We start from the raw sequence: 144179 nt of genomic DNA on the forward strand, positions 1-144179 counted from the left end.
AGGTGAGTGTTGAGAACGCCATTGATTATTCTCATGGACTTTAGAATCAGAACTACCAGAGTTTGAATCCTGATTCTAGAACTACGGGTTTTATAACCATAGGCACATTGGCATTCCCCCCTCCACCTGCCCAAATCTCAATTTTAGAGTTATAATGTCGGGATGAAAATGCACCCCAGAGGTATGATCACATAAAGTTAAATGAGATAAATTGAGTGCAATGCACAGCACATAAGAGGTGCTTTGTAAATGTGTGATGGGTAACTCCAATCAACGAAAGAAAGTTGCCAGGGAAAACATCATCGGGCCCACTCTTGCTGAATCAGGACCCGTAAGGATCTTAAACAGTAAATGCTTCCTACAAGGTGTCAGAAGAGATTTCCAATCAGAGGCATGGAAGTCTGGAAGTTCATGTTACGATACTAAATACTTAAATTAGGGAATATACAGAAAATAAATATAATGCAGTCCAGGTGCTATAGGAGGGTGTGTGGTTAGGGATGGGATGGGAGGCTGGGAAGGCAGGTTTAGTGGCTTTGAGATGGGCCTTCTACATGATGGGGGAATTTGGGCTTCATGATGTGAGCAGCTGGGAACCAGCAAGAGGGCACTTGGCCAACACCGATGCTCCTCCATGTTCTTGAGTCCCGGGTTCCCGTGGACGGTCTGTACATAAATGGTAGAAGGAAGGAAGGTTTCTCTGTCTTCATGGTTGCCTTCAATGTTCTTATTATAATGATTGTAACGTAGGGTGGATCCTTTGGTCTTTTTCTTCAATGAGCCCAGTTTGTCTTTTCCATTTGAGAAGAGTGTAACAGTAACATCTCTGAGGGAATATGCTCCAGCCCGGGGTATGAAGAGTCTGGAGCAGGAGGTATAACCTGGGGCCTCTGTAGATTCAGCCAATCACTGTCTTTCAATATCTCCTGGTGGTTGGGAACTTTGAATTCAGACATGTTTGGATTTGAATCTTTTCAGCATCACACCCTGCTGTGTGACCTTGCGCAGGTCACTTAACCACTCTGAGCCTATCTCCTTTTAGGAAAAAACTGTCATAATAATGCCAACGTTATAGGACTACTGTCTAATTAAATCAAGTTGTACACGTTCTGGATATATAACAGGAGGTCAAGAAAGGGGTTTATTATGAAAGCACCTTACATTTTGATTGGAGACAATCTGCTGGGCATTGCGTCCACAATGGGTCTCTTGGTAGAAAACAAATGCGCTCATGATGAGAGACATCAAGACATTTTCCATCACTGATAACCTTAATAGCTGGATAACTGCCTGCTACTTTGCAACACAGGAGACTAGTTTTCAGGGACTAGAACTCAGGTCAGGTAACATATTAGAGTGGGATGTGTAGATGTTGGTGTGGAGATTGGAGGACATCAGAACCTAGAGGAAGCATAGAGTCCTGGAGGAATTTTCAAGGGGATGAAGGAGACAATGGAAGAAGAGGTGAGCCTGTGGGGGGTTAGCATAGGGGGGGCCATGAAAAGATAAGTCCCCATCACTTAAGGGATGGGGTGGCACTCAATGCCCTGGGTCATAGCCCATTTCTGGGACAGTTAGATAAGCACAGTCTGTGGGCCACAAAGACGAAAAAGTAGAAATGAACACCTGTCTGCCCCAAATCCATTCATCCTGGCCACTGGACAGCCACTCTCCAAACCACCCCCTCCTGTTCTTTTCATCTTGTTGGAGGAATCAGCCCCATTGTTATTAGAAACTTCTTTTTGTGCTGACAAGTATTATATGCTCATGCACTTAAAATATTGATGGGGGAGACAGGATATATCATAGTTGAGTGACGTTGCGATACTTATCCAAGTATGGAAGGTGCTAAGCTATGATATTATAAAGTAAGGGCTGAATTATTGGCTATTCTTCAGGACAGAAGGAAGTCATAAAATAATTTGCTATGTAAAAGAAAATTTATTTTCAAGAATGAATAGTGTTTTCAGACTTCCAAAAAGGCTAATGATAAAGCCAGGAATTTGCTGATATATGCACTTTTTTGGTAACTTATGCTATATCTCAATAGAAGCTTCCCATTAAAAATTATTTAGATATCACATCACCTTGGATTGAACCATCAGCCCTTTCTGTTACGAGTAAATTCTTGCCGAGGCACAAGCAGCTCACAGCTGGAACTATTCTGGGGAACCCCCTAATACAGACATGAAGCTGAGGCATACATAAAAATAACCTCGGCGAATATAATTTTACTAAATGGTTTCTGTACCAGAAGATTTACCTGCTCCTTTCAAGTTGCCCGTCCACAAGAAGGCATGCAAGTAAATCTTAGGATGCTCTTGAAATAGCGCATCCTGCTGAGAACAGGTGAGGTGTGGGGGAACACTCTCTCAGCGTGAAGCTGGTGTCCTACTTAATCAGATGTGATTAAAAAGAAATCCAAGTTTAGTTGCTGCTATGCTTAGCTAAGAAAAAAGGCTCAAGAAAGTGCCGAGGTCCTTTTAAGAACGCACAGATGCAATCCTACGCCCGAATGCTCAAAGCCTGGGGGTGTGGGTTCCTACTGCTCTTCAGAGAAGTCGATCGTGGAGATTAAAGCCTGCTTGTGGAGCTAACCTCAGTGTGCACACACTGCATGTGCACACGCACACGCACGCACACATGCACACACGTGTGCATGCACACATGGGGGGGCAGCAAGTATCCACAAGGGGATTGCATGATGCCAGGACTAGAAGGACATCAGCTACTCACCACCAGGAGCAGCATTGTGATCCTCAGGACACATAAGCCCAAGGCAAACTAGGTCAGCCGTGGTTCTTAAGGGATTAACACTGGATCTTCCTACAAACTCTCCAGGATGAAAATGATGCAATATTAAAGACCTTCAGGCTTCCGTCTCTTCGGTTATTTTATTTGCTTCAACTTAACCACTTCTTATGGGTAATTTATAGTTTTCTACATGTACCTATTTTTAATTTTATTATATATCATACATTTAACTACTAAAGGACCCAAATTCAATGGACATAAATCTCACCTTGTGGTTTAAATAAAAATAAATAAAGAGGACACAGTTCAAACTTTTCACTAGCTTATTTTTCCCTAAATTTTGCAAACTAGCCTTTCTCCATTTTGTTGTATTCAAATCTACCTACCCCTAAATGATGTCATTACACACACACACACACACACACACACAAATTCTTTCCTTCCCATATTGACAACTGTGATAAATATATATTTGGTCTCTGTGCCCAGTTCCTGGCATGATGATCCTAAAACTCTCAGCAGCTCTTGGGGTGATGTACATCTTTGGCATATTAATGAGATGACCAATAGCTGCGGTCCCCTTGATAATTTCAGAGGAGGGCTGGTTGCCAAAAAGGCCAAATTATGACTATAAGATTGGAACTTTCCACTGAGGAGAGGAGAGGGACTGAAGAGTTCAATCTCCAATAAGCCATGATTTAATCAATCATGCGTGTGCAATGAAATCTCCATAAAAACTCCCAAAGACGAAATTCAGAAAGCTTCCGGTTGGTGAACGCCGCGAGGTGCTGGGAGGGTTAGGGTCTTGTCCCCCCGTACTTCGACCTAGGCATTACCTCCATTTGGCTCTTCCTGAGTTCTATCCATTTGTAATAAACAAGCAATAGTAAGTAAAAGTGCTTTTTGGAGTTCTGAGAGCCTTTCTGGCCAATTCAGGAACCTGAAAGAGGGGATGTTTGGGGAATGCCAGATTGGCAGCCATGTTGTACAGAAGCATACGGGCCCCCAATACTTGACGACTGGACTGTGAAGTGATGGGCAGTCTTGTGGGGCTGAGTCCTTACCCTGTGGGGTCTGAGCTAACTCCTGGTGATTAATGTCAGCATTGGACAGAATTATACGACACCCCGTTGGTGTCCAGACAGGTGGAGAATTACTTGGTGTGGAAAACCCACACATTTGGGGTCAGAAGTGTTGTGAAGCATAAAAACACTTTCAATTCCTTCTCCAATCCCCAGGGGGCCCTCACCCCAGCAGACACCCCCCAGCTCCTCAGCATCAGCAGTCATTTCTTCTGCTCCCTTTTATACAGTATTATAGTTTTTTTTTTAACTCACTGTTAATTTTAGTCATAATTAACAATAATGAAAATAGAAAAAGCCCCAGAAAACTAATAAAAATAGAAATAGAAATTTATAACTTACTACGTACTGGGCACTTTATTATGTGTTTTATAAAAACTATCTTTAGTTAAGTTTTTCAAAACTCCTTCAAAGTGGATATAATTACCCCGATTTATAAATGAAAAATTCAACTTTATTGTCAGTCTCCTGCCCAGAGTATCCCTTCACTCCAGCCTGTTTTGAAGAGGGGAGCTGGGTCTGCTTGCCTGCTCTCCTCACCTGCCACTCACCCCTCAGTCCCTCCCTTTCCACTTCATCTTCTTTCACAAAAGGTTGCCATCGATGTCCCAATCGTCAGTTCAACACCTTCTCTTTGGTTGTCATCCTCTACAATTTTTTATTCTATTTTAAATTGCAACCCCCTTCCACCTCTCTTGAAACCCTTGTGCCCTTTGTCTTTGAGCCTCCACTTTCTGATTCCCCCCTGGCCTCTCTGATCTTTCTTCAGACTTCCATGTTGCCTTCTATCTCCCCCTTAAAGTCATGCCTTCCTTAAGGTCCTGCCTTCCCTTTCTCTTTTTCAACCTTTCCTGAACATTCTCAACAACTTCTAAGGCACTGAGAATCATCGGTATTGCTAGGACTAATGGCTCTCTTGAAATCCACACCATATTTTCATCTGCCCACAAGATATGGCCCAATGGATATTCCACATGTGCCAATTTTCCTTTCCAGGCTGTTTTAACAATGTACCAACCACCGAGTTACCAAGATAGACATCTCCGTGTGATCATTGACTTCTTCTTTTTGACAAACATCCTAATACAGCACACCATCAATCCCATGGATTGTCCACCACCTCATTCTGCCATTGCTATCCCCATGGCCATTTTTCCAAGTCAAGCCTCCAACATCTCTTCCCAAAATAACTATTTGAATGCCCCAAAACTTTCAGTCTGCCATTTTAGTAAACCCTTACATCACCACCACTAAAGATTTATCTCATTTCTCCTATTTTAAAACTCATGTATATTACCCTTACTTATAGAATAAAATTGATGTGTCCCAATGTGGCATTCAAGATTCCCTTCATTTACCTCAAAGTCAAGATTTTCACCAATGTTTTTGTGTCCCCTGCCTTATTTACCCTATCGTGTAGCTAAAATAGACTTAGGTGCTATTGATCCCTCTTATTAGACTTCCTTGCCTAGAATTCACTCAGCTGACTATAGATATATCTCTGAGATAAGAGTACCTCAAAATAATAATTTAGCTTCAAAGCTACTTAAGTGACTTGTGAATATCAGCATCATTTATTTCTTACTACAGCCTGGAAGAAACTAAAAGGAAGTCTTTTTAAGACATAGAGGTACATTCTACCCGTATGATCCACTACACTTGTTATCAGACACTATTTTGGTAAAGCAGTCTTTGTGGTAATTCAGGTAACTTACCTGAAGAACTGACTCCTTGTTTCTAAGGGAATAGGAGCTCAGCTGGTTCTTACAAGGTATCCCCCAGATGGTGAACGGCGGCATTAGAATGGGTTAACGAGGATGAACCTCATTTTATGAACTTAATGATATCTTTATAAATATTTTTAAATTGCGATAGAAAAAAGTGCTTCATGCCAATAATTCCATGTGGTTAGAATGGTGTCCCCACCACCAAAATACTGAGTTTCCTTGTGAGAAAATAGAAATAAAAATGGAAAGGAAATATTATATATATATTATAAAAGTATAAATATATGTTATATAATTACATGATATATAATACATTGTTATAATTTTATACACACACACACATACACACAGATTTATTATAGGAATTTGCTAATATAATTATGGAGGCCAGGAGGGCTCATGATCTTCCTCTGCAAGTTGGATAGTTGAAAGCCAGGGGTGTAATTCAATCTGAGTCCAAAGGCCTAAGCACTAAGAACACTGATATCTAAGGGCAAGAGAAGACAGATGTCCAAGTTCAGCTTGAGCAAAAAAACAAATTTGCCTTTCCTTTGCCTTTCTGTTCTATTCATGCCCTCAACTAATCGGATGAGGCCCAGTTTTGTGTTTTCTGCCTCCCCAGCCCCGGCTACCTGCTCATCATACTCTATTTTGCTGAACTTCCCTTTCACAGACTGAGATATTGAAGGAGTTATTGATCACGAAATACTGAGCAATCAGTCCTTCCTACTCACGGTGTGAAAATACATCTTTTCACAGAATAACCTAATCACAGCCATTTGGTCAGAGCAAATTTATGATTGTTTTCTTAGTAACATGAAAGAAATAACACTGGTAAATTTTCTAGGTGAAAGAAAGAAATTCAGTAAGTCAATTTTTTGTTTATTTGGTTGTACTTTTAGTTAAGTTTTACAGATTCTTATTTCTTCTGAAATGGATCCTTTGTTACTCCCACAATGGTTAATTTTATGTGTCAACTTGACTGGGCTAAGGATGCTCAGATAGTTGGTAAAACATTCTGTTTAGATGCGTCTGTGAGGGAATTTCTGAAAGAGATGAGCATTTGAATCAATAGACTAGTAAAGAAGATAGCCCTCCCCAGTGTGGGAAAACACAAAACTCCTCCAAAACAGACATTTACATTTTAATTTAATATGAGCGTGCCACTTGTTCAAGAAGTTATTTGAGAATTACCAAAGGATGCAGAAGACAGGAGGAATTTCCTGTAGGCCGGCTCTTATCAAACTCCCTCTGGCTCTCCATGTTGGCCATAGAAGGCATTGTATATAAATTAAGCAAGCCAGTTGACCTAACCAGGATCTGATGGGCATCACATTGAGCAGACTGGGGTGAACGAGACCTGGAGGCATTTGGGGAGGGAACTCAGGCAAGCACAATGTGACTCCTTGCTGAGAGGAGACTGGCGGAGGGAATGCAAGGTGAGTCACTGCAACGCACCCCCCCCACACTAGAACAGAGTTGCCAAGGCCCAAGAAAGACTCCAGGTGAGGGGGAGACAAACAGAACCTCAACTGTGGGTATCCTTGGGACAGAGTCGAAGTGGGCACAACACACGTAGATAGGCACACCGAAGGACCGGAGATGCTTTCCCTTGTAAGACAGGTGTGTGCTCAGAGTCCAGAGGTGCGCTCTGAGTCTACTAGTTTAATCTACCCCGAGAAAGACAAGGGCAGGAAGTCAAGCAGGTAGATGTAACACCACTGTTCTTAACCAATATAGGAAATATAATTAAGGGCTTTGATTTAAAACCTCTTTCCTTTTATGTTCCACGAGCCTGAAAGCTACGTATGAATAAACCTAAATGGTGACCATGTCCACGAAAAAATAACTTCACAAAAAGGAATAGATAACATCACCTGGAAGGCTAAAATGAGATTCACTACAATCAACTGCACTCCAGGTGGCTTTTGGAACTATTACAGGGCTGTCCCCAGTCACCATCCAATTATCGATGGGGGAGGGGAAAGAGTGGCAGATGCTTTACGTTTTCCTCTAAAATATGACTTCACTACTACAATGCTGTTTGCAGGGAAATTTGAAAAGAGATCTCTTATCTTTTGTTTTCTAATTAGAATTTATTTCCAATTCTAACTTCAAAGTTTCCGAGTGAAGCATTTGTTAAGAATAGTATTTTGCCATAAAGACTAACCGCTGGGGCGCCTGGGTGGCTCAGTTGGTTAAGCGACTGCCTTCAGCTCAGGTCATGATCCTGGAGTCCTGGGATCGAGCTCCCACATCAGGCTCCCTGCTCAGTGGGGAGTCTGCTTCTCCTTCTGACCCTCCCCCCTCTCATGCTCTCTCTCTCTCTCTCATTCTCTCTCTCTCAAATAAATAAATAAAAATCTTAAAAAAAAAAAAAAAAGACTAACCCCTGAATCAAAATGGGAATTTAAGGAAATGGAATACAATGTTTTCCACCTTTTGTTAATTTTTACTTACTCATCCAGCCCTTCTCTCTGCAATGGAAGAAATGACATTTAACTTCTGGCATAAGGATCCTGCAATGTAAGAGCCCTGACTCTAATTGTGATAGTTGTTTGTTGGATTTCTTTGTTAGACTATTGATCATTACTTTTATATTTTTTCTGCTGCCCTTATCATGGTGAAATACTCCACTCTAGAATTCTCTCCCCCATATCTTTGCAACATGTATTATGTTTGGATTATTTCCCTTTGCCACTAATATTGCCAAATTCTTAGATGCCATCTACATGTTTTGGCAGTGTAAGAAGGGGTTGAAACTGCCATTGGTTTTGCCCTAACTGGCCTGAGTCAGGCGATGGGAATTCTGATTATATGCTTTTAGGCCAAGATGTGAGGCTGATTTGGAAAACTTTTGGAAATATCAATCCAAGAACATTTCTTTCCTATTTATGTATATCAGTCATTTTATTTCCTACTGAGAATTATTTATTTCATTCAGAATTTCCAACTACAGAACTTGACTTTGAAATCCCATGGTTTCCAGAAATCTCTCAGAAAGAAAAAGGAGCTAAAATAAACCAGTAATCAGGCAGATGAATTTCATTCTCTGCTCTTTGAAAAGCAAGCATTTTCTTTTTTTCTTCTTTCTTACAACCATTCCTTCTCCCCTCTAACCTGTTCATATTTCCTATTTTATGATTCTTAGAAGTTTACACATGATCAGGATATTGATTGAAAGATGGTCTTACCACACACACAATACAGCACAGGAAGTTATCACAAACACACACATATGTGTGTGCATACACATAAAGACAGGAATAGATATGATAAATATGATTAAGCTAGGGATTGTCTCTTTGACAAAAGCTGACCATGAGTGAAGATTGTCCTTCTTTCCTACATTTAAGCCAACTTCAAATTCCACTTAAACTGAAAAGTCATTAATATATCCACTCCTCTACACATGGATTGAGCCCCTAATAAGTATCAGACACTGTTCTAGACTCTAGGGATGCCACGATGAATATGCAGACAAGTCTGTCTCATGGAGCTTCCGTTACAAGGGAGAAAGTTGGACCATACACAAATGAAACCTTAATATCAGACAGAGAGGGTTGGCATTATTACAAAAACCAGGGCAATGCAATGATGAAGATTCAGCAGGCTATATAAGATTGTGTCCTCAGAAAGCACCTCTCTGAGAAGTGACATTTATGCTAAGTCCCAAAGGACAAGAATAAGTGCATGCGGAGATATGTAAAAAAAAAAATAAAAAGCAAAAAACAAAAAAACAACAACAAAAAAATCAGTTGAAGAAGAGGAGGTAACTCATTTGAGGGCCCTAAGGCAGGAACAAGCTTGAGTTGTTTGAGAAACATCAGGAAGTCCGGTGTGATGGGGTGGGATGAACAGTAAAGTAGCAGGGAGTGGCAGGAGAGCACAGATGGATGATGGGGGCCACCATATGGGACCTTAAGGTCAGGCAAGTAGATGCCATTGCAGGTATGAGAAGGGACTGATACCATGTGTGTTCGAGAAGAATGCATATTCTGTTGTTTTAGGGTGGAATGTTCTGTATATATCTATGAGGTCCATCTGGTCCAGTGTGTCATTCAAAGCTCTTGTTTCTTTGTTGATCTTCTGCTTAGATGATCTGTCTATTGCTGAGAGTGGAGTGTTGAGGTCTCCTACTATTAAAGTATTATTATCAATATGTTCTTTTTATTTTGGTTAACAGTTGGCTTATGTAATTGGCTGCTCCCATGTTGGGGGCATAGATATTTACAATTATTAGATCTTCTTGTTGGAAAGACCCTTTAAGAATGATATAGTGTCCTTCTGTATCTCTTACTACAGTTTTTACCTTAAAATCTAATTTGTCTGACACGAGAATTGCTACCCCAGCTTTCTTCTGAGGTCCGTTGGCATGCTGGGAAAATTGGACAGCTATATACAGAAGAATGAAACTGGACCATCCTCTTACACCATACACGGAGATAAACTCTAAATGGATGAAAGACCTCAATGTGAGACAGGAATCCATCAAAATCCTAGAGGAAAATATAGGCAGTAACCTCTTTGACATCAGCCACAGCAACTTCTTTCAAGACATGTCTCCAAAGGCAAGGGAAACAAAAGCAAAAATTAATTTTTGGGACTTCATCAAGATAAAAAGCTTCTGCACAGCAAAGGGAACAGTCAACAAAACAAAGAAGCAACCCAAGGAATGGGATAAGATATTTGCAAATGACATTACAGATAAAGGGCTGGTATCCAAGATCTATAAAGAACTTCTCAAACTCAACACCCAAAAAACAAATAATCAAGTCAAAAAATGGGCAGAAGACATGAACAGACACTTCCCAAAGAAGACATATGAATGGCTAACAGACACATGAAAAATGTTCAACATGATTGGCCATCAGGGAAATTCAAATCAAAACCACATTGAAATGCCACCTTACAGCAGTTAGAATGGCAAAAATTAACAAAACAGGAAACAACAAATGTTGGCGAGGATGTGGAGAAAGGGGAACCCTCTTACACTGTTGGTGGGAATGCAAGTTAGTACAGCCACTCTGGAAAACAATATGGAGGTTCCTCAAAAAGTTAAAAATAGAGCTACCCTATGACTCAGCAATTGCACTACTGGGTATTTACCCCAAAGATACAGATGTAGTGAAAAGAAGGGGCACATGTACCCCAATGTTCATAGCAGCAATGTCCACAATAGCCAAACTGTGGAAGGAGCCAAGATGCCCTTCAACAGACGAATGGATAAAGAAGACGTGTTCCATATATACAATGGAATATTACTCAGCTATTAAAGGATGAATACCCACCATTTGCATCGACATGGATGGACCTGGAGGGGATTATGCTAAGTGAAATAAGTCAAGCAGAGAATGTCAATTATCATATGGTTTCAATCATATGTGGAACAAAAGGAATAGCATGGAGGACATTAGGGGAAGGAAGGGAAAAGTGAAGGGGGGGAAATCAGAGGGGGAGATGAACCATGAAAGACTATGGACTCCAAGAAAAAATCTGAGGGTTTTAGAGGGTTGGGGGGTAGGAGGATGGGTTAGCCCGGTGATGGGTATTAAGGAGAGCATGTATTGCAATGAGCACTGGGTGTTATACACAAACAATGAATCATGGAACACTACATCAAAAAAAAAAAAAAAAGAGAGAGAGAGAGAAGGGACTGATACCATCTGATTATAATTTTCCATAGCCCACCCTCACTGCTGTGTGGAGAATAACACAGAAGGCATAAGACTGGAGAAGGAAGACCAGATAGGAAGCTAATGTGACGGGCCAGGCAGAGGATGGTGTGAGAGCAGAACAGGCGGCAGGGGTAATTAAGATCTGAGACATGCTTTGGAAGTAGGCTGCTTCCGATGGGGTTTTCAGCCTCAGGAGCTACAGATACTGATGCATTTTCTGGGATGGGACAATTGAGAGAGGCAATAGCATTGTTACATTTGGATTGGCCAAATAGGCACCTGGATAAAAGTGTTTGGAGAAAAAGTAGGAGTAGAAATAGAAATCTGAGAATCACAAACTTTTGGAGTATTTAAAAGTACAGAATTAGATGCAATTTTAAGTGGTGCACGGAGATAAATGGGGGTCCCAGATCCATGACCTGTTTTGCTCCAACATATCCAGTCAGTGGGGGGGCAGGTGGGGGAGGGGCATGCAGTTGTGTTCAGTGTTTCAGAGATTAAGGAAAATGAGGCTGGAAAAGTGACCTTAGTGACAATCTGGTGCTCATTGGACCTGCCCCAGGAGGCGGTGGAAGGAAGGAGCAGGAATGACATGGGTGAAGAGATGTTCAGAAACCTCATGGGAAGACGGCACGAGGCGGAGGAGGAATTGGAGGTCCCCCAGGGATCCAAGATAGGGTTTGTTTCGCTTTGTAAATGGTGTGGTATTAAGGCATGTTTATTTATATGCCTCACCTGTCAACCTTTTTCGTATCATGTTTGGGTCTCTTTTTGCAAATCCTCATAGCTTAAACTACATTGGTGGTGATAAATATTGGTTTTAATGTGTATTTCAAACAGAAAGCAGAGACTGTTGCAGCCCATTCAAGAAGGAAATCGTAGTACCAAACATACTATTATTTTTTTCAAAACTTTCAGAAGTGATTGAAATCAATTCAAAATTAATCCCCCGCTCTTTTTTGGGGTGGGGGGCCTGGGTGGAGATCATGTGTGTGTGTGTTTAATTTTTCAGGAAGGGAATACAGGCAGAAACATTCATCTAATTTAGGTAGCTGGATAATACTTACAAAGTATTGATAGAGTTACCTCCCCACACTTTGTAGTGAACTGGCACTTTTTCTTGTACTGAAGTCTGAAGAGGTCTTGCCAGGAAAGGAACAATGGTGAATCCAGCCCCACGGAGGTAGAGGTGAGGAACGGTGTGGCGATGACCAAACAGGTCATCAGCTGGAGTTTAATTTACCCTTCTCTTATTTCCTACTTAAATCCAAAGAACAAATGAAAAATAGAGTAGAAATTTAGACAACAGGGAGTGGAAAACTTTAATTTTATGGTAGTCAATGGGAACAAGTCTCCTTCTCTAAGAAAGAAATCGGCCTCGGGCCAATGAACTACAATTTAAACACGGTCCTGAGCTACGTAGGTGCTTGCATACAGAGTCGCCTGTTAATTTAATTGCAGAATGCTAATTTGGTTTAAAGAAAAATCTATAAAAACCATTTCTTGGCCGACTTAGGCTCATGCCTGCCTTAGTCCAGAAGGTCATGCTGGTTGAGGATGAAAGTCAGATTTGGGAAGGCGCTAAGACCCAGAATCTCAAAGCCTGGCCTCCACAAAGGTCTGGGATTTCTGTATTGAAGACATTTTTTGAGATCCATGTGTTCCATTCTTAGATCTAAACCTCTCGACTGATTAATTTCTTAAGGAGAATTTTGAGTCTCTGTCGATAGCTTGTAAAATGCGAAGATGTCATGCCTCTTTAGTAGTAATATGTAATAATCTTACAATAATGGAATAAAATGTATATGTGATAATCTGGGACAACTTCAAACTGCTCCATGTTCCCTGTCAGCAGTTTTTCTGCAATAATACACATTTGCGATTTACGCCAGTTGATGAGTTCCTCGGTCTTTACTTGGTGTAAATATTGGGTGAACAGAACTGTGCACATGGCCTTGAGCTATGGCCTGGGTACTAGTGTTTAACAACCAGCTCTGAGGGCACCTGGGGGGCTCAGTCGGTTAAGCGTCTGCCTTCAGCTCAGGTCATGATCTCGGGGTCCTGGGATCGAGCCCCGTGTCAGGCTCCCAGCTCAGCCGGGATCCTGCTTCTCCCTCTGCCCCTCCCCCTGCTTGTGTGCGCTCTCTCTCAAATAAATAAAATCTTAAAACAAAACAAAACCCAGCTCTGGGGGTGGTGAGAGATCCCTCATTGTAGTGTTTGCCAATTTCTACAACGTAACACTCCCACCATGTCCAGTTTCAGGCTCCCAAGTCCACACTATCCATGTGAACATAAATTTGCTCATCATGCCCATAGTGGGACCTCCAGAGTCCAGGGGGAGTCAGTTCAGCTGTTGGTTGAGGCCAGAGGCTGGGTGGACAGGAGTGGTCACCAAAGAAACCAGACCTGGCCTCACGTGCCAACAAAGTCAAGAATATCTTACTGAGCAAGATTGTTCAAACGGTGCCTTGTTTTCTTTTAAAAACAGGGTTTTTATAATGACTGGTGTGCACACAGAAGTCCATTAAGAGAACGGAGGGAAAAAAACGTGAGCTCACACTGACTGGATTGCATTTTTAGATGTAAAAGAAAGCTCTGTGTGTGTGTGTGATTAAGCAATTTTAGCCTAAAAGCAATTGGTAATCTCTGGAATATTAATTTTAGTCATTCCATTTAGATATGAACTTCTGCTATACCCCTTCTCCAGCAGTAGATCATTTCAATACGACCCCACTCTTCCTCTCTTCAGAAAATGATTGTAATAAAATCACAAACCCAGGGCATCTTAGCCCGCACAGGGTCCGTATGAGATTTTCCATTTTGTGCCTCCAGGACACAAAAATCGACAAGGGCCAGACACACGTAAATCTGACTTATTTGCAAAAATATCCGCTGACCGTGACCAACCTTTCTGTGCAGTTCTGAATGTGAATCATAGAGAGTTAACCCTTTCTCAGACCTAACCTCTGTGTCTCATTTTCTTGTGTTTGATTAATTCCCTTGGTCTTGCCTTACATGAGGTAATTACCCTGCCACCTTTACATATAATTAAAGATCCTGAAAGACCTGATTACTTCAGACTCCAGTAATTCACAAACTGTGATCGATCCAACAAGGCCCGGATGGCAAAAATAATTAGAAAAGCCAATGTAAGGTAAACCGGATTATGGGTGCATTACTGAGCCTGTGTAGGGAAATTGTGTCTGAGCACCTGGGAAGCCTTCATTTTAAACCTGCCAGAAGTAAAGAGCCTTCTACCAAACAGGCCCGTGGCAGACATCTGACCGGGCTTCAGGCCCTTGATGGAATGGAGAGGCCCTTTGAGGAGCTCTGGAGAACATCGCTCAGGAATCTGGCGGACGGCTGGGGAGCTGGGGGCTAGGAGACACTGAAGGTCATCACAGTGCATTTGCCAAAATATGTCTTTCTAAGTCAGACCTTTTATGACTCATGCAATGACTTCCATGTCTTATTGTTTCAACCCATATTTTGTTGGGTTCTTTCCTTCCCTTAGCCATTATTCACTGGCTGCCCACCCTGGGCTAAGCTCTGAGAATAAGGTAAAAATGACAAACTCTATGCAGTTCTTTTCACTTAATTTTTCAACAATTAAATCATAGTTGCCCTAGCAGGCACCGTTTTAAGCACATTACAAATAGTGACTCATCTGAATTTACATTCCCAGTGAACTCACAGTTTGGTGCAGAAGAAGGCAGTTTATCATAAAGGAGACTCGAGGCAACGCCTCCAAGGGGAGCCTCACAGCAGCTTGGAGAGTCTGGGCTCATACCTGAAAGTCCCCTACAGGATAAGGGGGAGTTCTTCAGTGAAGATCTGAGGCCATTTACAAAGCAAAGGGTGGGCAGGGGTGGGTGAGGCCAGAGACCCAGGCAGGGGCAGCTCTGTGTCCTGAAACTCATCTGTATGCACAAAGGAAGACGGAAGGCCTTGTTGGGTTTCAAGCACTCATTTCGTGGCTGGGACAAAGCTGGACTGAAGGGCAGAATCAGCAAGCACTCAGTTTGCCGTCCCTGATGGAAACCCAGGAGAGAGGAGATGGGTGTGCTAAGACTTGAAACACTTACTCCAATGACATGTGGAGGGGAGTATGTTCCAGGTTCAGAGGTTAACTCTTTGCAAGTATGAAAGCATCTGTCAGTTCCAAAGACTACCCAAGAAATGACTGGATCATACCAAAGGATTTTGTTTTTTACACAAGAGCAACATATAACTTATAAAGCTAAGTACTTTATAGAATGTATTCAATAACTAGTGATTCAGCTAAGTACTTTATAGAATGTATTCAATAACTAGTGATTCAGCAGCTACTTTGTGCCAGGCCCTGCTCCGGCACTGAGGCTCTCCCAGCAAACACAAAGGAAAAGACACGTCTGCTGCCGTGACCTGACCTTCTAGCTGAAGGGGAGCCGACCTCTGCTGCAATGAGCGGCTGAGACATATCGAGTGCTGGAAGATGATGGAGCTGACCGGGACATGTTGGGCAGCGTGCTGTCCCTTACACAGGATGCTCAGCAAGGGCCTGCAGAGGAGGAGGCCTTGGGGCTCAGAGCAGCGGGAGGTAGGAGGCTCTGAGCAGAAGGAGATGTGGGAGACCAGGGAGGAGGGGAGCCAGCCCAGGAGGGAGAGGTAGGGCCTGGGGTGGGATGCAGGGGCTTTTGCTATTTCTATAAGGATTTTAAGTCCGAATGGAAGTCACTGGAAGGTTTGGACAGGGAGTGGCTTGATCTACTTCTGATTTGCATCTTATAGCATCTGTCTGCCTGCTATTCTGAGCGTTGGCTCAAGGGGCAAGAGCAGAGCGAGACACAGTCCAGAAGCAACCACGGCCATCCAGGTGGGGGACGGCAGACTTGGACCAGAGCAGGTGGGAGCATGGTCAGGTTGCACACACAGTCCCGAAGTAGTATCAGCCGATTTGGGCTTGATGTGGGATCGAAGTGCAGGAGAAGGCTCAGCATTTCGACTGGAGTAACGGTAAGGGTCAAGCTTCCAGTGGCTGAGGTAGGAAAAGGATATTGTGTTTTTCGGGTGTCATGGCAGACTCTAGGGTGGCCCCATGATCGCCACTTCCCGGTGTTCACACCGTGTGCTGTTCAACCCCTGCAGTGTGGACAGGACCGGTAAGTTCCTTCTGACCGACAGAATATGGCCACACTGTCATGTGGGCAATGACATGCACATGATGACGTCACAGAAGGACTGGAAGCCGTCCTGTTAGAAGATGCCCTCTCTTGTTGGCCCTGAAGAAGCTGGGTGCTATGAGCTGCCACATGGCAAGCCCCTGAGGGCAGCCACCAGCTGACAGCTGGCGAGAAAAGGAGACCTCAGTGCAGAAGTCCGCAAAGAGCCGATGCTGCCAAGCACCAGGTAAGACGGGAGCCTCAGGTGAGCCAACAGGTGGATGAGAACCCAGCCAATCTGCCCCCAGACTTCTGATCCACACATGCTGAGATCATGGATGTGTGTTGTTTGAAACCACTAAATTGGTGGGATAGACAGAAAAACTTTCAAAAAATAATAAATTGGGCAGTAATATTGTGACGTGAGAAATAGACCACAGACACATCAGGAGAAAGACTGATTTTGTCTTGAGCATATCTGGCTTGAAATACATGAGATTCAAGTGGAAACGAGAGTAAGTGAATTGGTGTAAGAGCCTGGATTCAGGAGAGGGGGTCAGGCTGATGTGTTCCAGGTAGCCTTCATCAGCTCCAGACTGCACTGAACGCTCACCGTCTCCCTGGGTCCTCACACGGGCTTCTCTGTGCAAGCCTGTCTCCTAACCCGTTCTAAACACAGCAGTCAGACTGGACTAGGGTCCACCCATAGGACCTCACGTTAACTTACCTTCCTCTTCAAAGACCCAATCGCCAAATATAGTCACATTCTGAGATCTAAGGGTTAGGGCTTCAAGATGAGAATCTGAAGGGAACATGGTTCAACCCCCAACAGCCCCCGACAGCCCAGCCAGATGACCCTGGCGTGGCATTGGGCCACCACTCCCAGACCCCCACACTGAGGACCAGAGAGGAGCTGGCCGCTCAGTGCTATGTCAAGCCCTGACCCACAGGATGCATGGGCACAGGACACGTGCTTTACCCACTGGGTTCTGGGGTCCCCAGTGGCTTGTTCCTGAGTGGTAAGAACTGAAATACACTTGGGTCATGCATCATCTAATCTGTGGGTCTATCAGGTGCACATTGTATGGTTTGTAAATGGAGGCATGCCAGATCTCTAGCTGCTAAGTGGTGACAGGGAATTTGAGCCCAGGCTGGCTGACTCCCCAGCCTCTGTGGGGGGTAGGTTTGGGATGATGCACAGACACTCAGTACCAGTGGTAGATCTTCTTTCCCCAGGCCAGTCCTGGGTTTTCCTGGATTCGATGTAGAGTGAGTGTCCCTGCCCTGCCCGCCTGGCCAGCTCACAGGATGCGGACAGGCTCAGGACTCCCAGCGGGGTCATGGCCCATGGCTGATCGGCGCACACAGGGCACACACATTGGTGGCAGCCAGAGCCCAGAGCCCTTAGAACAGCAACACCTTGGCATCTGCAAGGCTTCCTGATACGCCGGCTGGCTCTCCATAGGTGCGTGCAGTTTTGGAGAGGCCTGGGGAGCCCTGAGTGCAGGGGGCCATGGGTGTGTTCGGGACACACGCGCAGCTGGGTGCAGGCAGGTGTCCACCCTGTACAGCCCTCAGAGAGCCCAGCTGTGGTCTCGGGACCTTATTTCCCAACCAGATGGGCTACGTCCAGGGCTTACCAGTTAAAAGGAACACCACCACTCCCCAGGCTTTTTATTCCAAGGGTTGGTTTCTACTGAAGTGAGTGGCAGCAAGACGCAAGGGGGAACCCAACTGAAGCTTATTTTTAACCATGCTAGCCTGCTGGCCTGTTTTTTGTTTTTGTTTTTGTTTTTAAGAAAAATGGATCCAGCATCCTTCCCCTTTCCTCTCTCCCTCTCAAAAACACCTGAAGGATATGCAACTTCTATTCTGGTGCTCCTTCTTGAGGAAAAAGTCTTCTTTGTCACCTATTGCAGTGGCAAACCCGAGTTAGACACATGGAGCCCTGTCTCCCTGTCCCTCGCTGGCGGGCACCTCCCCGGCGGGAACAGCAGCAGGGCAGATCCTCCGTACGGTCACTACCTGATGCTTCACTAACCCCAGTTTCCAGTCCACCTAGCTTGGTCCTCAGCTCCCTCCTCGGCGGCCCCTCCCACTGCTACTCTTCCCTGGGTCCCATATTTGGAACCCTTACCGTGCAGGCACAGAAGACCTTCAATCGTATAGTCCTATATTCTGCCCCGTGTTTCTGGTTTAGAGCATCCAATCTGGTTTGACCTACATGACAGAGTGAAGCAGCCGCCAGCACACATGGGACCGAGACAAATTGATTTTTCTGGCTTTGTTGATGTCAAGAGGGATATATTGCAATGATTAATAATTTATCTGATAAAAGCTTTTGTTGTTGTCTTTGTTACGCTGGAGATTCCAAGATTTTACTGTTCCAGGTTTGAGCACTAACTGGGGAGGAGTTCACACTGAGAACTTGGACAAAAACCCACAATAGAAGATCATGGTCCTCTTTCTACGCATTCCCAAAGAAGAGCATCAGAGGCCGGGACTGAGGCACATGACAAATCAGATATTTTAAACTATTTTTCTCTTTATTTTTCTTCTCTTGTTTCCCCACTGATTCACTACCTCCGCCACCTGTCTTATCTGGTTTCCATTAAATGAGTAGGCAGATTAGACCTTGAGCTGTTTCTCCAGGATGCGGGGAATTGGAGAATCACATAAAAGTAAACACCAGCTTCCGGAGGAGAGGGCTGGAATTTAGCTGGAAAGTTTGTCATCTTCTTCCCAGTTCTTGAATGGGCTTTGGTTCAGGAAGACAAATATGGCAGAATCAGATGACAGCGCCCCATGTGTCCACTCCAAGAGAAACTCAAACAGATCAAGAATATTACAGAAAAAAAAGGTACCTCTAAAAATCTCACGTGCACCCTCTGAACTTGTTGAAGGTCTGTGGGTAAGCTGTACAGCACATGGAGGAATTCACTGTTTGGCGTTGAGATGACGTGTAGGCTCCCGTGTGCTTTGCAAACCTGCATCCCTGACTGTGTCTTATATTCTAAAAATGCAGTGCCAGGACAGGCCTTCTGAAAGCACAGAGGTCAAGGAATTGAGGTGCCCTCCACAGCCATATGAGCATGCGCAGAGGTGAAGCATGGGCCAGCAAGGATGCCACGACTGGTTTTAGGTGAGCTCATTTTCAAGTCACAGATTGTGGTCAAACCATAGCCTAGAAACTAGTAAGTTGATTTTGAGTCAAAATAAAGTTATGTCACTATAGAATTAAATGGTCACATACTTGTAACATCTCCAAAGATGGAAATAATACCACTGTAAGTGTATCAGATGTACATGTGGTCTCCTTTTCAGGTGCTCCTTCCCGTTCTTACCTCTATCAGAGAAACATATCTCGTATTGCTAAATCACAGCTTGAGAAACTACCGTGTAAATAACCCATGGTGTATCAGCACAGACGGTCAAAACTTAAAGGCGCTTGTGTTCTTTATTAACTGTTCACAGCATCTGTACTAGGTCGAGTCCAAGTCCTGGCTTAATCATGTCCTAATTATGTGACTTTGGGCAAATAACTTCATCTCTGGGCTCCAGTGTCTTCATCTCTAAACTGAGAAAGCAGTAGGATGTGCCTCAAAACATGAAAGTGAGGAATACATTATATAACATGTGCCTAAGCTGGGGACCGTATTGAGCACTCGGGTAGTCTTGTATCCATACTACTTGCCATTGTCATCATTATTCAACAGGTGGAGACACTGAGGGTAGCTCCAAAGTCCATTTCAATTCTTCAAACTTGACCTCAGTGGCAGAGAGGCTCTGTGATCTTGTTGGGTTTACACGGCCAGGGAGTGACAGAGGCTGTTCTAGAGCACAATGATCTTATCCCCACAGTCCTGCTTTCTTTACATCGTTTCCAAGTTGGAGGACTTGCCCTGACTGAGTTTAAGACTTACTATAAAGCTGCAGTAATCAAGACAGTGTGATGAGGACGTGAAGATGGAAATGTGGATAACGGAACAGAACAGAGAAGTTAGAAATAGACATATATACATATATAGCCATTTGATTTTTGACAAAAGTTCTAAATTAATTCAATGGAGAAAGATGGTATTTTCAACGAGTTGTGCTGGAATAGCTATAGAATCCAATGGAAAAGAAAACTCAACTCACTTCACATTACACACAAATGAGCCATGAGACCAAACATAAAATCTGAAGTTATTGAACTCCAAAAAGCAAACATAGGAGGAAACCTTTGTTCTCATGCAATCCTAGGCAAAGATCTTATGGGTAGGATATAAGAAAATAAACTATAAAATTAAAAAATTGGTGAGTTGGACTTCACCAAAATTTTATAACTCTGCATTAGTAAGACAAAGAAAGCACAAGAACAGATTGGGGGAATAAAATACTTAAATACAGATATCTGATGTTTAGAAAAGAGAGTTGATCAAACCCTTCAGCCCAAGAAGGATGGTCCATAAGGTGTGTGAAGATGCTCAACACCATCAGCCATCAGACAAACACAGATTGAAACCACATTGGGATTCCATTCACCTACTAGAGCATCTGTCAAACCAACAAATGAGCAACAACCTAAGTGTATAAGTGCAGTGGGAAATGTGGGGCAACTGGAACCCTCCCACATTTGAAGGCAAACGGCACAGCCACTTTGGAAAATAGTTTGGAAGTTTCTTATAAAACTAAACATAACACTTGTCATTTAAGTTAAACATAGACTTTCTCAAGCATAACAGCCCCAAACTGGAAACAACTGAAATATCCATTGAATTGTGAACGCGTGAACAAATTGTGATTTATCTCTATAGTGGGATATCACTCGTTAATTGAAATAAACAACAAACAAACTATTGGTAACACCCAACATCATGGGTGGATCCCAAAACATTTAACCCAGTGAAAGAAGCCATATGCAGAAGACCACACACAAGGTAGGATTTATTTTCGTGACATTTTAGCTGAGGCCGGATTCATCTGACATGACAGACAGCGGGTGGGTGGTTGCCAGGATCTACGTAGGGAAGAGGACTGCAAAGAATTACAGGGCACCTTGACATGTAATGAAAATGTTCTAGATCTTGACCAGACTGATGAGCTGAAATGGATGCATTTTATGGTATATAAATGACACATCAATAAAATTGACTTTTAAAGTTGGGGGCTGAGTCTGAGAGATCTTAGGAGCAGAGAGTTCTCATTCTTAGGGCAGACACTCCCTTGGGTGTTTTATGTGTGTTAAACTGCCGGTGGTGGCAAGACAAATCAGTAGGTATTACCACATTTATAACTACAGAGAAGTAAACTGAGGCCCACGGAGTACAGAGCTTGTCCAGGGCCAATAGGCCAGGATGCAGTAGCACAGAGATTTTTAATTTTCTTAGTTCTGACTCCAAAGCTCCCCAGAGCTGAGCAGGGTGATTTTCTGCTGGTGTTTACAAAAGCACAGAGGTAGAAGCTCAGGGAGGAAGTTACCTGCACGTCAGATATCAGTCCCAGTTTTCTGTAAGGATGTGAATATGTGTGTGTGTATATACATGTACTGATACCTATATATTATATAAATCGATACGCTGTTATTCCATTATCGTCAAGCCACCAATAATCGAGCCAAGTAGAGAATTCTGTGAAGCAATGAAGGCCTCCAACCATGCAATTTCCAAGGTGGACTTTTGGAATCCCTTTAATTCAAGGCCTACTTCTAGCTGCATCTCCAGTACTCTCCACCCGGACAGACAGTACTTCAATCATACAGAATCTCAGAGCCGAAATACTCCTTAGGGATATAGTATTTAGAAAATCATAATATGAATGACTAAGAAAATGTTGAACACACAGCATAAGCCACTGTAGTAACATGGGCCTATGACCCAGACTGGCCACTTCCCAGAATGTGCCACACTGGTTTAAACTCCCTCTTACTTTCTTTTATTTTCTTTTCTGATGTGTTTTAGAGCAAATCACAGACATCAGCATTTAATTCCCTACAGGCTTCAATACACATGTCTTAAAAGGAGGGCTTTTTAATGTGGATGCAATGCTATTTTTATATCTAATAAAATTAGCAATGATTCCTTGGTGAGAGCTAACAGAGAATCCATATTCCAGGTTCAAGGGTGGCCTGGACGATGTTTTATTAGAGCTTCCCCGTGCACCCCACGTGTTCTCTGGTCGCTGTGGTTCTCTGGTTCCTTCCACCTTACGCCAGCCCCCCTTTCTTTTTCTCCGGGGCACTGACACATTCAGGAAACCAGGTGAACTGTCCTGGAGAAGCCCATACTCCACATTGGTCTGTTTGTTTCCTCGAGGTGGATATTAATTGTCCCTTGACCCCAATATTCCTATAAACTCAAGTCACTCCAAGGCCTTTATCAGATTCAGGTTCATTGTCTTGGTCAGAACGTGTCATACCTGGTGCCACACGTTGTGTCTTGACTTCATCAGGAGTTACAGGGTCTGTCCTTTAAATACTGAGTTAGTTAGAAACCTTCTTCGCCAGTTGCTCCTACTCAGAGTGAGGTGCCAGGCTATGGAGAGTTTGGGTCTTAAGTGTCTGCTCAGCTCTCGGGCAAGTGGAGCTGCCAGCATTGGGAGCCGAGAATTCCCCACCATGCGGAAACACAAGGTCCTGTCCTTTACCAAGATGCACATTACATGCTGCCTTTCATGCTTTTGACACTGAGCTGTCCACTCCGAAGGGCAGCCACTTCTCCTAATGAGCAGGCGAAAAGACAAGCTGGGTAATAATCATTTCTAATTGGAGACAGATCCAACAGATTGATTCATTATTTCCGAGCATGGCTATCCATGTTCTGCATGGTGCTCCTATTAAACTAATATCCTAAATGTCTGTACTGCTGTAGCTGTCAGATTAGCTTAGTCCCAAATTAGCAGCCTCGGTCTCCTCCCCACAAAATCAGCTGGGGTGGGGGGGACACGTTATAAGTTAATGTGTAGATAACACTACCCATCCTCTACTCCATTTGGGTATCCCTGACCAAGGCCTCCTTGTACCCACACCCTAAGTTTGCAACAGAAGAAATCCCCCCATCTCTCTGACCCTATAAAGGCCATGTTTTCAGGATAGCCTCCTCCATGCTACTGTTAGTAGACGGTGCTCTGCCCTAATCATTCAGACTAAAGTGTTAGAGACTGACTGTGCTGTTTCCTTAACAGGGAAAGAGAGAAGGCACAAATGAATGATACTAAGTAGCTGATTTTCAGTCATTTATAGGAAACATATTGCTGGAGGTGGGCATTGTGGTAGAACTGCCTGTCACCCAACCAATGACCATTTTTCCTCCCCCTTTACTCATAAAGGACGTGGTTTATTTGGGGCAGCAAAGCACTCAACTCAAAGCCTATATACTCCCCCTTCCTAGGGGTGATGTTAACTACAGTTTCAGGTTTGCTTGCAATAGTATCTTTTTCAGTCTGATAAGCTGACACAATTATCAGTAATGTTGCACATGGCACTTTTGAAAGTGCCTCAGTTTGGACGATGAAAATATATGGCCACCCTAAGTCATAGTGACCAAGGGATGCAAGAGTTAGTCTTAGGAGCAGCTTCTGGAAAACTGGTCACAGATGTCCGATTCTCATTGGAGGTCCACTTTTGTGTACTCCCAACCCTCTTCCTCCTACATTCTGCAGGGACATAGACAGGAAGGTTTGTGCTCCAGTAGCCTTTTCAGACCATGGAGTGGCCTTGAGGATAGAGCAGAAAGCCCAGAGCTGGGTCCTAATGAACCTGATGCTGCCAGTCAGCTCTAGGATAATTATTCCCTTTTCTTCGCTCTGCTGCCAACCCATGCTCCCCTTCTTCATTAATGAGTAGACCAAGGTCAACTCTAGGTGATTCTCTTCTTTTTTATTTTATTTTTTGTAGTTTTGTGGTTTTATTAACACAAATATGACGTGTACCTAAGCTGTCTATTCATTTTCTTCACTACACAGCCTGGCATTGGGATTGGCGACTCTGACGGCAAGCTGGACAGCTTTTTCCACAAGGGCTTTGCAGTTCTTGGAGGAGACCTTGGGAGTATTCTCTGCACAGTGATATTTGTTGCACACTGGCAACACTTCCAGCTCCTTGACCTTGTGGACTAGGAACTTCCAGAAGCCACCAGGCAACACGTGCTTGGCTTCTTATTTCCCCATAACTAATGTTGGGCATCAAGATGTGGTCCTTGAATCTTCTGCCTGCCTTATTGTAAATGCTTCTGGGTTTCTGCCGGTTGAGCTTAATTTTGACATATGGGTCTGACTGGTGCAGGATGAACTTCTTGGTCCTCTCGCTAATGATCTTGGGCTTCACCAGAGGTCTGAGGGTGGCTGTGATAGCTGCCACGTTTGCAGCCAGCACCAAGGAAGAGAGGTCTGGTATCTTTCTAAGGTGTCCACTAGTCCAGGCTGAGCTACACAACACACAGTCCCATTCCCTGCCTGTTTCTGGTTAGGATGGACCACCAGGGATATTCCTGTGTGTGATCTGAAGGAGAGGGAAGCAGAATATGAGAATATTGGGGCAAAGGAACAATTAAAGTCCACAAACAGAGAAATCTAGAGTGTGGAGCTTCTCCAGGACAACTCATGTGGTTTCTCCAACCTGTCAGTGCCATGAAAAGAAAAAAAGGAGGACGAAGTGGTGAATCATCTACATTAAAAGAGACCAGGAGGACATGTCATCAGATGATGTGGAGAGGTCATTTTGGTAGCGGGATGGAGAATGGCCTCAGGGAGGCTAAGACTAGAGGCAGAGAGACCTCTCCTGCATCCCTTCTGGCAATCCACAGAGAAAGGATGAGGTTAGAACAAGAGCTAGGAAGCCTAGGATGTCTGGTGACCTTCTGGAAGTGAGGATGCCTTCCTACTCCACCCAAGTCTCTGGACCTCAGGTCAGCAGAGAGGGTCTCAAGCTGATTTGATGGACCTGCCTTTCTTGAGAGATTCGAGCCTAAATTTCCCCAAACACAATCTATCTGAAACTAAACTATCATAGCCCTATGCCACCCTGGTCCACTGCTTGGCAACCCCATTTGTGTGAATGCAGCCAATATCCTCCAGGTTCTCCAGGCTCTGTGACAAACCCATGGCAGGATTGGTTAGGCAGGAACAAGAGAGGATTTCACCAAAACCAGGACAGTTTCACTGGCTGAGACTTTACCCTTCCCCCTGGATTAGGGCTTAATTATCTCACCTCTTAACCATTCAAAACATCTCCTAAAAACCCCCTCTTCCCTTCCCAATTTAGCCTCCTATGTACCACGGACAGACTGAGTGCCCATCACGTGCCTAGCACTCTGTAGCAAGACCAGCACAGCCCAGGACACCCGGCTGGCTCAGTCAGCACAGCACATGATTCTTGATCTTGGGGTTGTGAGTTCACATCCCACGATGGGTGTAGAGATTACTTAAAAATAAAATCTTAAAAAAATAAATAAATAAACAGCCCTACCCACACCAATCCACCTGTTGTCTACATGTGCATTTGGAGGCCAGTTTGATATTGACAAAAATAATCCCCACAGGTGAGCCCTGGTAGGTTTCAGAAGTCTCATTTAGAGATGAAGGAACCAAGATTCGGAAATGCTAGCAAAAGCCCCAGCCACAGAGTATCATAGCACAGAATGTAAATCCAGATGCTTTATGACTTCATACGTGCTTCCTCCATACCCTAATTACCAGTGTTGCTGATGTAACACTTACTCATGACACTCAGCAGTCAAAGCCTTCCAGAACTCCCTGATGACCAACAATAGGTCCCAAACATCTCACTCCCATTCCCTCTCCTCTCAGATACGCAGGTGTGCATGGACCGGTCGCCTTTCCTGAGTGTGACTCCCCATCTCTGCACTTTTGCAGAGGCCCCTTTCTCTGCCTGGGATGCACTCTGAGTCCACTCTTCTGCTTGTCCAATCTTACTCTTCCTTCACAGGTCAGGGAGATCCTGCCTCCTTCATGAAGCATCCACTCCTGGTCTCCCAACCTGGCCCGAGTAATGCCTCATCTGCCCCAGCGACTGGACTATCCCAAGCTCCCGCTTACCTCCTGCCTTGTCTGGTCCTTATTTAATGTGGTGGACACAGAGTTGCCACACCCGGATGCCCTTTCCAGGAAAGGGTGGTACCAGCAGGCAGTTGCCCACTCACCATTTCATCCCAGTCCTGGACGCATGGTAGTCTCACCCCTGGCCCCCACTCCTTTCCTTCGCAGATATTGACACCTCATACACACTCTGCACTCCAAATGCTGTCTCAGTGCTGGCTTCCAGAGAGCCCAACCTGGGACAGTCCCGAGCGGTGCAGGTGTGAGCCTGCTTGTTCAAGCACGCAATGCTTGAACCACACCTCACCCACAGCTCATCACCGCATGTGCTCCAAACTAGATTCTGAATGATGAATTTCTTTGAATAAGGTTCAATATAGACCAACCTTCTACTAAATTCTAGTCGTTGGTGAATGTGTTAGTGTTATGGACTCATGTTTGTGTCCCTGCCAAAATCCACGTTGAAACCTAGTGTGATGGTCTTAGGAGATGGGACTTTTCAGGGATGACAAGGTCTGGAGGGTGGAGCCCCCATGATGGGATTAGTGTCCTTGTGAAACAGACCCCAGGGATCTCCCTCACCTCTTCCCCCATGTGAGGACACAGCAAGAAGACAGCGGTATTTGAGCTCTCAGCAGACATGAAATCTGCAGGTGCCTGGACTGTGGACCTCCAGCCTCCAGAGCAGCGAGACATCAGTGACTGTTGCGTGTAACCCCCCAGTGTCTGGTACTTTGTCATGGCATCCTGAATGGCGCAGGACAATAAGTAACTCAAGATGAACAGAGATTTATGACGATCCCTGCAATGCCACACCTTACAGATTCAGCTCTATGTGAGTGGTCACAAATGTGAAAACATCATAAAATATCTTCAATCATCCACCATATGTGCATGCTTAGGAATAAATTAAAGTAATACTGAATGCCCTACTTTTCACACCCAGCAGCTGTGCTCTGTGTTCTGTCTGCACCAGCCAACTCTGCAGGTTCTGGGGTCAAAGCAATGAGGCATTTTTATATTTTCACTTCCCTTCTTCGCAAAAAAAAAAAAAAAAAGTCAGGGAAACACAAAAGGAAAAACGTATCTCGAAGCTTCAAGTTCTGTCACACAAAATAAGGAACGAAGAAGCCCACATGGCCACACAGCAGGTGGGGACTGCAGATTTCCTCTGGGGTGTGCAGGGCCGACAGGCACAAAGACATATCGATCCTCGGTGGCCTGTCTCATCGGCAAAGTGGTAACGGTCTGCATATTAATACCCAGCCCAAGACACGGCCGCCAACAGAACGGCCAGTGCTGAGAGCAAGTGTTAGTGCCCAGGGCAGATGGAGAATGCAAAACGGTACGGCTCCTCTGGAAGACAGTTGGGTGGTTTATCACTAAACTAAACATTTTTGCCATGCAATCCAGCAATCGTACTCCTTGGTATTTACCCCAAAAAGCTGAACACTTATGTCCACACAAAAAGCACATGGATAATTATAGCAGGTTTATTTGTTAATTTCCAAATCATGGAAGCAGCAAGATGTCCTTCAGCAGGTGGATAGATAAATGAACTATGATATCTCCATATAACGGAGTATTATTCAGCACTAAAAGAAATGAGCTATCAAGCCAAAAAGACATGGAGGAATCGTAAATGCATATTACTAAGGGGAAGAAGCCAATCTAAAAAGGCTGCACACTGTGTGATCCCAAGTCTATGACATTCTAGGAAAAGGTAGAACTATAAAGACAGTAAAAAGACGGGTAGTTACCAGGGTTTGGAGGAAGGAGGGAGGGACAGGTGGAGCACAAAGGATTTTTAGGGTAGTGAAACTACGCTGATATTATGATACTATATGTATAGACATGCCTTATACATTTTGTCCAAACCCAAAGAATGTCCAATGTCAAGAGTGAATGCTAATGTCAAGTATGGACTTTGGGTGATGATAATGATGAGTCAATGTACATTCATTGACTGTATCAAAGGTACCACTCTGGTGGGCGTGTGGATAATGAGGGAGGCTGTGCCTATGTGGGGGTAGGGGGTATAAGGGGAATTTCTGTACCTTTCCCTTAATTTTCCTGTGAACCTACAATTACTCTAAAAGATTCAAGTCTTCAAGAAAAAAAAAGCTACGTTGGACCCAAATGTACCCAGCAAAGATTATAGAGGCCAAGTTACCAACGTTTAATTCCGCCTATGCTTAAGGGACTGAAGTACATTACAAGTGAAACCAAAATCTGTAAATAGACTGGTTTTTACTGGTTAACAAGAATGTTCCAATATATTAGCAAAATTAAAGAAAATCTTTTTTTGCATTTCTTTTTGAGAAAACACCTTGCTATATTAAAATCCTATTGTGATTATACCTTCACATATTTTAAAGACCCAAAAAGAAGAGAAGGTGTTAATTAAGCAGATCTTTCTAATTTAGAGAGATGTTCACTCACAGCTCACATAGTTATGTTTTCCTGGAAAATATGATTTGTGTGCAGCCGTTTCTAGCTTTAGATATAACTGGTCATGGTTAACGCTCCAATTATATGTTTCAACAGAACTTCAATGACTCAAAATGATTCATTAGGCATGTACCAAATGTTGACCTTATAGACCACATCACCCTCCCCTGGACGTTAGTTGGCCTTTCTTCAGTCTGTGTGGAACAGCTACATAGACATCAGGAACAATGACTCTCTCTGCAGGAACCTGAGGTATTCTTAGCATGGGATGATTTGACAACAGCGAACTGGCAGGATTTTAACCAGTTTTTCTTTGGACAACTGTTGGATTGGCATTTCATATTTGTAACCGAAAATAAAAGCAAATTCCTTAAGGTAAGTTTGTGTAAATTCAATCCAACCTACTAGTTTATGGGAAAGAATACTGTACCCTCCCTCCAAGGAATTGGTATGTAGGAGTACAACTGAGCAGGGTTAGAATGGTGACAGAGAACACCCTCCTATTAGAGTTCTCACGTATGTGTAGGTCGCAGCAGGCTGAGACTGACGGCATGTGTGGGACTGGCGCTCGGTAGAGATATGACTGTGTCCGTGTTTGTGTCTCTGTGCGTTTGTATGTCAGGGTGAGTGGTGCATCAAGGACAATATCACTAAAATACCTGAAAAGAGAAAAAGAACCTAAGGAGCCAAAGATGCTGTCCTTAGTGAAAGAAGTCACTCAGAGGACCATTGAGAAGAAACTTTAGACCAGTGTTTCTCTTAAAATGCAGTGTTTTTTTTTTAAGATTTTATTTATTTATTTGACAGAGAGAGACACAGCAAGAGAGGGAACACAAGCAGGGGGAGGGGGAGAGGGAGAAGCAGGCTTCCCGCCGAGCAGGGAGCCCGATGTGGGGATCGATCCCAGGACCCTGGGACCATGACCTGAGCCAAAGGCAGACGCTTAACCAACTGAGCCACCCAGGCGCCCCTTAAAATGCAGTGTTGATAGCACCTGCCCAGCAGCAGTGCAAGGACTTATGATAGATAGTGCAGCTTCCAAGGCTCTAGAACGTAGCAAACCACAGCCTTAGGAATTGGGCCCCAGAGGTGCATTGTCCACTAGAAGCCACAGTGAGCTTTTCATGCATTTTCTAAGTGAAGGACCTCTGCTTTGGTCTATCCTGTGAATGACATGAAGGCAAAGCCTGGTGTCAGGTGGCATTTTCCAGCTTCATCGTGCTTCACCTCAAACCAACTAACTCTTCACCAATTCTTCTGCAGGGCTCTCTGGCTTCCCAAGATGATGCCTCTGGGATTATATGGGGACTTGCAGGGATGGAGGAAGAGCCAGTTGGGTCCTGCCCGCATCCCCCTCCCTCACCGACCCTGCTTTAATCCACATGACTCCTCTCCTGTGTACTTGATATACTATGCTGCTAGGTAATATTTCTTTGAAAGAGTTTCGTAGCCTTGAAAAAATATTTGAAAACTGTTATAATCCTTAGCAACTGTTTTGTCTCACACCTGGTCTCCATCCATCACTGGGATAGGATTCTGTGCCATTTTGGTTTACTTTGGAGAAGATTTTAATAATCTGATCAAGTTTATTCTGCTTTTTCCATTGAACTGATCATACTAATGGAGGTGAATATGGAAGAAGTCCAGCCTGAGTTTATTTGAGGCCTGATTGGTAGGTTATTTAAAGAAATTCAGGCTACTATTTTCAGACACATACAGTAAATGTAACCAGTCTAAGTGATAAATGTTGGTGATTTTAAAGAACTGGCTCAGCCTGAAAATCACCAACCCACAGGAGAAAAATTAACGAAGATGCAAACACACGCAGTTTTTCTGAACTGTACTTAATATTAAATTAAACTGAAGTTTAAAATCAAAGCACGTAATGTAAAATGTATTTGACCCATATATGGATTTTTATATTCACTTTTGTTCCATATTATTGTGCTTAAAAGCCATTTAGGAGGAAATGGCAGAACAAAGAAATTGAGGACAGAAATGTGTAAGAAGGAGAGGATTGATAGAAAGAGAAGTGAAGGAAAATCAAGGCTCTGGAAGTCTGGAGATGGAAGTGATTTTCAATAGCCTTCTGTTTCCCTGGGTATCGGTGCTGGAGTAACCGGTCACCTGTGACCTGGACCTTTACCAGGCTCATTCATCATCATCTAACAAGGCTCCCTGACTTCCTGTAGAAGCTGTGGGAGGTTCTGCTCCAAGTGGTATGCTTGGAAAAGCCCATGAGTAGAATTATATTCTCAGAAGCTACTTGGAAGACCTGTCACATCATACGCCAGGTAAGAAGGAACAGAGGATGAAGTCTGTTATCTGGGGACAAAGAGACCCGTTATTCATGTGTTAAGAAAAGACAGAGCTTAGTCCTATGGAGCCTTTCAATTATTTCTAAACGGGTCGTCGATAGCACTGTGTACTGGAGAACCGTTTGCTCTCTGAATAGTTGAAATATCTTCCTGGCTTTGATTTATTTTTAACTCATTTAGGAAATGCTCTGGTTGCAGGTAATAGACAGGTAAACTCAATTTAGCCACAATTTCTGTTGCTGTAAATTCTTAATTAATGTACCGAGAATCTTCCAACTTGTAAAGTGTGGTCAATGGTCTCCTCTGCCTCCCCATCTCTGAGGTTGCCTGCAGTATCCGTATGCACAGAACTCATCCTCTGCCCTTGGATTTTTCTCTTGGTTGATATTTGGGTACCTTTCATTTACCTTTTTGTGTTCATGGCCACTCTACCTGGAAATAAAATAAAAAATGATGTCCATAGGCTGAAAATTAACTTTTCCATAATATCTTGCATGGAGAAGAACCATTGGAAATAACCATGTTATCCAAGGTAAAGGGGAAAAAAGCTCGAGAAACCCTCACAGGGTCCAGGAAAGAAGAGAAACATTTAAAAAATTAAACAGATAAGATATAATTAAATATGATTATCAGTTTTAGTTAAATCTGGAAGTTAATGATGGAATTCTGATTTCAAGTATTAAGATGTTTTTAAATAAAATGTGGTTAAAGATTGGAAGGGACTATGGGGCGCCTGGGTGGCTCAGTTGGTTAAGCGACTGCCTTCGGCTCGGGTCATGATCCCAGGGTCCTGGGATCGAGCCCCGCATCGGGCTCCCAGCTCAGCGGGGAGCCTGCTTCTCCCTCTGACCCTCTCCTCTCTCATGCTGTTTCTCTCTCGCTCGCTCTCTAATAAATAAATAAATAAATAAATCTTTAAAAAAAAAAAAGATTGGAAGGGACTGTTGAATGCCAGGACCAATAGAAAATAAAGCTCATTCCTTCAAAACCTTTAAGTTAGGATTAAAAACATCACACATGACAGCTGCTTCTTTAATTCCCTCCATTTTTTTTTAAAGATTTTATTTATTTACTTGAGAGAGAGAAAGTGAGAGACAGAGCACGAGTGGAGGGGGAGGGGCAGAGGCAGAGGGAGAAGCAGACTCCCCGCTGAGCAGGGAGCCCGATGCCGGGCTCGATCCCAGGACCTTGGGATCATGACCTGAGCTGAAGGAGGATGCTTACCCAACTGAGCCACCCAGGTGTCCCACTTCCCTCCCATTTCTGCCATGTTTATTACTCATCAGTTGTGTACAATTCTTTCCAAAGGGATAAGAGAAGTCAGTTCTTTGCCAAGGTAGTGATTTTGATAACTACAAAGCAAGTGGGATTAGTGGAATTCAAATGCTGGAAGAGTTGCTACCATCTTGAGTGTCATTAATGCTTCTCTGTGGCACATTTGTTGGTGTGAGTTCCCAGAGATGAGGTCAAGACCTGCAGTGCTTTATGTGGTGGACAGGCGTTGCTTCTGCCCTTATGAGCATTCATCTCCCTTCTCCCAGCAATCAAAACTACTCCCTCTGAACTTTCAATCCATGTGCTTTAGAATTCATTCCAACTCATTTCCAAGAGTAGCCTCATTTTCTTGGGTAAATGACCCAATCCATTGCAATTCAACTCAGTCCCAAGGCCTTTGCTGAAACTCGTACAAAACAGGTGTTCTCTCTGGGGATTGCCAAATACCGGTCTCGACCTCATGGAAGCCATCTTTTTACTTCTTGGAGATAGCCTACCTGAGAATCAATCTACACAAGAAATACAAAGTGATCAATTCCTGATGACATCCTTAGAGCACCTGGATTTACTCATGGCCGTAGACTGCTCCACTTTTGGATTCTGTAGCTTCATGAATCAGTGTATCCCCCCCCCTGGTTTTTGTTTGGCTTTTGTTTACTTTTATCAATTTGAATTGGGTTTCCATTGTTTACATCTGATATTCTTAATTAAAGACTGCATTTTAAGAGAACTATTAGCAAGTTTAGAAGAACATATTGGGGACCACGTGATGCTTGATCTCAGGGTCGTGAGTTCGAACCCCACTTTGGCTGTAGAGATTACTTAAATAAATAAATAAACTTTTAAAAAATGACAAAAAAAAAGGACATATTAAAAAATACTATGATGGGGGTGCCTGGATGGCTCAGTCATTAAGCGTCTGCCTTCGGCTCAGGTCATGATCCCAGGGTCCTGGGATGGAGCCCCACTTCGGGCTCCCTGCTCCATGGGAAGCCTGCTTCTCCCTCTCCCACTCCCCCTGCTTGTGTTCCCTCTCTCGCTGTGTCTCGCTCTGTCAAATAAATAAATAAAATCTTAAAAAAGAAATACTGTGATGGCTAAAGAGAACGTAAATCAAGTCATTAGACAAGTAAGTTGAAGAAACTGGGGATTTTTGGTTTGGGGAAGAAAAGCTTAGAGTAGACCTATTGTCCTCAATACTTTGTTGGATGTTATTTAGAAGAGAGAGTGGATGCTCTGTGGGGTCCTGTGAGGCATATAATGTCCTCACCAGTTACTCAGAACTTGTGGTGAGTAGTGTTGCTACAAAGGAGATTCCTTCTCAGGGCAACACTGAGGTCTAAATAACTCTATTCTGAAATCAGAGTCTATGACTCAATCATCTGAAATGGGGATTCCTTGTTATTCCTCAGTGCACCCTACAATCAAATAGGCACACCAAGAAAATTCAAAACTCACTCCACAGAGGTCTAGGTGGGGTGGGAGGAGAGGAAGCAGCCAATGAGAAGAGACTGCATTTTTTGTCTTTTTTTTTTTTTAAATTTTTACTTCAATTACAGTTAGTTAATATATAGTCTTATAGTCTCAGGTGTACAATATAGTGATTCAAACTTCCATACATCACCCAATGCCCCTCACGTAACAGAGTGTATTTTGAATAGTTTTCTGAAATGCTGCCACAGAGCTTTAAGATATATCTGGTGGTCACTAACACCCAATTTCATTTCCCCTCGGCTTGAAATCATTCATGCAGGTCCACATATCTGCTCACAAGCAGTTCCTGCTAAAGTCAGAGAGGATGTTTGTTGAGAATTCCCCAGTTACGTCGGCAGCTCTGTAACACGAGGTTGCATCATTGTCTGTGTGCGTTGGAGAGTTTATTTTTTAAGACAAATTTTTATCAGGATTCAGGAGCACGGGGGTACCTGGGTGGCTCAGTTGGTTAAGCGTCTGCCTTTAGCTCAGGTCATGATCCCAGTGTCCTGGGATTGAGTCCCATGTCAGGCTCCCTGCTCAGCAGAGAGTCTGCTTCTCCCTCTCTCTCTACTCCTCCCTCTCCACTTGTGCCCTGTCTCTCGCTTTCTCTCTCTCAAATAAATAAAATATTTAAATAAAAAAGACTCGAGAGCATGAGCAACGCTGTCCTCACTGTTCCCACACACACCCCTCTCTCCACACCCTAATTGTAATGTCTGCTGCATGGTGTCATTCTTGCTTGTTTATATGTTATTCATCCACTCTTCCCCAGGAGACAGAGTTTTCCTGGAAGGCAAAGGCTGTGTGGATGTTATTTTTGAATCTCTAGGTCCTAAATTCAGTCTGGAATATACCCAACAGCCAATATTTGTTGAATAAATGGTCACTCAAGTATTATGGTTTGTGTACAAGGCTTTTTTTTGTAGCTAACCTGAAAGCCCACTGGAATTCAATTTTGTTGACACCTTCCTATTAGCCAGAAGTGGGAATAGATGTCATCGATACTGAGGCCCTTGAGTGGAATAGAGATCACTCCTTCTTGGCATGTCATTAGGATATCACTGGATAGACCTAAATAGAACTCTAGTAAAGAATTTGCACATTTAAAAAAAAATTGAGAATAGTTGCTCTGTTGTTCCAGAAATACTTTATTAATGGTGCCTTTGGAATATACTTGTTCTGTCAATTATCTCATAACAAATTAAATGTCTGGAATAAAGACACTACAGGTTTATAACACAGTTTCATAGCTGGAATACAAAACTCAATTGCAGGGCCACATTCACTTCTGGAAACCGAACTCTGTACCTATGGCATGCAACTGGTGAATCTCCCCTCTGCAGTGAATTTTGTTTGCAAATGAAGATTTATAACTAGGCAGTTCCTCACAGTTTTCAAAGCATTCACACATTTTTTTTATTTGGTTCCCAAAAAATTATGGGTAGGAGGGTAATTTTTCTTAGAAGGGATAGGATAAGCATTGGGTCCAGGGCAGAAATCCAGACTTCGAGCCCCAGTGCATTTTCATTTCTTATTCCCAAAGCTGCTCTTAAAGAACTTTGAAGCACAGGATAAAAGTGCCCTTGCTTTAGAAGTAGGTTAAGCTCGTGAAGATAAAATTTATATACAGAAAATATATGTTTGGGATGACCAAAACACAAGTGTCTTCATTGTTAACGCTGTGAAGCAGAGAAAGTCCCTTACTCAGAAAATAGACACCTAAAAATTAGTTCTTATTAAATAAAGTCATGGGTGAAAATAAGAATTCTGAACTCTGATTTATCGTCATTTAAAGAGGAACTAAAATGTTGATCAACAATGCCTTCGGTTATTCATTCAGCCAGCTGGAATCAATGAAGGGCACTGCACACCTGTGAAGATGCTCCTGTTACAAGTATTTCAATATCTGCCTCTGTACCAAAGTACAACGATACAATGTGAGTAGTATCCGAGGCAAAATAAAGAGGAATAGGCCATATAATTTGCAAATAAGGCCAGACTTGCTTCTCCTGCCTGATTTAAATGATTTCTAAGGAAAGAAAACAGTTCTCAGGCAGAAGATAAAGTGAATGTGTCATCAGGTGGAATGCTGGGTGTCAACCCCTTTCTTTGCCCATTTGCACTTCCTGTTGCCTAAGTACCCTCCCCCCTCCACTGCTGGACCAGTAACCTCAGAAGCAGAGTAAATAGCGCAATCTCTGCACACATAAGGGCACATGATTATGTAGCTTAGCTAAATCCCATACCTTACAACTGAAATGCATAGGACAACAAAAATCCACAATTCGTGTGCATCTTAGAAGGACAAAGACGATAGCTCTCTGCATGTCAGAAGGGCTACCAAAAATGCTTTGTACATGCTGCTTCATTTCATCTCAAAAACTCCATGAGGACAGGATGAAGAGAGGAATGGATGGAGATCAGAACTCATGTACCCCATCATCCTATTCTACCAAAAAAAAAAAAAAAAGTGGGTGAGCTGTATAGGGTGATTTGTTAGGGGCACCCAGCAGATTGCGGCAGAGTCCATACTCGAACACAAGGCTCCTCTTTCCAACGTCATGCAGCTCCCCCTGATAGAATACACACGCTTCTGTGCAGGTTAGCGTGGAGACCACAGAGACAAGTGACTCAGGCCCATAGGAGAACAGATGGTCTACCCTGCGGGTACTGCAGGCAGCTGTGGTACGTGGTTTCATCAGAGTAGAAAGAAGTAGTGGTAACACACTTAGGGCAACTTGGTACTTGACCATTCTGGTCACCAAAGACGAAAATGTAGTGACCTTCAGCAGTAACATTTATCAGCAATACTTTACTTTCCCTCCAAACTCAAGTAACTTGCCTACAATGAAAAAATAGAGTCAGGTTAATTTTCTAGACCATCAAGAACAACAGCCCAAAAGCTCTCCCTTCCTCAGTCTCCATTCCTCAGACAAATGCGTGGACGCTTCGCTGCCCTGGGTAGACGCGGCCTAATGGATGCTTGAAGGCCACTTGCTCTAGCTGATGTCCACTCCCCATTCTTCTCAGTCAGACTTTGGGTCCAAGTTGCCTGTGTATTTATACCCGAGGGTAATGTTCTACGTAATTAATAAAGCTCACTTTCAGCCGAGAAGACAGAAAACAAACGAAGGGCGTGGAAATGAAAGGTGGCCAACCCTCAGTCGTGATTCAAGCCTCTGCTTCGAAAGGCGTGGTGAGGTCAGAATATTCTGCAGGGAGGTTTCGATGTTTCTTAAAACCGAAGATAAATATTCACAAGGGGCGGGGGTGATAAGAAATGTCATAGCAACTTTTGTGCTCAAGGGAGTTGCAAAACAAGCCAAGGAGACCGATAATTCCCTCAAATGATGAATAAAAAGGCTTTGTCTCACTTAGAAAGCAGCCTCCTGAACAGAAATTGTAGCTTGGAGGAAGTGCTGAAAGATCAGAATACTTTCGGTTTCTCCACAAGTGATGGGAACTGTAGAAGGTGACTAAGGCTTAAGAGATAAATCTCTCTCAAGATTTCATTATTACCTCAAACCACTGACTTTCCTTTTCGTGATTTTCATTCTTAAAATAGTCAAGTAAAGACAGCCTCCACATTTTTAGTGATCAGGAATCTGATGATCTTTGTGACCTCTAGCACACAGTTAATAAGTTAATCACATTTCTCGGGTACTTATTGTATTATTTAAGCCATAATGTCGAACCCAGTGTTTCTGTGATTTTAGTTCGAGGAATCAGGAGACAAATTCTTTGCTTTACGATTATGTTCCCATGTAACAGACTTACCGAAATAGGAAGTACATTAAATATGAAGCACTGGGGCTTTGCACAATTATTCAAATGGTTCAAATCACATGCAACATTCTACATGTCTTTTATACAGTTATAACAATTCTGACCATTTCCAACAGATAAGGACTCGTGGGGCTAAACAAATTCAGAGTCTAAAATCCCCCAGATCTATTGTTTACAAAGTCTGTCTCTGGCTCGCTGGGGATTTATACCTTTGCTCTGGGAATCACCCACATTTTCATCCCGTGCCTGCTTTGTGCCGGGGGCTGTGTCCTGGCATGCCTGTTTCCTGACTCCCCGTTCGCAGACACAGTCCAGAGCTGTGCCTACTACTTCATCCAACCTGCCTGACGAATGGGGGTCCCTCCGAGGGCAGCTGGGACTAGCCACTCATTTCCTTCCCTGGCGATTGCAAATATTCTGGAGTGCTCACCGGCAAATGGACTTCGCGATTCCCTACAACCAGCATGCTCTACCTAGATGCAGAATGGTATTGGCAGATCCACTCCTGATCACAGACACACTTGCTTTGGGTCAGATATCCTCACCCAGAATTCATTTAACATTTTGCCCCGTGGTCCCTGAAGCTTTCTACATCAGAAAACTCCATCATGAAACATCTGGTTGATAGGTTACGTAGTGCAATGACATCCTGTCCTGTCTACACACAGAGCCCAGGAAATGAAGACGAGGAGGCAGCTGCCAGGATAAAAACCCAACTCGACCCATCTGCTTTGTTGGGTTTGTTCTTTAAACAGGACAGGATGGGGATCAGAGCCTTTCAAATGCATTCTTAATTTACTCTTCCTTGTCCTCTTGTCTTCATTTTCACAAATGGACATATGGAAAAGACTGGCCTGGTTTCTCAGACATTTCTCAGAAACCAGAACTACCTTTAAGCATGACAAGCAGACCCGTACACTCCAGCCAACGCCCAGGACCCACCATTCAGTCTGCCTCGACACTCCCCACGAGATGACGCTAGTTCTTCCAGAGTTTACATCAGTGATGCCCAAAGTTAATGGCTAGTCACAATTCCTGTGGAACTTTTTAATAATATAGATTACTGGCTGTCACTACAATACATTCCAATCCAAAAGAGAATCTGTATTTTTATTATTGCTTAGAGAGAGGGTATATCTTTGTAATGCTGTTCATTTGGTAACTCCTTCTCAGAAAGACAGTGATTTACTTCATTCGAAGAAACTCCTTCCTCCCTCCTTCTCTCCCTCCATTCTTCTTTCCCTCCTTCCTTCCTTCCTTCCTTTCCTTTCCTTTATTTTTTTCTTTATAAATAACAACAAGTGATAAGAAGAAGAAGAAAAGAGAGAACATCTAGCTGCAGGTGATTTACAAACATTTTTCTCATCTATCCGCTCAATAGGTTTTTGAGATAAATAAGATAAAGATAAGGAAGCAGATAAGAACATAGAAGTTCAGAGAAGCTCAATAACTTCCGACATCATAGAGCTAAGTGGGGATTCAAGTTCAGGACTGCGTGATTTCCAAACCTTTGCTCTTTCTGCTCCATTAAGTTGCCTCAAATATGAAGAAATTGTGAAATACTTGTTCTTCAAAAATGCAATGGTTATTAACATTTTTTTCTTTCCACCCTTTCTTCTATGTGTGGCCTCTTATGTATTATGTATACAATTTATAACCTGTTCCCCTTAATGGTGTACTTTTCAGTGGATCTCAGGTTATTATATAGTCATTACAATCATCTTTGAGTTGTATAAAGTCTGTGACTATTATACATAGGTTAATAGATTATTTAAATACTCCTAGATTGATGGAAATTAGGTAACTTTCAGCTACCCACTTTCCAAAAGCCAGTATATCTGATGGGCTTGGCTACAATGGGCTCAACGTGCCCCCAGGCTGTAGGGTGGTTTTGGGTCTTCTTCTTTCACGGAGCTCTTATTCTATAGCCCTCCGGGGCTGGTTCCTCTCATTAGATGGCAGAAGTGAATTTGACCAGATCGAATCATAGGAGCGCATTTAGCATCTCCTCAAGCGTTCCAGCCTATAGCTTTCCACTGGTCAGAGCAAAGCCGATGAGGTGGGACACATACTCTGCACATCCTACTGGCATCACTGCAAGGACTTCTGAGGGTGCCCCTGGAGAAGTGATGCTTTGGGGACACTAACCATCTACCACACACGCTCGGAGTGGGAAGGTGGTAAGAGTAGAATGTGTTTTTAGCAGCAGTAGTAGGACTAGAGTTGAGGGTAATGTAGGGGTAAGTTGGTAACAGTACTGTTATGGACTGAATGTCTGTGTCCCCCAAAACTTGTGTGCTGAAGCCTAATCCCCAATGTGATGGTATTTGGAGGTGAAAACTTTGGGAGATGGTCGGTTCAGATGAGGCCATGAGGGTGGAGCCCCGTGATGGAAATAGTGTCCTTATAGGAAGCGAAGGAGAGACCAGAACTCACTCTCTCCATCATGAGGGGACAGTGAGAAGGTGACTGTCTACAAGCCAGGAAGTGAGCTGTCACCGGGAACCGAATCTGCCAGCACCTTGATCTGGGGTGTCCAGCCTCTAAAACCATGAGATGTACGTCATCATGGTGTAAGCCACCCGGGCTGTGGTATCTCGTAGCAACCCAAGCTCACCGATACAGGTAGAGATGGAGAAAAGTAGACATACTTAAGAGCTATTTGTGAAGTGTATCTGCCAGTGTCCTGGCAGGAAACAGATGGCACATTAACGGGATTAATTGAGGACATTAATAACAAGGATATTTACAACAGTATAGAGAGTGTTGAGAAAACCAACAGTGAAGTCATGAAAACAAGCAATGGTAGTTATGAGCCCTGCCCTGAAGTGGGTTTTGCCAGACCCACTGATGGCCACTTCCATGCAGGAGTGTCTCTGTAGAGAGCTGGGGCTAAAAGTGCGCAAACATGGCCAAGGCCCTGGGCCAGCAGCAAGGGAACAGGAGGAAACCCCCGCCCTCTTTCCTTCCATGCCTCTCCATGGCTGTATTGATTAAGGAGGCCAAAAAGACCAGGCGATACAGTCCACGGAGGTGAGTGTCACAGAGCACAGACGGGACATGGCTTTGGAGGGACATGAAGACAATCACCAGCATGATCCGCCCTTTTTACTACTTAATGTACAACCTGTCCTTTTCGATGGAAAATTTCGCACACCCAACAAAAGGAAACTCATTTCCCATCAAACCACTGTCTCCTCATAAAAGGATGTCCGTTTAATCAAGCTTCCACTAAGAACCAAAATGATAATATTATCCGTATCCAGAGTCCTTTGTGAAAAGTAGTGTGGGGGCGGGGGAAGGCACGGGGGAGGGCAGAAAGGATAAATATACGGCAGAGACGCTACAGAGCCTCCCTTGCACAGCCTAAATTCACCATCCCACCTTCACTCTCTCGCCGGTCATCCCCCTTATCTTCAGCTGGCATGGCGTGTTGGCTCACTAAATGTTTTGCTTGTTTATTTGTTTTTTCTTAAGTCCTATCAATAAAGGGTGTCAGTCACTAGTGGACATGCATTTGTTCAGTTCCTATTGTTTCCCATTGACCCTGATGATGAGACAGCAGCAGAGGGTGGCAGCTCAGTGAACCTGGGGGTTTCACAACCTCCCAGCTGTCATCGTGTGAAATCAACCCAACTTTCCCTTAGTGACTGAGGTGAACCATACCGAGTAGTACAGTGACCTCCTGTGTTCCTCCTTCTATGCCTCAAAGGCTAAGAGGCAGCCTTAGCTTGTCACTCAACAAAACCATGGCAGTGTTCCCAAAAGCATTCCTCCCTTGGATGCTGGGTCTCCAGATACAGGAAACCCAAGACTGCAGAGATGTGAGGCAAATGTCTGAAATTGGGTAATGAGATGTGACAGTGAGACAGGATTCCGGCTCCCGCCCCTTGGCTCCTGGACCCACGGAGTTTGGCTGCTGGGGAACAGAATACCGTACGTTGGCCCTGGTGTAAAGGCTTATACTATGCATTGAAGGACAGTGTCTTAACCTTGCAGGGTGTTCCCTCCTAATCGGTGCCATAATTTAGCACTCATCGAACTTACCATGGTATCACACCAGCCGCTTCTGAGCAGTAAGGAGGCCAAAGTTCCTTTGTCAACATAGGAGTTCCTAAGTCTCAGGCAATGGTCTCTGTGGTGACATGCTCATGAGTTAAGGCATTCCATAAGTCCACAAATGATGTTGGCACAAATTTTACGGGTAGGGTTGGCAGATGAGTATTTGGAAGGTTTTTGAGGACAAATCACAGCCCCCTCTGTAATGAAACAGTTCTAATATAACATCCAATATGTGGCCAAGTCTCCCCCCTGAGAAAGGCCATATCAAGCATTCAACATTGGCCTCTCGTGTTGGCAGGTTGGGCCCCCTCAGAAGTGGTTGAAGCCACACTGGGCTTGGTGCAAGGGAGCCCATGATGTGCGTCTCACACAAGAACTGCACTGTTGCTGCCGGGACACTTGTGCAAGGTGTCCAGGGCAACTTGGAGCACCTGCAGGAAAAGGCAGTCTTCTGTCACACAAGAGGCCACTTGGTCCGCTGAGGGCTTCCTGGGAAATGAGTGTCCTCTGCTTGGCATATCTCTTGCAAGACATGGGATCTTCATTCTCTGTCACCGCTCTGAATGGTCCTTCCTCACTCCTCTTCCCTGGCCTCCTGGTCACCAATCTTCCAAGTAGCCACTGTCCAAGAATCAGATCTGAACATCAGGCCATCCCCCCTTCCAGGAACTGGACAACCAGCAGACAGCTGGAGGTGTGTGCCCTAACTTCCTTGACCATCCCGAAGGGGCTGGCGTATAGCAGCCAACTCTTAGCTGGCGCGGATGTGCCGTGATGGCCTACCTGTAAGCCAGGTAAACCCTTTCCCTCCTCCGTTAACTCATCATAGGGAACTCCCTAGGAGGCCTCTTAATATGTGCTGAGGGAAAGGCAGCAAGGCCACAGGAACAAGGCCTGTGGGAGTCAATCCTGAGCAATCTATTTGTGCCCCGTACACCTGCTCATGTCCAGTCCTGCATATACAATTTCCGTGTTATAACAAAATGCTGCTGTGCATATTCAAAATGAACTTTTATGACCCAATGCTTTGTATAAACCCCAATTTTGACAAGTTATGTCATAGCATAGCAACATAGTTACTGATATCCCCAGGTCAGATTTTCAGTCTCTACCTGGGTCTAGGAGCAAACCAGGAGCAGCTTTTCAAATGTAGAATATTGTGATCAGGAGTAGGCGTGGTCTTACTCAAAACCCCTAGGCCTGTGTGTCAGTCTGCTACCGGAGCTTTCCAGAACCTCCGGAAGGCATCATCTCCCTCTACCACAGACACTTCTAGGTACCGGCGGGTCTACTAGGGATTAAGGTCCAAGTAGCAAGACAGTTTTCACCATACCTCAACTCTTTGCACAGCCTTCTCCTACTCCAGATTCCTTTCAGAGCTTAGAAATTGAAGGCTACCTGGAGGCAGAGCAGCAAAATCAACATGATCTATGTTGTGCCAGAATCCAGAGAGATCCTCTAAGGGCTATGCCCTGAAACTGGCCTCTTACTTTGGAGGAAACATCTTTACATGTGAGACAAGTGGACCCCGAGGAACTCCCCAGCCTGGCAGACATCTGGAGATCCAGAGTGATTATCCCCTCATGCCGCCAATTAGGTTGCTTGTAAACACTGTCTCTGACGTCCATTTAACATGAAGTTACTGATGTAATAGACCAGTGTGATAAGAATATAAGGGGTAGTCAAGGCTCCTCCAGAACTATGCCAAAAAGCAGGAGGTTGGGCATAGCCCCGTGCTATGGCAATAACGGTTTATGGCTTCCCTGGCAGATGAAGGCAAACTTCCTCTGGTTATCTTTACTGATGGGCATTGCAAAGAAAGTTTACCCAATCAATGGGTGCATGGTATGTATTAGCGGCCAGAGGCTATGTTGATTTATTCCAGTGAACATACTGCATCTGGTACAGCAGCTGTGATTGTTATCACTACTGATTAAGTTTGCGATAATCCAAGTCATTCTGCAAGATCCATCTGGCTTTTCTACCAGCCAAAGGAGTGAGTTGGAGGAGGGTGTGATAGGAATCCCCACTTCTGCATCTTGACATCTTGATGGAGACACAAATCTCCATTACTCTCCCGTGTCATTCCGTTTACTATTTTGAAGATGAGGGCCTTTCCAGGAATTTCCATTTGGGTCCTTGCTACCATAACAGTGCTTGCTCCAATAGCAAGACCTCTGTGGGGATTCTGATGGTTGTTAAGTATATTTATAGTCTCCAAGACTTTGTAAATAGCCACAGATAAGCTCATAGCCTACCTGGACCCTCTGTGAAATAGATTCATGCCGCCTGTCTATCACCCGCTTTTCTTTGGCCAACAGACCATCATGATATTTTGTGTCTCTAGGGATTAACATCCTGTCAGATAGATTATTTTATAATCCCTAGAAAATCTGGATTGTTTCCATTCCCCAATGTACAGTTGTCCTGTTGATCGATCACAGGTCTTTCTGGGGATGTTTGGAGAAACAGCCATGCTCTGCCTTTTTGATAAGTGGCAAGGTTCTCCCAAACATCTGGTGAAGATAGGTAGATGAAAGAGCCCTTCACTGAGCTATGGGCTTTTCAAGGGGGCCACTACTGGGCACAACGGTGGATTCAAGGGGGGGAGAAAGAGAAGCCAGAGTCCCATTTGTGACATGTTGAATTAAAGATGCTTTGAAACATCCAAGCGGCAATGTCTAATAAACACTTGAATACAGGAGCCTAAGCCAGAAATCTCGAATGGAAAGGCATTAGCAACCAGACGGCAAGTGAAGCCATCAACCTGGATAGGAACTTAGTGGAAAGGCAACATTCAAGATTTCTGTAGAAAAGAGGACCCAGCAAAGAGGTCTAAGACACATCCTCCAGCATGGTACAAGAAAAATCAGAAACATGGGATAAAGTGTTTCAGGAAGTAGGAAGTAGTCAGTCTATTGCATCAAATGTTGCTAGAAATTTAAAAAAAAAAAAGGAGGAAGAGAAAATGCCTTTTTCATTTGGTGACACGGAGATAACCAGTGACCTTTGCAAGAGCTGTTTTGTCAAACTCTGAGGGCAGAAGCCAGGAGGGGTTTTCACCAGTGCAACAAAACACTGCTTATATCAAATAATTCTGTCCTTCAAAAACCAAATGGCTTCATGTTTTTTGAGCTTTTTTTATGTGTGTTGATTTTGATTCCTCCTTTATTGCATTTTTATGATCCATATTCCAGAGGCAATTAGCCACGGACAATCCGTTTGCTTAGCTTGCTCTGACATAAGTTTGGCTCAAGCCTGATCCATATACCTGTGAGGTCTGTTCAAAAGGGTTAAGCTTCCTGAGTTATGTATTTGTCTCATATGCTTTTGTGAGGATAAAACAGAAATAGCTGGGAGACAGTTGGGAAGTTCGCAGCATGCTAAAAGGGATGCTTCGTCATTTCGTCATTAACACAGCGTCATCTATCACAAAGAAAAATCAGCCTAGGATTTTTTGAGCCAAACATCACAGCCTTTAATTCCTCTCACTAACTGTGGCCAGAAATTCAGAAATTTGCACGTCATGTTACGTTTAGCTTTCCCATGCATTTATTTTGCTTCTGAAATATTCACCCTGCAGGGGATCTCTCTTCCCATCTATGAGTTTGTGTAGTCTTGGATCTCTACACCTGCTGGCTTTTTGCATTGTGATTCATAGGTGAATTACACTGGGCATGAAATCAATGTATTAAGTTCCTTTGGGAATTTAATCATTCCAAAAAGATAGAGACATGGTGACACAAGGATGACAGAGTGGATAGGACCTCAGTATTGACTTGTAAAGAACATTAATGCCTAAGCAGGAAGAGTTTGGCTAACTAAGCATTAACTGGGGATTTAACCACCCACGATTCTGTGATGAAGGTGAACCCAGAACAGCACCAGCCTGTGAAAACTAGACATGGACCGACAGCACCAGGAGTCTATTAAAATGGTTCTCTACGTGCTGACTCAGGACACTTAGTAAAGAGACTCATTCCCAAGGCTTCAGTCATTTGTTTGGATATGAATGGCATTCTTCTGGTTTCTACATCTCACGTTCAGTGCAGAAGTGGTTAGGTCTTTTGTAAACCCAGATTGTTTCCAAATCTCACGGTATAAATTCCCCTTGACGTGTCCCATGTTTCTGACTCTTGGAATGTAGATCAGTCAGTAGCAAGGTGGATGAATCCATCAAATTGTTGACTCCCCTGTGGACACAGCTCTTCATCCTACACGGGAAAGAGAAGCACACTTTTTCACATGGAAGACGAGTCTGAAGAGACTCATCCAACAGATTTGGAAGAGATACTGAATAATAAGTAGGTTGGAATGCCCCAGCTGGTTGGTCAGTGATGATCCCCACGTAGGCCGCACTTAAGAACACACAAGGACTCGTTCACCATCTTTCCCCCCGCACCCGTGTCCGACAGGGTACTCTGTAAATTGTGGGTGCAAATCAAGGGGAACTAGTGCAAATAAAGGAGAGAAATGATGACATCAACAATAGTATGTTAACTGCTCGGCAGGGAGGGCCTCGTTCGATCCTCACACCAGCACTGGGAGCTGGAGATCAGAGCCCCCACTGGGTGAGTAAGCACGGGGGGTGGGGGAGGGGGTGACGTATCACAGTAACTGAGCAGACCTGGCACCTGAAAAAAAAGAAAAACGAAATAATTGTCACATGTAGTGAGGCAGAAATTGAGCATAAATTTTTTTCTTTTCTAATACGGACTTTTTTAATATTTTCTGAATGTGTGATTTTTTTCTAAATTAAAAAGCCTGCAGTTTTATATAAAAAACAATCTTATCAAAGGAAACATCCCTTTGAGATCTTAATAATTAATTCTGAGGGAGACAAACTTGAGAGTCAGAGGAGAGGTAGCATAAATATTGACATAGACAAAGGGCGTGTGATTTGGCTAGCTGCCTGAAATTCTTTCTCAAGGTGAGTGTCCAAGTGTCAGGCGGAGAAAACACAACAGAGCTGAGCCCACCAAGAAGACGGCTCTGTGGGGAAAAGTAACATGATTTATCATAGGAAAGGAACCTGACTAGGGAAGAGAGAAGAAAATTTTTTAAACCCTAGTGTCAAGGAATGTCCCACTCATTAGAAGAGACATAGACAAGTAGGATGGAGCGACAGTGGATGGCATGTGTAGGTTTTGTTCTCTTGTTCTCTATTTCTGAAACGTGCAATTCTAAAAATGTATGCATTTTTAAGAACAAAAATTTTAAGTCAAATTCACTTCCGTTGGTACAAAGTTGAAATGACTGTATGAAGAAGTGGATAGTCACGGATCTTCTAACTAGCAAACACTTGGAAATGTGCCATGTTATTCACTCATAGTACTAGTGCTTGCACTAACCGGAGGGGCCCTACTCACTCATCTCACAAGGGACCCTCGGTGAGCCAGCCACCGGGCGCCATCCTTCATGGGCGTTCTTCTGCGTCTTCAGAGCAGGCCTGGGCAGCACAGCTGAGGTTGATGAAAATCTCATGCATCAGCAGACAAGTGATGTGTGTTTGGGCAGGTATACCATCCCAGCTCACTCCGCAAAGCCCAGCCTTAACCCTCATGCTGGATGGCCTCCTTCAGACAATGGGGTAATTTCTGTTTGCCATTCAATGTCCTTAACAGTATTTTATGCAAAACACCACGAAAAACAAGAGAAACTAAAATGTATAAAACTCAGAGCAAAGCAGTTCTGTGTCCTTGCTTTAGCAAGTTGTGAAACCAAAGTGAACTATAAGTTTCTCTTCGCTGTTTTCATATGAAGGCTAATGACTGTTGACACCAATTTGCAGAGGAATACTGTTTACTCAGGCCCGAACATTTTTTCTTTGCTTTCTTTTCAGTACGTTGCCTTTTCTTAAGCTGGCCTTTTAAATATCTCAGTAATTGGAACTGTAATGGAGATGACAAAAAAACAAAACAAAACAAAAACAAGCTGTTTCAAACTGGCCAGGATAAAACACCGCTCTCTTCTTTCTCCCTTTTTCTTTTTTCTATTATGAATGATTTTCCAAATGTCTGATGATGTGTTTTATTATTAACAACATTAGACATAATTATTAAACAAATTAGACATGGGCTAATGTTCACTGTTAATAATCTGGGACTTGGTTGGGGAGATGTTTTGTGCAAAACCCAGACAAGTAATGAAAATTCTATCAGGGTCCAGACACAGGAGAGTTATGTAATTTTTTCTTCAGGATATATTTTACAAGACAGGAAAAGAGCCCCAGAGCAGTCATGAAGAATCCTTGGCCTGGAGACAGCATTAGCTCGGTCAAGACAAGCTGTCTGATCCGTAAGATCATGATGATGGTTACAGTGATGCCCTTCGCAGAGCCTTGTGAAGGACACATAGACTGCACTACAAGAGCGCGTATTAAGTGCTCAGAAGTATCGCTATGCACGCACCGAAGAACTTTGCAAAGGAACACAGAGCGAGACCCACTGAATTCCAAAGGATGTCATGGTCTGAAGGATAAAATGCCATAAATATTCAACACGGAACACTGTACACTAAATACCCATTCCTGACAACGTCCATTGGAAGAGCTATTTTACAGGATAATCATATGATTTGTGGGGAGTGCTTCCAAGTGAATTCTAGGATGTGGTTTTCCATGTTCTCAGAGAGCTAATGGGCATTTTTACAGACCTCTAACTTCCCCCCAGAAATCTCCTGGCATATCCTATCATTCCAAAGCAAATAAGACCACAATGAGGATAAAACTGTGTTTTGCTCCCTGGTGACACTGTGTTTTGCTCCCTGGTGACACATGGCGATTAGTCATCGTCCCATGAAACAGAACTTAACCCCTCTGGTGGTGTTTCAGGAAACTCAACAAGACACATAGTAGTTTCCCCTCTGAACTGAACCTGCTTTGTTTTTCATCATCTTCCCCGAACGGACTTCACCTGAAGGACACACACAGGCACTCACACTCGATGAAGCAGGACCAAACACAGTCTTTACTTGGCTCTTGGCTGGGACCCTCTCAGTGTGCACAGACCCAGGGAGGGCATGCAGTTTATCTTATGCCACAAGAAAACCCACCTTCATGGTCACTTCACTGATGAAAGACATCCAATTTTTTTCTCACAGCCTTTTCTCTCAGCCTGCTGGGGTTCCCCAATGTTTCCATTTTGTAACCCCCCCAAGAGTTTAAGTGACCCGATCAGGTCTCTGCATCACTCCTCTGGAGACGCAACTTCCGATGTATGCTGTGCTGATTGTGCACGGTATCCAAACACATTAACGTCTGGAAAGCAGAGCGCAGAAGGACAAAAGGAATCTGAGTATTTCGCTACTCTTTTGATATCACGAAATTTTTATAATTCTGAAGATGGCCTTGCCAGTTTGTAGAACTTCTGTGTATTTCTCAGGAGGATTTGTGAATGGTAGCTCAGCATTTCCCAGACTATCATCTGTAGCACATGCTGAAGTATGCTTGCCAAAATGATGCCATGGTCCTATCACTGTGTTAAAAATCAGGAATGAATTAAGATACAGAGTATGTTTCTACTCAAGGAGTTCTCAGACTCTTGGACATATTAATATACATTGTGAACAGGTATGCAACTATTCAAAACTCTTCTGTTTGTTGGAAAGGGAGGACGTGTTGAGCTTTTATAAAACTAGCGTACCGAGTATGTTTTGGAAAATGCTCCTCCGAAACATGAAATTTTTGTCTAGAACAGAGCTGGATAAAACGATGGATTCAGGGACGCTGCAGCAGGGTCGCTCCCTGGGGAACCAATAAAAAGGGGCGAGAAAAGACTGGGGCCGCGAATCAGCCCTGGGAATGCAGTAAGAGGAAAACACCACACTCACTGGAGCTCCCCGGAAAGAGAACATTCGATAGGGCCGGGAGGAATATCCCAAGACACTTGAAGTGGGAGGTGAGATCCCCAGGGAGGCGCCTGCTTAACAACACAAGGTCTTTGAGCTGGGGACAGACTGATTAATGCTACCACGATCCTCCTGCTGCAGATGGTTCTCTAAATAGATGTTGACCAGACATTATGCAGGAGACCTGGTGACCACCCTGCTCTAAACCCACAGCCCTGACCTGATCCTTCTCTTAGCTGAGGACTAGTTGGGTTCTGGTTCTTTTTCTCTCTCGTATTTTCCTCTTTCCTACTTCTACCAGTCTCTTGACAGATGTATTTTATGTGAACAATGTGATGGAATTATGAATCTCTCTAAATAATAACTAAGAGTTCACGCTTTTCCTAAAGATCCTTGGACAACATTCTAACCCATGGCTGGTATCATACACTAAAGTCTCCTACTAGGACCTTGATCTCTTCTTCTCCTATTGTACCTCTATGGAAGAAATACTATTCTTTCCAGGTATTCTTACCTTTACAATCATGTAAAATTTTAGTATTGTTAAATGTCTTATTTGTAATCACATTTATAGAAAAAGAATCAAATAATATGTCTCCAAACTTAAACACAGGAAAATGGGAACGGGCTGACAGTCTATAAGGCACGTGTTAATCTTCTCCCATGACGAATAACTTCTCATATTGTCATGTTGTCTATCCCTCGTCCACTGCAAACTTGCCTTTTTACTAGGTTGGAGTGCTTTGAGCATGGTTCCTTTTGTTTTATTTTTCCTTCCTTTACTCACTGCCAAGCCCATAATCTGCATTCAATGAGGACTTCATGATAAGGAAGATAGAAAGTGATGATTTAAAATTTGCAAAATCTACCTGAAATTCTAAGAACTATTTTCATTTTCCAAAATGGTTTTCACTTTAGTGACTCAGAGAAAACATAAAAAAAAATGAACATCTATATTCAGAGAATTTTCCCCCCATTTATACTATTTGACTAACTCATCACAAATACAGTGAAGACCCTCTGAGCGTTCTAGAGATTTTTATTTGCCTGTGTCACAATTGAAAAAGTATTTCTTGTCCTTCTTTGGATTTTTACTGAAGATATTTTACGTTAAGGGTTTTATCTCATTCTTGGAAAGCTTGCTGCTTTTTTGTTGTTGTTGAGTTACAGAATTTTGTACACATAGCCAGTGTCTCTTATGTCAAAGTGGCTGGTTTTTGTCACAGCTTTTATTACTTCTTTTTTTTTTTTTTTAAGATTTTATTTATTTATTTGAGAGAGAGAATGAGACAGAGAGAGAGAGCATGAGAGATGGGAGGATCAGAGGGAGAAGCAGACTCCCTGCTGAGCAGGGAGTCCGATGCGGGACTCGATCCCGGGACTCCAGGATCATGACCTGAGCCGAAGGCAGTCGCTTAACCAACTGAGCCACCCAGGTGCCCCAGCTTTTATTACTTCTTGTAAATAATTTGCATGAAATTTTTTCATGGAGACTGTTTTTAACAGAAGAGTCTAATTCTCTATTTCCTCATCTTGAAATTGGCTGGTGCTTTGCTGGCCAATCTAGGAAGACAACAATGGGTGACATGAAAGATACTGATAACAAATCTCTCAACATAGCCTGAGATGCTGCATTATCAAATTGTCTCCTGAAGAGTTCCTAAAACCTCTTGCAGTCATCGCTGTAATCACTGTCTGACATTATCAAATGGACAAAATAACAATTCAGTCACCCGACAATTGTTAAGGGAATTAAGAAGGTATGGCCTCTGATGTGGATGTCACAGTAAACACTCAACACACGGGATCTATTACGACTTTGGTTAACGGCATTAATATATGTGACAAATCCATATGTGAAATTTCACTGCAGTGCAAGTCACTGTGGATCTCTTTTTCCAGCTTACCTAAACCCTAGAAAACACGGCCCAACACAACACAACAGAAATTCAGCTAAATAAAATTATAGTTTAAACATTTCAAGATAATTCTGACAGACTATGGGCGGGAGTTGGGAATGTAATTCGCCCACAGTCCAGCGTTTTCCTCATTGTAGCACATCTCCTCTTTCCTGACTCTTCAAAAGCATTTTTTCTATCACTGGCCTCAGGCTGTGGCTTCATTCACTCTATCGTTTCTACCTGTTTTCTGTATCATTAAATTCTTCAAGATGCTCCTTTCTGTTCCCATACTGAAATCCTATAAGAAACTATATGAAGTACTTTCTGACTCCTATGCTATCACCATTCCTCACATTTGCTCAGGCTTCACTGAATTTAAATACTGAGACTTTTCTAAGGCCATGTTTCATCCTGTTGGTGTGTTGTTGTTTCAATGTATTTATTTTTTTTCCTCCATAACATAGCATGGGCCATGAAATTAGAGACGTCCCTATGGATAACTGCACGGTGTTAGGTTTGCACAAGTGGGGCAATACATAAATTAGATGTATCAAGTACAAAATAGCTAGCAGCGTGGGGTGCCAGGTTAGAAATCATCTTTAAGTAAAAAAATAAAATAAATCATCTTTAAGGAAATGGAGAGCTTCTGTGCAGTCTCGCATCCTGTGGTTCAGACTCCTGTGGTACTAAGTTTCTCTCTTTGTAAGTCTCTCTTCCTCTTCCAGAAGACGTCTCTAAGTTGCACTATATTTTCCTCCCCTTTATTTATTTTTTTCATATTGGGAAAGAACTGAATGTAACTCGGTTGTTTCTAATAAACCTTGACTGGCTAGGTTTTTTTGAACATAAAATAAAATGCAACCTTTGGAAGGCTATTTATCTGTCTTCAGAAAAGGTCATGGGAAGAATGCCATAGAATTTTCGAATGGTTCATCCATCAAAAATGCAGCTCCCCATTGATTCTTCCTGAACTGTCAATTTCCAAAGAGCCTCAGGGACAAGCCTCAGTCTGTGAGAAGAAATCCTTGATAAGGAAGAGGATGAAGTGATAAATGATTTTTCTGGTGTTTTCCTTTGGGAAACTTGCTCTTAGCCTCAGGCAATAGTGTTTCTCAAAGAGTCTGGACAAAAAGAGTTTGTGGTGATAATGATAATGTGAATTCGACAATGTGGTTTAAGAAAAAAAAAAAAAGTCACTGCCCAAATTAGAGATCCCTAATAAATGACCTGATGGAGAAAACTAGCAAAGTCCAGAAATAAACGGTCTTAACCCAAGGTGGGTTGTCAAATACATTGTCAAATCATTCATTGGCTGAATAAAGTATTTTTCAAAGCAAACTGGAAATATTATGGCAAAATAAACCTCCCATCTGGGTCATGAGACAATAGACCAAATAATCCTAAGAAAATCTCCTAGATTTAATCATTTCTAGTATTAAAAAGAAGCATATTTAGTGAGAAAAGGTGATTAAGAAAAAAGTACAAGGGTCATTTTGCACCGAGTGTTATTTACATTTTTGCAGCCACTTATCACGCTGGAAAGTGTTTTGTTAAATTAAACTGCCCCTCCCTGTTTTCACTCTCTTTTTGACATCACCACCCAATGGAATGTTAACCTCGCTCAGTATTTGTGATTTGTTCAAGGTTTGGTGGGTTCTAGATTCCAAACGGAAGCTTCATGGTGACTAATAATGGCACGAAGGTGCCTTGTTCCACCTAAGACACCAAGCCCTGGGCAACAGTGATAAACATGATCCTTCTGTCAAAGGGTTTGTGGTCTTACATGATACACACACATAAATAGCATTTAAAATGAAGTGTGATGAGTTCTGGTTTAGTGGAGAATGCTAAGACAGAAACTGAGATTGTTGCGGAAAGTGTGAGGCCCAGGGTGAGCCCTGAGGAACCAACAGGAGCTAGCCGGGGATATCACACACACACACATACACACACACCCCACACCACACCACACCCATGCACACACAATACATGCACACAACACATGAACATGCACACAACACACACATGCACACGTAGACACAAAACACACAAAACAACACAAGTGTGCGCACAAATGCACATGGAACATACAACATGTGTGTGCCCCACAGATGATGCATGATACATGGGCATGTGACACATACATGTATGTGCATACATGTGTCACAACACACAACACATGTGCACACATGAAACAGACATGCACGTATACACATATCCAGCACACAACACATGTTACACAGTGCACAGCATACAACGCACATGTATGCTCCGTGCCAGCCACACCACATGACACATACATGCACACAGATATACATACAACACACACATGCAACACAGCACACATACATGCACACAGATATACATACAACATACACACACACAGCACAAAGAGCATACAACACACATGAATGGCACACACACAACACACACAACACACACACACACACACACACAGGTGAGAGAGGAGGAATACTTTAATGTTCCAGACATGAAAACCTGCATGCCAGGAGAGGAGAAGTGGAGAGAAAACATTGCCTGGAAAGAACCTGAATACACTGGATTTCAAAGATCAGGAGCAATGAGAAGATTTCTTTGGCCTGCCGTGGTTTCTAGGATGTCCCTCCTGAAGGACTGGTGCTGCGGGGCCGGGCAGGCCTTATTCATCCTCAAGAACAGAGCAGCTGACAATCTGTGGGTTTGCTGGGCCAGATTCTTTGAGAAGAAAGAGTCTGGTAAAAGGTCAAAGGTTAATCTAAGAAGAATAGAATGATTTTTAGAGTCCAGCTTGAGCCAGTTCAGTTGTTCTGTTGATATTATGATTTTTAGCCCTAGTTGGGAAGATGTAGAGGTATTATGTTCCCACCTCAGCAAATTGGCTTCTAAATGCTGCAGGTTTTCATCCTTGGACGTTCCAGTTAGATCTTTTTAAATCTTCCATCTCTCTCGTCATCATATCCATCTTTTTCTGTACATTTTCTGATGTATTTTCAAGATTAATAATAACTGTTTTAAGGTTTTTCTGCTACTTCCATCATCTCTGTCATTTCAAGGTTTATTTTACTGATTAATTTTTCTCCTATAATGACTCATATTTTTCTTCTTCTTTCTATGCCTGGTAAGTTTTCATTGGTTGCTGGACATTGAGAACTTTACATTGTTGAATGCTGGATTCTGTTGTATTCCTTTAAAGAGCATGGCTTCGTTTTGGCATGCAGTTAAGTTACTGCAGTCATTTTAATATTTTTGAAATCGCTTTTGAGCCTTGATAAGCCAGGTCAAGAATAGCCTGTATGCTAGGACTGTTAGCCCCACAATTAAGGTGTTGCCCTTCTTTGGACTCTAATCAAGACCCCGTGTCTTATGCACGCTTTCCACTCTGACTAGTGGAGCACATGCTCTTAACAGTCCTGAGCAAGGTCCAGGGATGTTGGGTCTGCTGCTTCCTGGATGTGGTTCCCCCCAACTCAGGACTGTGCACATCAGTTCTCAGCCAGAGGTTAGAGAAGACCCACTGACGATCTCAGCAACTCACTCTGGGCAGCTCATCTACAAGAACTCTGTCCCACATATTTCAGCCACCTTGGCCTCCTAAATTCCACTCTTAAGTCTCCTCAATTCAGCCAGACCTTCAGACTTTGCTTCAATTTCCTCTCCCTTCATGGTAGGGTCTGGACACTGCCTCTAGGCTGTGATCTGAGGCAATTTTAGGGCTCATCTTGTTTGTTTCTTTTTCTCAGGCTGCCAGTTGTCCAGTGTCTAGAAAGTAATGTTTTATATATTTTTTCATATGTTAACAATGAGGACATTCTTATGGTCTAGATGCTTCATCATTTTAATGCATGTAAATTTTAGATCAATCTCTGCCATAGATAGATAGATAGATAGATAGATAGATAGATAGATAGATAGATAGGCAGAGGTAGAGACAGATAGAGATACATAGATAAAAATACACACAGAGGTATATTAGCAAGCAGACACATATAGTCATACAAAATGTCCAGAGTTTTAAAGGGTTCACTCTCTCTGACTCCAGATGCACCTCCAGTGTCATGTATAGAAGCCTTTTCCTGAAGCAGATAGTTTGGGTTCTTATAACCAGCTTGATAGGAGACAGGATTTTCTCTCCCAAGAAATGCAGAAGGAAAAAAAAAAAATGCAGAGGTAGGACCAAAGGTCTCCAGACCTCAGGTACAACATCAATGTCAGGGACAGTGGCTGGCTGTTTTATACCTTATTTATGACATGTCCCTATAGGTCATTCTTAACAATAGCATATCTAAAAACGCCACACATTTTCATAATCAAAAACTACTGTCATTTCATATGATAATAAAGCAATGCTAAATTGTTAATATCGATTAGGATTATTGTGGTCATATTATATGCTGATTAGTTAACCCTACCATTTTTATGAACGCAGTATTTGTAAGGAACACTTAATATATGAGAGAAATACAATAAAACAGGAGTGAATGAAACAGAATGTATAGGTCTCTTTATTTAAGATCAAAGGAAGTAAGTATGTGGAAGGGACAGAATAATCACTTTGCTACTTTCCCGCTAATAACACGTAGCACTATCCATTTTTCTTCTGATTCCGAGGCAGTGCAGTACCAGCGTTACTTGGTAAATGGGTATTTTGACCTCAAACTATCCAAAGTGAAAGATGGATGGATATCGCAAACCAGATATTCAGAAGTTGTGGGACTCCTTCCAGGGGTGACTAATTTTAGTAGAAATGTGGTGGATTCCTGCATCCGGGAGGAGAGAGAAACACAAAGTTTGCTCAGGGGCTGTTGGTCTTCACAGCTGCTTATCCCAGGATGCACACGTCTTCAGAACTGGATAAAAAAGTCAGCATCTCCTTCCCTTACAGGTTCACCAAGGTAAATTCAACCATGGTAAATTCTAAAGCACATGAGAATTTACACGCAGACGATGAGTATACGGCTCTTTGGCTTTTCTGCCCCCCACATAAATAAAACAGCGAACCATTTAAGAATGAGGAAAGCAGCTGGATTTTCTGTGAAGCTGGTTAGAGAATTCTGCACAGCACACCAGGTCCCAGGTGAATCCTGAATTCCTTCTCGGAAAACACGATTAACCTAAGCAATGGTTTAGCTGCTCTGATAAAAGTTGTTTTCAAAAATGACAATTGGTACTACCTAAAAAATAACCATAAAAACTCCCCAAACAACTATGTCTGAAAACAAAGCTTTGTGATGGTCAGATCTGCTGCTGAATGGAAGAATCACAGGGAGAAGAAAAGAAATATGTCACCTTTGCTAAGGACAGACAGCTGTCCTCACAGAAGGTCTGGATGACAATGCCGGTTTGTACTTCTGGGCTTTTCCCTGCAGCAACTTTCTTCAAGAAAAAGAGAAACTCTTCAACTTTTAGTCAAACCATATATAGAATAATCTCACCAGGAGACTTGAAGTTTCTGAAGCAGAGCCTGGAAATGCCTATTAGTAGAGGTGTGTGGCAAGAAAGTGCATATATACGATTTCCCTTTTAAGGAAAAGAATTTCCTAAGAGTATTATTCTTTTCCTAAATGTGCAATACACACACACACACACACACACTTGAAATATACATTCATGCCTACTGACAGGTAAAAGGAGAGTCAAATATAAATATAAAAGGTTTCCAGAAGAGAAGAAAAGAAGTTTAGATCAAGATTTACTTTGTTTTATTTAAAGGGAACGCCTTCTGTGGCTAAGAGTTGCTCAAATGTTTCTTCTTCAATTAAAACACTAGTGGTTTCAGAATGTATACCTTTCTTTCACCTTTGATAGACAATTAATGATATCCACTGTGATGGCGGTATCACTCCCCACCCCACCCCCACCCGTACTCCCTCTGAGGGAGAGAGGCAAATGAGAGAACATTAAAACAGCCTGCCAATTAACCAACCAATTATCTGAACGTGTTCAGACAATGCTGGCACTTTATACCAAACTTTTTGAGATTAATTTATTTATAGCTTTTCTTTGTAGCTTCAGGAGGGAAGCTACAAGTCTTTTAGGGAAAGCAAGCAATTGTTTTCTTGCAGATAATGAAAATAATTAATGTTAGAAGCATGACTACCCTGAATAAAGCGCCAATAATACAAAAGACAGACAGGATCCTCGTTTTGCAGATATATAGAGGTGCAGAATACTCACTATATCAGAGCATGATTGTAGGTTTTTGATTTTTTTAAACCTCTATTATTTTTTCTAAATTTTCTACAATGATCCTCTATGCATGGTTTCCTATTTTTAAAAGAAAGGAATCATGCTTAGTATGGGGAAATGTAAAACAACACATTTCACAGATTCACAGTGTACAACGGACAGCTATAATCTAAGAATAGCATTGACCCGGGTGAGTGAGCATCGGCAACCCAATCAGGAGACGCAAGCCAGGCTGGCCTGCAAAGCTGTGTCCTACGAGGGTACCTGGTAAATGCTCCTCTTAAAATCTGAAAACAGGTAAAAACAAAGCAAGATATCTTATGCATTTACACAAATAGAGATATGCACACTTCTAACTTCTGTGGTGTTGGCTGTCAAATATTCCTGGGGGACACCCCAAGATTTGAACACTCATGTCTGTGTCACACGCAGGCTGAGACCAGGGTGGAGAGAGAGGGGCCCAGCACCCAGCTAAGGGTGGGGGCAGGGGCGATGTCCCCGGGGCCTCGGAGGAGAACCCCATCCTCCAAGACAAATGATATAAGATCACCATCCCATTCACCAGGAGCCCTGCACAATCACTTTCCTTATTAGATTTCCTTTTATGATGCTCAAAACCCAAGTAGCAGCATTCCCAGGCGGAATAGAACATGCCTGGGGATTGGGGGTGGGGAGGGATGTAAAAAATTAAATGCCACCTGCATTTGGCTGCAAAGATTCTGTAAAATGAAAAAGATGTTTATAGCAACTTTATTCATAATTGCCAAAACTTGGAAGCAACCAAAATATTCTTCAGTAAGTGAATGAATGGGTAAATCCAGACAATGGAACATTATTCAGTGAAATCATGAGAAGCCTGAAGCTCTGCAGACATATAAAACAGTGAGAGGAGGTACCAACAGGAGGCAGAACAAAGGAAAGTCAACTGATGTTTACTGACCCCTGACCTACGTTCCATTGTGCAACACCTGCTCTCAGGGTCTTCCTCAACCTTCACTTGCAACAACCAAATTAATGGATATGATTGGGTCCAGTCTGCAGGTGAGGGCTAGGCGCTCAGGGAAATTGGGAGCCCAGTCATGGGAAGTGGGCTTGGGGTCAGGACTCTGGTCCTTAGAGTGATGAGAGCAGGAAAATGGAGCCAAGCCCCAGGTTTGGAGACCAGACTGACCACAAGACAGGACCCAGTAGGGAAAGGAGAGGGGGCTCCATGGAAGGACAGGGACCATCTAGCAGGCATGGGGCACAGAGGTAGCCAGACACTGAGCCACTGGGCTCCTCTACTCAGAAGCCTCCATCCAGAGTCTGGATGTGAAAGCAGCACTGGCAACAGGGGTCAAGGGGCTGCAGGTAAGGGGTCCAGGCCAGACATCAGGTTGCTGGCCACAAAAGGCCACGAGCATCTTGAATATCCCCTTCCTTCTGGGCAGCGACCTCAGCCAGAGGAGGAAACAGCTAGATGAGGCTTCCATATTTGCCCACTTATGAGCTCCATCCTTGCAGATGTTATGGGGGTGCTACTGGAAATTGATATGTCGATTACCCTGCTGGGATGTGACCATGCCCAGGGATCAGTAAAGGGATAAGGGGAGGGAGACCTACAACCAGGGAAAGCCCCTTATGGGAAATGAGAGCTACTGGGGACTCCCTAAGAAGCCATCTTAGTGAAAATATCAAAGAATCACATGGGTGGCAGGGAAAGGAATAAGATAAAGACGAATGATAAAAAGGACAGGGTAATAAATCCCATAAGAGACTGGGCAAATCCAAAACCATAAAGAAAGAGATGGCTTCTATGGGTGTAGACCCACACCAGAGGGGACAGTCTCGCAAGTCAGGATTCGTTATGTACATCAGTATTTATAATCAGGAACAGAAGAAAGTGAAGTACGTTGTCTGGAATTCAGGTTTCCAAGCATTTATGTAGCAGTTTTAGGCAAAAAAAAAAAGAGAAGAAAAAGAAAAGAAGAAAGTTCAGTAATGATTAAAATTACTACTCATCCCCAAAACCAACTTATTATTCTTGTCATTTAAAAAAAAAATAAAAGACTAGAGTAGTCGTCATGATATCATTAACACAGGAAAGCGAGCACACTTAGAAAGAGGATTCCCTCTCTGGGTTCTATAGGGTAAAGGTTAACTTCCAATTATAGACAAACATGCCAAATATTCATCCCAGTTCAGTAAAAGCCTACTCTGAACCGTATTTATTTTGCATTAATCTGTTATTGTGTTCAACATTCTAAGGGCGTGAGGAGTCATTTACTTGATTCAGTCATGAGATTTGGAGTGCTGATTGGAGTTATTAACACCACTTATCATCCCAAGTTCCTAGCTTGCAAAATCTATGAATCATGTTGCCACATGGTTACCAAAATGGAGTTAGGAAATACTCCAGTCTGACTCTCCAAATGCAAGTCACATATTTGCCATTAAGTTCTGGAAGAGGGGTTGGGCTCTATCTCAGGAAGCAGAGAAAATGTCCCATGACAGACATGCACCAGTTTGAAAGACCCAAGTGATGTCCTCCTGTTTCATGTGCCCAGGGGTTTCTAAATAATACAAATGTCAGCAGCCCTTATGATGACGAGTGGTCCCAAATCCCATTACAAGCACTCATCCATGTATCCCATGAAACTTAATGTAAAGATTAGAGTCTCTGATGAGGGAGAGTGGCCAAGTGCACACGTTGGCTTTCAGGTTGGGACTGAGCTGGAAAGTGCATTTTAGAACATCCAAAGTCTGAGAAGACCGGGACATATTGATGGAAACGTGGAAATCATTTGGAAAATTGACAGGGGGCGGTGGAGTGAGTCAGCCTTCCAGTTAGATGGGAGCCTGATGCAGTCTGGCATTCTTAGGACAGCCAAATTCGTCTAAGTAAATTGCTGATGGAGATGGTTCATATGCTCAGGAGGAGTTATAGTCTCCTGATATAGAAGGAATACTCAGTCTATGAGCCTCAGGTTAAGTCAAAAAGTAACCAACTAAACTGAAGAGGAGATTAACTCATGACAGCACATCCTTGAGGTCCCCAAGAAAGCCTCCACTTTTTCTGGAGGATGAAGTCATCAATGCACACTTCCTTCATTTCCTCTGCTTCCATCACAATGCTTTTGTATTATGTAGAACACAGATCCCGAAATCTGCAACTTGGATTCTTGGGTACCCCAGAAATATTCCCACAGTATTCAATATGCCACCATCATAGGACAAAGGAGATTTTGAATTCACACCTGTTCTAGCTCATAGTGGGTTTGGTATGTCTGTGTAGCCGTACAAATTGAATGACTAAAATTGTTGATCTCCACTGATTGTGAACGAATCATGTAAAGGGACAATGGCTTGACGGTTTAACAGAACATATGACAGCTGTGGTTTGAAAGGTGTTTGCTATCGACTAGATGTTTGTGGCCCCCCAAAAGTCCTATGTCAAAAACACCAATGTGATGGTATTTGGAGGTGGAGCCTTCGGGAAGTAATTAGGATTAGATGCAGTCATAAGGTTGGAGCTTCATGAATGGGATTGCCCCTATAAGAGTCAGGAGAGTCCTTGCTTCCTCTCGCTGTTTTCAGCCCCGTGAAACAAGAAGATGGTCCTCAGCAGCCTACAAGAGGGCTCCCGCTGGAATCCAGCCATGCTGGCAGCCTGATCTAGGGCTTCCAGCCTCTAAAACCATGAGCAATAAATTTCTGCCATTATAAGCTGCCCAGCCCATGGTATTTTTGTTATAGCAGCCCAAGGTAAAAGCGTTCCACCTCCGAACGTAAGACCCTAGGAGAAAACAGGCCAATTACATTGAATGCATCAGTTACATGGTAACATCAGTTACATGTATGTATATAAAGTGAGCATCAGGCTCAGCCCCAGTAGGAAAAACAGAATATAATCTTTAAATCAGAAGTAACTCCAGAGATTTTGGCCCGATCTAGGACCTAGGTGATGGTAGGAATAAATGACTCGCTATATGACCAGCAGAAGAATCTTCTCTTATTCAGTTGATAATTTACGTGATCAAAATCACACTGTAGAACCTTACTCAGATATAAGGAAGATAGAAAATAAAATAAGTAGGAGCACCTGGGTGGCTCAGTTAGTTAAGTGTCTGCTTTCGGGTGAGGTCATGATCCCAGGGTCCTGGGATCGAGTCCCTCATCGGGCTCCCTGCTCAGCAGGGAATCTGCTTCTCTGCCTCCCTCTGCCCCTCCCCCCTGCTCCTGCTCTCTCTCTCTCTCTCTCAAATAAATAAATAAAATCTTAAAAAAGAAAAGAAAACGAGTAAATTGAAAAGCAGCTTTTCTGCACCACTGACTCTTGTAGGACTCAAAATTTTCTATTTTGGAATACTTGGAAAGTAACCATGGTGGCAGTAAATTTGACTACTTGATTATTTAATATGACTGGACATTATAGAACATTTCTTGTATGTTAGTGATGTATTTTCCAAAACATTTTAAAATTACTTCAATAAAATATTCAATTAAATGTAGATTTGTTTAAAAATCACACATTTTGAATCAAGAGGACTGGTAATTAGCTTTTCCATACTTTAAGTAGGAGCATATTTATAATTTCATCAAATAAGGGATATGTGCCAGGGTGCCAGGAGGAGACTGAGCCCGTGACCTATGTTTGTGTGAATAACTAAACGTTTGCTCTGCCTGGGGATTCATTGGTAATTTAATTTCAGAGCAATTAAGAGAGAATTGACAGTCTCAATTAACCTGATCATCAAGAATCCCCACACAACAGAGATCTCACTTAAGAATTTTCTAAATGTGGGCAGCCGCTTTAATCAACATCTTGGAAAGATGTTCAGAAATCTAAAGCAGTGAAATCAGTGACAATATTTCCCCCCCTAGAAATGTCTGCTATTTTCACATCTTCCATGTACAGAGTAAATGTTCCATGAATGGTCAATTATTAAAGTATTTTATCAATAATCCTACAGATAGGGGGAGTTTACTGAGCTCCTAAAGCATTTGTTGGGAGAAGTTTTTTACATATGTAAGTTATCTAGTGTAATTCTCACAAACTCTCCCTAAAAGGAGATCTTATTATCCCCCTAACTGCATGGAACCCAAGACTTCAAACACTCATGGAATTGTCCAGAATGACTAGTGGGGCTAGGACTCCCATAGCCTGAACCCACAGCCTGGCTCCTCCCACCAGCCTGTTTGAAGGGCCTAAGCAAGAATCCACTTATTTACTTATTTAATGAATCCCTGTTTTGTACCCCCAAATTATTTTAAAGTCGTTCCAAACAGATTTAACAGAGTGGACTTTTTTTAAACAATACCAATTCAAACAATACCAGGTGCTGAATAAATTTATGTTCCAAATTGGACCATATTACGAGCTCTTGGTGTTCTCCCAAAGCTCTTTAGATTTAACATGATCTAGAATATTAAAATAGGCTAATCGGATGAAACCAGTTGTCAGGTTGTGACAGACTCTTCCCTGGGTGTGCATAATAATCACACAGATAAGTGTCTGTGAAATATGCTATATATATTTGTAGTTTGAGAAGAAGGAAGGGGGTAGAGGTGGTTTTATTCTTAAACTTTCACAGCTTTGTCTGCACTAGACCAGGATGATTAGTCCACTCAACTCCCTTCAAGTAGAGGTCAGCCACATAAGCAGAAACTATAAACTTCATTCACTCAAAACTCTAGACCTGCTTGCTCAACATAAATCCCTGCAAAGAATGGGGTTTGGTTAAATTCAGATTAAATAAGCGAAGGAAAAGAATTGTAATTATTTTTAAGTCATTAAGACTTTTTAAAAATTTAGTTAAGGCTAACATGCAAATTTGTTATGCATGGCATAAGCCTTTCACGTTTGTCCAGTGCACAGTGAATCACTCTGGGGGGTACAGATTACGGATCGCTTCCTATTAATACTTCTAGTATTATGACAATATTTTTAATACTTTGAATAAAATTTTCCACGTTTTATAGGTGTATACCAAACAAAAACAACTCATCAGAATTCCTTTGAGAGTCTCCAAGAGTGCATTCTTAGAGTGGGTGCAATACCAACTTTTCACATAAATCTACTCATGCTCAAGTTAGGATATTGGCCATATGGTTTGTGGAAATATTTGATGCATTTGCATAAGATACACAAGTTTTGGAAGAATGACCATTTTAATCAGGCTGACTAACTGAGATGAGAAGAGGGAGGTGTGACCATCTGTTTAACTTCATCTTGATTTTATTTAGCACCTGCAAAAAAATTAGATTTGAGCCACTTTTGATCTGAGGAAATCTGAAGAACCTGTCTAGGAATGCCTCCCGGGTCTTCTTCAAGGAAAGGAAAGGTCAATTACAAACGACACACATATACACAAGCTGTGTACCCTCTGAAATCTGAAGTCTATAGTTCTGCAGTTCATCTGGTAACTGTGGATCTTCAATTTAGGATTCTACAACAACATTCAATACATGTGCTGATATTGCTGATATCCAAAAAGGCATATACAAAAAACCATGAAATCATTATGTGGAGGAATGAGAGGCAGTTCTAGAACTTGCCAATTCATAAGATGTTTACATAATGGTTATAAACGGGTACACTATCTTCCCCACGAAGGAATATGTCTCTCTACACGAACATTAACATGACATGAAAATAAAAGGATTATATCCAAGTTCTATTTCGGTGCAGAAAGAATGCCTAGAACTTAGTAGGCACCTCAATACATACCAACTGAATGACAAGAACTTTCCTTAGTGTTTGGAGTATTTTTAAATATATACAATAAATACATTTGAATATATTTTCTCCATCTGTGGAGATTATACTGGGGCTCTTGTCCTGTAGTTCGTGAGATAAATTATTTCATAGACTTTCTGAGGTTGAAATTTTACAGTTTTCGTGCATTCTTGACTAACTGCCCTTTGGTGACTGCAATTCTCTCTCTTTCACTCCAGGTTTTTGTTTGCATTTTCTCTGTCTTCTCATCAGCCCTACCAGAGATTTAATTATTCATCTTTACAGAGACTCAGCTTTTGTAGTAGTTCTGTTTTATGGATTTCTGTCCTCACGATTGCTTTCTTTCTTGTTTGATTTTACTGAATCTCATTTTTTATTCTGGCTTTTTGGGTTGAAAATTCAGCTGGCTTTCAGTCTTCTCTGTGTGCACAGTTAAATGTAGAACCTCCCATCTGAGCAATGTTTCACACTGCCCCTGACATTTTTTTTTTTTTTTTTTTAAAGATTTTATTTATTTATTTGACAGAGAGAGAGACAGCGAGAGGGAACACAAGCAGGGGGAGTAGAGGAGGGAGAAGCAGGCTTCCCGCCGAGCAGGGAGCCCGACGCGGGGCTCGATCCCAGGACCCCGGGATCATGACCTGAGCCGAAGGCAGACGCTTAACGACTGAGCCACCCAGGCGCCCCTGCCCCTGACATTTTGATATGTAATGCTGTCTTGGTCATTCAATTTTCTGTACTAGTCTTATGATTTCCTCTTTAATCCTAGCAGTGTTTTGGTAGTATGATTTTAGCTTTTTGAAACAAGGGGCTTTCTTTAGCTTCATTTATTACTTAGGTCTAATTTGACTATATTTGTAGTAAGCTTAGACTGTTATTTTTCTCCTATAAATGTATTAAGATATGCAGAGTGGCCTACTATATCATCTTTTTTGGGTAAATGTTCCAGATGGCTAAAGAGTATGGATTTCTATTTTGATCTGTAAAGTTATATACAGTGCATACATATATGTGCATCCGTGCGCAGATAGACATACACACATCCGCAAACATGAAACTGCTGTATATTGCTTTCTTAGTATGTTCTGTACTTTTTTTGTATACTTGAGTTGAAAATTTCCTAACAAATGTGTTAAAATCGCTAAATAAAATCCATTTTCCCTAAAATTTTATCAATAGTTGCTTTCTGAATTTTTAAGCAATATCATTCTTAAGTATTGTATCTTTTGATTCATTTTTCCAGTATATTACATTTTCCTTTGTCTCTTATGATTGTCTTGAATTAAATTGTATTTCCCTTTAAAATTCTTTTTTCATTCATTTGCTTTATTTTTGCCCGATGTACCTGCATGTTTCCAATACTGTAATTTTCAACCTACCTGAATATTTTTATATGTTGATTATAGGTTGTATGCTGCTAGACCTTTTTCTCTCATCGAATCTGTAAGTCTATAATTTCATTGATGTTGACACACCTACATGTATTGTAATCAAAATTATATTAAAATTTATCTTTACCCTTTTACTCATGTTCTATATTCAGTATTAAAATATTTTCTCATTTCTTTTTGTTGAGCATAATACATTTTCTTAAGCCGCTTTAAAATAGATACATTTCTTTTTTCCGTGTGCGCGCGCACACACACACACACAGAAGTATATAATCGACTGCTCTTCATGACCCCCGTGCAGCTCTTCCTGCCCACGGATCCTGTCCCCGTGCTTTAATAAAAACACCTTTTTGCACTGGACAAAAAAAAGGATATAAAATTGATGAATTTTGTTTCTCATGTCTGTTTTTCCATTAACTAAAATTAAAAAAAGTCTCATTTAACATACTTCGTATATGTATCATTTAAAGAATAATGCTAAAAGAATACCCAAGTATACTCCACCCATAGTCACCAAGGAAACACTACCAAAGAATTTTGAAAAACTTTTCTCACCCTCCGTCACACACACTCCATATTCCCACAGGTCACCACCACCTCAAATTTTGTGTTTATCATTGTCGTATTTGTACTTAAAGCTTTTCCAGATGTGGTCTATAACCCTAAACAGTATGTTGCTTCACTTGGATGTTATCGAAATTTATATAAATGGAATTCTACTCTACGTAATTTGGTTTTCTGCCTAACATCAGGTGTTGGAGAACAGCTGTGTGGATACATAAACAGGTATTCCATTAACTTTCATTCTTGTATGTATTTACAGTTTAAAATAAGCCACAGATTTATTTTACATTTGCCTAAAAGTGGACATTTGAACACACTGGTTTTAATCTTTTTGCTATCACAAGCCATGCAGCTACCAACGTTTGTCTACACCCCTCTGAGGGCCCATTGTTTCTTTCTAGGGCACGTATTGTCAAACTCGTTATTCTTGCCAATCTGGTCAGAAGAAAAAGCTATCCTCTTTTAATTTGTATGTGTATCTCACCAGTTACTAACGAGAGTGAACCTATTTCCACATGCGATTTCATGGCATTCTTTTTTTTTTTTTTAAGATTTTATTTATTTATTTGACAGACAGAGAGAGAGAGCGCGCAAGCAGGGGGAGTGGCAGGCAGAGGGAGAAGCAGATTCCCCACCGGGCAAGGAGCCTGATGCAGGGCTTGGTCCCAGGACCCCGGGATCATGACCTGAGCCTAAGGCAGTTGCTCAACCAACTGAGCCACCCAGGCGCCCCGATTTTGTGGCATTCATTAAAAGAGTACATTTCAATGACTTTTGATAGTTATTTACAGCCATGAAGCTGCTACCACGTTAAGATAGATACAGAGCATCTCACCTCTCCCAAAAGACTTCTCATACTGGATCGGTCAACTATTCCTTCAACAATCACCACAGACTGGTTTGTAGGAATCAAACAGTACACACCTTTTGGTGTCTGGCTTCTTTCAGTCAGAAGGATCATTCTGGGATTTATTTCAGTTGTTGTGGGTTATCATCCTTTTTTATTGCTGAGTAGTACTCCCTTTTCTGAATACACCACATTGTGTTTATCCAATGTCCAATGATGGACATTGGTTGTTTCCAATTTGGGGCTATTGTGAATAAAGACATTATGAGTTTTGATATATATGCTTTTGTGTGGCCTTATGTTACCTTTCTTCAGCAAATACCCAAACGTGGAAGAGCTGGGTTGTGCGGTAGATGGACACATTTTCTAATACAGCTGAAAGGAACATCTGTTTCTCCGTACTCAGAATACTTCTATATCCCACATCTGTGGATATTTTTCACACCCCACGCAAGTCCACATTTCTCCACAAGTGCTAACTGGGTGTCCTACACTTTAACTCAATCCTGACACAGTCTACCTAGAAATAGCATAAGATCCCACAGGTTAAGGGCTCAGTCCCACAAGACTGCCCCACTCCAGACACCAATGCAAGCCTAGGTTGTTACCTGTGCTTCTGACCTGTTATAGATTGTGGAGTTTCCCACAACCCCCTCCCTCAGGTTTGATGATTTGCTAGAAATGCTCACAGAACTCAGGAAAAGTTTACTTACTAAATTACCAGCTTATTTTGCAGGATACAACTCAGGAACAGCCGGTGGAAAAGATGCACAGAGCAAGGTATGGGGACAGGGCGCAGTTGCCATGTCCCTTCAGGGCACACCCTCCCACCCCAACACCTCCACGTTCACCAACCTGGAAGCTCTGCAAACCACATCCTTTTGGTACGTTGCGGAGGCCTCATTACAAGAGCATGACTGATTAAATTATTGGCCACTGATGGTTAACTCAACTTCCAGCCACTCTTCCTTCCCTGGAGTTTGGAGAATGGGGCTGGAAGCTCCAACCTTCTAATCACATAGCTGGTTCCCCTGGGGTTCAAGGAATGCAACAGGGGACCGAAAGCAAACAGATATTTTTTAATTACAAATCACAATATCACACAACAGCTTTATGGAGATATAATTCACACAACATATAATTCACCCATATAAAGTATACAATTCAATTATTTTTCTTATATTCACAAAAATGGGCAAATATCACCACAATCAATTTTATATTTTCATCACTCCAAAAAAATTGCTGTATCTATTAGAAGGCACTATGCCCTTTCCCCAGCTCCCCCCAGCTCTAGGCAATTGCCAGTCCATTCATGTCTCTAGAGGTAATTTGCCTATTCAGGCTATCTCATATAAATGGAATTATATGTGACCAATCTGTGATATTGTGTGACTGGCTTCCTTCATTTAGGATAATATTTGCAAGGTTCATCTGTCTTGTAGGATGTATCATTCCTCATTCCGTTTTATGGCCTAATAATGTTCCACTGTAATGGCTGTACCATATTTCATCTATCCATTCTTCAGTTGATAGACATTTCGGTTGCTTCCACTCTTGGCTACTTTGTATAATGTTATATCAATATTCTTGTGTGGAACTGTCTTCATTTTTTATGAGTATTTATGTGGGAGTGGAGCTGATGGCTTGTATTGCAGCTTTGTGTTTACCATTTTGAGGAAGTGACAAGATGGTTTTCAGAAGCAGCTGTACCACTTTCCATTTCCACTGGCAGTGCATGACAGTTCCAATTTCTCCACATACAGATGAGCATTTGACTTTTAAGAAACTGCCAAATAATTTCCAAAGTGATTGCCCCATTTTGCAATTGCACCAAGACAGAATGAGTTTCACTTCCTCTTCTACCTGGCCAACATTTGGTTTAGTCAGTGTTCTAAATTTTACCCATTCTAATGGGTGTGTGGTGGTGGCCCACTGTACTTTAAATCCAGTATTTGTCTAGCAAGAATGATGTTCTCACAGGTTTGTTTGTTTTCCTATCTTCTTAATGTGGAACCATGGGCCACTAATTCTAGAACTTTCTTCTTTTCTTAAATAAATATTTAGTGTTATAAACTTCCCTATAAAACTGCACACATCCCATAAATACTAAGGTATAAACTTCCCTATAAACACTGCATGCATCCCACAAATATTAATGTCTTTTACTTATCATTCAGTTCATTATCTTCTAATTTCCTGTCTGATTTTTCCTTTGACTTATGGATTATTTAAAAGTGTGCTGTTTATGGGGGCACCAGGCTGACTCAGTCAGTAGACCATGGGACTCTTGATCTCGGGGTTGTAAGTTAGGGCCTCACGTTGGGTGGAGATTACTTAAAAATAAAAATCTTTTTAAAAAAATTTTAAAAAAAGGAGTGTGGTACTTATATTTTCCAAGTATTTGGGGATTTTCAAGGTAACTTATTGTTATTGACTTCTACTTTAATTCTGTTGTGGTCAGAGACCAAACTGTGTCTAGTTTCAAAGCTTTCAAATTCATCGAGACTTGTTTGATGGCCCAATATATACAGTTTACCTTGATAAACATACCATATGCACTTGAAGTATATTCTGTAGTTTTGGACATAGTTTTCCATGTCAATTAGATCATGGTGAATAATAGATTTATTCAGAGTGTCTATGTCTTTATCAATTTTTGTCTAGTTGTTCTAGCAGTTGCTAAAATTTTTTTTTTAATCTCCTACTATGTTTGTGGAATTCCCTATTTCTCCCTATTAACTCTGTTTGTATTTTACCTTCTTGTATTTTGAGGTTCTCTGAAAAGATACATACAGAAAAATATATGTTTGCTATGACTTCCTGATGAATTGATCCTGTGATCAATTTGGAATTTTGTCTGTCTGATAAAAATTTTGGTCTTGAAAATGCATATATTTGCTATTAATATAGCGATTCCAGCCCTCTTATGCTTATTATTTAGATAGCATATTTTTTTTCCATCCATTTCCTTTCAACTATTATGTATATTTAAAGCAAATCATCTTCTATAGATAGCAAACAGTTGGTTCTTGCTTCATTATCCATCTTGATATCTCTGGCTTTTAAGTGGAGTGTTTTAATCCACTCCATTTAATGTAATTATTGATATGATCTAAGTCTACCATTTTATTAAGTTGTTTATTCGTCAGTCCCTGTTTTTTGTTTCTCTCTTCCCTCTTTCCTCACCTCTTTTAGATCATATGTTTTGAAATCCTATTTTGAAAAGAATATTGGCTTTTTAGCTGTACAGATTTGCATTTTTTAAATGGTTGCTCTAGGAATTACAGTATACATCCTTAGCTTTTCAGACTCTTTAAAAGTGGATTTGCACCCTTAATATAAAATACAGAAATACACAACTGTATTAACCCATTTACCCTCTCCAGCTACTTTTTATACTCTACTTATCATATATATTACATACATACTTGTAAATTCCACAAGGCAGTGTTATTTACCTTAAACAATCGTATAAAAAAGTAAAAAATAAAAATAAAAAATCAGATGTTTTTAAAGAAATTGAGAAATAATGCCTTTCATGGTTGCCCCCAAATTCCCCATTTCCAATGGTTTTCATTTATTCCCGAAGACCCAGCTTTCCTCTGGCATGACTCTCCTTCAGTTTGAGCTACTCTAGCATTTCTGTGCTGCAGGTCTCATGGTAATGAATTCCTTGAGTTTATCTTTTTCTGAAAATTGTCTTTGTTCTTCGTTGTAAAAGGGTATCTTTACTGGACATCGAACTCTGAGTTAACTTGTGTGTTGTTTCTTCATTTACCAAATTAAAATGTTTTCCATCTTTTCACGGCCTCCATGTCTTCTGATGAGAAATCTGTGCTGATGGAGATCACTCCCCTTGTGCAGGAGTTGTCATTTTTCTCTTGTGATATCAGGGTTTTCTCCTTATGTTTGAATTGCAGCAGTTTGTCCATGATGTGCCTCATCACGATTCTCTTTGGCTTTATCCTATTTAGGGTTCACTGAGATTCCTGAATCTCAATTCCATCTTTCACCAAATTTGGGAAGGCTTTGACCTTCATCTCCTCAAATATTTTTTGTCTCGTTCTCACTCTCCTTTTGCTCTAAGATCCCTCTTGCTCTCTGTCACCTTTCCTTCTAAGACTCCTATTACACAGTCCCCTAAGATCCCATCAATTTTTTTCCCTCTCATCTTCAAATTTGATATTTTCTATTGATCTATCTTCAAGTTCACAGATCTTTTTTCAGTCATCTCTAATTTGCAATTATGTTCTTCTGGTGAATTTATTATTGCAGGTATTTTATTTATTAGTTCTACATTTTCCATTTGGTCATTCTCATATTCTCTATTTCCATATTATCATTTTCTGTATTTTTATTTGCTGTGAGTATATTTTCCTTAGCACACCAAGCATAGTTTTAATTAGTTTTAATACTGCTTTAAAGTTCTTATCCGATAGACTCTTAACTATAGAGAAGGATTGCTGGAGGGGAGGTTGGTGGAGGATGGACGAAATAGGTGATGGGGATTAAGGAGGGCACTTGTTATGATGAGCACTTGTTATATGTAAGTGATGAATCACTAAATTCTATACCTGAAACTAGTATTACACTGTATGTTAACTAACTGGAATTTAAAAAAAACTTGAAAGAATAAATAAAGTTCTTATCTGATAATTCCAACTTAGGGTCATCTCAGGGCTGGCATCAATTATCTTTTCCTTTGAGATGAGGTCACATTTTCCTGGATCTCTGTAGGTCAGGTAATTTGGAATTGTATCCACCAGGTTGCGTATATTCTGAACACTTTGTCATTGCTCAGAAGAGTGTGGACGTTCTTGTCTTAGCAGGCCAATAACCTCACCAGACTCTTGGTGTAGAGCATCACACTGGGGTCACCCAAGACACACAGATTTTACTTCAGCCTCTGTTGTAGCTGCTATCAGTCTGCCCCATGCAAATGGGGTTCAAAGGTGAGCTGGAGCCTTGGCCTGCACTTATACTCACAATCAGATGTCTCTTCTTTGTCCTCCTCCTTCCTGGGGTTCTGTCCTTCTCCATTTGCTCTGGCTGCTCTAGCCTTCTCTCCCTGGTTCCTCCAGCCAGAGTCTTACTCACCCAGGAACTGAGTTCTATACCCATCACTTGCCTCACATTCAACTCCCCTCCAAAACCTGCTTATTCTTGTCCAGTCCCCAGAGCCTTCAGATAATAGGTTTTTAAATCTTGTCAGGTATTAGGTATTTTTAGTGAATTTAAGGTCCACAGAAGACCCTAATGAAATCCCCTATGCAATGCCTCTTTGTGTCTTTTATGCCCTTACTCCTTCGTCATTTTCCTACACACACAAACACACACACACACACAAATACACATGTCTATCCACTATATCTATCTATCTATAAACACTGTTGATTTCTTGTGTTTCAAATATCTTCTTCTAATTTATGACTTGCCTTTTAATTTTTTTTATAAGCCACATTTTTTAAATTGAATGTAGTCAAATGTCTCAGTATTTTACCTAATGGTGCACATTTTTTTGTCTTTTTAAAAAATACTTCCCAAATCTTATCATTATGTCCATAATTTCCTCTGCATTATTCTAAAATTTCAAGTTTTGTTTTTAACATCTAAGACTTTAATCAATCCAGAATTGATTTTTATATGTGATGTGAGGTGGGATCAAATTAGGCTGGGTTTTGGTTTTGGTTTTCTAGATGGATACCAAAAGTCAAATGTTATCATTTACTAAGAAGTCTGTCTTACCCCCACTGGTCTGCTGTGTCAACTCTCTATCGAGTGGTCTATAAATGAACAAGTCAATTTCTTATGGTCTATTTGTCTATCCTCTGTCAATACCACAGCCTAAGGATGAGCCCAATCCTAACAGATACAGAAGTCCATGGACACTCAAATGCTTGCAAAATAAACTGCTACATTTAGGACTTTGTCTAGAGTTGGTTGGCTCTGCATGGCATTGTTGGGTCAAGAACCTCAAAGTACCTCATATACCTCCTGATTAGGAGACATGAGGTAAAAACTTTCTTCTGTTAACAGATAAACAGAAGCAGGGGGGCGCCTGGGTGGCTCAGTCAGTTAAGTGTCTGCCTTCAGCTCAGGTCATGATCTCAGGGTCCTGGGAACCTGCTTCTCTCTCTGCCTGTTTGTGCTCTCTCTCTCTGACAAATAAATAAATAAAATCTAAAAAAAAATAAAAATAAACAGAAGCAGAGATGATTTTCCCTTAGGAAATGATTGGACCTCTTTCAGCTTTGATTTCTTATTTTTAAAATACTAACAATAATGCATTCAAACTTCAAGAGTTGGTATAAAATTTAACTGAGAAAATAGACATGAAACACACCTGTCAGGATAACCAGCACAGCACCCACCGTACAGAGCAAGGATTCAACTCACTAAATAAAATAAAGTTCTATAGGGCAGATGGGACCCACTCATTCCCATTCCGATCCCCTTCTGTCTTGACTTTCATGATTCCAAAACCACATTTGTAGGTTTCCCTGCCACTCAAACTACTCAGGCCACCTGGCTTCTGCCAACTGTGCAAAAATCCACCAAGAAGTATGTGACTGATAGGAGCTAAGAGCCAAGAGCGCCCTTGCATGGATGATGGTGAAGATGTCTTCTCGGCGGGGACAGTGAGGATGCAGTTCCTAGTCCAAATCAGAGTAACTACGGCAGTGTTGCTGTGACAACAGTTGGTATGGGGACTTCCCCTCTGAGTCCAAGCTGAGTAGCCTTCAAACCATATTTTCTACATCTTCAGAAGACAGCCTGACCTACATAATGTTTTCATTTATTCAACTAATGTTTGCAATGCACCTACTATGTTCTCAGTCCCACTTATGTGTTTGGAATACATCAGTAGATAAAACCCAACAGAGATCCTGCTCCCACATTCTTCCATTTTAGCACACGAAGACAAATGTGCAACAGAATGAATCAAAAATCATAACAGCAGAGGAGAAGGTGGAACATGCTCCAGAAAAATAAAAGGTAGAGTCAGAAAGAGGGATCAAGTGTGGTGAGTGGAGGGAGGAGATGCAGTTGTAAGCAAGGGGTTGGCTTGTACTCATGGTGTAGGTGGGATCCGAAAGGATGCTTTTAGGAGGGAAAGAGTTCCCCCTGTGGATGTCTTGGGGAGGCTCACTACAAGAGGAAGGAGCCCCTGCCAGGCTGGAAGGCAGGATGAGCCTGGGGCAGAGGAGACAGGAGCTAGTTATGGCGAAGGTTCTCAGACTAGGCACCTGAGGTCCAACAACACGCAATGGCTGAGTTCCTCACCGTGACACGGTACCCCGCCCTGTTCCCTGGACTACTTGATTTTCCTGACACTTGTCCACGGCAGCTCTGTGTTCGCTCCTTTGGAAGCCTCCCCAGCCAGCCCCCTCCACACTGTCAGCAACTCTCCAGGCTCCCCTGCTTCCTGCTCTGCCCTAGGATTAGTCCTGACTTCCTGCTGCCAGTTTCCCGGGAAAGGGAGCGGGTCTTGCTGACCTCTGTATCTTCAGCTCTTAGCCTGAAGAGATTCAACCTGTAGAAATGGGTGGCGCATAGGTGAGTAAGTGGGTGGAAAAAACAATTATAATCTCCATTTTCCACCGTTAGGTCAATTAATAGTTACAGTCCCCATTATCCAATATATTGCTGTGAAACTGTCCCACCGACCATGTTCTTTATGCAGTCTTGTTAAAGTGTGAGTTCCCTACCATAGTAAGGTAAGTACGTGTAAATGGTCTCAGCGAGTTACCACCCCAAAATAAGGCAGTATTTCTTGCTCTCAACCCCAGCCTGGGAGTACATTAAACACTTCTGGTGTGTTTCCAGACTGCCAGGGTGGCCAATTAGTGAATCACCGCCCCAGTGCATATGCCCTCTTAATGTCTGCTTGGGCTCAAAAGAGCCTTATGTAGTATGAAAATACAGTTTGGTATATTGAATACACACTCTACTTTCCTTGGGTTTTCACTTTAGAGATCGTAGTCAAGAAATCGGTATCAAACACCTTTACGTATTAATATAAGGAAATGTACACCTATGGATGAATAATTTATAGCACTTACATATTATTATTGTATTGCATATGTACATGCAAGTAATTTGGAGGAAACCAGGAGAGCTTCAAGGCGGGACTGATTACACAGGGTCCTCTTGATTACAACACATTCTCTAGAATCTGCTGTCCATCACAAAGTTAGTAACCCAGTTTACCAAACTTGGTAGGACTGAACAGTTTATTCACTGACTCATTTTATTTGGGAAAGACTTAGTGGTAATTTTAAATACTTTATTGTATTGCTCCCATCCTCAAGAATGTGTTTATACAATGCTAATTACTCACACAGCTGAAAACTGTACTTTCTTTTATACCAAATACCCCCACGATGAATATGTCAGCATTAGGGTAGATTTAAGCAAAGATTAGGCCTATTCATGGAAAATGTACATTTGGACTTGTTACTAGAAAAATTTTAAAAGGAAGGAGATTTTCTTTTTACATGTACAAGGGCTGATTCGAGAGCTATGCATTACATTAAAACATATTATGGTAATTATATGCATTACATTACATTTTTGTCTAAATAGTCTTACAAAATAACATTTTGTTGGGTGGGGGGATGTATGTGTGTGTATGTATGCACACATGCTTGTGTGTATGTTCTGGGAGATTAAATTCACTTTATTACTCTTCTTTTTCAAAATTCACAGATTCACTTAGCTCTTCTTGCCTAGTTATTTCTAAGCTATATTTTAAAATATAGCTTAGAAAATATTTTAAAAATATTTTAAAATAAATTCATGAAGTCTGGAAAACAATTCATTTAGATTTTGTTTGGAGTTACATCAGAATTATAAATTAATATGGAAGGAAATTAATATTTTTATAATTTCCGGTCTCCATCCTGGAATTTGTTTTAGTTGTCATTTACTTAAAAAAAAACAACTCCTCTGTAAAATTTGAATTTTCTTCATCTAGTTTACTTACACTTTATGTTGAATTATGCATAACATTAGGAAAGCTACAAAGTCTAAGAAAGACAGAACAAGAGTCTGTCTTCTGTATCACTTCTACGTTACTAGGTAAGGGGAATGGGATATTGGTCAATATAATTTTTCCAAATGTTGGAATGGTCATTTACAAAGAAGCCATCTATGTATTTAGAACCACCTCATTATCCAGCAGATGGTATAGCAGACGTTCTCATAAATTTCACAGACTAGATATGGTCACAAAATGAACAATAAAAACAGCATGATCATTACTATATAACTGCACAGTAAAAATTTTATTTGAGGCAAAAATTCAATAATAAAATCAACAAGGATTTTCTACGGACACTTTGTATCTTGTATTTCTTATGAGTGAGTAAACAGCATTGCACCTTTTTTTTTTAAAGATTTTACTTATTTATTCATTTATATAAAGGAGGGAGGGGAAAGAGCAGAGGGAGAGAGAACGAGAGAATCTCAAGCAGACTCCACACTGGTTGTGGAGCCCAACAAGGCACTTGATCTCAGGACCCCGAGATCATGACCTGAGCTGAAATCAAGAGTCGGGCACTCAACTTACTGAGACACCCAGGCGCCCCTGGCCTTGCACTTTTTAGAAAAGAAAACACAATAAGGAACTACGCCCTAGCACAACATGCCATTGTTTAACTTTTCACAAATTAAACAATCATGGCCATCCTTCTCTCACCATACGTCCAGGTCACATGCAGAGATTAAACTCTTGGAAAAATGGCCATCTGGAAATTAACTTGATGTTTCCAGTGAAAATATGTAGCTTTATTGAATTAATCTTCTAAGTTACAGGGAATTTTGTCAATGTGTTGAAATTTCTAGCATCGCAGTCTTCATTAGCTGTACTAGGACCAGGCCATGACGCGCCACCCTGCTATCTACTAGATCTAACCCTGAGTTAACCTTCCAGAGAAATGTACACTTAGAATCCTGACATGCTTGGGAGCACCTGGATGGCTCAGTCAGTTGAGCATCCAACTCTTGGTTTAGGCTCAGGTCATGATCTCAGGGCTGTGAGATCAAGCCCTGCATTGGGTTCCACGCTCAGCGGGGAGTGTTCTTTTTTTTTTTTTTTTTTTAATGTATCGCATTTTTTTTTATTAACATATAATGTATTATTTGTTTCAGGGGTACAGGTCTGTGATTCATCAGTCTTACACAATTCTTACCCATCATAGCACATACCCTCCCCAATGTCCATCACCCAGCCACCCCATCCCTTCCATCCCCCTCCACTCCAGCAACCCTCAGTTTGTTTCCTGAGATTAAGAGTCTCTCATGGTTTGTCTCCCTCTCTGGTTTTGTCTTGTTTCATTTTTCCCTCCCTTCCCCTATGATCCTCTGTCTTGTTTCTCAAATTCCACATATTAGTGAGTCTTCTTGAGATTCTCCCTCTCCCCCTCTCCTCATCTATGCTCTCTCTAAATAAATAAATACATACACACATACATACATAAAATCTTAAAAAAAAATTATGACAGGCTTGAGATTTTTCTTTACAATGACTATTTTAGCTAGAAATAGTTTTTTTTTCCTAGATTGTGCTACCAAAAGTTTCAGATAAGAGAATCTGTAAAACATACAGCAATTTTATGTCATGTGAAGTGAAATATTATCTATAATTTTTCAGCTTTGTGCCCGAAGAATTACCCCAGCCAACGTTCTGAGAATTTTATGACACAGCTAAAAATGTTTGAGTTGGATGATCAGGAATCTCAAGGTAATTCATTTCAGTGGGATACGTATTTGTCAAAGAAGCTTATGTGTCTTTCCGTTGTTTTACATGTAGCTTTGGAAAGAGAAATTGCACGTGTCAGCTTGTCTCACCTCAGTCCTGCTCACGGAGCCTCGTCCTGGAGCCGTGGGGAAGAGCATGGAACCACTGCAGTATATCATCCCTAGTCAATGCCCACCAAATGGCCAGTCTTCGCTGAATATGACAATAGCTAAGTTTGATCCCATGCTTACAGTGGTGCCGGGTATGACACCAAGGACATTTACAAGAGGACCTTACTCAGTTCTCATAGTGACCTTATGAGCTGATTGCGATTAGTGTTTGTATTTTTCAGAAGGGAGACAGGCTTTCCAACCCACAGTGGTAGTATAAAAAGTGGTTCCAAAATTCTGTCACTTGGCTTATCACGAGGCACCTTGATTCTCCTCACCGTGACTCTGGGCTCTGAGACTGACAAATATACCCCAGAGGAAGTGACACCAGGCCCATCAGAGAAGAGCTGGGAATTTACAACTTGGAGCACCGTCCTGATGCTATCAGGAGCTTTGTCTTTATGGCTCCATGTTGCTCCAGCCACAGATGCTGGCGGGGGTGGGGGTGGGTGGGGGGAATGATGGGATACAGTGACTCTGGATACACAGCCGAGGACCTGAAAGGCACAGATGGTTTGTCTTAGCTTGAGGGTGCCAGTGAAGCCCACAACGTGCCCTTCCAGGAACCATCCCCAGCATTGTTCCATGCCCCAGCCCACCTCTGCTTCACCTGCCTCTTCTGATCCTTGTTCCCACCTTGTCCTTTCAAAGATCTTTCTTTCTGCAGTCTCCATGCACTGGTTTGGGGAGCTGCCCCAGGCCATCTGTCCTAGCAAGGGGGTTCCTACCCATCTTCCTGGCTCTCCCACCTTACAGAGTGACCTGCTCCGACCTGTCCACTCATCTTTTTTATTTCAACATCTCTTTGAACATCTACCCTATAGACCAGGAAACCAAATGTAAAGACAGGAAGGGAGCAACTAGGTACCACTCATAGAAGTATCTGGGTACCAGACAGTCGCAAGTGATCGGGCCTTTGGCAAGTTTATTTGCAATCTAAAATATTCAGATTCAAAGGTATTAAAACACCATGAACAAAACTAGTCTAGAGAAATGGCATCAGATTGCCTCCTTTAGACCCATTTTTAGACCTTGCAACTGTGGTTCCAATCCATTCTTGGCAGTAATCAGTGAAGTACCTGGTCTCATTATGATGACAAAAGGTGCGGAGAGAAAGCCCGCCTGCACCAGCAATCACTCCTGACACAAACCAGGACTCTTTCTGCCCTGTTGTACCTGATGGCAGAATAATCTTTAAAATGATTTTGGGGCGCCTGGCTGGCTCAGTCAGTGAAGCATGTGACTCTTGATCTCGGGGTTGTGAGTTTGAGCCCCATGCTGGGTGTAGAGATGACTTAAAAAAATCTAAAATAATTGTATTCAGGGGCGCCTGGGTGGCTCAGTCGTTGAGCGTCTGCCTTCGGCTCAGGTCATGATCCCAGGGTCCTGGGGTCGAGCCCTGCATCAGGCTCCCTGTTCCATGGGAAGCCTGCTTCTCCCTCTCCCACTCCCCCTGCTTGTGTTCCCTCTCTCGCTGTGTCTCTCTCTGTCAAACAAATAAATAAAATCTTTAAAAAAAATAAAATAATTGTATTCATAACAATACTGATATAGTGACATGGAAATTATGATTAAAATCATTAAAAAAAAAAAAGCTAGCCAGCCACCGGGCGCACACATTTAGACATGCCATTAACCTGGGATTGTGTCCTGGCCTTTTGCAGACGTCGGACTGACTTACACAGGCACAGAGTGTTAGAGTCCGTGCCTTCTGGGAGTTATCCAAACGGAACAAGGAGACTCATTCTCTGAAAAAGTTTGAGAGACACCATACTGGAGATTGAACTGATTTAAGGGTGAGCCATGGAGAAAGGGGTTCGCTCCACCATCTAAAACCAGAGGTGAGGCTCCTGCCCATAAAATCAGAAAACACTTCTGCCATTCCAACATCAGAAGCGTTTATCTGATTTTTTTTCACTTACAAATGTTACCAGAGCATTAAAAATAAACAGAGTAGTATATATTATAATCTCAGTTTTGTGAGAAAAAGTATTTGTATGTATGTAATATACGGCAAAAAACAAAAACAAAAACTGACACTATATACAGCAAAGAGATTATTCGAGAATGGTGGAATTTTATATTAGTGTATTTTTTTCCCTGATAATGGGATTATGTTTTCTTTAATAAGCATGTGTTATGCCATTCGATTTCTTTATTAAATGAAAAGAAAGATGTTTTCCTTCCTTTGTGATTAAAAAAGAAATGCTTCTAGGAGAAGTTAGTGAAAGTGATAACAATTATTTGGTATGGAAAGTTACTCCATGATGTACTGACTTGTAACAAAATGACACCATTAAAGAACAAAAATGCTCATTTTCATGGAAAGAATGAGAATGTATAAAAAGTCACAAAAACAATACTCCTCCTGTCCACGTGATAGAATGATGAGACTTGTTTGTTTTCTTCGTTCTTTACTGCCTAATTTCTCTGTAAGGATGTTGATTACTTTCTAGGAAAACATATTTTAAATCCAGCTCCTATGCATTTTACAGGTTCACTTAATAGCTTCCGGAAAGTGTTAAAATAAAACCGGACTATCCCATATCTAATATGTTAAGGGGGAAAAAAATCATCACCTAACTTGCATCGAAGTATAATGGACATACAGGCATAGAAAGAAGCAGAAAATAGTCATAAAAGCCACCTGTGCATAGTGGGTTTTCAAGTAGTTTTTACTTTTTTTCCTTTCTGTATTTTCCAAGTTTACCGCCAACAAAATGTATTTTTATGACCTGAAAAAAATTTTTAATGTACCTCAAGTGACAAAAAAAAAGTTTACAAACAGGTAGTTCTTCTTATAGTTGGTATGTTTCATATAAACACTGAACAGCACTAGCATCATGTGTCAACTGACTTCATACATAATCTTCTTTGTAATAATCCCACTAGAAAATGGTATCAAATACATCACTTAAGAGTAGGGATGTCAATATACTTTTTTCCCCAATTAGGTATTTGACAAATGCTTTTGTTTAAGAGCTCCTCCCTAGATAAATAGGAACACAACAAAATCTATGATAAGATAAAGACAGGAGTGAATTTGCCCTCCACCAAGGGCAGGTGTTGAGAGAGGAAGTTTTTTTCCACCCTCACCAACCAGAGCCTTTGGAAAAGGAAGAGCTCCCAGCGGAGCCGGAATTGCAGCTAAGCTGAGTCTTTAAGCTGTTTCATTCCTACCTTGCCATCTTCAAATCCTCCAGGTATTACCTTTTTTTTTTTTTTTTTCAGGTATTACCTTTTAAAAGATTTCATACTCTCCAGCAATGATACACATCCCTAACAGAGAAGGGTGCATTATGCAACTCTCCAAAATAGACCAAATGGAACAGGATCCATACCCACAGAATCACAAGGAAAGGATGGCTAACAAGCTGAGCCAGGGAACCTTCTCCCAGTGGCCCCATGACGTGGCATTTAGGGGAAAATTCACACGCTGACTTTATCTCTTGCTGAATGGGTGATCTCAGGCAATGATCTGAGCCCCTGGTACCTCTGTTCCCTCCCAATTTTTAATGCAGGCGAGCATCTACTTCCTAGGGCAGCTATGAGGAGGTACAGGGAGAGTGTGTTTGTTAAGTGCAAAAACTGGCCCATAGTAAGGACCCCCATCAGCTAGTCACCCATTCATTTATGGACATGTTCCTGCTGCAGCTACAGCTTTGAAAAAGCACCAGTAAAATTCCAGTGGTCCTCACTACACTGGTGTTGTTCAATTACCAATAAGCAGAAATAACCGTTTCTGTTACAAGAAATATAAACCTTCAGAAAAAGATTCATAATAGGATCATCTTCTATTGCAACAGACGCTTTTTGCTCAATAAAACCACGATATCATCATATCATCCATCAACTCTTCAGACTATTCTCTCGGGATGATTTCTTCAATACCCCATCCAAGTGCACTGCAATGCAGCCCTCGGTTTCTTGAGGCTGCCTCTGTGCTTGTCCTCGACCATCTGTGTGCCTCCCCTCTCGTCAGCTCCTCTACACAGAATGGGGACACGCAATCTCAGTCTACAAGAACAAAGTCTGAGCACCAAGAGCATGAGAACAGCCAGACTCCCCAGCGCCCATCCTGGAGAGGTCCTTGCCACCTGTCCCCTCCCACGGATGGCTGGGGGACAGGATGGCTGCCGGGCACCTGGCTAGGGTCTGTGACCCACCCCACGCAGTGGCTCAAGATGACGATGCGGGGGGACACGAGGCCTCGGCCCCAGGAGGAGTGAGGCCCTGGAGCAGTGCACCTGTCCGGGTGCCTGGAGGCAGGTAGGAGCCTATGTTAGAAGCAATTAGGATATTAAGAGCTCTGGATCCTTCCCAAAGAATTTTCCATCTCACCACAATGAGTAAAATTTAGTACATGGTGACACAATCTAATACTTAATTAAATAATGTGTTCTGTTGTTCCAAGAACTCATTGCTAATGCAGGGAAACCAAAGTAGGTAGGTAGGCAGGTAGGTAGGTCGGTAGTAGGTAGGTAGACAGAGGGGAGCCTGGGTGGTGCAGTTGGTGAAGCTTCCGACTCTTGGTTTAGGCTCAGGTCCTGATCTCAGGGTGGTGAGATGGGTCCCTGCTGGTGGGCTCCCTGCTCAGCGTGGAGCCTGCTTGAGATTCTCTCTCCCTCTTCCTCTCCCCCTCCTGCTCATGTGCGCTCATTCTCTGAGAATAAATAAATATTTTTAAAAAAGACAGATAGAGATATATATGTAATGTACATGAATATATATAAATAATATAAAAATATATACTACTGTATAAAATATATATAAAATACTTTTATGCTAAATTGAATAATGTTTGCTAATTATCTCACAAGTTTTAGTAGTGTTGTTTGTTCTGTTAAATTGGAGAATTCCGTAACATTTTTTTAATATCATCCCACCTAAGAGTCTAGCCAATGCAAAGCACACAGTAAGCATTCAGCAAATACCGACTGACTAAATGCACCGTGCAAGACAAGGCTTTCCATGGAGAATGGCTTGCGTTAGCACTCATTATCTTGAGCCTTTCTTTGAGTTTTGAATCTGGTAAACTAAAGAGATGTATACTAAAAAGACAGAACAAATTTGGAGATCCTAGAATAAATTCAGAAGAATCTAAAATTCACCAACTCAATAATGGAATTTTAAAAAATAAGACTAGAAAGAAAAGGAAGAGAAGAGAAATGAAGGAGGGAAGGAAGGAAGGAGGGAGAAGGAAGGAAAGAGAAAGTCCATATGAGCAAAAAATAAAAATTCAAATAAAATGATTTTATTGTTCACTCCAGTAAGTGGCTGGGAATAACATAACAAAATTGGAAGAGGGGAGAAAAAATAACTCAGCACAATAAAAGAGTTTTTTGTTTTGTTTTGCTTTTTTTAAAAGGCAATGTCGGGGCGCCTGGGTGGCTCAGTCGTTAAGCGTCTGCCTTCGGCTCAGGTCATGATCCCAGGGTCCTGGGATGGAGCCCCACATCTCCCTGCTCGGTGGGGAGTCTGCTTCTCCCTCTCCCTCTGCTCCTCCCACTGGCTTGTGCTCTCTCGCTTTCTCTCTCTCCTGTGCATGCTCTCTCTCTCTCTCTCAAAATGAATAAATAAAATCTTTAAAAAAAATGACAATGTCTTAGATGAGGCTGGGAAGGACCTGATGGAAAACAGACACGGAGATACTCTCTAATATGAAGATGCAGGGTCCAGATGCATTGCAACGCCAGCCTCCGGGTCAGGATCTCTTTGAGAGGTTTGTATAATTGTACAAGGCCAGGACAAACAACCAAGTAAGAGTCAGGGAATGGCACCTCCCTCTCCCTGACAGGGGAGGAAAAATCTAGATATACAGCCATGTCCTCACTCATGTGTCTAGACAAAACGTCTTCAACGTCAGAATCCATCATCATATTCCAAAAGTAAGGAGTGACAAAGGCTGTATCCTAAAACCTTCTACAACACGTTTTCAAACACAGAGTTATTTATGGTAACTGTATCTTGGTCTTGCTAAGGTCATCGATGATTTCTTCATTGCAAAATCCAACAAAAAAATTCTGTCATTATCTTTACTAGTTTTCTCTGTAAAATTAAATACCGCTTGTCAGTCTCTTTGTTCTGAAACTCTCTTCCCTGTTTCCATACTCTTGAACTTTAGTCTCCCTCTCTGCTAGTCCATAGTTTCCTTCATTCTTGGAATCCTTTCTCCCTGCCCACCCCTGAGAGTTTTTTAGAGCTCCCTAGGTGAGCACCTCACACATTTTCCCAGGTGATCTTTGGTCACCAACTGTTTCCATGGAAACAGTGAAGAATAGGGCTGGTCTATAAGGAATCACACAGGAGACGGCACACGTATTTATGCTGTGTCAAGGTCACTTGCTCATGCCCTATCATTCTGTAAACAACACTACTGTCTGAATAACTGGATGTGTCTTATGGGGAAAAAGATTTCTCTGTTTCTATGCTTCTGTTCTGTTGGTTCAATAAATATGAGATCTTTTGTTTGAAAGGGAAATGAATTTATCCCTCTACCCCAAAATTTACCCCTTACCCAGTGTCTATTTTTTTTCCAAAATCATTCACCATCTACCCAATTGCTCTTTCCAGAAACTCCAGTTATTCTTGCCCTCCATATAACAACAGAGCGTGAAATCCTCTCAAAATGACCACTACTATATCTCTTGAATCCTCTATTTCTCTTTCCTGATTTGATTTCATATTACAGTTTATTCTTCCATTATTCTTGTGTGTTGCATGGAAATAGCCCAAGTGACCTTCTTGCCTTCGATTTTGTGCCACTGTTAAATACTCCACTCACTAGAGTATCTTTCTAATCAACCATACCGTTGATTATGCCTCTCCCCCATTAAAACATTTCAATGCTCCTGTGATCTTCAAGATAAAGTCCAAATTGCTTAGCATGTCAGTCAAGGTATTACTGATCTAGCACATGCTGATCTCCCCTCTTCCCCATCTCTAACCAAGAGGGGGTCCTTATACACCACAAGTCCCTTGCACCTAGACTTTGGATATGAGCTTCCTCTGTGTGGAAAGTTCTTCAGTTTCTTAGCTTTGTTTAACCAGATACCTCCTTTTTTAAAATTCCTGACTGCCCTCCAATGTTCTCATGTCTAGGAAGATTTCTCTGCAGTCCCTATTTCCAGTTTGAAATAGATAGCCATCCCAGGAGCTTTTCAGCTCACTTTCCATACTGTATCATAGCACTTACCAAGTTGGATTTTCGTCACTTATTTTCTTATTTGGCTATCTGAGCAACTATCCCCACTCAGATTATAGGTTATAAGCTCCATGAAGACAAAAAATGTACTTTATTTGGCTTATGCTCCAGCTGCCTATCACAATGGATGGTATATGGTATGCCTTCCATAAAGTCTTGCTCAGTAATTGCACTCATGAATGAGGAAAAATATTTCAATGTGCAAGAAACCAGAAAATCTTCAAAGCTTTAAAGGAAGACTGTCACTGGTTATAGAGCCAACAGATGAGTGGAAATTCGGCAGAGAAAAAAAAATTCCAGAGTGTGTGTCCTCTTTAACCAAACTAACTTCCATTGATAATGAGGATTTTTTTTTAAGGTTTTATTTATTTATTTGACAGAGAGAGACACAGTGAGAGAGGGAACACAAGCAGGGGGAGTGGGAGAGGGAGAGGGAGAAGCAGGCTTCCCACGGAGCAGGAAGCCCGATGCAGGACTCCATCCCAGGACTCCGGGGTCATGACCTGAGCCGAAGGCAGACGCTTAAGGACTGAGCCACCCAGGAGCCCTGATAATGAAGTTTTAAGAGAAAACCAACATAACCGTTTGCTTAGGATTTCTCTTCTAATAGCTTAAAATACCTGAAATGGGTTGAGTAACAATAGTGTCTAAATGTGTTGGTTAATAAATTACTATTATATAGAATGAATATCTTTAGTGTAAGCACATCAGACAGAGTGGCTATATCTAACAAATATTTCAGTAATTTCCTGGCAATAATTTGACAGTTTCGCTTTATTGCATTTTGCATCCAATACTGCTGATGCAATTTATTTATTTATTTTAGTGATTTTTTTTTTTTTCAGTCTTGAACATTTTAGTAACTCCTTTTTAATCTTGGTTATGTAAAACTCACAAGCACATGCCTAGATGTGGGTCTTTTATTTGAATTGTTTGGTATTTTTGTGGGTCTTTTGGTTTAAAAGCTCATTTCTTTAGGTTTGAAAAATATTGTTTTATTTTTATAATTTCTATTTACTTTTCTTTGACTAAAGCTCCCATTCATTTTTTTTGTTTGTTTTATCTTTCCTGTACTAGTTGTCTGTCATTTTTTCCATCTTTACATTTTTCTGAATTAACTTCCAGACTCATGTAAATGGCTATCTTGACATTCTGAAATTCTACCATCAATATCATATAGGAAGTAGGATTTATGGGAGGAGAAGTAAGGTTGAAACAATGACAATGCCTTGCATAATATCTTTATCAATAGTGCTGATTGAATTAAATGTGCACTAAGAAGAAGCCATAAAGTAGCTTCAATGACTAGGGAGGAAGGACAATTAACTCTTCACTCCAGGAACATTCATGAACATTGATTGGGCGCTCACCAGCCAAGCTAGGTGTTGCAGATTTAGGATGAATAAGGCTTTGCCCTTGACCTCCAGCACTGAAAGCTTTATTTTATCCTGCCATCCTTTGTCGTATTAAAACTATTCCAGGCTTTGAGAAAAGCTCCTCAGTAAATTATGATGTAAAAATATTGTTTGACTCCTAAAAATCTTAGTCACTACCCATCTTTATAATCCATCGGAATATTTATTACCAGCCAGTCAGGGCCTGTGTCCTTTCATTTACTTGTGGTTCCATGAAATCTCATTTGCAGAAATCTACATGCACTGGTCATTCACGCACCCGAGAGCTGGCAGACCCCATCATTCTTGTCATACATTTAAAGCTGCCGTCCCTTTTCCAACGGTCACTCATTAGGACCAATATTCTCAGTTAACTGGGACTTCATGAGCTGCCAAATGCTTAACCTTCAAAGAAAAGTTAAATTATTTTCCAAAATTCTTCATTCCTCGTAACGATCTGTCACGATCGTTTAAGAACAAAAATTCAACTGAGTAAATTTGAAGATGTAATTGGCTTTATTAAGTGAGTCATGAATAGGGCCTTATCCCTTCCAGCAAGTAGGAGAGATGTATAAAATACAAGGTTTTAATAGGAAGGGAGGTAGGGCAAGAAGTTATTAGCAAAAGAAAAGTTTCAGGCGAGCTCACCTTCCCTGAGGGGGAACAGCAGGGGGTCTAATATGCAGATGACCTCATCTCCCTTTGGGGGATGGTGAGGGCCCAGGTGACCGATTACCTCATTGTGCACACCGGGAAGTTCCCAGCTGACCAGTTAAGACTACATTCCTCGGGGAGGTTGAAACTGCAGTGAGGTCAGGCATGAAGCCCCAGTTTGGTGACTTGACCTAGCGTGAGTGCGCCATTTGGAGCCTGTGGTTTTCTGTTTGACACGGTACACATATTTTTACTTTACTTGCATTCTCAAACAGGTGATGGGGGTGAGAGAGGAAAGAGGAGATTCTTCCTCTCTTCCTCGGAAGAGTGGTTCCTTAGGTCACTCGCCAGGAAACAGAGAAAGAGCCCTGGGTAAAAAGACAAGCACCCAACGGACAAGGGTATATAAATCAGCATCCAGAAGACCTTAACAACAAACTCAGAAAGGTGTGCTGCACCCTTTCCAAAAGCAGTCTTTTGCTTCAAAGTCTATTAGAGTCAGAGCTAGCCTATGAAAAAAATAGGACATCACCACCAGTCTCGGCAGGACACCCACATCTCAGGGATTCATTCACAAGTGGAAGAAATGCCAATATAAAATCGTGAGGAAAATATTTACCTTAAAAGCATAATGAAGTTGCAAACAGTCCAAATACCCATCAACACGGAGATGATAAAATGCATTAGATTTCATTTATTTCTCTGGTCATGATTCCAACATGTGTGTGGGGTGGTGGGGGGGATGTTCCCCTTAATACCATCAAGCAAGTCTCCAACACCGGCTGGGTGTGCTGCAATTCGAATCAACTCTGACACTGTCGACCTGGAGAGAGGTCAGATCCCACAGGCTGAGGGCTCAGGCCCATAATCCTGCCCCCAAAACACACACTTCAGGCGCCAGTCAAAGTCCCGGTGGTCACCTGTGCTTCTGACCAACAGACGGTAGATGGGAGGCTTCCATGCCCCCTCCTTGGGTTCATGTCATTTGCCAGTGGCTCACAGAACTCAAAGAAACATTTTACTTACCAGATCACTGGTTTCTCATGAAAGGATATGACTCAGGAAGAGCCAGATGGAAGAGATGCGTAGGGTGAGGTAGGGGGAAAGCGCGTGGAGTTTCATATCCTTCTCCGGGCGCCTCTGTCCCAGAATCTCCACGTGTTCACCAACCCGGAACCTCTCCTAACCCCTTCCTTTGGGGCTTTACAATGAGGCTTCATTACATAAGCAAGATTGATTAAATCATTGACCATTGGTGATGGATTCAACCTCCAGCCCCTCTCCCCTCCGAGGAGGCCTGAGGGGGTGGGACTGAGAGTTCCAAACCTCTAATCACAGGGTTGGTTCCCATGGCAACCAGCCCCATCCTCAGGTGGGGCCCAAAAGTTACCTCATTAGCCTAACAAAAGACACCTTGATTGCTCTGATCACTTGGGAAATTTCAAGGGTTTGGGGAGCTCTGTGCCAGAAACTGGAAACCAAATATACATTTCTTATTGTAAGTCATGTTATCACATTATCCATTCAGTAGTACAACAGGTCAATCCTAAACATGGTCATGTCAAGTCATATCTATTGATGTGAAAGGACATTCATGATATTTTATAAGAGTCAGGTTCCGAACAGTAAGTAAAATTAGAATCTGTAGTAAAACCAGGAAAAGGAGAAAAAATGGAAAACCTGGTAAGATCTCTAAGGACAGTTAATGCTGCATGGTGAGTTGTTTTCTGTTTCCCCCTTTATTTTTTTTTCACGGATATTTAGAATGAATATACATTTTGTCGACAATATTTAAACACCTATAATTTACACAATGAAATGCAGAGACATTAGGGCCTGGAGGCACAGTCCTGGGTGGGACCTGGACACTCAGGTCCCACTTCCAGTTCAGCTGCCAAGACATTTAGGAAAATCATTTAACCAGGTGAGCCTGAGTTTCTCCACCTTAAAAATAAATAGGTTTTCGAGTTCACTAATGGTTATAAAATTTGGATTGATGGCCGTGTCTCACTGTATTATCTACCCACCTAGCAGACAGTGTCCGAACACACTGCCAAACGCTCAAATGCACCTTACAACGGAAGAGCTGGGGTGGCCAGGGTTCCTGGGATTAGCACAAGAGGCGGCTTCTGGGGCGGCTCAGGGCTGCTCTCGCCCCTATGAACCGAGCCCCGCACAAGGCCACGCTGCTCAGGCCAGGAGGCCGAACTGCCCATGATATGATGCTGCTCATTAAGAGTCTCTCTGTCTTCATTGACCTTGATTTAAAATAAAAGGACGCATTTTTATTTCAGAGTGGATGCCCATTATTCTTTTTTTTTTTTAAATATTTTATTTATTTATTTGACAGAGAGAGACACAGTGAGAGAGGGAACACAAGCGGGGGAGTGGGAGAGGGAGAAGCAGGCTTCCCACTGAGCAGGGAGCCTGATGCGGGGCTCGATCCCAGGACCCTGGGATCATGACCTGAGCAGAAGGCAGACACTTAACGACTGAGCCACCCAGGTGCCCTGATGCCCATTATTCTTATTTGGGAAGGGACACCTCCTGACTCCAGCAACACCTGACAACATGTATGGTAACAATGCATGGTGGACTCTTACTACTGGTTCAAGAACCCTCATGAGAACCCCTCGGAGGATCCAACACACGTCTACGTGGGTGGAGAAACGCAGTCATGCTCATGAGAGTGCACAGGCCGCTGTGGACAAACGACACAAAGTCTCGGACCCTGGAGTCCCCATGACAGGAGGCATTGGAGAGGGCGTGCAGGGGTGCGAGGGTCCCCAGCTCTGGGGATCCCAAACAGACCAGATTCAGCCACTTGTCGCCGACAAAATCCAAAGAGAGAAACAACTGGTGGTGAAACCAGAAAGGAATTTAGTTCAGCGAGGCTGACACCAGGAATATGGTGGACCAAGATCTCAAAGACGGTCTCCAAAGTGCTGGACATACGTCCAGGTTTATAGAAGGAAAATGTGGGGCAAAGCGGATGGGCACGTGCCCGAGGGCAGAGAAGGTCAAGTGGATACTGTCTTGGGGTCAATCATGGGCGGAGTCTTCCCGGCTCAGGGCAGTCCTTGTTGCTTGAGAGGGTAATTTCGGTGCCATCCGGGGATGCTTTGCCTTCAGGGTCTTCCCCCTGAGTCCAGAAACAAGCTGGAAAGAACCCAACTGGCAAGTTTCGGGTCAAAATGGAGGCAGCTGAAGTCCTCTCTCAGAGTGGGGGTCCTGGAGACCAGCTTCCCTGGGGAGGAGGGCGCAGCCCCGAGAATCCGGTCTGAAGATCCTGGGCCTCCTTCAGAGTCAGTGGTGGAAAGCCTGGTGGGGCAGGCAAAGGGAGTGCTCCTTGTCTCTCCAGCTGGAGGATGGCAGGGGGCAAGGGGCATGGGGAAGCTCAGCCCGGCGCAGGCGGGCAGCATGAATCGGAACGTGGAGAGTGTTGGCCCAGGACTCAGGAGGCCGTGGCCGTAATCTGGGCATGAAGAGAACAAGCTGCGTCCACAGTCCCGGGCAGGATGATGCAGCCCTCACCCCCCCCCGTACCCTCTGGGGTACAACGCTTGGGCTCAGGCACGCAAGTGGAAAGTCTGAATCTCTGGTTCTGGACTCCTGGGCACACAGGGGTTACGTTATCCCCCCACCCCACCCCAAATTCCCCTCATCCTTGCTGCACCCATCTTTTTTCACTATCTTCCTCCTTGGAAAGGAAGAGTCTCCCATATACCCAGACTGTGAGGGAATGGAATGAGCAGAAATGGGGAAGTAAAGATGTTCCCCAAATCGGAATATGACTTGAATCCAGTTTGATTTTCAGGAGAGACCCTTACTTTATTACGTAAATTAAAAGCTTTTTTGCATTCACTCTGGGGGAGGGATAAAAAGTGTTCTATCTGACCAGGATCCATGGGAGTTCATAACAAGGAACCGAGCCAGCAGGCAAAGTCTTAAATATACGCACGCGCACCCCAGGGATGATGAAAACAAGACCTTTTCCTGGGTATTGTTTCATAGGTTTGGCTGCAGTTTCCAAAATTTGTGTGTCTCATTATTAGCACAATGTTCTACGTTTACCCCCTAGTAAATATTTTTGCAAGATAATATTTAATGATAAAGGTATTTTGCTCACCAGACTGTTCCCCATCAACAACTGGAAGCTGACCTCTAACTTGCCCAAAGCTGAGCAAACAGTGGTGGTGGATATTCTCATCTGTCGCTTCTAAAAACGCCTTCCTTTTTAAATCTGGTATGAAAGGGTTTCCTCTATCCAAACCCCACCCCCTCCTCCTGAAAAAAAAAAAAAAAAGTGTACCAAAATGAAAGCTTCTGATGAATCTTCTTTTTTTCTGCCTTTTCTGAAATGCTCCTTGGACCAGGAGAAAGCTGAGTTTTTCTGCAAAGCAGGAGAGTTGGCACTGATGGATAGAATGCGGTTTGGGATAACTTTGCTATCCCACCTGCGTCAGGGAGGGACACTATGTTGGCAGTCGTGGATTTTACCCAGATAGCAGGCAACAATGGCAGGCTTTTACGAAAGACCTTGCTCCTGGAGATTTGGAACCTCAGGCTAGCCAGTTCTGAGATCTAACGCTCCGTCCTCCACGGACATCGACCTTATGGAGACAGACGTGAAGACACGAGCCCAACACACAAACCCAGTCCCGGCTGCCCTTCTGTGGCGTGTTCCTGCAGCATAAAGAACCTGGGAGAGGTGCGTGGCCTCCCCTCCCCAGAGGGCTTGTTTCCTAAACACCGGGAGGCCCAGTGTGACCCAGCGAGTCCTTTATAGCTCCCCCTCGGCTGTGGGGAGCACTTGTGGTTGGTTTCCTTCTATTTACAGGGACCCGACTGCTAGAAGGTGGGATGCAAATTCCAGTCCATATGCTATGGAGAAGGAAAAGTTCCCAAAGTGGATCGATGACTATTTTTATAGTCATAGCTAATAATTTACCGTCTGACGCCCTGGGGCTTGCCTGCGCCTAAAAATAGTTGTTCCTGAGCTCATGGACAGGGGCAGGGAATGCAGTTGACAATGGGCGAGCCTCACCACATCAACCCTGAACCATCAGGAAGAACACAACACAATTGAATCCAACCACCCAAGATTTGATTTTTAAAAGATGGATGTGACAGTCGATTTTCCATTCATTAGATTTGTAAAGATATTTTAAGGATAGAAATAAAATGACAGCCAACAGGATGCATCCTTTGGGCTTAAGACGGAGTCTAAAATTGTATTAGGTCACCTCTTTAGCAGTGGTTTAGCGACATCAGAGAACCCGGTTAAAGCAAATGGCCCACTCAGGGCTGACAGCTGACCCTCAGCCCAGCCGACAGCACCGTGATGGGGTCAGGGCCCCCCAAGGGACGGCTCGGCCACAGGCAGTCTTGAAACTTGGGCTTCTCCAGTGCCGGGCACTTTGCTGCCAGCATAATGCGGAAGGAAACAGAGTGGCTGACGTTCCTTTCTCCCCAGAGCAAAGCGTGGATTATTGGGCCCTTTTCCAAGGACTGAAAAGAGCTCCGTCCAAGTACTTTTTTGATAGCTGATATTTATTTAACAAAGGAGCTAAAATTTCTTTGTATGTTTGGGCTTGAATTTTTATGGAATATTTGATTCACGTACGTATGCTGAGAACTTCCTATGACTAATACAGGAAAGGTAGCTCAAACAGGGAGGTCAAGCCCAGGGGTTTTTGTTTTTGTTTTTGTTTTGTTTTTACTTTTGCTACTTTTCCTTTGGCTTCTTTCTCGCTATTTTTAAAGTCACATTTATTATGCTTTTCTGTGGATACATCTGACTACCTATCTACCCTTCTGTCTATCGATCGATCGATTGATCTTGGGATGGAGAAATTAAATGGGGGGGTTCAAGTTGCAAGTGGATTGCTTCACTCACCTCCCTATTAATATATTTTAAATTCTCAGCTACGTGCAATGGAGTTTTGAACCTAAACATACAGTGAAGTGTCAGTCCTTGTGACAAGATATTAAAAGGAGGGTGGAGGTGGGCAGAAAGAGAAAGTATGGGTGGTTTAATTGACACCACTAGACAAAATCTTTATCTCTAAACAGGAGAGAGAATGCTTGTTATTTCTATGCATGTTATTTCTCTGCCTTAACCTTAGCTGAGACTGCAGGTACACACAGAAATCACCTTTGTACAGAGGAGATGGTTTCTGATAAAGAAGACACACTTCTCTCTCTCTCTCTCTCTCACACACACACACACACACACACACACACACACACACACACACACACACAGGGACCATCTCCCCACCACCTAGAAGTGAATCAGAGGCATCCATTGGAATCCAGTCTCGCGGGACGGGTGACCCAGAAGGAGAGGGTGAGTGGGGCGCAGACTGGTGTGGTTTGTCTTGCTGGTCAGCTGAAGTGTACTTTCTGGAGTTGGGTTTCTTTCAATATCTGAGATCAGTCCTAATAACCAGGCTGTGGAGCTTTCAGATGGAGGCTCACGGACCCGACGCTGTTTCCAGCATTTCTGTGTGTTTTCATTCAAATGGAGAAAAATGGGGAGAAAAATGAGTGTGACCAGGCTGTTTTGGAGCAAAGACTATGATGCCATATTGTTTGATTTTATAAGGAAACCCTGCAAGAGTCTAACATTGAAACTAAGCTTAAGTGCCAAGTGCTTTATTAGGTCTGTTTTAGGACGACAAATACTGTATTTTACTGAGATAACACTACATAGGGGATGAAGGAAAATATGTCCTGTGCGTTGTAGAATATATAAAATGGCTTTCAGTGGTAGAGCTTGAAGATTGCAGCAATCGCTTATCACTGTGGAGGAAGACGTCTGGTGGTATGGATTTTCTTACACAAGGACAAGTTTTTCCATTGTAGTATAGTCCAGGCACATTAGTCCCTGATTTTTATTAATCAATAATACATTTGGTGCAGGTGAAGAGAATTTTAGGAGTTATCTTAGAACTTTTTTTCCATTAAATTTACCCATATTTTAAGATATTTATTTATTTGTCAGAGAGAGAGCACAAGCAGGGGGAACTGCAGAGGGAGAGGGAGAAGCAGGCTCCCCGCTGAGCAGGGGGCCAGATGCTGCTCCATCCCAGGACCCTGAGATCATGACCTGAGCCGAAGGCAGACGCTTCACCGACTGAGCCACCCAGGCACCTATATTTTCCATTCCATTTCCACTATATATCTAATAGCAGGAACTTTTTCTCACCTCAGTTAAAAATAACACAGACTACCTTACTTAAGATTAGTCCTCATTGTAAAAGATTTTAGAAGTGTTAGCATATGTAAATCTTTTAGAAATAGGTCTTGTAGCTTCTCTAACTTGATCTCATCTCTTTCCCCTTCATATGAATAGAGACTCATTCTAACAAAAAACAAACAACAACAACACCAAGGCACTTAGGCTAAGTTTAGGTTTCAGAAGTTGGAAACTGCCAGTTTTCTCAAGAATATATCTCTGTGGTCTCAGACATGCTTTCAACTCAAAAGAGGCAGAAGGTGGCCCAGAAAATTGCAGACGGTCAAGCAGGATGCAGAAGAGAAATCCCAGCACCGTGCATCCGTGTTATATAGAAACAGTGACTGGAGGTGAAAGGGAGCAGGTGCTTGGAGAAAGTCCTGCTGGATCCCCTGAGCTTTAGAAAGGATGGGAGAGGGGGACTCTGCTTCTCTTGGGGTCAGTATTGTCAGGTCCCAGTGACTTATGCAGGACCATCCACCAGCACCCGTAATGCAAGTGTCCTGTTGAAATGTGCTAGAACATACTTTTAGATTACACTTATGTCATTTATGCAATTGTTCTCATCACCAGGTGGTCTGGATAATAAAAACCATTCCAAGAACTCAAGAAAACCATCTTATTTTAAAGTCAATTTCTTGTGAGGATTTTTTTCTTCCAGATACTCTGAAGAAAGAAGCAGCCTGCTGATAGTCTAGTTCAGGGATGATTGGCAAGCCAACAATAATGCTCTTGATTTTTTTTTTTTTTTTTTTTTTGAAAGAGAAGAAGAAAAAAATCTCATCAGAAAGCAGTTTGAAGACTTAGAACAAAAGGTCATGCAACATAATCAGATCCTGGGGAAGACTAGACCTTTGATGGGCAGAGTCCTGAGAGATACGGAGCAGGTGTCCAAGCTGGAGCTTGATGGAACATTGAAGAATCTCTTGCATGGTCTCAGAGAAGAGGAAAGAAAACTTTCTAGGATGAGAAGTTTCCTTGGGCCAAATGGTGTTGACATGGGAACATAGAAGAGCATCCAATCTCCTGACTAGCAAGCAACTGTTGGAATGTTTGCCACCAATGCATTTTATGTTTCAGACCATGAAATAGGACCTCAAGAATAAGAGTGTTCTACAACACCCCAACCAGTGGTTCTCGCTGGGGATGGTTTGGATGTCCCCCCACTGGGGCGGGTTGGGGAACGCTGCATAATGTCTGCTTGTCACAACTCACGGTGGGTGCTTTTAGCATCTAGTGGGTCAGGGCTGGGGATGAGGCTGAACTACCACAGTGCACAGGGCAACTACCCCCCCACACCCCCGCAGCAGACAGAGAATTATCTGGGCTGAAATGTCAATAGGTCAAGGTTGAGAAAACATAGTCTAAACTATTTGAAATGAAATGGGTCTGATATCTTAAATTTATATATGTCATATATAAATTTTCTCATGCACATAAGACTATATGGAGAGCCTTAGGGCTGTTAATGAATCTTACCATTGTATGAACTCACTCACTGCTCTGGAGTTAAGTCAGATCTTGTAAACCAGTGTTTTCTTGGCTAAGTTAAAAAGCTGTTTTTCCTGAAAATGAAGAGGAAAGCAGTGCTGGATTATAAAGGTAACCTTTCGATTTGCAGACAGAAGCTGCTAGCAGTACCAGTCAGGATTTGCTCTTTCTTTGTGGCCTCGGTTTCCTCATCCATCACAGGGTGAGAAAAACACTATCCACTTCAGAGTTTCCCGGAGTATTAAATAATATAAAACATTCATCTTCACGCTGTGGGCACAAGAAACCCTGAATAACTATTTGCTATAATTTTGCAGTTTTTAGCATCGTACCTGAGTTATTACATGGCGACAAATTTACATTCAGAGTGACCGACGAAAATAACATATCAACACAGGATCTTGTGGGTTGATTAAAATGAATAAATACAATCACATAAATTCGCAATAAGACTTATTTTTCCAGGCCCTCATCCCAAACTGTGAAGTCAGCAAAGGTGGCATCTACGGATAAAATGAACCCACTTCCCATCATAACAGACAGGGATCTTCAGCAGGATAGCCCGTGAGCAGTGACCAACGCTAAACCCGTGTTCACCATGAAGCGAGTCCCTTCTTTTTTTTTTTTTTTTTTTTTTTTTAAAAGATTTTATTTATTTGAGAGAGAGAATGAGAGAGAGAGAGCACATGAGAGAGGGGAGGGTCAGAGGGAGAAGCAGACTCCCCGCTGAGCAAGGAGCCCGATGCGGGACTCGATCCTGGGACTCCAGGATCATGACCTGAGCCGAAGGCAGTCGCCCAACCAACTGAGCCACCCAGGCACCCATGAGCCACCCAGGCACCCGAAGCGAGTCCCTTCTTGAGCGATTCCCAGGACAGGGCACTCGCCTCCAGGAGGAGTCTTGTTTTCTCACTAGTTCTCCTCATCGAGTCTGAAATTTAAACACGGTCTTGCCAGGCTTTCTTGGCTGTGATTTATGCAAGGATGTTCCTAGGAACCTAATGAATCCTCCCAGCCGGTTGAGTCACTGGCTCTGACGTCAGGTTTTATCTTCCCGCCTGCAGATGAAAGGGACCAGGAGGCTGCTGGAGCCCCGAGCCTTCCCACCGCCGTCTGTCTGGAGCGGGACCCACAGAGGCTGACTCAGCTGAGATTTGCCCAAAAGCATTGTGTGAGCTCCAATACCCGGGCTGCCGGGTGATTCAGTCGTGCAAGTGGCAACCGCCACTGTCTGAATTTTCACCTGGAAGAGGGGGTCAGTGTCTGATGCACGAAAAGGGGACATCCATACTGCACACACAATGGGGTCGCTTATCTGTACTCACCACTGTGTGAACATTCGGGGGAGGAGGGGGACAGTTTTATTGTCCCGAGGACCCTGGACCACTTCCCACCGGGGATGCTCCCAAACCAACAGCCTTGGGATGATGTCACTAATTTAACAGAAATGACACGTGTCTCTCTGAGGGACGGGTCACAAGTCAAACAGCACAGCTGAGCTTCAAAGTGCCGTGAGGATCCTTGGAATGCTTCTGGGTGGAAGGTCCTCAGGGTCAGTTTACCTGGATAATCTCTAAGTCCTGCTCTTTAGATAGACAGGCAGGCAGACAGAAGGACGTGCTGATCTAGGCTGTAGCCCCAGGGCCTCCAGCTCCAGCTATTGTTAACAACTCCTGGGGGGCCTGGAACCAGGGGGTCTGCCCCTCCCCAACAACCACATTCCCTTCCGTAGCCACGGTCCCTCAGACTCCTGGCATTTTGGTATTAAAATGCCAATGCTATATTTGGGGAAGTAGGGTTGTGTGAGAAGAAAGTCTCAGTTACTCAAAAGTAGAGAGCAAAGGACACGATGACCCCAAGCTTCTGTAAGCCAACACCTCATGGAGGTTCCCAGTCCTCCAGCGGAGGTGCCATGGGACAACGGAACAGAAATCGCTAGCCACGAAGGAAAATCACATTAGAAAAGAACATCACCCAAACGGAGAACAGGGAACATCTGCTGGAGATGCTGCTCGAGGGCCTGGGCCTGTTCTATTAGCAGTGGACAGTGTTTTCCTGAAAGGGACCTAAAGGTGACGGCTGTCCTCAGTCAGGAGCCCTGGCACTGTGTGTCTCTGTGTCCGCCCAGAGAAAGCCCCATTCCATACAGAGCAGGGACGCCTCCTTTCATGTTTCTATTAGGAACTCGAAGACCCAGATTGTGTGAGCAAGTGCTTTTTACTTTTCCTAAGAGAAAAACTGCCCCTACCAAGGAAAGCAGAATTCTCTAACGTCCCGCATGAATACAAGAACACCCCTTCACTAAAAGGAAACATGACAGCCAGCGGGATGCCACTCACCTTACTTCCAGGGACATAAACCCTCCTCCCGGTCCCAGGAGGTCACAGGGGACGGGCCGGCTGGGCACCCTGCTCGGGTCTTCGGGTCTGCCTGAGCTCCACTGTTCTTGCCTCTGCTCAACACTTTGTCCATTGCCCCAGAGCTGCTCCCAACAGTGAAGCATGTTCAAGAAGCAGGGCATTCCGCCGGCGTCCCAGGGGGACAGTAAAAGAGAAGCCAGTTGCTCGCTGCTGCTCAGCCCTGTCTTTATTGAAACTATCTGTTTTCATTATTTCAATCAATGGTGTTATTACGTGTATTCTCTGAACCTTTACGCAAGTGGAATCATGTAGAAAATGCAGTAAATAAGTAAGATGAGATGAAGACCAGAGAAGACTGTGTCTCCAGGCATAAGAACGATAGCGATATCAGTAAGGACCTGTTCGCACTCCTCCAGCCCCACTGGCAGGTGCCGCTGAAGCCCCTGGCCGGTCCCCTGGGCGTGGTCACCTGAGACCAGGTGTCACCTCCGCACGGGTCCCCGTTCTGCCCTCCCACTCCTGCCGGCAGCTAAGGGTCTCCCTGCAGCCTCTCTTCAGGCTACCTCCAGCTGCCCTGGGGCTCCGTGAAGCCTCGGCCCCCGGGCCCACATGCACGCGTCCCCACACTGTCCCGGCTGAGCCATTGCCTTTTCCCACGGGCAGTGAGGAAGGATGCCCAATAGCAAACCGATCCTAGCCGCCTGTGGCCGCGTCGCGGGCACCTGTCTGAGGACCACGACAGACTGAATGTTGTGTCCCCCATGTGTTGAAGCCCCCGAGGTGGTGGTCTTAGGAGATGGAGACTTGGAGAGGGGATGGGGTCATGAGGGTGGGGCCCCCAGGAGGCAGAAGTGTCCCTTATAAAGAAAGAGGCCCCAGGGAGCCCCTCGCCCCTTCCCCCATGTGAGGACACCGTGAACCAGGAAATGGGGTCTCTGCAGACACTGGATCTGCAGGTGCCTTGATCTCAGACTCCAGCCTCCAGAGCTGGGGGGACAAACGTCTGTTGTTCATAAGCCCCCCACCGTGTGTGTCTCTGTGTGTGTGTGTGTGTGTGTGTGTGTGTGTGTGTGTGTGTGTGTTACAGCAGCAGGAATGGATGAGGAGGAAATGCCATGTGTGTTTTAAGGCGGTATCCATACGATCTTATTTAAGGATGGTGTGAGATACTTGAGGGGTTCCAGAGGAGGGTGCTTGTGTGTGCCTGCACCCCACAATCTTGTCTGGAAGATTCGATTTTGGAATGAGGGGAAAACCTCAGTCACCTCTGAAGCTTGCGGTTTATCATCATTAGCAGTAAATAGTGATTCTAAGGAACATTATGATAACTCTCCTGAGAGTATCTTCTCAGAACTTAGGCAACAAGAGGACCCATTGCAGGGGACCTTCCCTGTCCTTGCTCAGACGTCACTTGGCACCAGGACAGACCTCCTGCAGCTACCCATCTCTTAGAGCCCACACTGTGTGGTTAAACAGCAAACCATGCTTACAGGAGCCCCCATGACGTATTTATATTATCTCAGTAATGTTCATTTATGAGAGATTTGCAATTATTTCCAGATGAAAAGAGAGGCCACAATGCCCTGCAAGGCCAAGGGCAAGGTGGTGGCACAACAGGGACTCAAGCCCAGGTCCCCGCTGTTTCCTCCCCACATAGCCAGCTTCCGAGCTCTGAAAATCACAGAAATGGGCACTCCCTCAAAAACATCAAGAACCTCTTGGAAGACGTGACATGAAAGGAAGAGGGGACAAACCCTGCACGCCCGTTCTTCCTTCTCCCACCTGGCCCGGTGCCCCCTCTCTTTCTGGGGCTGAAGAGTTAGCTGTGTGCATCGCATCCCCTCCCGCCCGAGATGGAGAAGGTCTGGGTGTTGGGGTGCTCCATAGTTCCCTGGGTGTGGGGCACCAAGCCCTCCCCTTGCTCATTCCCCAGGCGTCAGACCCAGGATGCACCCTGTAGCCTTGAGATGGTTTCGAGATGCAAATCTCAGGCAGTACAAGGCTCTGTAGCTGGATGCAGAACTCACATTTCATGCATTTTTCTCCTTCTCCTTCTCCAAAATGAGATAACTAAGACAATGAGTTACTCAAAAAAATAAAAGGGCGGGGGGCACCTGGGTGTCACAGCCGGTTAAGTGTCTGATTCTTGGTTTTCGGCTCAGGTCTGATCTCAGAGTCGTGAGATTGAGCCCTGAGTTGGGCTCTGCGCTCAGCATGGAGTCTTCTGGAAACTCTCTTTCTCCTTCGCCCTCTCCTTCTCCCCTTGCTCATACTCTCTCTCTCTCTCTCAAAATAAATAAATCTGGGGCACCTGGGTGGCTCAGTTGGTTAAGTGTCTGTCTTCGGCTCAGGTCATGATCCCGGGGTCCTGGGATCGAGCCCTGCATCAGGGTCCCTGCTCAGTGGGGAGCCTGCTTCTCCCTCTCCCTCTGCCTGCCCCTCTGCCTGCTTGTGCTCTCTCTTTCTCTGTCAAATAAATAAATAAAATCTTAAAGAAAAAATAAATAATCTTTAAAAAACAAATAAAAATAAATAGAAGGGGCTTTCTATTTCTTTTTTCAAATACGTTCTAGATAATTCTCAGAATGCCCCTGAGTGATAACAGATGTCCTCTCACAGTTTTGACCTGTGGAAGGCCAGGGGACCTGGTTAATCATGACAAGAACTGTAGGGAACGTGACCACCACAGTCAGGGGACGCCTCCAAGATTTCCATCCCTCCACCTTTGCTCTCAGATTACTTTTCTTCCAAAATGGCTTGTCTGGTGCTTAACTAAGGCATTTGAGCTGAATTATTAGCATCAAGGAGAACACTGAAGGCTGGTAGTGACTGGTCCCTTCTTTTTCCAAGGCGTACCAAAACATGCCCATTTCTTTCTTTCTTTTTTGGTGCATGTTCAGGACTCAGGATTTGTATGGTATTTAAAGAGAAGCTAAATTTTTAATCTCTGAGCCATGGGCCTTGGGTGACATTCAAGTTCCCCCTGAATCTTCTGATTTTTACTCTGGTTCAAAACCACAGCTCCGTGTGTAGTTGAGATGGCATTTTCCTCCTGTCCATGACTTCTGCATTTAGTATCAAGTCGTGGGCTACATGCGCAGCTGTGGGAATGAGCGTGGCGCTCTTCCACGCGGTCCACCGCAGGAGTGCTAGCCTCTACCTTGGGGATTGCTCCCCAGAACGAACTAGAGTCCTCCATCCCCGGCAGGGGCAGGCCGATGTGGGCATGGCCTTGCTCCTCAGAATGCCAGCACAGAGATGTGAGAAGCTGTTCTTAGTGGGGTGCTCGATACAGGAAATGAAAGAGGGAACCAATGGTTTCCACCAACTTAGAGCAGAACCGAAAGTCCGCAAATAAAAGTTACGGATCCTTCATCACAGCCCCCCTCCCCCTGCACAGGCTGCATGAAAACACGCGATTCTCTAAGAGACTTGCCTTTTTTCAAGAGCTCTTGAGTCATCTTGGTTTCTGTCTCCTAATTTAGATTTGACTTGGAAAACAATAAAATAAAATAGTAAAAGCCCTGCATTTCCCTGCTCTGCAAACAAAGCGCTGGGAAGGTCTCGCTCCAGGAAAAGACCCTGCTCTGGGACTCTTCGTGGGACCCAACCTAACTGTGCTCGGGTTCACCTTCTTTCCTGGCATTTTTGAAAAAGCAGAGAAGCACCTCAAACCCTAACCTTTGGTTTTATTTCTGGGCCAAACATCTGGGGCTTCCTAAAAAAAGTACACTGAGATAAAGTCATCATTGACTGTGGAAAAGAAGGTTAGGCAGAAAATAAGTTGTACATATTTACTAAACATTAAGACTAAATAAGCTGCAGAAGAGATTGTAAGCCCATGTAATCCGTGCAAGGTCCCTGCTCCAGCCCTGTTCAAGCCTTTCCTCCCTTCTGTTCTTGCTTCTGATTTGCCGAATTCCCCGAAGTTAGAAAACAGAAGGACATACACACAAACGACTTTTTGCCTATCCTCGGGAGTCTAACTTTTGATCCATACCCATTCTATGAACCGTTAGAAGGTCAGATGTGCCCGTTTTTCTGCACTTTGGGGGAAAAAGGGAATCGACCATTATTACTAGACTTCAGACCTCACTTTAATGCTAAAATTAAGCTCGGATTCCTTACGGGTTACACTACACTCCAGCATTCGTTCTGGGGAAACATTTGGACAGCTCATGCCTACAACTTGCATATAACCTTCCCGGCGACTGGCTCCTTGGAGCTGACAGTTTGGTCAAAATGTGTTTGTGCATCTGGTTTTCTGTCCATCAAGGACACAGCAAATAGATTTTGAATGAGGAGAAAACTGCAAACCCAGGCTTTTATGTTATGAGCGCACCATGTAGAATATTACCATGTCAACATATTTTAATAAGCATTCATTACTTATTGGGCCTAAGAGTGCTTATGCAATACTCCTTTAAATGTGTTTGTAGATTTTATTGTTTGCAATGGGAAATACTTGAAGGCAAGTGTCCTAAATGTCACTCAGGCCTTAGCAAAGGCACGTGTGTGCAGTCGGATCAAAGGAAGCCTGCGAATTCTAAGGCACATCATAAACTGAAAATAAGGGGAATAATAGTTTCTTCATTGTATTAACCGTGGGGATACAATAACACCTGTGAATACTACATAAGCTAATATAAAATTACTCCCAAAATAACTATTCTAAGAATAAATTATTCTAGCCAGTAGTCATCAGTAGGTGAATACACCATCCTTGTCACTTCCTTCTTTTTTTTTTTTTTTAAGATTTTTAAGATTTTATTTATTTATTTGAGAGAGAGAGAGCACAATCGGGGGGAGGGACAGAGGGAGAAGCAGACTCCCCACTGAGCGGGGCTCGATCCCAGGACCCCAGGGAACATGACCTGAGCTGAAGGCAGATGCTCAACCGACTGAGCCACCCAGGCGCCCCATCCTTGTCGCTTCTGCACCTGTAACGCGCTAGCCCACATGATTCTAAAGCACGACGTTGCATCTGCAACGGCACAGCCCCTGAGTGACACTATCCTCAACAGTCATCCCCCGACCATCCCTTTCTTTGCCCCTAGAAAATTAAAATCCCTACCTTTGAAAGAAAAGGGAATTCGTATACCTATTTTATATCATCCCCATAAAGGTTTGCCAGGAAGATGTCCTTTTTTCATAGCTGTTGCACCAAAGGCTCAGAGAAGTCGAGTGACTTGCCCACAGCCGCACAGCTCAGACGGGGCAGGCAGGGCTCAGACCCGGTTCTCAAACCCACCTCATCCTATGACTCCGCGCTGCCTCCCACATGATAAGTCATGCCCCAGCCATCCAGTTTTACAAGGACACACCTCACATTTCTTCAGGGAGTCTCCCCTGGGCCCTTCCTTTTCCCGTAAGGTTAGGGGTGCAACTCCTCTGTACTCACATGCTTAGGAGATAGAGTCCTGTGACGTGTGTCAGGCTGCCGTACCAGGCTCGGCTGGTTTTCCCAGAACGGTACGAATGGGCAAGGAAAGTGCAGAGTCTTGTTGGACGGCCCCACCCCAGGTGCTCATGCTCTGAGTCACTGGCCATGTGTGGGGTGCAGGCCCAGGGCAACTAAGTCACCGTAGCCCTCGTCCATGGTCCTGCACAGAGAGCTGCTCCTTGGTGAGAATCTGCTCCCCGTGAGCCTCACTAACACCCTGCTTTTTCTGGGTCCATCTTCTCATCCACGGCCTGTTCAGAGACTTGTCCCCAAGGGCACTAGACTTGTTCTGTGCCTCCTCTGCTGCCCTCATGGGAACGGGATGGGGAGACGGGTGGCCCGCATGGGCCACTGAGCTGGGAGGGGACCCAGAAGGAGTGTCTAGAATGCGGAAGGGAGATTCCGCCAAGGTAATGACCTTCCTGTTCATTCCGTAGAGACAAGCATGGCTTGTGATCCGTGCCCGCTAACAATTACTCCTCCATCTACTCTGCGGCTCCCGCTGTTAGTGGCTCGGGGAGGGGATGAGGGATCGTGGCCGCCCTTCTGTGGCCGGGCTGCATCTGACGTGTTCTCCGGCCTCGGACCGCGGTGAACGCTCACCCTCGGATGATGATGCCTCGTGTAGACGCGGCACTCTGTACCCCCGAGCTACCCAGGGAGGACGGTCTGACGGTCTCATGACAAGGCGGCCAGCAGTGAGTTCGACTAATGTTCAGTCATGGCATTGTCTTAGGTGGGTCTTCATCTGCCATTAATACCTCCTCTTCGTAAGGAAAGAGCTCTCAGATCGTAAAACTGTGCGTGATCACGAAGCACGGGTGAGCATTATGTTCTCGCCATGCGTGCCATCGGCGGTCACCGTGACCGCTGCTCTCCGTGGGGCTCCCGTCGTGTCCCCGTGCTGTAGTCCTCATCCCGGGCAGTCGGTGTGAGGGTCACGCGCTGGAGCAGGGGCGTCGACGCACGGGCACAGGTCAAGGCTCAGCCACGCCGACAGGGATGGTGGTGTCCACAGGAGCTGATGACTCAGTATTGCCGTATGTCTGAGTCCCCGGACCCACCTAACAACTTCGGGAGGCTGTTTTCAAATTACTGCTCCTGTTTTTCAAAGAAGAGCCTACAGTAGTCACCCGAACGGGAGGGAACTGTGATGTCCGTTGCCCGCCGGGCGCCACGTCCCGGGTCAGACTCCTCACAACGTTGCATGCAGTCCCACTAACTCCAGCATTACAAACCGAAGCCCAGGGAGGTCGAGAAGCAGCCGTAGCATGGACACAGGAACGCAGTCCTACTCCCCGACGGCATCTGCCCAGGCATCAGCCCCCGAGAGTGGCACACCTGTCTTCGGGACTTGGGGGACAGGTGATTTCACCCCCAGGGAAGTGCCAAAGCCACCCAGCCAGTGGTGGATGCCGGCCGAGCGAGCACCAGGCCTTCGGGCTCTGCTGCATTTTATTTGCTCCTGGGATCTCCTGAAAGGCTATTTCCCAGTGACTAGGCCCCCAAATCGATGCAATAAAGAAGGGTCACTAAAAGGAATCATGGCAAGTGAGAGAAGGTTCTACCCAAGGACTTGAGACAAAAACAAGTGAGCCACCTGGAGAAAAGTGGATTGGGGTTTGACTTCCTGCCGCCTCCTGGCACCGGGGCTGCGTGGGGAGCGAGGGCGTGAGCCCCGTGTCGACCACTGGCAGCAGCGAGAGATGGACGCAGACGCGGAGCTGTAGACCCTGCCCACGGGGATGACACGATCCAGGCAGGGTTTCGAACTCGATGTTCTCATCTCAGAGGGTCACCAGAACCTGGTACCTAAACCTGGGACAGGAAAGCACGCACTCCGCTGGGCACTGCCTGAACCGAGCGGGTGAGAAGCAGTCATCTTGTGAGCTTGGAGCAAAAGAGGGGCGCTCTGGTGGGATGGGGGAGAATCAACCACAAATGGCTGGCAAATAGGACGTGGGAAAAGGCGCCACGCTCCTGAGGGAGGAGGTTCGGGGTCTGTAGACGAGTAAACCAGCCACCTGGGAACATCCAACTCATTCCACGGTTTAAAAGGCTTTGCATTTAGTTTAGAAGTAATATGTTAAAACACTTGATTATTTAAATCTGAATGACAGGCAGAGAACCTGCTCTAATAAAGTTTCATTTTCGTTTTCACCGAGTAGCTCTACTCCGAGGCATGGGGCTCTTTCTGCAGCATTGGGTGTGTTTGCAGGAGGGATACATCCTTTGAATTCATGTCAAGTGGAAAGAAGGGAACTCGGGTGGGCGACATTGCCCCTGTGAATGTTGCGTATGGATTTCCCCCATCATCTTCCTCTGATCTTCAGCAGCTTCAAATTCTCCAAGAGCTTTTGTATCGAAGGTGACAGGGAGAAGGAAAAGAATGAGCACATGCTGGGTGAGTGGCCTCCCTCAAGCCCCTCTGGGCAACAGGTTTACCAGAGACGTCTAATATTTTGGATCAAGTGAGTAGCTGGGCTTTATTTAAGATTAAGGTGTGTACGCTGCTGACGACAGGAGTGAAGTAGACATATGTTCCTTCATGCGTGGCACGGGCAGGTGCAGCACACCCATGCTGGGCACCTAGCCGTCAGAGGTGGAACACTCACCGCCCAGAGGGGCTCCTACTCTGGGGAGCGCGCGAGAGAAAGTGAAGAAACCCAGAGAAGAGGCAGATGCTGGAGGTTCAGGAGAGCAGAGCGGACGTCCCAGGAGGGACTCAGAGCTGGCTGTCACAGGATGCTCTCATCCCTTTCTGAAACGCCATCACACCTTGGGAAGGATGCGCAAGGCATTCTCTTAGTACGATTCAACCACCTCATCGTAGACATGAAAACAAATTCCATGTATATATTGTTCAGGCCCATCCTTGGTATTCGGTGGTAGAAGCTCCAACACAGGTCCAGAAATAAGGGCATGCACCTGCCAGTCATTCTCGTGGGCATAATTCCTGACAGCAGGATATGCTCTGTGGTCAGCAGGAATGGCCCGGGTGACTTGTTATCAGATCGAATCAAATGTGGGGCCCTGGTGAGGGAGCCGTGGGCACACACAGGCGTAGACACCTGCATCATCACTGCCAAACGAGCAAGCATTTATTGAGCACCGACTTGATAGGCAGTGATGGGATTTGGGTGCAGGGGTCACAGATACACAAGCGTGGCTTTGAAAAGCCCAACTCTTTGGCCGTGCATTTCAAATGAAACATAAAAGCACAGAGGTGCTTTGTATTGCGTATCAAATAAGGCAAATAAAAAGCAAGGCTCAGAAACTCAGGGAAAGAGACACCTGTGGACCGGCGTGGCCCGAGGGGCTGGTGGAAGGGGTCTGGTTTTACCCAAAGCTTGGAGAAAAGAGTCCAGACTCGGTTGTATGCTGTCTGCAGTGGCTGGGTTTGACTGTTGAGTGAATGAATGAAACGCAGGCTTTGCTCTCAGATCCTCCGTCCCTGACTCATGGACTTCAGCTACGGGTCGGCTGAGAAGGTGAACGTGGGTCTGACCAGGAGTCCACACACACTTTGTATGGGAGCACCTGTTACTCTGGGGAGTCTGATTCCTGACATTAATTAGAAAGCCACCCAGAACCTATCACGATAGCAGGACGAGATGCGTTGGCTACTATTTCTGTGTCTGGTTGTGTCCCGCTGGTTGTGTCCGTTAACTGACCGAGACTCGGGTCCAGTCTGCAAACCGAGGACGCTAGCGGCTGCCTGCTCACCGTCAGTGGTTTGGTTTGAGGAGCAAGCGAGAGCCGTTTTCACGTTCTTGCTGATCAGATTTGTTCCCCGGAGTGGTCGGCTGCATCAGAACCCTCGGGAGTGCTCATTTGTCAGAGGACAATGGCCAGTGAGACTGTTTTACAAACAGACAACAACAGCAACCCCAAAACAGAGCAAAACAAAGAAAAAACAAAACAAAGCAAAAACCCCCAAAACCTCGGCAAACATACGGTGTTTTATTTTCACTAAAAGTCATGGAGGCATGGGAAAAGGGGGTGAACACAAAAAACAAGCAGACATCAGTGAACTAAAATAAAACAAGAAAGAAAACAAACCAACATGTGTATCTGCATGTAAGCATAGGAATTTTAATTGGACAGAACATATGCCAAATTAGAGCAGCTTCAAGCATCGAGGCTGGGACTCCGTGATGGATGAGGCTTTCCATGCACAGAATTCATTCCATCAGGAAGAACATGGTACGTTAAATAATGCAGTGAGTCCAAGGACTATGATGAGATACCCGTTTAATGGGAACCTAAGCACGGCCCACCCGATTCAGAACAATTGGACCAGTCTCGGGATTTACAGCCACATGTGAAAACCGCGGTAACACTCAGGACTTCTGGGTTCTTTGTCATTTGTCAAAAACACTGTGAATTCAGCTCACTGAATGTGTTGGTCAATTCCATTCTGCCATTGGTCAGCATGTTCACGGCTTCTGACAGGAAAGTGTTTTACTCAAAGATTTGCAGAACTTCCTTCCTGTAAGATTTCAGTAGCATGGCAAGAACTGTGAGAGGAAGCTACGGTATTGATCATGAAAACACCCCGCAAAGCCTAAGCTTGTCCTTCACCGGATTTACGGGAAAATGTTGTGGAAAGCAAACATGAGTGAAATTTGCCTAATGCTGAGTTTAAAAAAAAAAAAAAAAAATCTATTTTTAAATAAATTCAGTGGGGAAAACAAGAGTTATTTTCCTGATGGAGAAATAAATATCCACCATGCAATTGAGCATAATCATCAGCTATCGATTATATGTCATGTTCTATACCCCATGCTCGGTCCCCGCCGACCTACATTTTCTCTAGTCTTTCAACAATCCCGAAAGGATTTCCATTATTCCCATTTTGGAGATGAGAAAAGCAAAGTTTAAAGAGTTTGGGAAACCATCACACAGCTGAGAATTAATGAATCTTTTCACTTGTAAGTTCTATGTGGGAATGTTCACCATGGATTCCCCAGAATGCAGGAGGGTAAATGCCCAGTCTTGGCAAATAGAACTGCTAGAATTCCCTTAAAAACACAGTAGTTCCTAAGTTGGGTCACTGTTCAAAGTTTCCAAGGGAACTCACAGCTTGAAGGAAGGGCTCCGGGGTATTTGGACAACAGCTTTCCCACGTTCTTGTGTGGTTGTGTGCTTTCCAGGTTCCCCCTCACCCCCAGCTGTCGCTGGAATACATGCATCCTTAAAAGGCAACGCTCCTCATTACCTAAGCACAGGAAGCTCGGTGGGTGGGTCGTGATTGATTCATGGTGAACCAGAAGCTGTTGGCGCGCCTTCCTCTCTCAAACCCCATGAACTTTTCTAGTCACAATGGGACTGGAACCAGTTCTCATTACCCCCTCCCCCTGACATCCTTTAAGTTGAGTATGCTGCATCACAGACTGGAGAAGCCCAAACACAGGTGGCCCGTCCCATGGGACCGTCCTCACATGCTCAGTAAAGGCCCCCCTCGCGGCTCTTTCTGCTCTCCAGGGAACGGGGGTGTTGCTGGGGCCACCCCAGAAATGCTGGATTTCCAGTGGTCTGTTGCCCACCAGGCCCTAGCCCCTGCTGCCTGTCTCCGTCTTCCGAGACAGCACCGTGCCAGACAGATCATTAAAACCGGATTGCCCTGGTTCCCTATTTTCAATCTGTAGTGCGCACGAACGTTCTCTTTCATTTACTTTAACTAAACGACTTGTCTGAATTCTGCCTGAAGGCAATTTTACCGTGAAGAGTTAAATTTTTACAGTGAAAATACAGGCACACATATGTCTCGTGGTGAGTTGGCTTGCTTTAGCTTTTGAGCTGTGAATAAATGACCTGATTTGGGGAGGATAGCAAATTGTAGGAGTCAGGACAGGGGCGCTAGGGAAGAGCTTCTCTGATTCCCGTCTCAACGGGAAGAGAGGGCACGCGGTCCATTCGCTGCTGTTGAACCTGTCCCTCTCCTCACCTGCAGGAGCAGAGAAGTGACACCCCGCAATGCTGCCTTCACCGACTTCACTGACATCGCCTGTCTTGCACATCTGGAAGGAAGTCTTGCACAACCAGAATGAAGTGTGGCAATGTGAAACTGAAGAAATGGACGAAACAGAGCTATGCTTTGCCGGGTACATGCCAGTCACGGCTAAACATGCTTGGGCACTCAGCACTGTAGGAAGCTGCAGAAAATACTCATCAGTGGCATGGGGAAGAGTCACCCATTAGCTAAGCAGCTAAGCCGTTTAAAAAGTTAGTAATTGTTTATGGCAGCTTTGAATTGGGGGCTCTTAATTTAAGGAACAGTTCCAGATGATTTCTTTGCTTTTTTTTTTTCTTTTTGGTATGACTTACATAAAGGGAAGTTAAGGCCTAGCACCCCGAGTTTGGAGGAACTGACAGGGTCATCGGACATTCTAGTGAAATCGGCTTTAATTGAAAATTCTGCAGTGACTACTCAGCCCAGCACGGCTCCTATCAGGACATGTGGTACCCAGACTCCTTCTCCTCTTTGTCTCTTTTCACTCACAGACGTTTAGAGAATTCTCATTAAAATTACTTAGAGCGAAACAGAGAGACCATGTTATAAAATAAACCTAGTTAAATACACTTTGTTGTATTGCCTCATTTGTGTGATGCATGGACTTAATTTTCCTCTCTTTGTGTCTTAACTATGTACATTAGGTGATGCTTGCCAATTAATGCAGGATGTCACATCCCCAATTGCTTTCTCTATCTTCTTAAACATTAAAAATAAATACATGCCATCTGTCTCATATCTTGAAAGCAATTCAAAATGGTTACTTTTGTTTGCTCAGGATTACAGCACAGTTTATAGCTTTAGTGCCTCTGAATTGTAGGAAAGTTCTGTCTCCATTTCATAAATGTAACTTCATTTTTTAAAGTGCATCCCATGGAAAGAGCAGAAGGCTCTCAGGAGAGCTTGGACAAGACAGAAAACAGGGGTGGGTGGTGATGGAAACCTTGCTCTTTGGCATTTGAGAGAGCTGGACCGAATGCTTAGCCTGCTGTTTGCCTGGCTGAGTGATCTCGGGAAATGAACTTTAACTTCGTGAAGCCTCAGTATTCCCTATCTGTGAAATGGGTAACACCTACTGTGTGGCATGCTCTGGGAAACATATATAAATACACAGAAACTGAGAGAGAGAGAGAGAGAGAGGGAGGCAGAGAGAAAACATATTGCCTACCCAACTCCTGGTTAAGGCGCAGTACTAATCATCTTCATCATCACCCAAATTTGGGAGGGGAATAATTCAGTTTGAGAAGGAGGATTGTGGTGAAAAAAAGTAGCTCAGAGTAGCAGAAGGTTAAATCCTAAGAAAGGAACTACATACGAAAGCTATGCTCTTTCTCCATAGCAATTAAAATATGAAGGTAAACAACTTGACTCCAATCGCCCCCGCCCCCACTCCCCCAGGGGCACCCAGGTCAGCTGGGAAGTGCAGAATATGACTGGTGCCTCGGGACAACTTGAGACACTTTGGATCTGCCATGGCTACAATGGCACTTTTCAAAGAGGTTTTTTTTTTTTTTTAAATTAAAAAAATGGTATGCCATAAAGCACCGAATGCCTGAATAACTTAACTGTAATTAAAGGGGCAAAGGGCAATTTGAGAACGTTTCATTTTCCATTCCAAGTTGGAGCAATTTTCCCAACAATACTTTCTACTGTAGCAAAAGAAAGTTTTCTAGATCTGAGCCGAGCGTTCTGAAAATGGTGAACGTGTAATTTGAAATCCACCCTATACTCACAGACCACAGAATTGTAGTGCTGTATAAAATGCCAGACACATGTGACCTGGCCCAAAATATTTTAGCAATACGAAAATTGAGGTCCAGCGAAACACAGCAAATTGTCCAGAAGCACACAGCTAGTTCAAACAGGAACATACCCTTTGAGCTAGGTTTCAAAAAATTCGTTAAGCACACTGAAATTTTTTAGACTTCTATAAATATCCTTGGTTTACAGCTGATTCCTTACATGACGCGGCTTCTAACAGCCTTATTTGAACATAACTGAGCTGTTCGGCATAGTCTTCGCATGACAAAGTGGTCAAGTCTTACTAGTAGCCGAGAATGTATTATCAAGCCTTTATTTAGCTGTACTGTCAGGGCAATCCAACTATTAGTCATCTTGACATGTGCCTCAGAACACCACACACCCATGAGTCCTGGCAAAAATTACATCTGCTTCCTGCCGCCTCCCACACGGCAACTCTTTGCAAATTGCAGATATTTTTACTGCCGTTCTAGAAAGAAAATTACTTAACATTCCTAATCTGGGGAGGCATTTAAACTTCCCCTCCCTAATTATAAAATTAAAAGCCAAGTAGTGTAAACTCTGCACATGTAGCAAAATGAAGATCCGCTAGGAAGAGCAGTAGTGAGCAAGCGAAAATCAAAAACTTCTTGAAACAACGATGTTAGGAAGCTCATTCCTAAGGGCATTTCCGTCATCCTGCAGCCCCCTTCTTGTAGAAGCACATTGATTTCACCCTGTCACTACCGAGTCTGAATATGATCTGGAAATGGACTTGTAGGCAGACCAATTGTTACTCATCACACAGCGGAACCAAGATGAAGATCTAAAGCTACTCACACGAAACATTTCTGAAAACCAAAAGCTATTGTACTTTCAAACTCTACATTTAATACATCCTGTTGGCCCTAAAAATTACATATTTATTTATATATTATATACATATTTAAATATATATATATATATATAAAAGCATGTGTTGATCATGTAAACAATCTTTTACTTTCTGCCCTATTTTACTGGGCTGATCAGTAAATATACAGTTTATATAGAAGAGTGGGTTTAAGGCCGGGGGTGACTTTTGGGCCGGCTCTGTCATTTCTACCTTCCTCAGAGCAACATCAGGTTCCTCTTTCCACGTTAGCTCCCAGGACAGGCTGTTTAAAAAGTCAGGGGGGAAAGACAGGCAAGTGGCTCTCCGAATTGCACAAGCGGTATTTCCCAAGGAGGAGCCAGGCTGATTAATAGAACAGGAATCTATTTTGACACCCTTGCCTCACCCTCCCAAAAAAAAGAACCACCAGACTCAAGATGCTGATAAGAATTCTTTTATGTTATTCCAATAAAAAATACATTCATACAGAAATATAACAATCTTGCAAAAAACAATTTCAAATAAAATCTTGTAAAACAAAATTTTACAAAAATCTTACAAAGATTCTTTAGATAACAGGGTGCTTCCAAAAAAAAAAAAAAAGAAATTTCACTAATAGAAATTTTTTTTTTAATGTCAAGCAAAAAGTTTCTGCTTGATTGAGGCTCAGTTATCACCTGAACAGAATGTAATTCTTTATGTACTTGCTTATTATGAAAATTACAGGCATTGACACACATGGCCCCCAGCCCCACCCAATCAAACAACTTCATGGTGTTTCGTAAGTGAGACAAGCCAGTGCAAGTTGCGGTGGTTGCTTTTTTTTTTTTTCCTTTTTGTCTTTTGTTTACCTTCTTGCTTAATGGAATTGTTATGGCTAAGCAACACAGCAGGGCCAAAAAAGGAGTTTCCCCAAACCCAGCAAATCAAGTGCCTGGATTTGGAGTTGCCAAAAGAAAAGTGCATTTTCCCCTCAGCAAAATGAAGTGAGTTGTTCAGGTACGCGTATTCATCAGCCCAGATAAAAAACCAGTTATGTGAGCTTTCCTCATTGCTCATTTCCTGGAAGATCAAACAAAATACCAGCCCAGCCAGACTCATATGTGTATATATATATATATATATACATATATATAAAGAAAAGATCCACACCCACAAGCCAGCAGCTGGATGAAATATCAGCTGTCCATGCTGCAGTATGCCAATTCGGGGAAATTACTCGTTGGAAAAACTGGAAGAATCTATGTGCTGGAAAAAATAGCTTCATCTGCATAAAAAGTATTCTAAAAAAGAATCCCTGTGATTAGCTTCCTCTTAGGTTAGATGTTCTAATAAGGCTGAAATTCAAAATCAAATCCTTAGTGTGTCTGAGACCAATTAGTGGGCGAGGATTCCCTTCGTGCCACTTTTGAATGGCCGAAGATCCCTTATTCTGGACCTGCCAATAATGACGAGCAAACTCAGCAGTCTGGAATAGATTGGATGCCAAGGATCTGTGGCAAATCATTAAATTACAGATAAAGCCTTTATAAAAGTTATGGTTTTCATTTTTACCTCCTTTATGGCCATTCTGAAGTATTTCTTCACAGGCTGTGGAATTTTCTATCTAAACATTCTTATTTCTCCTTAAAAAAATATTTATATATTATCTATATATATGTATATATATACACACACACACACACATACACACATACACATACTATACACACAAATATACATACACAAGAATTCCGCCCACTTTTTTAAAAAAAGTAATATACTTTCTGTATTACCAACAGATAGCTAGATAGATATGTGGAGCTTGTGCCTTTTAAGCAAATACATTAACATTGTTTTTTTATATTCTGTATCTTTAATATGTGTGAAAACGTTACATATTAAATACAGCCGGTGTGTGATCTATACAATTGTTGTGCAAAGTCTGTATGAAAGTCTCATGGTGGCAGAAATGGTCCGATTTTCCAATTATCATGTGTTTTCCACTTTAACACTGACAGTCAAGTTGTCTAAAATATCGAGTAAATACTGACTTGTTTGGGGAGTTTTATCTCTCTATTTGTCTTTGTGAAGGAGGACTTTAAAGAGATTTTTTTTTTTTCTGTATTATATATTGATACAGTACAATGCCAGGTGAAAAAAGAGCCTTAATAAAGCATGCATCACCCATACCCCTGTATGAGACCCCCACAGAAGGGGTCACTTGCATAAGGCACCATTATTAAGATCTACAGTGCATTAACAGCTAGAAAACCAGAAATTAGTCCTCAAGGCATAAATAAGAGAAACTTAGCTGCATGAGAAAACAGTTTCTAAGCTTTAGTGGTTTTATCCACCCAACTGAGAAAAATTTTAGGTTCTTAGTCTAATGTCACATTAGACTAGCAATTCCCAGCCCTAGCATTCTTGATACCCAACATATGCCCAATGTCTTCAAAGGGCATCAGGAAGTTCTCCAAAAAGGTAATTCAAATTCAGAATCATTTAAAAAATAATCCTATGCTGCACGACGCCTTTCTGAAAGGGGAGTGTTACAAAATCGCTGGGGGGACGGTGGGGGAAGGATTGTGTATTACCAGGCCCAGATGGCTAGGGATCACTGAAGTTGACCAATCATCTCTTAGCTGCTCAGTAACTGGAATCAACATTGTAGTCCTGATTTAAGAATGGAAAGCGGATAGTTTCCCAGACCATGCATTACTTTTAGTCTTACAAGGAAAAGTTATCAATGTGTTATATTTGTAAATACACAGCTTATACAACGGGTCACAAATGAGCTCTGTTGTAGCAAGTAAACAAGCTACTTGACACATTGCACGTTTTTTTTTTTTTTCGTAGCTGCACCAGACACCGAAAGTTCTCTCGCACGGGGAGGGGCTCCCCTCCCCACACCCACTCGCCACTCGGGGGTCTTGACCACCCACTCCCGCCCTCCATGTTTTCCCTTCTTTTTTTTTTTTTTTTCTTCTTCTTTTTTTTTTTTTCCTAAGGCGCAGACCCCACCCCCCAGGAAATGATCGGTGGTCACCTCATCTCCTGGGATACTCCTCACACACAGAACATTCAAACTCCGCGCTTGCTGCCTCTTGCAGTCTCGCTACTGCAAGGGAAAAAAGACTCTGCCCCCATCACACAGTCAGTAACTAACAGACCCTCCACAGACAGTCAACCCAACCATTAACATTCTCAGTGCACATGCTCACGGCAAAGGCTTAGGGACCACTCAGAAGATAGGTACCAGTGGCGAGTCCAGGGCCACCCAAACACCACACACCGCGGGTGCTCTGCCGCTTCTGACATGACGTTTATCGCCCTCGAAAGACCTTCCAAGTAGAGGTCCTGGAGGCAACTGGGTGGGGTGCAAAATGGCATGCTTTGGCTGGAACACGCACCCTCCTTCCACGGCTGTCTCTCAGCCTGGAAGCCTTTTAGCCCGCAGGATTCGCCGCTCTGCTCCCTCAGAGGTGCCTCTTCATGTGCAGGGCCAGGTGGTCGGACCTGGAGAAACACCTGCAGAGCAAATCAGCACCCGACAGGTTAGGTCTCCGCCTTCACCGAGCTTACAGCCCTCCTGGCCTGCGCTCCCCCGACCCAAGCGCTCTCCGAGGCAAGGGGGGCATCCACTAAGTCACGGCCATTCCCTTTTGTGTTTCTGAAGCAGGAAACTCCAGTGGACGGGCAGATAAAGGAAGGACTCCAATCTGCTCTTTGGAGGATTTCACCTGACCTTATTACTCAACCGTCAATTTTGCACGGCTGCAGGCCAACCCCCAGAAAGTATGAATGAAATCACTCTATGCTCATGCACCCAGAACCCAGCTCTTCCTAATTTGGACAACTGGCAGGTTACAGACTGTCTCAGAAAGTCCCCGGCTGAAGCGCGGGACAGGGAAGCGCCTGGCTTCTTCACTGCCTCCCGCCCCTCCCGGGAGAGGCCATTCCGGTCCCTGCGCTTTGTGCACGTACCTGTCACAGTGAGAACATTTAAAAGGCTTGGCACCAGTGTGCTTTCTGAAGTGTCTGGTTAACTCATCGCTTCTTGCAAAACGCCACTCACACCCTTCCCATGAGCATCTGTAAGGCTTTTCTCCTGGGAAGAGAGCACACGACAGGCACACTGTGATTTCACTGAGCAGGAGGAGGTACGCAGCAACAGGACACACGCAAGCCGCCGCACCGAAGTCAACTCATTCGCCAGCTCCGGGTCCGGCCTCGGTTAAGGACGGAGCCGGTACTGGAGGTGAAACGGCGGAGCCCCTTCCTGAGCCAGCCGGGGGCCACCAAGTGCTGCAGCCGGGACCCGGGCATGGCAGGGCCCACGGGACAGTCATCAGCGTTACCCAGTAAGAATGACAAATGCTCAGCCTGGCGAAATACTTCTGAGGTGACGTGTCAGCCCACTGGACCCACAGCCCTGGCGGGGGCAGGGTTTTATTGCTCTCTCCATGGAAACGCTTTCTCTCAAGCACTTATTTTGTTCCTTACTCACTTCCCTGTGGAATGAGGCTTTGTACTTTCCTCCGGGAAACGACATTTCTCCAAAACTGAGGTCATGAGTTTCTGGGAAACCCCATCCTGAGGGCCTTCAAAGCACTTTCTAAATGACAATCAAGCGACCAAATCGACCTCTTCCATCAGTCAGACAATAAATATGAATTCACTACAAGTGCTACCTGAGGAAATTCAAGATGTTGTTCCAGCCAGTGCCCGAGTGGCCTGTCGGGACATACGGGGGTAGGGCGGGGGGGACACCTGGTTCCTGACCCCGGCTCTGCCGGGAACCCCGACTTGAGGGCTCAGAGGTCCCCTCTCGTCACCCTCACCGGCCAGGTCAGAGCTTACGTGACTCCACGTGCAAGATCCCTCCCCACTCCGGAACTTGGGTGACTCTTCACCCGGCTACCCCAGACTGTCACAGTAATTTCAGATGCGACTTTCATCTGGGTTGTGGGCTTTCATTACAAAGCTGTTTTGTTTGTTTGTTTTTTTTAACTGGTATCAGAAAACAAAGGCCACGTGATACACAGAGAACTTCTCAGCAAGTACCCGGGGATCAGTACTGCTTCCGGTGGAGCGCAGGGGTCAGGCTCCCACATCTCATGGCCCGGGGGAACCCGCATGCTCCGCACCCCCCAGCCGCCCCTTCCCCCCCCACCCTTGAGCTTCATTTCAGAAAATCGGAGGTAACTCCACATGACGGGGGGGCCCCCCAGCGATCACGGGGAAGGTTGGAGTGAGTGAGGGATGGGGTGTAGGCGGAGAATGGGATTTACCTCATTTGTTTAATCTGAAAGTCTCACCCGTTCATCGGGCACACACGTCCAGTCCTTGAGCTCCCACTCTGTCCTCCCCAGAGACCCAACTCTTTTGGGGAAGCATGAGGTGAGGATGTGTCTGCTCTGCCAGCCTCCTGCGGAGCCCCGGCCCCCTCCCAGGGCTGGTGCATCAGTGGCGCCCACCAGCAGCCCACCTCCCGCGTCGCGCAGGAGGGACTGACCTGTGTGAGTGCGCTGATGTGCTTTCAAGTGGGAGCTTTTGGTGTAAACTTTCCTGCAGCCGTTAAAGTGGCAGCGGTGCACCCGCCTCCGGCCATCCGGGGAGGCGTCCCCACTGCCCTTGTCGCCCGGCTTTCCCGCAGTCCCACTGCGCAGCTTCCCGGGGGGGTGCAGCTCGCCTGGCACGCAGCCCCACAGGTGAGAAGGCTCCCTGCTTAGTTCTGGAGAAGACGGGGGCGTGGAGGTGACGGAGGAGCTCAGGGTCCCCGAGTTGACTAAGACTTCGCCAATGGGGTCGGAGGTAAACTTGGTGGTGGGAGAAAGTTCCTCAGAGCTGTCGGAGGCCTCGCTGCTCACATCGGAGTTCAGGCTGTTGGTCTCCAGGTTGTAAGCAAAGCCGGGGCTGTTCAGAGCATCCTCGGGGGGACTGGAGGAAAGCTTCAGGTCCGGGTCCTCCTTTTTCTCCCGAGCCAGGATGATTTTGGTCCACAGATCTTCCTGGCTGTCAAACTTGATTTCGGAGGCTGACACATAGCAGGGTTCGCTCTGGAGGTAACGTTCCAACTCCAGGCAGGTCTGTGCGAAAGGAACCACAAGAAGGCACGTGATCGTGATGACGACTGACAATGGAACTGAAAGCACGTTTCCAAAAACATGCAGGAATCAAGGGCAAACAGACTGTGGCCATGGGGCTGTAAGAATCGCGTCTCTAGGAACGGATATATGCAATCAGGAGAAGGACCAGTGGCCACAAGGACTCCAGGCCTTCCCAGGTTGGACCAGTGGCCACAAGGACTGATGGTCTCACCAGGCCACCTTTGTCATAGTTACCAGTGTTGACGCGACTACTGAGTTTCTGTAAACCACACAAAGAAAACCAGCCTCAGACACATGCCCCCCAACAGGTTTAACCAGATCATCTGACGGTCTCGAGAACCATGTGCTTTAAGGAATGCCCCGGCCACCCTCCCTTCTCACGCACAAGACAGAAAGGCTGCACTGCACGCGAGGCAGTGTGTTCTGACATTGCATGTGTCTTTCTTTAGCGACACAGCTGAGAGCACAGGGCCACACTCAGCCAGCACACGCCGCTAGCGGACGGTCTGTGTTCAGGGACATCAATGGAGCTGTTGGAGAAACCACCCTGTTTCCTGTAGTGCCCGACCTAGGAGGCTTTCAAAGAACGCCATTCCCAAGTGCGGGGCCATGCTCGCACACAACTTTAATGACTTCCACAGTGGTCAGAGAAAAACAAGAGCTTCAACAACAGGAGTGGAGAAATAATTCCAGAATGGCCATCTGCTATTGTAAACGATGCAGGAGGGGAAATTCCTCCCCAGCCCTGCTGGGAGTCCCACAATGGACAAGAACTTTATCTACTGGCCAAGAGTACAACTGTATGAGTCATCACTCTGTTTCTTTCACGCAATGCCAAAGGAGACTTCCTTTTGAAATTCTGACCGGCGGCCAAAAAAGGACCCGGTTCAAATGTACATGCAGTGTGTCATGGACAGTGCCCCTCCCCAGCCCCACAACCAACCTTTCAAGAAGCTACAACTGCCGAGAGACCAGCATCCCCTCTCCCCACCATCTCAAACTTTCTAGCCACTGGAAAAGAAAAACGGTAGGAAACATTTTAGGATTAAATTATGTCTGCCCTTATCTTTACTAGGATCAAGTGTCTGCATGTCCATATAAGGCTGTCTATACAACTGCAATTCTACAGAATTAAATTTCTACAGCAAACTCTGCTCTTTTTAGCAAATCATTTTCAGGACTAGCAAAGCCTACCCAAAGGGCTCATGCTTGCTTGCTTACTTAGCAAATGCGCCTGCTATAATATAGCACATACCCTCCCCCTCCCCAGACTCGTCACATAGCCAGCATGAGCAAGCAAAGGGGAAAAAAACAATCATTGTTTTCTCTTTACCCCTAAAATTAGACGTCTGAGTTACAGTGCATACGACAGTGTTCTGAGAAAACAGTATTCTGAGGAGAGACGGCAAGGTGTTTTATTGATGCGCCAAAGAAAAAGGAAAGCACATTTACTGAGATCTTGTTAAACTTTAATAATCTGGCTAATTTGAAATCTCCATTATGCTGATAAGCACTGGGGACCAAAACGTAGCTCTCCGAGAGTTTAAAAGCCTCTGAAGAGGACCGGGAGCTCAGCCTGGCTTGGGGCCCAAATCCCAAATGCCCCTAGGAAACTACTTAGATCAATTTCAATCACGTCCTAGGGAGCAGCTTCTTTAGGAGGAAAAGGGGGGGGGAGGGGAGAGGAAGGCAGGATAGGGCTGGGAACAATTAAGCAGGCATGTGAAGGTTGCAACACTTTGCATTTCATCCCTTTTAAAAGCTTTCTAGGCTTTGAAACACACAGAATATATTTGATCTGCTAATTCACTTTGTGACAAAAAGCAAACAGCCTAGCAGGGCAGAGAGACAGCCCCCACCCCTCCTTCTATCTTTTTAAAGACAATGAGACAAGTGTCAGAATCTCTCTCCCTTCAGGCAATCCTAACGAATTGGGGGAGGGGGGGTTAACTTTCTTAAATGTCCAATGTCAAAAATTCCAGTTCTACTAAAAAAATGCCGGAAACCGAGACTCTTCTTCTCAAACTCAGACTTGAAGCAATTGGGACGGGCTCATTGTCATATGACTGATAAGTCACTGGTTGTGCAAACATTGTTGGCTTTTTTTTTTTTTTTTCTGGTCAACAAAAAAAGCAGGTAAGAAAAACAAGGCAGATCGAAACAAATCTTAAGGATTCCAAAGAGGAAAAAGAAACTGGAAATGACCTAGTAGAAAAAAAAGGAGCTGGTGGATGCTTCACGGGTGACATTTTTAATTAAAAAAAAAAAAAAAACAAAAAACAACTCTGTACAAACACCAAAAAAGCAAAACCAAAAACAAATTCCCCATTAAAAACAAAACAAAACAGAACAAAACCCAACAACCCTTGGCAGTCCAGGCAAGTTCATATGACAAGATCCAGCTGTGGAGTCTGGAGCTGGTACAAGGCACCAAACTTCTGCCAAGGGCTCGGGCCGGGATCAGGCCGCGGAGCTGGGACTGCCCTCGGGAGGATGCAGTCCAGGAGCCCCAGAAACGGGCGAAAACGCTCGGAGAGACCAAGCGCTGCGGCGCCCCGTTCATATGACAACTCCGCTTCACGCCGTCAAAGGCCCCTTTAAAGTGCCTTCCGCACGCAAGCAGCACAAAGTACGTTTTAAGACTAATTATTCTAATTTTTTAAAAATTTACCCGAACCATTAAAAAAAAAAAAGAAGAAGAAGAAGAAGAAGAAAAAGAAATGCACCTCCAACCACACACCATCCTGTCCGTGCGTGCATGCACTCCCTCCTCGGTGCACCGGGCACCTGGCACACGAAAATTCCTATTTACCTGTTGCCAATATTCCTCCAGGGAGGGCAGCGCCGAGAAGTAACCAGTCTCGTGCACAATCTGGAGTTCCTGGAAGATGCTGCACATTGGGAGTACATCCATGTCGGGTTGGAAAAGACAGTCACTGCTGTTGTGAAAACAGGGAGGTGTGCGGTCTGGAGTCGGGAGCGCAGCAGTCGTGCCTGCAGCGCCGGGGAAAGTTTCATGCAAACTCAGTGCACAGCAATTAGGCGCCGCGGGTTCGGATCCTGCCGGAGCCCAGAGACGCGCTCGCGAGCCCACACAATATTTGCAAACACCGGACTGACTGCAAACGTAACCCCTGCAAAACTTCCCTATTCAAAGCTCCGCTGCCAGCCTCCCCCTCCTCCCCGCTGGCTCCCCCCACTCCCTCCCCCCACGTGACTCGCCCGCGCCCGCCCCGCGCACCGCCCAATCACGCTGCGCCCGGCCCGGGGGCTGCGCGCCGGTGATGTCAGCTCCGGCCAATGGCAGGCGGTGACTCACAGCGGCCCCGCCTGGCGTGACCGAGCCTCTCCATCACAGCCCTCGCCATTGGCTCAATTCGAACTTCAGGCGGCTCTGATTGGAAGGCGTCCTCGCAGGCTATTTTTAGCAGGGTATATAAGACGCGGGCCGCCGCGCGCCGGAGGAGTCGGCGCTGGGAGGTGCAGGCCGAGCGGCTCAGTGAGCCTGCGGCCGGCCGAGGGAGCCGCTCCTCCCGTCCCCGGTCCGCGTCCCATCCCCCGGTCCCCGTGCCCCGTTCCCCGTGCCCCGTTCCCCGGGTCGGGCCTCGGCCCACCGCTCAGACCGGCAGTCCCGTCCCCGCCCCCCCTCCCCCTCCCCCCCCCGCGGTGCTCGTCACTCAGGCCCCGTCCCGGTCGCTGGACCGGCCGTTCCCGTCCCGTCTCCCGGGCCGGTCACTTTGGCCCCGTCACCCCGGGCCCCGTCCCCTGCCCCCCGGCAGAGGGGCTCAGTGCGCCGCGGCCGGGCCGAGGGGAGCCAGGCGGGCCCCCTCGTCCCTGTCCCCTTCTGTCCGCCCTCGGGGCCGCGCTGCTCCCCTCGTTCTCCCTCTGCTCCGTCCCTTCTGTCCCTCCCCCTCCGAACTCGGGGACTCCCTGCGCCCCTGGCCCGCTCTGTTCCCCTCCGATCGCCTCCACCTCCTCTGACCGTCTCTGTCCCCTGTCAGCCCTCTGCTCCCCATCCTCTTCTGTCCACCCACCTTCCTCTGTCCCCCCAACCCTGTCCGCCTCCATCCATCCTCTGCACTACTCATCCTCTGCCCCCCCATACTCTTCTGTCCCCCTCCATCTTCCTCTGTCCCCCAGTCCCCCTCTGCTCTGTTCCCTCCATCTTGCCCCCTCTGTCCGTCCCCCTCTGATTCCAGAGCCACCCTCCCCCCTCTGTACCCTGTGTCCCCCCTTTGTCGTCCTCCACCCCCTCCATGCTCCTCTGCCCCCCCCCCAGACCTCAGGCCCACAGTGCTGGTGACCCCTGGAGTGGGAGGACAGCCAGTGTGTGGTGAGGGACCCGACAAGCTGGGGGTGAATCTGAGTCTCTCCTTCCCACTCCCTCTCTGGCACACACACCTGTATGCCTCGGAAACCTGCCTAAACTGCAGGAAAAGGGTCAGAAGGGCCTGGAAGAGTGATGTTGGATCTGCTGGCTTTTGAGTGGGGTACTTGAGGTTGAAGTGCAGGTTTTACGCTCCAATTCTGTGAGAAAGAATTTTGATCTTCAAAAAAGAGTTGCCTTATAACTTGTTCTCAGTAGGGTCCCAAGCCTAGCACAGCGTCCATACCAGCGTCCATACTGTACTTGTTAAAAATGCAGTTTTCGGGGTCCAGCCCCCAAACCTACAGAATCTGAAGCTGGGGTGACGCCACCCGGGACCGGACTGTCCCGGCCATTGTGTTTGAACAGCCCCCTAACGGGGTAAATCTGTTGCCCACTGAAGTTTTGCCAACCAGGGATCGAGAACTTAAAAGTGTCCATTTACTTGTTACCTACTGTACAACGGCCCTCATCCTGAGAAGATTCAGAGTCTACGTCTAATTGGCAGGAATCTGTTTATCTAGTAGAGCTGCAATCTCAAAGAACCCTCAGCAAGGTTAACAACTAAGCTTTTCCTCTGAATGTGCAAGCCATTTAAATTAGGATGGTGCTGACATTCAACGTGTTTTTTTTCCCCATATGAATTATGTCCTAAAATATACCATAATGTTCATTTTCAAGAAAAATGCCAAGACCACAAAGAATGTGCATTTTAAAATTCAAAATGGAAAACTGAATTATAACTAGTAGTTTCATTTTTATCTCAAGATAGAGTTTAATGAACATCCTTTTGAAGTTTTTAAAAATGTAGCATGTAAAAGGGTTTTGAGAGGATTTTGTGTGTTAGATTTTCACAGATTAGAGCAGACTAGAATATACCAGGATTATGACCCTGTAAGATTCTAGGCTGGGACCTTTGTTTGGGAATCCAAAGTCAGAAAATGTTACTGGCTCCTTGTACTTATCACATAGTCTGTAAAGATGATCCACAATTTAAATCAATACAAATTATCATTGGCCTGTGTTTACGTCATTTTGCCCCAGAAACAAAGAGGATATCTAGCCTTCTGTAGGTGAGATATGTTCCTTGGGTCTATTTCCAGGGACAGAGATGGTTTGACCTTGAACCACCCACAGGCTGAGCTAACCTGGTGACCAGCAGCTGGTCATATTTGGGATATGGTTGCAAGAGTGTGGTTTTGTTGGGGATAGGATTTTCTTAGTAATTAGCAGCCATTGCCAGAGGAAGCAAGAATCCGGGGAATATACAAGTGACCAAAGCCAGCATCCCGGCATATGGAGGAAAGTCAGGGGAAGGGAGGGGAGTCCTCCCCAAGTCCACAGAAGGGAACGGCTCTGTGCAATGCATACAGGTGTCACGGTTATGGTGCTCTATGTACCTTTTGGACAATTAACTATTCGTGGTTTTAATAATTTTCCTTATCTGCATTCCTATGCAATGTAGATTTGTCCTTGTCTCTTGCATGCATTGACAAATACTTAGAAGATTGTATAGTTTATTTTTAAAATAGTGAACCTAATTGGACATGATACAGATACACTCAAAATGGTAATTTTCAGAAAAAAAAAATGGTATAAGAACAGGATACATAGACTGGTTTTCAAAGAGAAGAAGCCCTGTGGCCTCCCACTGCACCCGCGAGCCATCCAGCTCCTGTTATTCATATTCACGTCCCGTGACTGGCCAGGTATTTGGGACTCTCCTACGTTTACAAAATAGGCACAGCTCCCTGTGGCGGGGGAGGCGGGAAATATATAGGAATATATAGGAGGGGAGCTATCTTAAAACAGGCGTTTCTGCTCCTGGTAGAAGCAGCTATTTGGTGGGGAAACAGTGTTAGCCTCCTATGAGAAAAGTCTGCGTGGGATCTGAGTTATACTAGTCACATCTGATTTCTAAAAAGATGAGCACAGAAGAATCAGAGAAGGCCAGAGTCATTCGGATGGGGTGGGGGGAAGTGTGGCATGGTATTTAGATGTGTGGCCTTGGTCACATCCTTTAAATAGGAGACGAAAATGTCTGTTAGAATCAGTTTGGTAGAATTGAAAGATGAGGCGTTAAAACCCCTGGTTTATGACAAATAGTCATTTCATAAATTGAAGGCAGTATTTCAATTATTCAACATACAGTCATCTCTTCAGTTTGCTGTAGATATTTGTTTTATAAACCCCCTCCGCCCCACACACACTTTTTAAAAAAATTGGTGAGTGAATGTAGACAGTACGATGAAATCACCTACGCAGATCGCATAGCCAATCAGAGGCAAAGCTGGGCCCACAGTGAGGTCCAGTAACCAAAAGAGCTTCTTTGGGGCACTTGGATGGCTCAGTCCGTTAAGCGTCCGACTCTTGGTTTCGGCTCCGGTTGTGATCTCAGGGTTGTGGGATTGAGCCCCACATTGGGCTCCATGCTCAGAGGGGAGTCTGCTTGAGATTTTTCTCCCTCTCCCTCTGCCCTCCCCCCTCTCTAAAATAAATAAAATCTTAAAAAAAAAAAAAAAAAAGTGCCTCTCTGTCCCACCCAGCCCACACTGCAAATTCTCACTCCCTCCCACCCCTTCTCGCTCTCCAAGCTGTGGAGAGAAAATCCTAAACTCCAGTTGGTGAGCATGACCCTTGTTCTTCTCCATCTCCCTCTGCTCATCTGTTCTTTCAGTGGTCACACCGCCCACCATCTTCAGGGGCTCAGGACCCTTCTCTGTGGCCGCCCCAGGCTCTTCACATTCCGGGATGTTAGAGGAGTCTGACCCCATAGCAACCCCGTGCTGATTCCTCACCTCCCCCCACCCACACCCACGCCCTCCTCCATTTTCCTCTCTGGTCACACTTGGGTGACACTCAGACATTTCATACCACTAAGTTCTCTCTACCACATTTAGAAAAACACAGTTTAAGATAAAGTTTGCTTTTTAAACCTAACTTTCAGCTTAAAGATAAATGGGATGATATATAGGCTTTTGGTACTTTTGATCCTTCCTATTCTTCTGGATAATTCAGGTAGGGCTCTTAAGAGGAGTCTAATGAAGGCCGATCCAAGGGTCATTCCAACAACACCCCCAGTGATATTGACGGAGAAGATGCTCTGTTGGGCAAGAAGCTGCTTTTGTTTCATTTTGATTTTGGTGTTATTACCAAAATGCTGATTACTATATGCCATTAAGGTATAGATTTGCTTCTTAAATAACTATTAGTGCTGAGAAGAGCTGATAAGGAAAGTTCTCTATTGATAGTTTTTAATAGATTTTCAACTTACGTTATCAACATATGGAATGTGCTCAGTGCTCTGGCCGTGAGGCCTCCGGGGCATCAAAGGGGGAGAATTTATACATATCTAAGAATTTATACACATCTATGTCTTAGTGGCCCTCTTTTTAAAATATCGTAATGAACTCTGGAATATTTGATAACAGTGGGAAAATATGTTGCTATCTATCAAAGTTTTATAGAAAGGAATGAAAAAAGGAGAAGAGAATCAGTCCACACTCGGTAAGGATGTTCCCTGTGGCAGGTACTGCGCTGAACCTTTTCCATGTGGTGCCCACAGGACCCCGTGAAGTAGGTGTTACAATCGACAGTTGAAAAAACAAATGTAAAGCTCAGAGAATGCGTGCGATCCACTCTGTGGCAGGGGAAGTGTTTTAATCCTGGTCTTCCTCATTTGTACAGACAGCCTACAGCTCACCTGTCCAGGTCTTGTCAAGCAAGAGTCTCACACGGGACTGGGTGGGAGGAGCCTGCGGCTGAGGGAGCTCTAAGGTGTCCTAGGGACCCCTGACCAGCACCACCCCCTCCTCCTGAGCGCATGCTGAGGCGCTAGGCTACCCACCCTTTCTGTCACCTGACTTCAAGTTAATCAAAAGGGAGATTATCTTGGGTGGGCCTGACCTAAAGGAATGTTCTTTAAAAGGAGGTGAGCTCAAAGAGGCCATTCAAGACACAGATGCTCAGAAATTCGACGTGGAAGGGAACATCCCTGGTCTGATAAAGGGACCTGGGATGCCTGTCCCGCCCAGCAGTAGCTGCTGGGCTTCTCAGTGAGCTCTGGGCTCACGGTGAGAGCAGGGTGTGTTTTCAGTTCTGATCTAACTGCTTTCTCAAGCGGCCCCAGAGCTTGGTTTTCTCCATGGGGCTGCATCTTTCCCCTGCGCAGCCAGACTTTCTTGCACCTGTCAGAGGAGGGTTGGTAGGTGGGAGAGTCCTGCCCCTCTCCTGGCAAGAGAATTCTGCTTCCTGGCCTGTAGGACCCGGCTCCTGCATCTGCCCCAGCTCTGAAAGGCTTTCGCTTCCTTTGAGGCAAGGGTCCGGGAGTATGCATGGGGTTTCATGCTTCCTTCCCACTTGGGGGTGCGGGGCACGTGGGGAGAGTGGAGGGGTGTCTTTGCTTTCCCGCCCTGTGCACCCATCTGTCTTGTGAGCACCTGGTGGGGGCCTGTGGAAAGAGCTTGCGGGTCAGCCTGTGTCTCAGGCTCCCGTTTTTATTCCAGACTGTCTGTCCTGCCAGCCCACACTTAGGCATTAACAAATTATTACCGTATCACTCTTTTCTCCCATGGCGGCTGCCTCTTCCTACTTTGCCAAGGGTGAATCAGTGTGGGGTGGGACTTCTCCTCGGTGCGTCTTGACACCTTTGAGATTCAGTTCCCATGGGTCCAGCTGCCCTCTGCTCTTAAATAGGTTAAAGAAAATGAGGATTTTGTAGATGATCTGACTTCTTCTTTTATTAGGGTGTAAAGGAGCAACGTTCTCCTATGACTTTCTTCATACTAGTCAGAAATGAGCACCAGAGTAATCCAAACGAGCACAGAAAAATCTCAACAAATGCAAGGACACCTGAGTACACATATGGTGGGGGGCAGACTTTGGCCCAATCTCACATCTTATACAAAATCAATTTGAGACAGATTATAGAGTAAATGAAGGACTATCCTATAAAGCTTCCAGAAGAAAACATAGGAGAAAATCATCATGACATAAGGGTAGGCAAAGGCTTCTTGGACAGAATACAGAAAGCCATACCATAAGGAAAAAAATATTTTTTTTCTGATTTACAGATTAGACTTCACCAAATTTAAAACTTCACCAAAAGATACCACTAAGAAAATTAATAGACAAGTCACAGACTGAGAGAAAATATTCTCAAAACATATATCTAGTGTTGAACAGGTATCCAAGGTACATATAAGTCAATAATAAATTTTTTTTGAAAAAGTAAAAAATAGAAATGAGCAGATACATAATGGCTAATAAGCACATAAAAGCATGTTCAACATTATTTGTCATCAGAGAAATGTAAAATAAAACCCACTAGAATTGCTAAAGTTAAGAAGACCCAGGACACTAAGAGTTGATGAAGATGTGTGGGGGGCGACCAGAACTTTCCTACACTATTGGTGGAGGTGTGAAATGCTGGCCATTTTTAATAAAGCCAAACATATGCCTACTCTATGACTCAGCTCCTCCATCTTCTAGGCATTTAGTTAAAAGCACTGAAAGAACATGTTCACAAATTTGTGCAAGATCATTCATGGCAGTTTAGCCATAATGGTCAAAAACTGGAAACTGCCCAGGTGTCTGTCAGCAGGAGAGGTGGTATTTCCGTATAGTTGGTACTGCTCATCGCTACGTGCAGCAACATGAATGTATCTCAGAAAGAGTACGCTGAGTGAAAGAAGCCTTGCACATAGGAATACCTACTGAGAGAATACCTACATTAAGTTCTAGACAAGGTAAAACTGATGTTTGGTTGACTTTGGTAGTCAGGGGTGGAGACTGACTGAGAAAGGACATGACCATGACAGAGTTCTCTTGGTGATGGGTGATGGTGATAGTGATGGGTGATGGTGATAGTGATGGATGATGGTGATGGGTAAAGGATGTTGGTGATGGTGATGATGGTGGTGGTGATCATGATGGTGATAGTGGTGATGGTGGTGATGATGGTGATGATGTTGACAGTGATGGTGGTGATGGTGATGGTGGTGATGGTGATGATGATGGTGATGGGATGATGGTGTTGACAGTGATGGTGGTGGTGGTGATGATGGTAATGGTGATGATAGTGATGATGGTGATGGTGGTGATGGTGATGGCGGTGATGATGATGGTGATGATGGTGATGGTGGTGATTGTGGTGATGATGGTGATGATGCTGATGATGGTGATGATGGTGATGATGGTGGTGATGGTGGTGATGATGGTGATGATGATGGTGATTGTGATGAATGGTGGTGATGATGGTGATCATGGTGATGGTGATGATGATGGTGATGATGGTGATCATGGTGATGATGGTGGTGATGGTGGTGATGATGGTGATGATGGTGGTGATGGTGGTGATGATGGTGATGGTGATGATGATGGTGGATAGTGATGAATGGTGGTGATGATTGACCTGTTCTATCTGGATATAAGTGTGTGGTTGCACAGGCGATTGCATTTGTTTGAACTGATCCAATGTTACATTTAAGCCTTGTGGATTTAACTTCCTGTAAATTTTGCTTCCCCCCACCAAAATAAAGAACTGTATACAAATATTGAACTCTGGCTAACTACGATGTGCAGGCTGTAGAGGGGAAGTATATTAAGGTGTGCAGTGTGCTTTGAAACAGAGAAAGAATGAGAGGCATGAGAGAGACAGAAAGGAGGAATGTGCTATATTGATTTAAAGCACATAATGAGTCAGAATATGAAATTAATGTTTGTTTATCCTGTATTAGTTTCCCTCAGGTGCTGCAACAAATCACCACAGACACAACTGAAGTTTATTCTCTCACAATTCTGGAGGCCATGAGTCTGAACAAAGGTGTTACAGGGCCATGCTCCCTCTGGAAGCTCCAGGGGAGGACACTTCCTTGTCCCCTGTGTCATCTGGTGGCCTCTGGCTTCCTTGGCTTGTGGCCGCATCACTGTCCTTTCCCCTCCCTGGTTACACAGCTGCCTCCTCTTCTGTCTCAAATCTCCCTCCCTGTTTCCTTGTAAGAACACATATCCTTGGCTTTAGGGCTGAGTCACATAATTCAGGATGAGTCCCTTAATTTAATTACATCTGCAAAGGCCCATTTTCCAAATAAGATCATACTCCTAGATTCCAGGGATTTGATGAGGACATCTTTTGGAAGGTCATTTTTTGCACTCTGTGAAAAGAATGTAAATTCACTTGTATTAAATAATACTTATGGCACTAGAATAATGGGATATGACAAACTCCACCTAGTTTCCTACATTATCAACAGTAAACATTTTCATACAATAGAGCATATGTTACTTAACATTTCAGAGATTTTTTAAGATAATATGATCACTTTTAGGGCTTGCTTATTTCATTCCTGTTCAAAACTAGTATCATCAGCTATCAGGGGCACAAGTCTTAACGTCCCCGTTAAGAACTTGATTGATGGAGTATTGATACAAACCAACAAGGGACAGAAACTCGTGTTGCTTTTCTTCAAGAATTTAATCACTTCAAATTGAGGGCTGTTGGTCCAGGGTCCAGAGCTGCTACTCTACTAAAGCAGAGCAGAACAGATTTTCCAGCCTGTTTCAGATATACACAAAGATTTATCTGGGCCTGTGAAAATGGCTAGGTCTTGGTCCCTTCGTCGGATGGGTAAGAGATTAGGGAGAAGGCCCCTTTCTTTCCTCATTCCAGTATCGAGTCAGTAGCCCCGAGGAGGCGGCAGGAGGCACACCCTGCCGGGGGAAGGAGAGGAGACATTGATTTTGGCTGCTTCCTGGGGATGGTCTTGAAGGGTGGTGACAGAGAGCGCCAGGAGGGAGGGCCTGATGAGCAGCCCCCGAGGTAATGTGACCAGGAGCCAGGATGGCACCCTGGCTTGTAGAGAAGAGGATCTGGGGAGGTGAGGCTGGAGGGCACAGGCAGAATGTTTCCTGCCTCTCATTGCCAAGGAAATTGTGGCAGGAGTGTGGAGCATGATTTGGAAGAATGAGTGGATGACAGGCAAGAGGTGAGAAAGGTCTCGGTAGTGACTCTAAGCGCTAAGCAGCTCTCCTCAGAGGCTGAATCAGCACAGCTGGACCCCAGAGCACTGCTAAGTGTTCTGCATGGATTATCCGCTTCACTCTTCACGACCACCCCACCACCGCCATGGTAAATCGAAAGGAAACAGAGACACAAGAGATTCTACACCTTGTTTGAAGTCATCCAGCTGGGAGTAAGGAAACGCAATCTTTCCTATGCACTTGGCAGTACGACCCTCTGAGATCAATGTTCTTGTTACCTCGTTTCATAGATCTGGAAGCTAAGGTGAGGAGAGGCAGGTCACTTGCCTGAGGTCACCTGGCTGAGAGCAGCAGATCCAAGTGGAAACAGGGGAGTGAGCGGACTGTGGGAATATTCCTGAGCTCGCAGCTCAAGCTCTGCAGCCTCGGGTCAGAGGAACAGGGTTGGGGTTGGAGCTGGGGCAGTCGGAGCCCAGCCCGAAGGCATGACCACCACCCTGTGTGCCTGTAGCCGTGGAAACCCAGAGAAAAGACTGCAGGTTTGCTTCTGAGGAACATCACCAGGATTTGGTAGCAGGGAGGTGAGGTTCAGGGTGGTGAGCTATGGGGTCTACACATCAGCCTTTAGGGCTTGGTTGCTCCCTTGGACCTGGCTGCCACAGCTCTGCATGGTCACATCCCGTGTCACTGTCTCCTCCAAGTTCCTCCTGATTTGGGCAGCCAGGTGTGTCCCACCTCGCAATACCTGAGAGCCCTCTGTAACTCTCCCCTGCATGTTCTTGGAGAGTCCACCCAAATGCACCCCTGAGAAGACCTCCCCAGCACCCCATCAATATGCTCGGCACCTTGTCATGCCCTCTGTCCCCTCTGCACTCATGGCCTTGGGCGGTGATTGTGGCTCACTGTGCTGTCGTTCTCCCCAAGGTCTGTGAGCTCCCCACGAGGGGCACTGACTTCCACGTCCACATCTCACTGTCACGGTGGACAGGGTTTATGGCTCGGCTCAGAAATGCAACTCCGTTCACTCTCTGTGAGATGGTGCCTAGGAGGCAAGTTTCCCGAGTTTACCCGTCGAGAGGTGTGCTGTTGTCTTGCGCCCCAGCCAGTCATGAATGCTGCTTCACCCTAGGAGACTGCCGGCTTCCAAGGAGTAATAATGAGTACTGCCGTCCTTCTTCACTCTGCAGATGTCAGTAGGCACTCATCTTAAGAGAATTTTCTAGAGGCAGTGATGTTGTCTACTCACTCTATGTATGAGGCAGCCTCTAAAAATTGAGATTCAGAGCTAGAGTTTACAAGAGGACACAAAGAAAAGGGAAGATTGCCAGAAATTAATGATTGATGCATTTGGTCTAAATCCAAAGCCTGTCATTGAGCCTTAAATTGTTAAGAAAAAAAAAAAAAAGAGAGAGAGAGGGAGAACATAAAAAACTTACAGTTGAGTACAAGGATTGCAGACTGGCGATTACAAGTAAGATTAAAGTCTGCTGTTGTAAATTAAATAAGGTAGGATTATGTTTGCAAGTGAACACCTTCAATCTTATTTTCACCTACTATGTTCTAAATAAAAAGGAACTGCCAATAGTGCCTGCTAAAAACTTAGCAGTCACTAAAAATTTCCCCAGGAAATTAAATTTCGTAAGCAGGTAATGATATAGATGGTCTTCAGGTATTGAGCCCCTGCAAATACATAGTACGCAGATAAGCAAATAACCCTGCTCATACTTGCAGGATGGCTACCCCGTCTTTCCGTGCCACTCATGGCCTTAGCTGTTGGCTTATGCCTTTGTCTCCTTCCTCTAACAGGCTGAACAAAGAGGGTACTCATTCTTTTCTCATAACTAGCTCTTAGCATAAGGCCTGATCTAGCAGCCATTCAGTGAATACTCTGAGTGCCTGTCCGCGTCTGTATGGATAAGGTTAATGATGTCACTTCAAAGTATTTTCTAATTTTAGTAAATGAAGATAAAATTGGTTCTCTAATTTTACTTCACTCTTCTCCCCTCTTTTTCCCATCCACAAATTCAAACAAAGGATGGCTCTTTTTATCCTAAAGAAGTCATAGTTGGTTTTATGTCCTAAATTGCTTTTCACTTAGGAGCTACCTATGTGAGTTGCAGTCCTGAATAAATGCAGATCCACGGGATAAATTACAGGCTGACTCAGAAATATTTTTAAAAATGATATTTTATTGTTCGCTGGAGAAATTGAAGGAAGAAAAAATAAAATGAAGTCCTGGACAGGGTGACCCTCTAGGTGACAAACGGCCAGTCTTGCTGCACCTGGCTGTTCCTGGGCTGTGTCGCTCTTGGTGGATTCCCTTTTCTCTTCTTTTCTGTGTTTATTCCTTAGTTTCTCTGGAGTACATCCTCCAGTAACTTCTTGGTTCTTCTCACATGGCTGGGGATACCTGGGTATACCTGTGGTCTTCTAGCATTTTCCATTTCTAGGGATGTTTCCAGGGACATCTCTTCTGGTAGCAGTTCTTTCCAGGACTCTAAGGGACAAATCATTTAGGATAAGTGGGCGGGGAGCTCCCACAGGCTGTGTGTTTACCCCATGCCGGACATTGTCTGAAATATTTGCTCTAGTGTCTTTGGGAAGGGAGAGGTCTGATGTCTTTCTGGAATGTAAGTGCCTGTGCTCTAAGGGGATGGGTGGCACAGGGGAACCTAGATTGAGGTTTTCACTGGTGCACTACCCCATAGATGGGACTTCAGTTGTTTCTCCTGTCCTCCACCCACTTCTCACCCCCACACCCATCTGTGTGTCACTCTGGCTCAGACACCTCTGCGGTTCAGTTGGGTGCACTGACACTCGCCTTGTCTGAAACCCACTTCCAGCGTATTCCAGGCTGTAGACGTCTCCCCCTGATACCTTGTTCCACTCACTGTTGCCAAATTGTATTCTAGGCCCGTCTTGAGATCTCCTCTATATCTCCCTATTCGATCCCTGTTACCTATTTGTTGTTGTAATGGTGCATTTTTATTTCAATGGTGTCTAGAGAGAGAATGGGGTCAAAATTATGGGTCTGGACTGTTAGCTTAAACCAAACGGAGTGAATTTCATTTAAAAAATAAGTTTAACAACCCACAATAATAATCATGGTTATGTTTTTTCTTACTCTGCCAATGATAGACATCTGTCTTCTTTCCGTTTTCATGTACTGGGTTTTATAAAACTTGATAAGCCCAAGATGTAAGCGGGGGGTTGGGGGGGGGAGAGAGAAAGCGAGCACGTGAGCAGGGGGAGGAAAGAGAAAAACACAAAGAAAGGATGAAAAGAAACGTGGCACCTTTAACCATGCTTGCTTGGTATTTCAGAAAGAACCCAAAACGAACTTCCCATAACCAGAGGAACCACATTGAGAACTTGGCAAATCCATATGTGGGCCAAATTTTTGTGACACTTTTCTCTGAAAAGAGAAGTCTCCCTAATAAAGGTGATCTCCAACTTAGTTCAGTGCAGAAGGTCATCTAGCCTTCCTTCCGTACAACTGTCTCATTTCCATGAAATGTTCACATTTTCAGATGAGTCACAAATCTTTATCATCTATGGTAACCCCTTTCCATTGCATGGACGCAAAAACATCCCAAGCACTCAGAGAAAATCCTATTTGGTTTCTGAGTGTTTGCTCTTTTTTGGGCATCTTTCTATGCCTTCGGGATACAGCAGTGTCCAAAACTACCTCCCCACCCAGCTCATGTTCCGTTGCAGGGACAGCAGGTAAACAAGTAATAACTCAGGTGATGACAGATGCCATGAAGGCGGTGGGGTGGGAAGTGATGAGCAGGGGGAGTTGATGAATGCTGTCTTAGGATGGTTCTTGGATGAGGTGCATTTGTGCCAAGAGAGGGGTAAGGTGGGGGGATGAAAGGAAGGCATAGCGGTATCTGGCAGGAAGTGCATGCAGAAGGAATAATCAAGTGACAATCATTCCTCTTCCGCCATGATTTTAAAAGGTATTTAAGGATTTCCTATCGCTGTTGGTACTTCTTTATGTATTAATTGCCTTTTTTTTGTTGTTGTTAGACAATGTTTGTTCTTAGGCAATCTCAGATATAAACTTCTAGAGATCATGACAACTTACAGGAAACTTTTTGGAGGAAATCAGTACTTTAAAACTTATTGTAAGTATGTGCATGGAAAGTCTTCCGTTTGAATATGTTGCAAGACTCTTTGAATCTAATGTAGGAAACCAGATCAACCACCGCCCAGGGAAGATGAGACCATTTCAAAAGCCCCTCAGCTGTCCAGCCAGTATGACATCTCTGTTTTATGGTTTTTTGATCTGATAAGGAGCCTAGAACACTGTGAGTCACATGCAGGGGTTGGTTCTAGAGGAACCAGAATCCCAAGCACTTCAGCCTCCTTCCTGGAATGTTCTCCAAGATTTATTTCGTGTGGCACCCAAATTGCCAAGAGTGGAACAAACATGAACTGGCTTCTGAGTAACAGTGTTTGCTTGGGCCATATGCACAACTGGGGCATTCGTGCGGCTGGGCAATTTACACAACTGGGTCATTTGCACAACTGGGCTCTTTGCACAGCTGTAGCTGGAGGTGCTTCTTTTCTGTCTTGGTAAGTGATCCTTTGCATTCTCTCAGAGTCAGGGGACACATACTAAGAAAGCTTGCAGCTCTGAGTCCCATGTCTCACACAAACCCTGGGCAGCTTGGTGGGCTACACCACATTCCCCAAATCCAGAAGTGACATTGGGTTGCATGGATTAGCCTGACACCGAGGCACTTGCCCACTTCACCCTTCCCAGTTTCCTCGACACCTGTGAAGGGCTCTGCGGAGCGTTGCCTGAGATGAGAGATTTCAGCATCCGTCCCCAGAGATGGGATGGTAACAGCAAGGGGCTTAGTGATTTCCCGCTCCCTATTTGTTATTGAAGAATTTGGAAGCCAGCCTGGGTGACCTGGGATCCATAACCTCTAATAACATATCCCTCGTCTATGGAGTTTAAACACACAATGTTGATTTTACTTCATTTGACCTCCTTCAGGGTCATGGCCGAGGGTCTGCTCTTGGAGACAACTGGCAGCTTGACTCAACTCCTCTGCATGGCCGTTACCTTTACCTGACTGGCTGGGGGTTACATGAGATACTGTTCGCTTAGCCCACAGCTCTAGACACAGCTCTGTTTAAGGTACGGTGACAAATCCAGCCTGACTCCCAGGCAGATTCCGCAGATACTAAACGTGGGGTAACATTTACCAGCAGACTGCAGAGGATTGTTTTCCCCGTTTCGGGGCTCAGGGGCCGTCATAGCGGTGGGCACGGAGGGCAGGTGAATTCTTGGAGGAGGAATGCTTGTTTCGTTGGCTTCTCTCCCCCTGTATTGCCATCTTTTCTCGGTTGTACAGACATCTGGCCGCACACTGGCTTTAAATGGCCTCAGACAGGGACGCCTGGGTGGCTCAGTCGGTTAAGCGTCTGCCTTCGGCTCAGGTCGTGATCCCAGGGTCCTGGGATTGAGTCCCGCATCGGGCTCCCTGCTCCGCGGGGAGCCTGCTTCTCCCTCTGCCTCTGTCTCTCTCTCTCTCTGTCTCTCATGAATAAATAAATAAAATCTTTAAAAAAATAAATAAATAAATAAATGGCCTCAGACAGTAGAGAAGTCCCCATGTCCCCACTGTTGTGGTGCCTTCTTGGTCCTTGATGGTTACAATGTAGGAGGGCTTGGTGGCATCTCCGTGCGGTCAGTCTTGTGACCACAGTGCAAATGCACACTGTCTTCCCTGATTTCTCTGATTGCTCTTTTTTTTTTTTTAAAGATTTTTATTCACTTATTTGAGAGAGAGAAAAAGAGAAAGAGCAGGGGGAGAGAAAGAGAGAGATGAAAATCTCAAGCAGACTCCTCTGTGAGCATGGAGTCCCATGCGGGGCTCAATCTCACCGCCCTGAGATCATGACCTGAGCCAAAACCAATCGGATGCTCAACCAACTGAGCCACCCAATTGCTTGGTTTTTATTACTCCTAGAAATAGTCTTGGTTGGGACTAGGCACACAGACAGGCACACATGGACACATTCATACACACACACTCACACACACAAATGCAGAGACACACAGATAAATTCACAGACATACTCACACAGAGGTGCATGCATACGTATACACACACGCTCACACACCCAGATAGACAGAGACACACCACTCACACAAGTACATACAGACACACATAGACAACTCAGAAGTCCACACATTCACACACACACACACACACACACACACACACGAGCGAGGGTCTCCTGGCTATGTCATAGCCAATTAGCTCCTGGGCTGTTAAAATTCTGTAGCTGACCTAAGGCAAAGTACAGCCTGAATGAGTACCTTTAGATTTACTTTAGAATAAACTATGGTATTGTTGTGAGAAACAGATTCAGAAAAACATGCCAGATTTCAAGAGCATTTGAATGATTAATTTGAGGGACTGAGTAGGTAGCAAATATTTGGCTAGAATTGCCTATCCTCAGACAGTGCAGTTGAAAGAAGAGCCTTTGAATGATGAGCTATTTATAACACTATTTTAAAAGGTTACCTTGTTGAAATGCAACATCTCATTAGGAGTTAAATCCTGGAACGGGCTGGGAAAAAAAAGTGGTACTTGAAAATAACATGTTGTCAGGGGAGCGAGGAAATGTTACAGTGTGACTGTCTCTCTGTGAAGTGAGCATACGACCACAAGGACTGGATCTTCTGTGGTGAGAAATCCTGTCGCTCTCCTGAGCCCAGAAGCCCTTACAGATGGCAGAGTAGAGAGATGTTTTCTTAATGCTTTAAGGTAAAATATTACATGACAGAGCACAAGAAAACATGTTCCTCTAAAAAGCAAATTGATGGAATCTGTCATTTTAGAAAGCTAAGATTATCAAGGACTCTTCATGTCTCGAGGAAAATAATGGAGAGGAAATGTCAGGCACTGTGGTTTTCCTGAATAGGCTTTAGCTCATATACATCAGAAGTCAGTTTTTAAGAAAGTCAATTTTTCACACATTTACAGAAATAATTCGCTTCAGATCTGCAATGAAGGCTTGAAACCACATGCGTTTTTGAAACTGCCAATCCAGGATACTGTCTGGGGCATCTTTTTTTTTTTTTTAAATACCTAAATTAGATCTATGCAGAATGTGGAAATAGCAGATAACAGGCGATGTGGAGCTAATAAAGACAAAAATGGTAAAGGCACTTTCTCTGAGCCCATGTCTCCCTCCAGACACAGTGAAGGGACAGTGCGGTGGGGCCATCCCCAAGGTCACAGGCAGCGGGTGCGCGAATCTGTTCAGAGACGATGTTAGGTGTTTTGGTCCACTATTTAAAACTACAAAACCAACAATTACAGTTAGATACTATTCATTCCGAGATTCAAGGTGGGAGAAAGCAGACCAAAACTGAAAAAGAGCCCGCGGCCTCTGATGGACCGTGGTAGCCCAGGGCAGGGAAGGAGCCAGCACAGTCGGGACTGTCCTGCAAGGGGACACTGGGGCTCGCACGGAGGGAGGAAGGAGGTGCAGGGACCACGCAGTGGTTCCAGCTCTGGCGTCTGTGCATGAAGAGGCCCGCCTGGAACCTTCCCAGGGCCTCTCCTTCCAGGGTCTGTCCGCTGCATCCCACCGTGGGAGACGTTCCTTACAAGTCCGTGGTGTGTCGGGCGGAGGTTTTTCCGGAGAGCCAGCACTTGACAAGAATGCCACACATCTGACGCTGTAGCCAGAGAAGCCTATTTGAATCATTGAAAGGCTGGGTGAGGGAATTTGTGAGCACCTAATAATAGAATTTCAAAAATCCTTTTTTATTTATTTTAAGCACATTTCAGTAGCAGAGGCATTGTTCTTGAATAGCCCATGCACTGTAAGTGTATTCTCAGTGTTTAGCAGGCAAGGAGCTTTAGTTGTCCACATGGACATGTATTTAAGTGTTTTAAAGCATTTGTCCTGAAATATATTTTTTATGTTGCCAATTTACACTGTATAGATGCAAAGATTTAGTGGGCAAGGACTGACTTTATCCCAGTCCTGCTCAGAGTTAATGAGTAAAAATTCTGAAATTAATATCTAAAAACTCAGTCCCTTTGAATGTCTTAAAAAGTTCCCCTGCCTGAGTGTAGGTTCCAGTTAATAGCACTCATACTACTACTCTTCAGTTTGTAGATGGTTTTACAAAGAATACCAAATGCTAGAATCCATGCCCCTGAAAGTATTAAACTTGTTTTTATTTTCATTATAAAACATACTTGTTTGATTCTATTAGAATACCTGTGAAAACCATTTTGTAAAATTTTAACGATGAGATCCTGATTGAGGAAGTCTCTCCTAATTTCCTAGAAACCATTAATTAAAATTTCAAAGTATCAACCTCTGTGTTACATATTCATCCGAAAAAAATGTATTATTTAGACAACAAACGCTGTTGCCTTGCGATAGGTTATTTTTTTTCAAGTGAGCCAACACAACGGAATAAAATATATGATCTGTCGCGGCTGACTCACTTCCTGTTTCAATAACAAGAGTGTCATCCGCTACATGCTAAGCAGCACACTTTGTTACTGTGTGTGTGGCTTTATGTGGACACGTTGCCAGAAAGTTCTTAGGGAAAATACACTCATCATTCTAATACCAAAAAAGAAACTTTCGGTGAGCAGTTTTGGCTGTAGCCGTTGCCCTCTTTATTATTTCCGCTATAACCAAGCCTCCCTAATGGGAGCGAGAATGCTTGCCTGGCAGCATGAAATGCCGCTGTAATTTCACCCGGCAAAGGGGCCCTTTACTCCTGTCCTCAAAGTCCTAACCCAAAGGAGCAGTGGTTTCCCCCAAGGTTGAGAGTTGTGCTCCAGCTGGCCACCCGGCTTTGCTCTCAAGTGACCACCTGACCTCGGACCTCCATTTCCACATTTGTGAAATGATGGTGTCAAATAGCCTCATCTCCCTAGGCTTCCTGCAGTGACAAACTCTGCGGCTCTTTGCCCGGAATCACGAAATCGTGTTGGCATGTTTCTGTGCCATCTGTGCCCACGGCTCCCTGAACCGAGAAGCCGGCCCCCCAGGGGGGTCACGCGGCACATTTTAGGTGATTCACCTGCGTGATTCATGGTCACACTGCCTTCAGGGCAAGGCAGTCGTGGCCCTGGGGTGCTAGAGTTTTTGCAAATCACTGCAGCTCAGCAGTTGAAGAGCTCCGGACTGCCCCTGGGCGGGTGGGCTGGAAGACGCGGTCCAGGGCTCGGAGGACATGGCAGGCGGGGGAGGAAGAGAATTGGTGTGTCTAGTCCGACCACTTCCGAAATAGCATCCTAGGCTGTTGGGGGCGTTAACGTGATTTGGGTCAGATCCACAGTGCACCGAGACACGTTCCAGGGCCTTGCAGGCTTCACCGGCAGGCAGCCACCTCGCTGACTCATGAGGTGTGACATTGCCCTAAGAGTAAGAATGAAGTAAGGTCTTTTTGGAGGGGAGTAGGCCTTCCTGCGGTAGAAAGGGAACTTCAGACAAACAGCCAGTCATGGCTTTGCCCCCCCCCCATTTAAAATCTTGTTGCCTCTATGGCCGCATCTGGGTACCAACCATCTCTCTTTCAAAATCCCCGTACAGAATTACATGATGACCATGTTGCTTCTCAAGTGTGTGTTAAAAATCCATCCAGAGCCTCATCTTAAGGCGTCACTAAGTTATAATAATTAACATCTTATTTACATTCAGTAGAACTCTACACAAGTGTCTAATGTGGGGGAAGGCATTCTCCAATTGCTAAGTCAACATTTGCCCTCAGTCACAAAGAAGGAATACAATGGGCATGACGCTGTTTTCCTGTCACCGACTGCGCAAGGTGGCCTTGGTGGGAGTGGTGTGCGAGGGCCGCTGGGTGGGACGGACCTGCGCCATCAGCCTGGTGCACCTGCATGGTCCCTGTGTGCCTGGGATGAGGGCCAACACTCCTTATTGTGACTGGGCTGTCGCTTGGGCCTCAGTCACATGAGCACGGTTTAAGAATATGCTGCCGTGCAAACTGCTGAAAATATGCTCATCCTCTCTCCTTCTGCTAAAGCCTGAAGTTCCTGGGGTGGGGGACACATATCGTCCTCAGGAGCTGGGCCCACAGTCTGTTGATGGGCCTTGGGCCATGGGTTCAGGTCTCAGTCAGACACGATCTGGGGATGTGGAAGTAGATTGGGCTAATCTCAGGGCTTCAATCCATTCCAGAGTGACCTGGTCTGGCTCTAGCATTTAGAAGTCATTTGGATCTCTGAGTCCCATGAAGAACCTAAGAAATACAAAGTCTACCCCTGAATTGCTTCTGCTTATCAAGAGCTTGTGGGCTGTATATTGACTAGGGCTGGTCACCTCTTGCTTCTGCTCAAATTAAAGCAACAGGCTGGGTATCTGTGGTCTCCCTCCATGCCCTGTCCCGGGGGCTCTCTCCAAGTATCCTTGGGTCATTGATTTTCCTGCAGCAAGGGGACAGGTGAGTCTCCACATCAGGCTCTCACTTCCAATGGTGTGGTCTCAGAATCCTCCAGCCTGAGTCCCATAACTGGCCATCTAGGTTGAAAGCTTCTTGATCTGAAGATCAAGTGTACTGAAGCTACACTTGGTAAAGGGCTGAAAACGTTTGCACCTCTTCTTTTTAGGCTCCTCTCTTGTGAGCTGCCCCCACCCCCACCCCCCTTTGCTTTGCTTTGCCACAATGTCCCTTCCTTTCTTCCACCTTCTTCTTTCCAGCCATCCTTGCTTTGCCTGATCTTCCTCCCCTGCCTGTCTATAGGCCCCTGTGTGGTATGATTTGTTTGACAATCTGAAATGTAGAGTTCCCTCTGCACGACTGTCTTCAGTTAGGGGTGGGCCAGGTAAGACTATTTCCCTGACCCCCAGCTCACTCATCCAGCCGTGGTTTTCTAGAAGGAGCTTTCCAGCTGGGTGACCTCGAGCTGGTCTCATCTGTAGCATGAGGACATGAAGATGGACTCTGCAGAGTCGTGGGGAGGGGAAATGCCCGGTCTGTTGCTTGACACAGAGCTGGTGCTTGGTGAACGTCACTGACCGTCCCTCCCGGATCTCTGGACTCCAACTCTTTGAAAGCTCTTCACAGACATGGCTCTGCCCCAGGTGCTATTGTTAGATGTTCTGATTTGTGGTTCTGCACTAGTGTGCTGGGCGGCCCGCTTGCTTCTGCACCCCAAGTCCCCCGCGCCCCTCGAGAGTGGCAAGCCAGAATAAAGGGCCCCGGCAAGCGATTAGCAGCCGTTCCTGCTGCTGTGGTTATAAACCCTGCTGCTATTTTAGGTCCGGTATTGTTCAGTCTGGGTTTCGTTTCCTTCACCAGCTATTTTGGCAACTGCCTGGCTCTGAAAGCGCAGGCTCTGTCATGGCCAGGGGCTCGCTGAGGGCCTCTGTCTGGTTTTACGTAGTGAGATGTCAGGCACCCACAGAAGAAATAGAGGGTGGGAGAAGTTACACTGATTGTCTTTCATTCAGAACGGTTTTAAAAATGTCTTTTTAAACAAGAGAGAGACGTTAGAATGTTTTACAAATGTGCTTTCATACCTAAAGTTAGGAGAAATCAGATTTACACAGTGATATTATTGTGAAAAATTGGAGAAAGAAATTGTAAAGAACATTCTAGAATGTCTCTAGGTATACATTACAGTGTGTGTGTGTGTGTGTGTGTGTGTGTGTGTGTATGTGTGTTCGGAGGGAATTCCTCATCTACTCATCTGTTTTCCGAATAGGATGGCTCCTATAATCCCAGGAAAACCTCTTTCTTTACATCCCTCAGAGATGTCTGTCCATACATGGGTTCCTCAGAACATTAGCATATGATTATACAATAATTGAGGCGTGGGGAGTTTCGGCTGTGGGTGTTTCATACAATGTGACACCATGTATTAAAAACGGTAAGATTCACTTCAGGCCCATGAGGGTCAGAGTACTTTGTACAGATCATTCCCTGTTGTTCCGACGGCCAGGGGAGCGGGCAGCCTTGTGAGGACGATGGCAGGCTGCTAAGTGTGGAGATTCCATGTGGAATTTTCTATAATCCAGAGACAGTCCTGAGGCTGACGCATGTAAAAACCGGAGGGGTTTGCCTCCCTGTCAAAACCGGTCAGCTCCCCACGCATAGTTAGCTGAGCTTACAGCAAATGCACTCACAGGTGAGACAGCCTTTGGCACCCAACCCTTAACTTTCAGTTCAGAGGACGGTGAGTTCCCAGTACTGGGGAGTAGAGGCTGATGTCATCGAAAAGATATGGCCCTGCTTTGAAATCAGCAAGTGCGTTCAAAGTTCTCCAGCACGCACACACACACACACACACACACACACCCTGGAAAATGTGTTTCCGAAGAGCCAGGAGCAGCCCTTTGATAAACAGATGTTCTCAAAACAACAAACAAACAAACAAAACCAAGGACATGTGTGTGGTTTCTGCTGAAGAATGCTCCAGAGTTTGTACACGGGCATTACAATCCTGTATTCACTTAGCACTTTCCCGGAAGATGTTGCTGGGAGTGAAAACCAAAATTAGCTCTAGGCCAAGAGTGAATAATTTCGACAGCCACTCTAAAATGGTTTGTATGTTTGGAGCCATATATGGGTGAAAGTAACGATTTCAACAGGAAGCAAAAAAAAAAAAGGGGAAAACTTTTGTACACACCAGAAAAATACTTCAACTTTAATTTGTGAAAGAGGTCAGATTCCCAAGACTTGCTGAATGACACTCTAGGTAGTTTTAAAATTTGTTTTTATGAAATTTATTTGAAATGCTTCACCGACTTTCAGGGCCAAATCAGGAAACACTGCTTCCACTAATTATTATTTAACAGTTGGCTAGCATTTCTCTTCTGTATGTGTTCTCCTTTTCATAACGAAAAACCAGTGAACATTTAATTGAATTTTGATGATAATCTTAATAGCGCCATTCTACATTTACTCCTTCAAGCAATTTCATGTTTGCAAATTGCCTTTGCATTCCTTGTAGCTAGTTACATAACTTACTTTGCTCAAAGAGTAAAATTAAATTCTTACTAATATGACGTGTTTTGGCTTTTTCAGGGTAAACACACAAACATGTCAAGAAATGCCCAGAGTGAACTCATGAGGGCAGGGACTGACCAGTGCTGGTTATGAAGTGTCTCCCCATAGTCTTTCCAGTAGACCACATGC

The 144179-nt window shown here is 44.2% G+C and overlaps 1 protein-coding gene and 1 long non-coding RNA gene across 3 annotated transcripts; both read right to left on the minus strand.

Annotated features, from left to right (window-relative positions):
* Window positions 1-45891: 45891 nt before the first annotated feature.
* LOC118533420 (uncharacterized) lies at window positions 45892-105161 on the minus strand. Of its 2 annotated transcripts, XR_013448972.1 has the most exons (4): window positions 103905-105161; window positions 96132-96217; window positions 88436-93917; window positions 45892-46002 (listed from the first exon to the last, which is right to left on the minus strand). It is a non-coding gene; the product is annotated as an uncharacterized LOC118533420 (long non-coding RNA). The 2 variants fall into 2 exon arrangements; XR_013448971.1 differs by lacking the exon at window positions 45892-46002 and having other exon boundaries at window positions 88081-93917.
* Window positions 105162-113014: 7853 nt separating this feature from the next.
* Window positions 113015-121829, minus strand: KLF6 (KLF transcription factor 6). Its single transcript, XM_036088741.2, has 4 exons — window positions 121481-121829; window positions 118074-118647; window positions 116543-116666; window positions 113015-116086 (listed from the first exon to the last, which is right to left on the minus strand). The coding sequence occupies exons 1-4, from the start codon at window positions 121580-121582 to the stop codon at window positions 116035-116037; spliced, it is 852 nt and encodes a 283-aa protein (XP_035944634.1). The 5' UTR covers window positions 121583-121829; the 3' UTR covers window positions 113015-116034.
* Window positions 121830-144179: the final 22350 nt, after the last annotated feature.

The sequence above is a fragment of the Halichoerus grypus genome, chromosome 6 (genome assembly GCF_964656455.1).
Source record: "Halichoerus grypus chromosome 6, mHalGry1.hap1.1, whole genome shotgun sequence".
Classification (NCBI taxonomy): domain Eukaryota; kingdom Metazoa; phylum Chordata; class Mammalia; order Carnivora; family Phocidae; genus Halichoerus; species Halichoerus grypus.

Excerpts from the sequence above, each read along its gene's own strand:
- KLF6 (XM_036088741.2), bottom strand. The coding sequence starts at position 121,582 with ATGGATGTACTCCCAATGTGCAGCATCTTCCAGGAACTCCAGATTGTG. Across the intron at positions 118,648-121,480 it reads TGGAGGAATATTGGCAACAG|ACCTGCCTGGAGTTGGAACG; the intron begins GTAAATAGGAAT and ends CCTTTCGCACAG. Across the intron at positions 116,087-116,542 it reads AAATGTTCTCACTGTGACAG|GTGTTTCTCCAGGTCCGACC; the intron begins GTACGTGCACAA and ends TTTGCTCTGCAG.